Source organism: Lytechinus variegatus, chromosome 16 (genome assembly GCF_018143015.1).
Source record: "Lytechinus variegatus isolate NC3 chromosome 16, Lvar_3.0, whole genome shotgun sequence".
In the NCBI taxonomy this organism is placed as follows: domain Eukaryota; kingdom Metazoa; phylum Echinodermata; class Echinoidea; order Temnopleuroida; family Toxopneustidae; genus Lytechinus; species Lytechinus variegatus.
Genome location: NC_054755.1, coordinates 237,297 through 381,475, shown reverse-complemented (window position 1 = coordinate 381,475; position 144,179 = coordinate 237,297). Strand labels below are relative to the sequence as shown.

The following is a 144,179-nucleotide window of genomic DNA, read 5'->3' as shown; positions in this document are numbered from 1 at the left end:
TAAACGACAAAATCAGTGTATATAGTATAAAAACTTTGCCCTAGAAATGAAACATTTGATCAGATTATCTTTGAATGCACGTCAACAGGCTTCAGGTGCGATGATATCATATTCAAATCTCTTCCAATTTCCGATCATTTGGCCCCTGTATGAAAACACATAAAATCACCATTGCTCCCATTCAGCGTTTCAGGTCTATTCATGGTTTATGAGTTTTAATTCTAAAGGAGTCTCAACAAGTCTATTCTGCCAAACGACTATCAATTTTGATTAATGCCTCGATACATGAGTCAGTCCGTCTAGTCTATCATATCGAAATCATTAACAGTTCATTGCCATGGGCGCCATGCCAAAGAAAATATACAAAAGATTGCATGGTCTAATAGAAGCAAATATATCTTTCCTTCCATTATAAGTATTTCATACATTGCAAAAAAAAACCAAAGCAAAATGTAAAAGTACTCAGAGATACCCATATGAAAGGAATATCTTTAATAGTTTAGAATTTAGAAAAGCAGACACATATAAAACAGGAGACAAATTCATTATTCACTCTTCTGACTACTCCCTCATCCCCCCACCTTACACAAATAGGTTTCACAAAAATCTAAACACAGTTCTCCGCACAGGAAGACATTCTTTTCCCCACAAACATGAAATTTTACTCATTTTGGTAGGTTTTCACTTGTGAGCCATTTTTGTTGTGATTTTTGTTGAGTTCACAGGTGTTACTCTCTTATTGGCAAGGTTAGAAAATTCAAATATGAAGAAACTATTTTTTTTTACAGCTGAAAACACTGATTTTAAATTATCCCTCCACATCATATGTAAACTGGCTTTAGTACAAGAAGGGCATTAATCAAAGAAAACAGCTTGAACTAAAAAAAGACTTTCTGGAACCAAGGAGGTGGGGGCTTAGCATCAAATCCAGAAGGTATTAAAAAGGGATTATAAATGGATAAAGAAAACTAGATCATTTATGTCATTTCAACCAAATGACAATCTCACAGGAATACAAAATAGAATTAAATTACTTTTTTGAGGTATTTAGTCTTTACTATTCAGACTCTAATATATGCCATGGATTGTCAGACCTTCATAAGTATGGAACTCACAGATATGATGAAATTTTGGTTCACAGCCCCCACCCCTAGTACAATGTTAAGAAATGCATTGAAAGGATTGTACTTAAATTAAATGGCATTCCTCTTTTTATTAACAATATAATAATCATAATTTTCATTTTAAAAGAAAAGCAATAATTCAAAGTCTCTTTTCACTAAGTCTACCTGTGCGAATTTATCCATTGAATATTGGGAGATTTGAAAGAGCGCTCTCATAGAAAGGGATTACAGGCTTAATACAACAGGATTAAGCCTGCTCAAAAGGGCTTCTTCAGAGGAGCACAGACCAGGCAATGGAAAAAGCCCCTCAGGGTATGAAGTAGAGAGATCTGGATCTATTCATCCTTAATTCACGGAGCAGAACATTAATAGAGTAATGGCAAGGATTTAGATGCAATATTCTTTGATGCAGCTTTAGATGGGGCTGAAGGTCGGTTGTCTTGAATACCATGTCACGATACCCCAGCCTTTGCTGTTTCACCCATGCTTGTTCCACCCATTCTTTTCTTCCAAGGGTTTTTTTTTATGGGTGGGGGCTGAGCAAACACCGCCTGACAGCCCATATAATCAAATCTTAAGCACCGTGGAATATGCTTTATCGATTGATATTTCAATCATTCTTTTTCTTCTGACTACCGTTAAGCTGTGACATGACGAACAGGTGACTGGTTCCATGGTTATCTTAGAGCTTAGCTTTTATTTTCCCACAGTATTAAACCATCCTCTTTAACATAAATCCATTCATTCTTTTAAACTTCTTCTTTATTGCATTTTTAACTGCCTACCAGAATATATAATTCCTAAGGACACATGCATGCAGTTTCATGATTAAAATTCTACCATTTTTGTTTCTCTCTTTTAGAGAGAGGGGGGGGGGGCATCTGGTAGTATCTTAAAACGATGAAATTAATGAAGAAAAAGTAAAATTACATGTAGTACTCCAACTAGGAAAGATTGCAAGGATTCCATAACTTCATTCATATTTTAATATATATACATCATAGAAAGCCACCCAAAAATTGATTTAAAAAAAAATATTTTGGGGGGCTACTTCTCACAACTTGCTGCCTAAATCTGCACCATTGGATAAGCTTTGATATTGCAATGAATGGGAATTTTCCAGGGCTCTTTTGAGCATTTAAGGGGGGGGGGGGGCAAATCACCCTCAGCCCCCATGCAATTTTTTTTTACCTGTAGAGGGCATTAAATTACAGAAGTCTTTATTTGAGATTTCTAGAACAGTGAGTGATAACAAATGATTCTTTATCAAGAGATGCTTTGTTTTTAATGACCTCATTATTAATGGACTCCTTGTCTTCTAAATATTTATGTAATTCTCTTATTCAATCTACCCCTAATCTGTATTTTTTTTAAAAATGTGTTCAAATATAAAGAGGTAGGATAGATCAATTCATAACATATACATGTTGTACATGTAAGGTTACTTAAATACAGGATAGCCTATCAGATACAACATCACAGAATGATACTCGATATTTGCAAGACAAAAATATGCATCAACATGGATTAGATATTTGATGAAGAGATAAATGAAGAAATAACAGGGGTAAAAGTGAACTAGGACAAAATGTTTTAAAAATTCACAAAGTTACTTCAACATTACGAGATACAATACTTGTTCGCCACTAGGAGGGGAGTGTGAAAATCAACTCAGTCCCGTTGGAAACGGTCTCACACTTTGCTAATTGTCTTCTATTTATATTACTCATTGTAACTTTGGAAATAGACAAAAATTCAAAGAGAATATTATGTAATCAAATGAAAAAGTGGTGTGAAAAAAATAAAAACAATGAAGAATAGTGGTTAATTGCCAAAATGCATCGCAATTAAGAATCCTAAAGGCACGTATTGTCGAGTCCCTTGATACTCTCTGTACAGAGTTACATGTATTCCTTTTTTTTACAGCTGAAAAAAATATAACTGGCATGCAAGATGCTAAGTTATCGTAATAATAGAATCTATCTTTTTTGCGAAGGTTAGTGGTTAGAATACTACCACAGCATTCAATGTGAGTATGAACAGCAGAAATCCTCTATCAAGAAACATAAAATACTAATAAAAATAGGGAAGGAGATTTTCCGTATTCAAAATTTAAGAGATCCCATATGGAATAAAATTACAGAGAAGACCTAGTTTGTCTATTATCCATGTATGATTTATACATAAAATGCATGCAGAAATGTAGATGCAGTAATAATTTTCTTGGATTGCATGCAAATGAAGGTGATAATGAATGCACATGCAAAAAACTGAATTGTTTGGGGTACATGTAGCTCCCTGGTTGGTACATGTTTTATATATACAAAGGTTTAGATTGCTTTTACCCAGTTATCTCTCAAAACAAAGATAAGAAAATTGAACGCAAGGAGTAATTGATAAATAAACATTAAAGTTCAACGGGAGAGCACTTCAAAATCCTCTCTTTTCTGAGACGTTTCTCAAGTAAAGCTCTTTTTATTTCTAATTAGTTATTTTGAACCCCCACCCCCTTCGTGTACAGAGCCTTGAAGATTGGGATGGACATGCATTTATGTCTCTTTACTAGTAATCAATGTCTGCTGGCAATAGATCTATGTCACTTAAACATTTTTTTTTCATCTTCTGTGCTAAACTTGGTATACGGCAAGAACAAGAGAAAAATATGTATTCAAAAGTAACCATTTTGACAATGGTATGGATAAAGGGGGGGGGGTGTTAGGTGCATGCCACTCTGTGGGTAGGGGTGGTTGAAGGGTGAGAGTGGGAGACCAACGTGCAGGAATCCTCAGGCAAACAGGCACAACCTGTAGGGATGAAGGATCGGGAGGAGAGGGGGAAACTTACGTGTGTGGTCGCTGCTTTCTGACGATAAGGCGTATAAATGTCATTGCTTAAAAAGCCCTTTCTCCCCCGAAGCAGATAGAGAAATGATTTGAATGAATAAAGAAAGCATTTGTAGATAAACAAGGTAAAATTCAACTTGAGAAAATTAGATATGATGAACGCAGATAATACATCGAGATATTGTTAGAAAAGAGTCAATCTTCTAAAGAAATACATATGTAAATTGAATGTAAATCATTGTTAGATAGACATCAAAAGAGAGCAATGAAGAATTTACAAAGAAGTATCTCATTTCTATGATGGAATATAATTCTACAGGCTAATCGATAGAAGAGAGGAAAATTAATTTTAAAAGAGAGGAAAAGAATAAATGATTGCCTTTTTTTGCAACATATCAATGAAAGAAAAAGTAAATCAAATTTGTGAATAATTATTGTTATACATCTGATGAAATTAATACACTGACACTCCCATATATTTTTTCCTTAATCATTCCTGCAAAAAAAATGAAATTATTAACTTGACATGTAAATAATTTTGTCCCTTTCTTTCACTTTTTCCACAGCAATGAGAAGAAACAATCACACCCACAAAAATAGAAAGGAAAAAAAAGAGAAAAAAAGAAGAAAATAAGGAAGAAACTAAGAAAGAAAAGGAGACATGAAAGAAGAATGAGAGAAAGAAAGGAACGAACAATGAAGGACGCCAAGTACAAAGGGATGGAAAGAAATACGGGAAGAAAAGTAGACAGGAATCAGAAAATAGAGAGAATTAAAGATAAAGAGGGAAAGCAAGAAAGAAAGATAGACAGAATAACATGAATGGAGAAAGAAATAAATAAAACACAAAGTGAAAAGATAATACTGTCTCATGAATAACTGAATGGGGAAAGGTCAAAGGTCAACTTACATAGCTTGTAGCCTCTCCTTCCTCCTGTCCACTCTCTGATGAACAGACCGTCGCTTCCCAATGAATAGTGAACCGATCTATGGTCAGCTCAAAACCTTTGGGTTTCTGCCATGTCAGGCGAACCTTCAGAGTGCCATTGTCCCAGTACGGGGAGTTGTGGGTGAGGTCTCCAGGAGGGCCGGGCATCTTACCAGAGGGCGCCGTTACCTTCGGATGCACGTAGGTCTGTGTTAGCTTTCCTCCAGTGCCGTCTGAAATATAAGAAAAATGAATGAATTCAGTGTCAAAGAGCTTGAGGAGCATCATGTATGACAGATCACCTGAGGGGCGTTTCATGAAAGGACTTGTCGGACGTTTTATCCGACAAGTACTGTTTTATCTGACAGTTACTATGGTAACAGTGACTCTCATCCAATCATTATCAAGGAAAGTTGTCAGATCTGACAACTTGTCGGACAAAAATGTTGATGAAACGCTCCCCAGGTTTGAGAAAGCACACGTGAGTGGATGTAAGGTTGCCATAAATACTGTTGGTAGAAGTTTAATAATAAAGTATTTATGATGCACTAATTTATCCAGTTTCCTATTTAATGGTGCACTATATATTACCCCAGCTGTGTCACAGTGGAATTGAAATTGCATTTACTTGCGTGTATCTTAAGATGATACAGATTAAGAGTGTGATTTTTGTGCCATTGGTGGTGAAAGAGATGAATGTGGTGAAGGAGGTGAATGAGATGAATGAGGTGAGTTGAGATTAGTGAGGTTTACTTTTCAAATGTGAAAGGGTCTTGTGTATAGTGTACCCAATGCCAGAGGTCAGTGAAGTTCATATGATTGTTTGTTTGTTTTTTTTGAGAAAGAGTTTATTTTTCCAGTATAAAAAGGTCTTGTCTATAGAGTCTTTACAGATAGTTGAAATGCCTCATATTATTGAGCCCAGGATAGGCTTTTGTGTTTGGAATTTTCCAGGTGTTTGTAAATACTAATTAATTTTTAACCATGCTTCTTCCAGTTAACATGTAGTGATGTAAGCCTTTACTTGGGGCAGACACACCCAGCCATTTGTTGGAGAAGGACATGCCGGAGGCATGGATTATTCTCAAGAAATTCAGATTTATATCTAGTTATACAAGTCAGTATATATCATCAAAGTTCTCATGTTTGAGACTAGGAGAGCCTGTCAATGACAGACCATTCCATCTTGTTGTAAGAAGCATTATTTTGAGCACCACCGGTGAGTTAAATTTTGATCTTTTGAAGGTTTTTAAAGTTAAAGATAGAAATCTTATGTAGAAGAATGCAACCATAATTTATGACACATGTAATGAATAATTTTAGTACAAAATGAATCTTTATGAACAAATGATATATTTGGTCAAACCATTATTGTCGTTTGAACTTTTGGTGAAAACTTGCTAGTAGTTTGTAGTAACACTTTTCAAGAGACTTGATATCCAAAGAGTATTATTGCACTGTATATGAAAATAATATAGCATATAGATTCTGAAGCATTTGTGTAATTAGTTGTTTTATATATGGGTAATTATTCATGGAACCATATAGTAGAGAATGTTTCTCTGGATGTTATTTAATTAAAGATGGCACACGTAGTCTGGGGCAGGATGCTCCCCCACCCCATAATCTCAAGGTAGAAGCCTGAGTGATATTCATGGACATCAACAACGAGGATTGTTCGTCAACCTAGGCTATAGATTTCATCGAAGTATGAACTTTGAAATGACAGAGCATCAATTCGTGATGTATAGAAGTTTAGAACTGGATCCACTGAACAATTGTATGAGAGTTGACTTTAAACAAGGATAGAGGGAGTGCCTCCTTTGGTTCATGAACAGCAGGGAGTACATGTAGTTTGTAGTAGAGGGATTGACATTGAAATCTTAATGATTAAGTTGTTGAGTTTATACCTGATTAAGAGATGTAGAGATTTCACACACAGATCAATACAGGATTTGTTGTGATTGTTTTTGGTATAGTCTGAGTGATATTGCGAAGCAGGAATAAGAATTTTGGAAGAATAATATGTAACTTGGAGATCAACGGAGCGTTGTGTTATTCAATTAAAGAAGTTGATTAGAGATCTTATGACATGGCTGATGTGAATATTTTTTTATTTAGATGTTCCCATGTGACAAGCTGTAGCTTCAGCTGCTAAAGGCGCTTGGTACTTTCAAGGAATTAATCCTACCCGGTACCCATTCACCTCACCTGGGTTGAGTGCAGCACAATGGGGATAAATTTCTTGATGAAGGAAAACATGCTGTGGCTGAGATTCAAACCCACCTCCCTCTCATTGAAAGCCGAGATTTGTAACCATTATACCACAGCATTTAAACATTTAATTTGATCACCCGCAACGGATGAAAATTTTCTGTATCAAATGAATCAACAGTTTAATATAATACAAGAATTAAGAAATGTAGAATCTTTGCATAGTGATGCAAACTTACTGGATATTGCTGACTGTTTCATGAGGCTGTTTCTAACTTATGCAATACTTCATGAATGACTGAATGCAGCATAAACAAATGTAAGCCCAAAGTTTCTACAGACAGTTTTAAAAGCATCATTGTATTTCTGACCATTTCTTCAAAATATTGGTCATAGGACAAGAAATGCATTTGAGAAATGACCGAAGAAAATTGAAAAGTTTTTTTAATATATAAAAAATCTACTACTTTTCAAAACATTTTTTTAATTCTATTATTCTGACTTTAGATTATGCACGTTTGGCTACAGGTACCTAAATTTTCATTTTTTTGAGAGCATTTTGTATTTCTAAACTTAGATTTGAAATGATCTATAACTTTAAAATCTAGTACAGAAGAGCAATAGGGAGAGTTTCAACCTACCATTTAAATTCGTCAAAATTCATGCTTTTCTCTTTCTTCTCTCTTTTTTTTCTTTCACATGGTCTAAACACAGCTACCTACATCAAATTTTGCAGAGGGAATTTTCTACCAGGAGAACTCTACAGTAAATCCCTCAATTCAAAATTGGAAGTATGAAAAAAGCTTAAACTTTTTTTTTGAAAATTTATCAGTGACTCAAAATATGTGACATTTGCACATTCAAAGCTTGTCTAAACTATTGCCTGAGAATGGATGTATCACAACTATTGCAAGAAAGCTGAAGTCCCCATACTAACTCCCCAATTCAAAACCTCCTCTTGATGACTATAATCAATAAATAAGCTAAAACCACAACAGGCCAAACGTTATCACCAGTGCAGAGAGGAATGGGCTCTGAAGCAGCACTACAAACAAACAACAAATCTTTGCAAATTTATTTTTTCAAGATGGCAGCTATGAAACAAATAGAAAAACAAACTGTAATGGTAGCCATGTCCCATCAATAATAGGGACAAGACATAAATATAAAAGACAGACTATACTTTCACCAAGTTCTGCAAAGCAACTTCAAACAGGATGAAATCGACCTACCTCTACAACATTGCCTCCAGTAGAAAGTACAGAAGTGACAAACTGAACGGAGTTGCAAAATATGTTAAAGAAGGGAGGGTCAAATCTGGTATTTTAAACATTATTTTAGAAATGGTATATTATCAAAGACACAGCCCTTTAATGTTGTTGTTGTTGTTTATGCCTTCAAAATTTATGCTTCATCATCAGGCCCAAAAATTTGTAATACTACAAGATTTGGCATCAAAGAGACTGCGTCACAAATTAAGAAATCTATAGCTGCCTGGTAAATATTAAAGGAAGGGTACTTTAAGAGGTTTCCAAGGTTAAGCTTTGATCTACTTAGACATGACAATCATGGGCGATATCCAATCCTGATAAGTATATAATGAAATAAATAGCAAATAATTTTGCTCAGAGCCAATCCGATGCAAGGATTTTGGTAGCTTATAATAATTTATCCACTGCAGGTTTGTGAGAACTTACCATTGGATGCAGGAGTGGGCGTATAGATGTAGGTGGACTCTCTATCGCTGCTGAGACGATTGTCGCGATATCTAGCGATTGCTTTGACCTGGACAAAGTACTTCATACCGGGGAGAAGATCGGGCAAGATACAGGTGGTTTCACTCTACACAGGAAAAGAATATGTGGGACAAATTAAAATAGAATAGCGAGAGGCATTCATACAGAGCGGTCAATCTGGTAATAAAGCCGGGGTAATAATATCCAAGTCCTTTGGATCACATAGAGACATAATACGCACTTCACAAGAACTGGTTATTATCCACATTAATTTATCTTTTCAGGTGCATACTTATAATCATTACCACAACTTTAGCTAAAAATCCAGAACTTGCATCATAGGGTAGCCACTTCAGTTCCCAGCATGTCCTGCTATTATTATTACCCGGCTTTAGCTTGGCTACCTAGGCACTCAAGCGTTCATGTGTTTTTTTCCCCTACTGGATACTCATTCACCTCACCCGGGTTGAGTGCAGCAAAATGTGGATCAATTTCTTGCTAAAAAAAATGACATGGCTAGGAATCGAACCCACGTCAAGATTAAAAGACTAGAGTTATAACCACGAGACCAAGATGTCCCCATGATAATAACTTTCATACAACATCACCCTCAATGTTCAAAGACTCACCCCAGATACGTCTAGACGGTGCTCCTTGACTGCTATTATGGACGGTGTGACGGCTCTCCTTTCACTATAGAATACCCTATACCTTGAGATAGGTAGGTCACTGTATCTAGGTGGGCTCCAGTACAACGTCATGTGGATCTTCTCATTGATGATCTGAACCGGACCGGTCACAATAGAGAAGGGCGGACTTGGTCTCTCAGGCTCTGTAAAAACAAACAGATACAATCTTCACTCACTAGGAAGTATTCCGGAACAAGAAGTCACTCAAATTGCTAAGCCAATGATATTGACATATGCAGCAATGTTTCATAGTCTCGAAGGAATTTCGAATTTTGAAACAAGAAGTTAAGATAATGCTACAGTAATTTGTGAATTCTCCTTTAAGTGAGAGTGGTCCTCATATCACCAAGACCAGTTTCAAAACTTTTTTATGACCTCTAATCTAGCCAAAACATAACTGATATCCTTTCTGGATGAACTTCAAGAGGCACCTACAATCTCACACATCTTTGAGTACCTCTTCCAAAATTTATCTGCATCTAGATCATCAGCAAGAGTCAAACTAACAGATAGCGATCATAGGCAGAGTCAAACTAACAGATAGCAATCATTAGCAAGAGTCAAACTAACAGATAGCGATCATTAGCAAGAGTCAAACTTACAGATAGCGATCATTAGCAAGAGTCAAACTAACAGATAGCGATCATTAGCAAGAGTCAAACTAACGGATAGCGATATTAGCAAGAGTCAAACTAACAGATAGCAATCATTAGCAAGAGTCAAACTAACAGATAGCGATCATTAGCAAGAGTCAAACTAACAGATAGCGATCATTAGCAAGAGTCAAACTAACAGATAGCGATCATTAGCAAGAGTCAAACTAACAGATAGCGATCATTAGCAAGAGTCAAACTAACAGATAGCGATCATTAGCAAGAGTCAAACTAACAGATAGCCATCATTAGCAAGAGTCAAACTAACAGCGATAGATTGGAACATATATTTCATTGCTCCCCTTGTTTAAATCAGTATGGAGACTCAAATTTTTTAACTGTGATCATGAAGATCAAATCATCAAGTCGAATGGAAATCTTACCCTTTGACAAGCAGAACTCTACGGTTGGTCTGAAGTAACCCAAAGTCCCATTCTCGTTGACACTTGCAATTCTAAATTGGTAGTCACGGCCGACCTGAAGAGGTACTCGGATGTCCGTCTCTTCCGTCTGTAAGATAAGATATTGAATATATTTTTTAAGTTCTTCCACTCTGGGATTTATCATTGTCCCTTTAATCACCATCATTCATTCATCATCATCATCATCATCGACCACCACCACCAACATTGTCATTAGAACATGAAAAATTTAAATATAGAGATTAATATAAATCATCTTGTGTAATGGATGTCATTAAAAATACTTCAAATCAATTTAGTATACAAATTTCAGTTTTCTATGTCATTATTTGTACTACAAATCATAATACAGCAAAAAGAAAATTAAACGATCCATGGAACAATCTTCAAAAGTTCTCTTAACAAAGACCCTTCTTAATATTACAAGAGTAAATTCAATCTTATCCTTTTGTGTTGCATGTGTTGATAATGATTGAGAATTCCAAACAAATTATACTTTCCATGGAATATTACAATTTTTCCCTGTGGTCAGGAACAATAATTATTGCTTCTACACTCACCACTCCAACGTCATACCACGAGACCTGACTTCTCGTTTGCGATAGGTTTTTCGCTTGAATGGCGTAGAGCACGATCCCACTGTCTGTAAGGTTGGGCACCGGTCTCCACCTGACCGTCGCCGAGTCACCTTCCTCGTTCTCTGTTATGGTAGCCCATCTTCTTTCCACCCGTGCAGGATAATCTATAAAGAAAAACAAAGATTAAGGCATTCAATTTATCAAAAGAGAAGGTGGAATGCGATTTAAAAAGGAGAAAAGCAAAAATCAAATGTATTGTTATATTCTCTATTAAAGCAAATTGGCCAGTTAATACATTAAAAACGTGATGTGCCATGACAGCCTATCTCATATTCTCCTTTTCATCATGAAGACAATTCCTTTCCACAAATACATGTACATGAGCCACACCAATATCGAAAGAACCTATGAGATTTGTTCTAATCACCCAATCCTTTCAGGACCTCGTTACATGCAGCTTCAGAATTGAGCGTAGGGATGATCTTTGCGATCGATTTTACGATTGATCATACACAATTATCAATGCAATCAACAGCAGAACTCAGCCCTACATTGTATAATCAATTGCTATGGTGTAACTTCTGAAGGTTTCCATGGCAAAGAAGAATAGTGTAGTAGGTTTCACGGTACACCATGTATCTTTCTTGGGCAAGTGTTGGTCGTGAAAAGGACCACCCAATCTCGACGTTTCGACAGTGCGTTCTTGTCGTCTTCAGGAGAACGATTGCTAGGGTTTATATTATGGAGCCTTGGGCCCCATCTTACACAGTTTTATGTTTGATTCGATCAACTACAACTACAGAAAGCCAGCAACATCATCACCTAAACTGTATGTTTGTTCAAAATATTTTCTAGACATGATGGATATTCATAGCCATACTTCCATCGTTTTCTTCAGTGTGCTCCACTTTAAAGGATATTGAGCAAATTTCCCATAGAAAAAATTATGACAATGATGATTTCCATACTGCCGAGGTTGATCAGGTTAATCGAAACTCTTTGTAAGATGGAACTTTGGTCTTACCCTTCCTCCTGATGTTTGGAACTTGGCAAGTACGTCCACAGCCGTTGTTACAGCACTTCTTCTCCCCTTTGCAGCCCTGATCATCATCGCACTCGTTAACGCAGGCTTCAGCGAAACCACCAAATGTTGACGGGCATGCACCAATTTTTGCATTCTTTATATACTTTATAAAATTACATGATGAAATACATATATCAGGAGCTGATACAGCTTCCGCTTGGGTCTATGGTGGAAATAAAGAGAGAAAAAAAGAAATGTAAAAATAGTCAAATCAATAAATAGATTCACTTAAGTGTTAGACAAGCTACCAATCAATCACTCTATCAGTATTTTTTGTTTTTTCAGTTTTGCATCAGTTGATGGCAGAGAATGTCAAATGCAAAGCTCTCAGATTTCATCACATTCAAAGTTCTTTTAGTTAAATTTGTAAGTGTCAGTAAACATGTGGCTATCATAATGATATAAACATGAATCTTGTCAAATCAAAATGGCTTCTAGAACAGTCTGAGTCCTAATTCAAAGCATATCTTAAGTTTTGGCAAATCCTGTAAGTGCTTGTCACTATTCTGATTCATTACTATTATTTGTAAGGTAGGTGCTCAGCAGGCTACTTTAAAATGAAAATAAAAACATTATCGAGAGTGGGTGCTTAATGTGAAACAATGCCAAATTTGAATTTGAAGAAATTTTTAACCACTGAAAAAGTTTCAATGGCCATCACACTTTTGTAGATTGGAGCGTGAGACAATCCTCAGGTAAAATTCAATTCAGATAATTGAACCTTTCACAAAGATTTAGACAGGCTTTAATCCTAATAATCTACACTTTGCTTATCTTGTCATAACATATCACAAACTTTGTCAAATGTCAAAACAAAACTTTGAAAAAATTTGTCATCTAAACAGGATAATTGATTCTGAGGAAATTGGGGGTAATTTAAAGGGGAAAGAAGAGGAAAGATAGAAATCATGAGCAATAAAAGAAAGTGTGAGTCAACTTTCAGAAGGAAAGGAATGACGGAAAGAGGAGTCTGGCTAAGTGCCTGTATAACTAAGCTGTTACGCACACTCTCAGATAAGATTTTTCTTTTTAATCAGAATAATATTACAATTAATCTCAAGTTCTTAGAATGATACATTAGAATTTCTACAAAAAATACTCTCAGTATTTCACATACACACTGAAAACATGTTTTAAAAAATACATGAAATGTTGATATATTATATAAATATCAGTTTGACTTTCATTTATAAGTATTTTTTTCTGTATTTAAAACGATCAGACCACATGATCAAATATGCACTGACCATGACAGAAAGTAATGTATAATGTGTAGCAAGTCGGTAATTCGTAGAACCAATTGATTCGTTTATAGGTCATGGGAGCATGTGAGGAAAGATAAAACATAATTTCTTCATTGACCATAAGAGAGAAAGATACTGGTTGGAATGTCAAGGAAAGGGGGGGGGGGGTCAATAAACAGATGCAGGAAGGATGATAAAGGTAATAGACTTTCCTAGAAGTTAGACAATGATTTATTTTAATTTGAATTAATGAAATAATCATGTCTCCTGATACGTGGGCGTTATTGAATTAGTGTTACATAAACAAATTATGTTCAGATGTCCCTATGCAATCGAAAGGATTTAGGAAGGTGTACATCTAGTAGAGAGTGAAGAGTTGACTACAGGCCTACATCAAATCAAATATATGGGCCTTAGTATTCATTCTACAATTGCTGGTACAGATGATAAAAAATAAAATGATTTCAGAAAGAAATTAAATGCACTCACCTGGCACTTTGCTTTGCACGTATCCAACGATTTATGATATTTTTTGCAAGGATATATACACTGCAAAGGAAAAAAAAGGGGGGAAAATGTACAAGTATAAATAATTGCTTCATTTATAGTCTCAGACAAACAGAAACAGAGACAGACAAATAGATACACAATGAAAGAGGAAAAGACCTATAAATAAACAGCTGGAAAGACAACCAGACATACAAACAGACAGACAGGTCAGACTTGGATACAAATGTATCACATTGATTGGAAGCCACGCTGACCTAGAAACTCATCTTCCACAAAAATTTTGGGCTTGGGGAATATCTGCCTGTGCGGTAGCCTTAAAGAAAAAAGAAGAAAAGAAAAGAACAAAAAGGTTCCCTTGTCATTGATGAATGGGTAGCGTGACAAGAGTGAATACCTTTCGTAGATACATAATCCATTCGGACAATTCCTATCCTAAACAGGTGCATAGAATCCGTTCTATATCTATCCAAATAATAAAAAGGGGTGAATAAGAATAAAAGGGGAAATAATTCACAGTCTCCATGAAAGAAAGTCATTGCTGCCTTCAAACAATACATACAAAGGCTTACGGCTTTCTACTAGCCAGTCTATGACTACGATTTTAGTGCAGGAAGGGTGCAGGAAGAGTTTCCCTCATCTCGTAGAGTAATTGGTGGATTTTCATATTTGGTTCATTCAGCTCCTCTGTAAAACCATGGAAAGCATCCAGATAAATTTTACTACTATATTAAGTTGAACACAACTTCTGACAGTTTCTGAATTCTGAAATAGCATTTATTACTTGCAATCTCTAAAAAGGGAGAGAAAAGAAACTGAAAATGTGAAAAGTAACTTAAAAAAACCTTGCATGTAAAAGCTCATTGTCATTTTAATTGTGTTCCAAAGTTTTGATTGACAAGTGCAGTGTCAAGGTTATGTCTATCAGGTCTGCACTTGTTATTTCATCTCGGTATAATCCTATCCTGGACTTCAATCAGATGTGTGATGTCATCAATTACATCACCGGAAAACATCCATTTAAATCTTGGACCACAGAGAGATATTAGGTAAAGCAATGTTAGGATACAGTAGATAATTAAGATCAAGTAAGCCTTACATGTTTACCCGATTTATGACAAGGTTTTGATGATTCTTATGATTTTACATGTAATTCATATTTTTATAAAGATTTACAACTGTAGGCCTGATATTTTGTTTATGGTACACAAGCCTAAAAGCAGACAGTAACTGTACTATTTCTACAATTCAATACTGATTCAATTTTTTTTTTTGGAAGGGAGGGGTCCTCTTTATATGGGTTTGAAAAATTTACTCAATGTTAGTTCAAATCTATTGAGGCAATAGTTTTCTCTTAAAGACTCAATCCAGAAGGATCAGACTTATCTTACTTTTTCAGAGGCAGCTACTAGTACTCCTGATGTACTGTACCTTGCACTCTCCAATAAAGCATCTTGAAAGTCAAATCAATTATCTTTGATTTATTCCATCTGCCAGTGTTCTAAGCCATTATATCAGACCATGATCAGACCTACTCTATCTTCTATTATTTACACATTGTACTTTAAAGCACCTCTGTGTAGTTCAAACCATTACTTTGCTTTGATCAAGGAGATTCTTTGATAAGCCTATATGTTGTATTCCCACCGAGGAGGCTACTTTCCTCAAAAAGGGTTGAAATCCTAGGCATTGGCAAGTGACTTTTGAAAAAAAATCTGAGCTGTATGGTCCCAATTCATCCTTTTTTACAAGAATTCTGTCCAATATATTTTGAAAACGATCAGCAATGAACCCCAATATCTCTAGGGTCCCTCTGCATGTAATTCCACCAGGAGTTCAGAAGATCTCTATCTGATCAAATTGATGCTTGATAAGGACTGCTGAGATCCACTAAGGTTATTTTAGCTCCAATATGAACTGGACTCCAAATGTGCATTCAAACCTGCGCTATTAGGAATAATACACACATTTATTCGTCAATCCAGCTAAACTGCAAACAGGATTAAATTTAAAAAAGTATTAAAAAAGCTTGGTGATAATGATACATTTGACATTAGGAAGATTGAAAATAATCATTTCTGATATATACATTTTCATGTACGCAGGATACTGGTAACATCTGCTCTGCAGAAGAAAATAGGAGTGAAAACTGTTTTTGAAATCAGGAAACTCATGAAGAAATTTCACCAAGACTCAGCCCTAATCAAGATGGTTGAGATGTATTCTTTAGCATGATAGCAAACTAATCAATATGAACATTTGGGGTCGAGCTTAAGAGAATGCACATCCTTTATTTAATGAATGTAAACTTCTTGTTGCAGGCTCATATTTTGGCAGAAAGATGTGAACTCAATTAATAATCAGCAGGTATTTTGAGGCCTTCAGGGCAATCAACATTAAAAAAAAATTCTAACAAGTTGTCAGATTCGACAACTTTCCTTGACTTTGACAGACTGAGAGGCATGTGTAGCTGTCTGACTTTTACTATGGTACAGTACATTTAACTGTCATAATTATAACAAACTTTTTGGATAAAACATCCCTAAGTCCTATCACCCAACACTCCCAGAAACAAGCTCTTGTATAAATTCATAAGTATTTTCAATCCAGGGTCGGTGTGAATAACCCACGATTCCCTGAAATCTCATCTCTGATGATGTTTGATTTATCTCCATCTGCCCCCCATCTTCACCTTGCTGGCAGGAGCCCATCATTGCGTGAGCTTTAGGTTCATCAACACTGCCGGAAAACATCAGCAGAAACATCGCCTATTCTGAACATTTTACTGATACATGTAGATCACCAATTACTTGTACACTTTCTGTGGCACTGGTTGCCCATTTTTCAAAAATTGAAATTACATTGTTATGCATTTATTAAAAACATCATTTTTTTTCTTCTAAATAATTTGAAGATGAAATATTGAAAAGAAAAAACCCAATATGTTACTGGAGTAAATATGAGCGGTAAACCTATTGTTCAGGAAGGGGGATGATCTATTGTTTTATCCCCCCCTTGAATAGTAAAGATGTCACAGATTTACACCAATCTAATATGTAGGCCTACATATTTCGTTTGTTTTCTAAAATATTGCATTAAAATGTTTTGGGGATGTAGCCCTGTTCCCACTGCCAAGGAAGCAGTCAAAGTAGTTTACATATTACAATAGGATGTAAACGTTCTTTTATGAGGCTACACACTTCATCATTTACGTATTTTGTGCACAAGGAAAGACCACCTATGGGAATGATGCTATCACAATTAGCTTTATCATCTCTCCCCCATCTTTCTATCTCTTATCAAATACTTCTTTGGAGCTGCTGCAGTACTGCGGAAGAATTTAATCTTTACCCATTAGGAAACTGGGCAGAGGGCTAGGCCTCCGCTATCTCAGTTGCCAGATACAATCATTATCATCACCCCGATGGCACCAGCAGCCAGGCCAGGGTGAAGACTCTGGGAGGCTGTCTGCACCATCCCGAGTTTTCAAATTAGCGCGCTATTTCTGATCCGGCAAATTATCCCGATCTGAAAAATCTCGAGATTGTTTGTAATGCAGACGCAATTATCGCGCTAGTTCGTAGGATTAATCTCGAGATTGCAATCCCAAGTCAACTTGGGTTTATTTGCAAAATAGCGCGCTATTTACGAATTATCGCGCTAATTCGTAGGTGCAGACGCACTCGGGTTTGGACTCGGGTTAATTTATTCATGACCTTCAGTCCATAATGCAATTCGCGTTCCATTTCCGCCTTGGTAAAAACATAAACAGCGATTATACCGAACGCATATGCGAAAGTCAACTTTATCATAGCGTTCATCAATTCCCCAATCAGCAACGATGGTGTCAAGCCCCCCGTGAATGAATTTTGGGAGAGACCAGACCGATGGGGGAGGCGCTCATTATCGACGATGGTCATAGTCAATAACAGACAGCATTGTCGTCTTATTCCTTCGCAAAATGTGAGCAAATAGCATTTCTTTCCTCCCCTCTCTCTCTCTCCCCCTCTGTCGTTGCCTCGGAGTCCGCCATCATATTAAACGAAGAATACTTCACTCGCTTATAATTATAGCGCGGCTGAGCTGAGAGGATTGTTGCATAACAACGGTCGAATTCGGCGAAAGAGTACATGGACTTGATTGCATATATCGCGGGAAGTTATTCAAAAGCGCGGGCCGTTGAAACTCCAAGATCGAAAGTGCGCATGCTCGGAATATCGGGCTTGTTGCCTCGCTCGAGCAAGAATCGCTCTTCGTGCGATGGTGGAGACGGGGTTTCTTGAATCTCGAGATTAATCGCGAAGAGGGCTGATCGGGCTAAAATCTCGAGATTGAGCAAACTCGGGATGGTGCAGCACCGCCTTGGGAGGCTACCCAAATAAATGCGCCTGTCATTCCTGGGTGATACCCTTTTGCCAAAAGAGACATCTGTGATCTGTTTAGGTTTTATCGTCTTCTCCTGGAGGTGCTGCTGGCCTGGGAAAGTCGCTATGTCGCGACAAGACAACATGAGACCTGGGGATTTACCAGAGGAACCTTTGGTTGAGCAAGGAGGTCGGCAAGGGTAAGCAAGCTAATTAGAAAGGAGGGACTTCATGATCACACATGTGGCTCAGTCAATGAGTGGAGTGCTATGAGAGCATGCTGATCATCATGAAGTCAGCTGATTGGCTGAAGTGTCAGGCAAGGCTACAGAATATTGAAGTCTAATGTATGTACAAACATACTTTCAGTATAAATTTGCAGTATTGCTACATAAGTGAATAGACCCATGCAAGATGGTTTTGCGAATATTAAATAGGGGAAAATGGCAAAAAACAACAACAAAAGAACAAAATAAAGGATGAGACAAAGAGAGAGACAGAAAGTAAGAGAGATGGAGAGAGAGAAAGACAAGACATAGAAAGATACAAAGAGACACAGTTGGAGAGAGAAAAGAGAGAAGGGAGGTAGTATCAGGGGTCATCTCCATCATCTCATGAGCAGTGTCCTGAGTGAGGACATGACAAGGGGTCAAGAGGTCAACTAGTCTGTACTTTCCTCACAGCAGGTGGTATATCCTTCCCCTTCAAGCACTTTCCATTCCTAAGGAAATGAGCGCCCCTTACAAAGCGCTGCATTCAACCAAGGAATTACCCCTGATTCAACCTAGATCATTTTCAATCTAGAATACAATTTTCAAAGGCATTTGTAATTACTGTTTGCAATTTGTGTTTTCATTTTATATTTGGGATACAGACGACAGGAATCACAGTTGATATACATGTAGGCCTACATGCTATATCAAATAAATCTCTGTATGTTTGGGATACAAGTTTACAGGTGAAAAAATAAAAATTGTATGAACACACCCTATAAAATCAACTGAATCGACTTTGAATCTACATGTAGGACCCTACTACATGTACAAAGGTGGTATTGTCTCCAATTTCAAATTCTAGGTGGAGAAAGTACTGCCATTTACCTGTTTTCAATCTTTTTATGCATTTCAAAGTCAAACATTACAGCTAAAGTAACTTTCTAAAATATAGGCCTACATGTACAAGTACGACCTTGTATTTACATGTATGGTACACTCAGGTTTTCACTAATCAATATATCAAGATAATATTTACATGACTGTGTAGGCCCTGCTGTAATTTAAGATGGTAGATGGTAGTGACTTTTTACCTGCAGGGGATAATTTTGCTTTACAAATTTGAATAGCATTTTTGGTCATAAGAGAAAAGCTATAAACTATAGTAATGTACAGTCTTATGTAATAATATGCTGTACAAAAGACTTTTTATATAGCAGTCTTTGACAAATGTGGAGCAAATTGTGATGCAATACCAGGAAAATTATTCCCTGACCCTATTGCTAAGAAAGCACGAATGCTTGTATAAAAGCAACCAGAGGACCAACGTCTTATGGTCCTCTCAAAGGGCACTAGTGCACCAAGTGGGAATCGAACCAGGATCATCGGAATCCGAAACCCCCGCTCTACCGATTGAGCTATCGCACCTCCCAGAATACAACGTAGTCAAAATGTGTAACCCAACATCGCCATACATGTACAAAATGATAGGCCTAAATTCTATTAAACATGCGGAATACAAAAACAAGAAATCCTTTAAAATGAACCAGACAGGACCGAGAACTACAAGAACTTTTGAGATAAACATCTTCCAAATTTCATTCATGATCTTGACAGTCAACATGAGACCCCCAAATTAGTTTTCAACAAAGCCATCGACTCTGCTTACTTGTAATGAATGTATTCAAACTATGCACACATAATGAACAGGCAATTGGGCATGAATGAAAATCACTGCTAAAATTCATTTATGCAACACCATACATGACCTCATATTGACATGCATTGGCATAGTTGTGGTTGACATTCCCTTCTTCTTCAAACGTTTCCAACCAAACGGCATATATCCCCTGCTGCGAGTCTGCTTCTTTATGCCTGAAAACTATCCCATTTTTTTCTCTCTCAAAACTTCTGAGTATGAGCCCATTTACCTTCCAGTAAAAGGTATCACCAACAGGGAGCTAAAAGCACTTAAAAAGCCAGGAGTACAAACGACAACGGCATAAAAAAGCAAAATCAGTTTACTCCTACCATCCATCTTATCTTGAAAATCAATTTCATGGTGAGCTAGATTTGGAATGAAAACATTCCATTACAGAACTGGGGTCAATTTCAGGGACAATGTAGGGGAAAGAGAGAGAGAGAGAGAAGCAATAAATTGTGTTGGAGCTGGTGGTTTTAATGGGGGAGGTGTATATGGCTGGGGTTGTACAGATAATGTATGTATTGTGTAGTCAGCAGAGGTAGAGAAAGGCACTGTACACGTAGACAAAAGGGCATGCAAACTTTGGTATAAATGAAGAATGAGGTGGGTATGGGGGGTGAGGTGAGTATTGGGGGGGGGGGGGGGGTGAGGTGGGTATTGGGTATTGGGAGGGTGGGGTGGGTATTGGGGGGGTGAGGTGGGTATTGGGAGGGGGTGGGGTGGGTATTGGGGTGAGGTGGGTATTGGGTGGGGGTGGGGTGGGTATTGGGGGTGAGGTGGGTATTGGGTGGGGTGGGGTAAGTACGGGTATTGGGGGAGGTGGGTATTGGGTGGGGCTGGAGTGCATAGTGATATTCTAGTGTGGGCCTACCTGATGATACATGCATGTGCACACTAATTATGCATCATATACTATATCATGTAAAGGTACATATACCTTCCATAATCTGGCTAGCTCAAATGGAATCCTGACAAATTAATTTCTTGGTGCGACTATAGCATTGGGTAAATTACCAACATGTACACCAACAATGAAATTTCTAGTTTTAATTTTTTACATAAAATACCGAAAATATTAGCTATTGGCCCAGGACTAGTCATTATTTGTGAATTTCCATTCAAACACAAGTAGTCTAACATAGAAATGACTGAAATTAGGTAGGCCTATAAAACATAAAAGAAAGTGGACGAATGGGAAAGACTAAAAAAAAAGCTCATTTGGCCCTTCGGGCCGGATGAGCTACAAATATGCACCAATATAATGTAGGCTACATGAACATGTAAATTTCCAAAACAGTGCCGACACTGATTCCTAAACTTTAATATAAAAAACTTCTCTAGTAGACCTTTCACTTGACATAAAGGCAATTCTATGATCCTAATAGTGATCTAATGTATAGGCCTACACAAAGGCCCTACCATTTTAATCTATCTTTACCAATTTTAACAACATACATGCACAGCAAAAACTGTGGTGTTAACCGGTGTACGTAGAGGACCACACCAGTTATTTTACACCGGTGTTAAATTGGTGGTGTCAGTTTTACACCTGTAGGTGTTATTACAACACCTTTGGTTGTTACATTTACACTCTTTGGTGTTATGTTTAATCTTTAGGGTGTTATTTTAACACCCTAACACCTCAGGGTGTGGTCCTCTATTAACACCAATAGGTGTCAGTTTTAACATCAGTTTTTACAGTGTGAAGGCTTCTTGTCTAGAAGACGAGAACACCCTGATCTAGGCTGATATGTCCTTTCATCACACATAGATTGTACATGTATTTGGTCTATTCAAATCAAACACTAAACTTTGCTTGATGATGAGACAAACAACCACTAACTGCTAAAATTCTATCAATTACGAATCCCATCCCTTTAAATAATTTCACCAATCCTGTAACAGTCCACAGACAAACTTGTTCAAAACATCACACAATCATTACCCCAAAATAACTCAAACATGTCTTTCAACGTAGACTAATTTAGTCTACATTCACTGGAATAGTAAAGTGATTTCTAGCAGTGCTTTAACCATCAATAGAACACAAAAAATGCCTTCTTCTTCAGCCAAAAGAAAGGCAGAGAATACAGCAAAAGGCTTCAGAATAGCTCTACTGACCCAATGCATGTAGCCTATTTGACTTTGCATTTTTTTGGGGAAAGGCGGCATTCATGGGACCCAGTCGGGCAGAAACGCATCGATAGAGTTTTGGAAATTGAAACTAGGTGGAAAGAATGAGGAGTAAAAGAGGGAATCTTTGCAGGGCTGACTGATAATTGCTAGGTATTTATGATGGGTAGTCATTAGACAAAATGTGGGGAATTATGTTCCTTTGTTAGAATAAAAACAAACCGTGAATTGCGTGCCCTCTATTTCGAACTCCTGGTGAAGCGAGATAACACCTACACAAATGCAAAATTTCTAGTGAAATTGTAACAAATACATATAAGGACAACACAGAGGGTTAGTGATCACTTCAAGTTGTAACATGTGGGAAATCTTTGCATCTATTTCCATACAAAAAAGGAATATAAATGTATGATAATGGTTGAGAAATAGAAATCTGTTTATAATGTAGATGTCAATAACAAAATAATTTAATACACGTAAAAGCAACAATGATGCCAAACCTAATTTTCATAGATTTGTTTCTATTTACTATAAAGAACCAATACTTTGATGTTGGAAAGTAAAAATGTAATGTTTGGCTCTATTTTGTTTATAATTGCTCCAACATTGTTTGCACTCTTCCCAGCATTCCTACACCATTTCATTTTTATATCTATACATGCAGCAATACAATTCATTTTTTTATTCACTGCAATTACAGGTAACTCAAAGTTAAATCAAGCACCAAAGATTTTTCTTCTTAGAACTTTTTCTTTTGATGAGGTAATTCAAATATGCTTATTTTATTAACAAGAATACCTTTAAGATTTTGCATGTAAAAAAATCCAGTTGGCAGATTATCATATGAAAAAACCCAAACACAATGATCACAAATAAAAATAATCAGAATTCCCCCCCCCTTCTTATCCAGGGGCATGGAAATATTAATGAGATGTATACTTACTGATGAACAATTAATATTATGTGTACATTCTTCTAATAAACTATTCGTATGTAGCGCCGATGATGTGACCTGCAAGATAAAACAGAGAAAATGAGGGGAAAGAGATTTAGAGATGATGACTTCAAAAACACACAGTCACAATTATTATCAATCCTTCTTCTCTTTTAAGGAAAAATGATAGATTCATAATCATAATTTACTAATCACTGTAATGCTAAAATAATGATTTCACATGCGTTTGTACTGGTGTCCAGTATGGAAAAAATATTCTTGTTTCTTGTCCTCCAATTTATAATTATTCATTCAATATAATAATTCTTTTATATCTTTTTATACAATTCTTGATAACATTCTTTTGATTTTCCATATCATCATCATCATGATCATAACCATCATCACCATCACCATTGTCATCATCATCATCATCATCATCACCATTATCATCATCATCACCATCATCATCACCCTCATCATCACCAATGCCATCATCAACATCATCATCTACACCATCATCATCATTTGTCATCGTCATTGTCATCAATGTCATCATCATCACCATCATCATCTTCACCATCAACATTATCATCATCATCAACAGTGATGATGATCATTAACATCTTCAGCAGCAGCAGGTTGTGACAGTCATATATGTGAGCCACAAAGTGGCCATTATCATCATTACAGAAACATGTTTGGTTTGTTTTTTTACAGTAAAAAAAAGAAAAGAAACTCTCAAAAAGGTGTTGGCAAGTAACAGAAAGGAGATATCGATTATTGACCCCTCAAACTAATCAAGGAAGTTTGTTTTAAGTTCTGTTAATCCCTTCTTAAGAAAGCACTGAATAGTAGAACAATAAGAACTTTACTCTTACACTTCCTCTGATACAACACAATGGACACAATCAATTTCAACTCTCAATAGTCCAGGACTGTTCAAGCTAAACATGGTTATCAAAAGTACACATAGTACTTTCAACACTGTTTGTATTTTGTATAGGCCGGCATGTGTATTGAGATATTAAGAAAGACCATCATACATGAAATAAAAACAAATAGTGTGATGAAATGAAATTCATTTAAATATAAAAATTGTGACATCCCATGGGAGGATCTCACAATATTATCATGTCAATATTAAGAAAATCATAAATTAATAAAGTGTCATTTTCAAATATAGTTCATGATTTATTATAGTTTTTCACAATTTTTATTCACAAAAGCATCCATGAATCATGATGGGACTGATAATATTTACATGTAGAATGCACAGGAAAATCAGCTTCAATTCTCTCAAGAAAATGTAACTTATCTGTACACTAGGTCTTTGATGAATCTTCTTGCATGTGATTGATGCCACATCACAAATTAAAGCTTTCAAGAATTATACACAAAAATATACATTTACCGACGTCATCGTTTGACAAAAATTTCCGCAAATTTTTATTGAAAAGGTTTCTCTGAATTTTCTTTTATAAAAATCCTACTTGACTATTAAAGGGGAAGTTCACCCTGACAAAAAGTTTATTGTAAAAATAGCAGAAAAAATAATAAAAAATATTGCCGAAGGTTTGAGAAAAATTCATCAAATAATTAAAAAGTTATTAGAATTTCAATTATTTGATTTGTGACGTCATATGCGAGCAGCATTTCTACATAGCGAATGGTAAAAAATCAATGAAATTTCATTTTCTCAGAAAATTGAAAATGGTTTTCACTGTACCTTTTGTATATCAATAGACAAATCATTTTACACCAGATCGTAAATAGAAAACAAAATCAAGTCATCAGGAACCATACAAAATTTGACATTCATGCATTTTGTATTACATAACACATGGGACAGCTGCTCGTTTATGACGTCACATATCCAAAACTTTGAACTCTAATAACTTTCTTACTCTTTAATGGATTTTCCTCAAACCTTCACCAATATTTTTTACTATTTTTTCTACTATTTTTACAACAAAGTTTTCTTCAGGGTGAACTTCCCCTTTAAGTTTGGTTTTTCTTTCATTCCCTTGGCTATACCAGTATGGTGTACTACTATACAGTGTACATGGTTGAGGACAGATACAATAGGTGGTTTCAAACCGCCTCGATCATAAGAATCCCCATTAAATTATGAGAACTTTTTTAGGCTAAAAAATATTCCTGCATTCACACACCACCCCGAAACATATCCTTTGGTCAGTTCGGGAGAAGTTCCTGAAGTTACGAGCATGCGCAGTATGGTCTGATAAGCAGGCAAGGCGCGAGATTCAAAATCACTAGCCCAGCAGCCACCCACGGCGCCGCACCTACGACACGCTGGGCTAAAAGTTCCCGTATATTGCTTTCACATTGCCAAAATACCTGCGACCTTGGAAAATTCCCTGCAAAAGTTCTCGTAATTTTGCCCAGTACCTACTATTTAGCAGGTATTTTCTTTCGGGGAAATTACGCGTAGTTTGCTTTCACATTACCAAACTACCTGGTACTTTCTGATCGGGGTAAATTTCCCGATCAGAAAATACCTGGAACTGACAAACTTGGAATGTACTTCTTAAGGAAAGCTCTAGTTGGCCCAAGTCTGCTTTCTAGAGTGAGCCAAAAGTAGGGGCCCTAAAGATCGGACATCAGAAACTGACCAAGGTATAGGGGGGGGGGGGGGCAAGCGATGCCAAGTAACAAATCATCTTCCCCTCCAGCTCTTTCAAAAGGGAAAAATCGAAGCAAAAAAAGGAGAAAAGTATTTAAAAAAAGAAAGAAGAATGAGAAGCAAAGATACAGTTGACAGTTTCAGTGGTGAGATAGCTTACTGAATTACTGGACTATTCCTTGGTAATCTACTTAGTGCATCCTTCAAGTCTTTAAGCTGTCATGTGACCACTAATCGACCAATGGGATCGCCCCTTGCTCACGTAACCCCCAAAGCCTCTTTGCCACTCTGTCACATTGTTGAGAGATAAGGGTTAAGTATTGTCCATGGCTACTTGTCCTCCATGGATATTCCATATCTTGCTAAGACCTGGTCCAAAGCTCTTTTCAATTTTTGTCCCCTTGGAAGCCCAAATCTAAAGCTTCTTTTCTCTATCCCTCTCCAAGAGACTCTACCTCACCGTGTAATCCCTCCATATTTCCTCAAATTTCTCCCTCCGAAACCCTGGCACCTTGTAGCGATGGTCATCTTTGGGTACATGGAAAGATGTAATTGGTATGCAAACTCATGACACATGAAGTGCCATATTGAATACATACAGAGAAAGAGAAGAAAACTTTTTATAAGGAGTTTATTCTGAAAGAGCAAAATGGACAAACAAGAAAATCTTTGCATTTTAAAAGTATAAAATGCATTTGATATGTATAAAGACTTTTTTCCTACAGACATTGCAAAGAACTCCCTCCCTCAAAATAATAAGGACTTGCAAATGTGCAATTGATGTTGAATTAATGTACGTATGCAGTTAACTTCAAACAATATGGGAATAATTTTTGCTTTATTTACCAAATTTGATCTTTTGGTCATACACTGCTAGAGAAAAGCAAACCTATAACAAACATGTAGGCCTATAGCATAGCAGGCAGCCTTTACAAAATGTGGCACAGATTGTGATGCTTTCCAGGAAAATTATTTCCTGTATTTAACACACAGGGAGAAATAAATGCAAGGTACAGGTACATAGGAATATTGATCAGTTAATAGTGAATTAAAGTTTTACTGCAAGCAATTCGTCCCTTGTCTTACAAACTTGCAGTAAAGTGAAAAATCAATTAATATTCAAAATTGAATTTTCATGAACAGAGCACTTTTCAATTGAGAATAGTTTAATTGAAATAATCACAAAATTCAAAGTCTATATCATATCTAATTTATCCTAAAAAATCTACATTGTATGACATCCAGAGATGTAAAGGTATTTATAAGAATTTGATATATACTGGTGGATGTTCAAAACTCTATGTAGAATATCAAAATTGCTTCCAATATTCTTTTTTATATTTGGTGTTAACATGTGTAGGTCTATACTAAGAGACATACACGTGGCAAGTGAATACGAAGAGCACACAAATCATGCTTTATCATTATAAATTCCTCCACAGAGAAGAAAAAAACTGGGGAAATGCTACAATTTTTGTAAAGCAGCAAGCAATCTTGAGGACCTTTCAAACTTCACAAAGCAAAGAAACTTTTCTTTCAATCTCTGCCTTGCCCATTTACGTTCCTTTAGAAGGATGATTGCTTAACATTGAAACACACACACATACAGAGTGAAGTTTGGCTCTCTCAATTGAATATGATCAGTAAAAAGGGGTTGGTCCACAGGAGGTGGTTTCAGACCGCCTCGAAGTTCGCCAGTTCCAGGTATTCTCTGATCGGGAAATTTACCCCGATCAGAAAATACCAGGTATTTTGGTAATGTGAAAGCAAACTACGCGTAATCTCCCCGAAAGAAAATACCCGCTAAATAGTAGGTACTTGGCGAAATTACGAGAACTTTCGTGGGGATTTTTCCAAGGTCGCAGGTATTTTGGCGATGTGAAAGCAAATTACGGGAACTTTTATCCCAGCGTGTCGTTGGGCGCGGCGGCGTGGGTGGCTGCTGGGCTAGTGATTTTGAATCTCCCGCCTTGCCTGCTTATCAGACCACACTGCGCATGCTCGTAACTTCGGGAACTTATCCCGAAGGATGTGTTTCGGGGCGGTGTGAATGCAGGAATAATTAACGGGTATTTTTTAGCCTTAAAAAGTTCTCGTAATTTAACGGGGATTCTTGTGATCGAGGCGGTTTGAAACCGCCTAATGAAAGAGTCGTGAATATATACTTTTCACTTTTGTAATCTGGTTTGAATTCTATGCCCTATTCACAAGCCTTTTCTTCTTTTCTCTCTTTTTTTTCAATTCAGAAGATTTCAGGGGGATTAGAGTTTGCCAAAATCAAAATCCCTCATCTAATTTTATTCTATCTCTACCCCCCTCCCTCTTATAATCTCTTTCTTTTCAATTCTCTCTCTAATATCTATTCTTTGGCTTTCTTTAACATTCTCTCTCTCTCTTTCATTCTCCTCATACCTATAAACTGTGAACTTCATACTTGCCAAACTTTCGTCAATTGTACGAATTATTGAGGGAGTAAATAAACCAAAGAGCTTGATATACAGTTGCCTTTTCAATAAAGACTGAGGAGACATTTTTTTTCTTCTCTCTCTCTCTCTCTACCCCCTCTTTTTCATTTCTGTCTTTTTTTCTAAACTGCAATTTAAATAGATGTTTCTGCCTCTTCTTATTAAAAGCAACAATGGCTATTCACGGCCTTTGCTTTGTCATTCATCACGAAGCTTGCCAGTTTGAATCAGCGCATTTCTCCCGACATCTATCAAACTGCAGCGGGGAGAATAGCGACACATTGTTGTGGTTCTCTCACCCCTAGGGTTTTCCTCGGTGTAGTTTTCCTCCTCCGATCGATCGGGGTCTAAACACGCAATCCCGACCGACCAGCGCGGAAGACCCCCAGGCTCCATTCTTGACTCTTTCCACATTTTAGTCCCTTTTTAACCCTCCATTATATTTCCCAACAAAAGTTTAGGGCTCCCAACAGAGTGCAAACTTGACCCCCCCCTACCATCACCAGCAATTCTTCTAAAAGCCGATAACCAAAAGCCAAACTATGACTAATAATATCTGTATTCCTGCAACCCTTGATTATTATATTGAAAATAATACATCAATGGCTTTCCATTGCTCGAAGCGTGATCGAATCGATACTGTGTGCTATTAAAGCATCCTATTGAAATGGGTACATTTTGAGGTTGCATGCATCGCAAAACTTCTTTATCATGGAAGTTGCATAGGCCAAGCCATGATACAGCAACAGGATGTTGGAAAGGTACAGGCAATCGTCACTAAATATGGCAGAGATCAAATAAAAGCAGATCCACAATCTGATCAGAAAAGTGGTAATGGTCGGACGCCTGTGCTAGGCAGCTCCCAATTGGCAACCATGCTCGAATGAAAACGCACAATGGCCGGGGTGAGAAATCTAAATAAATTATCTTTACTGCTCTAAGGGACAGATAGAGTAAGAAGTAACAAAAGGAATCTCTGGAATTGATTTTTAGCCAAGAATTCTCTCCCAGCAAAGCTATAATAAATCACGGATTTGTGGTTCAAGGACTAGCCGAATTTCTCTCTTATTGGCCATGTAATTCTTCATCTTTTTCAAGAATTTTAATCCTGATTTATTTCAATTTCTTGACACCTGAAAAATTGAGGATTTCAGGTTTTGTCAAGAGCAGACAATCGCATTAAAAGTTTGTGATTATTGTATAAAGTACATTATGACTGACTTTACACAGGTCAGTATTTGAAATTGTACCACGTAAATCCATCACAACCTAAGATACTCTACATGTATGTATGGGAATATGAGCACCACCACACAACACATACTGTGGGACTACAGAAAGGGAAATCATAAAATGATACAATCTCTGAAAAAATGCATGTACATGTAATGGAGAAATGTGATCTAAATCACAAATAGAGGTACACGTACATGTGCTATACCTAGACTTAAATTGTTAGTCACACCTTTGAATCCTACTCTAAAGATTCCATACCAATCATTCAAAATAACATAAGCCTATTTGCATGAAGACTTTTGATCATAACATTAATAATTATTATATAAATAATATATGCAACATTTATAAAGCGCTGCATCCCTTCACCTTGGCTTTAGTACAGCTATCATCATCAGATGCTTGAGCATTTATCATGGAATTCCTACATGTACCCGGTACCCGTCTACCCCAAATCTCGGTAGAGAGTGGCAAATGTAGACAAATGCCTTGCCAAAGGACGCCAGTGCCGCGGAGGGATTTGAACCCTAGACTTCGTGGTTCAATGCAAAGTCCAGAGACTTATCAATTGACAGAGCTGCCAACCTAAACAAGAACATTTCAGTATTTTGAAAAGCTGAAAATCAGTATTTTGGCGAGGAAATCAGTTTTTCCAAAGAAATACCATAGGACAACACATAAAACTGAAACTTGAAAAATCAGTATTTTGCATGAAACCAGTATTCTTCTCATTTTTCAGTACTAAATACGGAAAATCTGCACTACTTGGCAGCTCTGCATTGAGCCGCAACACCTCTACTACATATTGATTGGTCTGGGGCCTGCAGTACAAAGCTATGCAATTATTAGGGGGTCTGGGGCCTGTTGCAGAAAGAATTGCGATTAAACGCAACTCAAAAAATCTTGCGCAACTTGATTTTCAGGAAATAAAGCACCCATATTCGGGACTGGCGCTTGTTACAGCCAAACAATCAATGACTAAGCTTTATGTAAAAGGGGTGCTAGTATCGATTTCAGTGGTGTGGCTGCAATGTATAAAAAAAAAAACGGGGAGTGTTTAATAAAGCTGTTCGTAAATTATTAAAGAGCAACTTTAAGAATGAATGGTGATCATTTCTTGTGCGCTAATAATCATCAATGCAGAGCTACCAAGTCTCACGCATTATGCGTGAGACTCAAGCATTTTGGACTCTTGTTCATCCCCTCAAAATCTCTGTCTCACGCAACTATCACAGCCTATCCCCATATACATTGTACACAATAGGCGGTTTCAAACCGCCTCGATCACAATAATCCCCGTTAAATTACGAGAACTTTTGAAGGCTAAAAAATACCCGTTAATTATTCCTGCATTCACACCGCCCCAAAACACATCCTTCGGGATAAGTTCCCGAAGTTACGAGCATGCGCAGTGTGGTCTGATAAGCAGGCAAGGCGGGAGATTCAAAATCTCTAGCCCAGCAGCCACCCACGCCGCCGCGCCCAACGACACGCTGGGATAAAAGTTCCCGTAATTTGCTTTCACATCGCCAAAATACCTGCGACCTTGGAAAAATCCCCACGAAAGTTCTCGTAATTTCGCCAAGTACCTACTACTTAGCGGGTATTTTCTTTCGGGGAGATTACGCGTAGTTTGCTTTCACATTACCAAAATACCTGGTATTTTCTGATCGGGGTAAATTTCCCGATCAGAGAATACCTGGAACTGGCGAACTTCGAGGCGGTCTGAAACCACCTAATGTCTGTGATCTCACTCAGATTCACAGAAAATCTCACACATAGCTGGTCTTTGAACTTGGCATCTCTGTCAATGAACATTTAATGGTGAATATCATCATTAAAGGATCACCAGTCGTTCTTAAACTTAAAGTCAGTTTTAACTTAAAAAGAGCTCCATGAAACCTCCCCCTGTAGTAGGGGAGGACATTGGTATTGTGATTATCTATTACATACAAATGTTGTTTGTTTTCGTACACACATAAGTAGAATACCAAGCATAGTTTATGTGATATCCCTTCACATCTGAACAGTCCCCTACGTATATCATTCGCCACTAGACCTAGTAGGGGAGACCGGGGTTAGTTAGAACATGGGGTAAGTTGAAACATTGTAATTTTCTTTAAAGCCAGTAAAATAAATTTATGCACTACTGCCCTCAATTTATTGCCATTAATATTACAACAGTGTTGAATTATTATTGCAATAAATTGAGGGCAGTATTGCATAAATTTATTTTACAGGCGTTAAAGAAACTTACAATGTTTCAACTTACCCCATGTTCCAACTAACCCAGGTCTCCCCTACGATTGGAGGTATTTATCATGGACCTAAGAAGGTTCGTGGAAATATCAAATGAATATGCAAATCTGCCCTGAAAAGTTCCTTTTTAATACCTGTAGCTGATAACTTTTTATTATGCAGGTAAGCCTACACAATTGAGAACTACATGTACATGTATATTTTCTAAATTTTAAAAAGAAGTATGATATTGAAAAAAAAATGTGAGGAAGATACAAATTATCTTCCTTTTAACTCATGTTGGTAATTTTATAGCTAAGGTGGGAGATATTAATTTGGCATTCCATAAATTTCATAGTTTTAATTCATCCTTTACCAGGATTAAAAATCACATATAATCACATACCAATACACTGATGGTAACTTCAATTGAACAAAAATAAATTGAAAAAAAAATATCATCCTGACTGTTGAGCTTTATACAGTGATCTCTGGCAAAGAAACAGTCATTTGAAGCATTTTACCCCAGAGTAAACTTCCTTAAAATCCACTCTAATTCAAAATAGTCAATACTGCTGAGTGATTTATTAAATAGGATGTGAAGAGGGTATAGGCCTATGGGTTTATTAGAGTGGACTAATGGAGAAGATTGATGTAGGCGATGTTGTTTCAGCCGAGTGTGTTGACAGACTCTGGGTAATGGGACGATCTTCTGTCTCCTTTAACAAAATCTATCCAGATTCTAAAAGGTTTGGTTTGGGCAGCAGTCCCCCCCCCCTCCTTCTTAAAGTGCTGTTTAAGTGATGATACACTGAATACGAAACACTGTTAATAATGGGAATTTATTTGATAGAAATACAGGGGGACTGTAGTTACGGACTAACTACATTCTGGATTTAGTTTGTATCAGTTTTTTTAATCTCTAGGGATTTGAATTTTAATCTTTCAAGATTTAAAACAAATTCAGAGTGATAGGCAGCCACAGATCAAATAAGTAGCCCAAAAAATTTGGAAGACAAACTGAACCCCCCCCCCCTCTTGGTAAATTCTGGACCTGCAATTGGGTTCAGGTCAAGGTTTAATAGGGTTTGAGATAAGAGTTGGGTCAGAGTGAGCGTAAGATTTATAATTTTAATGCAAGAGGGTAATCAGGATGTTTGATTCAGCTTTACTTTTTAAAGGTTGGAGTTTAGAGTCAGGAGTAGGATTGTTATGAAATTTTATGTCCGTTTTCCAAGACCAGAGTGTTTCTTTAACTCACGTCTTTCGCCCAGTCTTCTACAGTGCCTCTTGAAAGCCAATGTCAAATACCTTGGGTCAGGCCCTCTGGAAGGTATTTACTTTGTCCAAATACTCTAAATTCATGCAAGCTTTGTAGAATAAATAACAAAATTTGCACTTTATGCATTTTGAAAACTAGCCATAAAGGTTGTCCTGCCCAAAACCTTTATCAAGAGCAAGAGGAAAAACTAGATGGTAGGCCCTACATGTATAATACTTGAAAGTGGAATAAAGATCAACTTACAATGTATTTTGAATAAAAAATATTTTAAAATCAATTGCAGTATTGGAAATGGACAAATATGTTTGCCGAGCCATCTCTGGTGAATGAATCAGAAGTTTAATAGCATAAATTACAATGATTTTTAGAAAACAGGAGCTCTGTACGAGCTGTCCTAAAACTAAGAAAGAGTCGCAATACACAGGTCCATGATGACCATTCTGAGTCTCATAGAAAAATATCGACCCCCCATCATTTTCAACATCCGAACTATCCTAAAAATATTGAGCTCAATCCAAAATATGCAAGAGACTACATGTATATATTCAACAATGAATCACCATCAGTCACTCAGTCTGCCAGCCCGCTTGCAACCACAAGTTTTTTTTACCCCAAAATGATTTTAACTTTTCCGCAAGACTGCCCATTGCTTATTCATGCCTCAAATGCTGTGATCCATAATGCCTGTACCGAGTATGTAGTATTTCTAAAAAGCTGGTATATCTATGGTATTTCAATTGTTTAGGAAAGGAATACCAGTCCAGTAGCACCATTCAATGAGATGAATGAATTAGCAAATTTGAGAAGAAAAACAACACAACCAAACTGCGCTCTTAATGTCAAGGATTTAAAATATATCCAGATCAGACTTATTTTTAATCTTGAGGACTAACTAACTGTTACATCTCAATTTCTACATCTCTATCTAATATTTGGCTGGTCACTATTCATAGTAGATCTGTATTTAAAGCCTAACAGAGTGCACTCTATAGCCTAGGTCTAGGAGCTTACACGGTCTGTCACTGTGATCTATATATAACAGTAAATAGAGAATACTTATGTGGGCCTAGGTCCTACACAAGTAGGTTTGTATTCATATCAGTTATAAAACAATTTAAAAAACAAGCAAACAAACACAGATTTACTATAAATCTAGATTGCCAAGACCTATAAAGCCAAAATAAGAAGGCCTAGTAAATTTATTTTTGTTTGGGGCAAGTCAAGATGAGCATGAAAATGTTCGAGGCCCCACAACTTTTCACTAAAATATCTTGTATACATACAGTCAGGAAAAGGGGCATACATGTAGGCCTATAAATTTGAAAGTGCAAGAGGACAACTATCTGAAAAGTCTGGACAAAAGGCTAGGCTTTTATACATGTATTGTAGGCCCTACAGATACACTGTGGATGTGAAGAAGACAACCACTAAAACTTTCTATCCCACGAAAAGTGTGACATTTACAGTTCATCCAGGTAGGGCCCTATTCCATTTGTACACACTGAAAAAGAAATATTTGGAACATTGTTGGGAGGGTCTTGACACAAGGCTAGATCCCATTCAGCCATTCTTATGTGAGAGCAAAAGGAGCTCTCCAATGTATAGAGTCCCAAGAACAGCGCTATTCATTAGCATTGCCTCAAGCATGACATAGGAACAAAAGCCTCCCCACCTGGGTCACAAGTTCTATAGAAACCAGGTATTACAGCCAAACCTGGTAGAAAGAGAGGGGAAAAAAACTGGTAAAAGCCTACTTCACCATATTCCCATCAGGTTTGGTTTCTTGACTCAGTGGGTCAAGTCAGTATAAAACCGGTACGTTTGTTAATTATTACTGATAAAACTCACATTTTTCATAAAATATATGGTTATTAGTGGAGGAAAATTTCACAGAAGTTGACAATACTTTGTGTGAGGAATACATGTAGGCCTGCATGTAAACCGACATATTTTGGCATGACATGTTGGGGGCTCTTTCTCAACACCGACAGCTCTCAAAAATAATCCAACCAAACAAATTACATGTACATTTATAAAAAGGCATGTTAAAATTCACTCCTCCAAGATTTAATCCATGTATGGCATATACTCCAGTGAATATGTTTATTACACATTCAGTGACATAAAATTGATCAGTAAACCTGTGACAGGAAACAAAAACCTCAAGTTGCATGGCCCATCAACTATGCATAAAGGACCTTTTTGGTTTGAATGCTTTCTCCTCAAACGTTGGGATACAAAGTGAAGGTCAAATGGTGTATAGGCTTTTCTCAACTCATTTCCATACCCCAAGGTCCACACGGTCATGAAAATCATCAGGAATATGAAATAAAAAATTTGAATAAGTTTCCAGAAATGATACATCACTGATAAAATTTAAGATCGTTCAGTTTAATACAGGTATACATTTACTCTGATATTAAAGCGAGAATCAAATAGTGCAACTTTACGTTGTACACAGCATTTTTATTATTTCATCCCCCCTCTTTCGGGGGGGGGGGGGGGGCAATCAAAGTACAGAGTGTATTTTACCCTATCAATTTCTTTCCAAAATATTACACTGATCTGTAATGTTCAGGAATCATCATACACGAACATCGAACATCGAAGTACGTAAATACACTTATTTTCAATACTGTCAACTTTAACTTACACTACAATAAATTTTATGTTGATAATTTTTTGATATGCACAAAAATATGCATGGCCTGGCACAAAGATAGGCCTACACCCCTCCCTCCCCCTTACATACAGTACTTGCAGTGTAGCAATCCTAAAGAAACACCAACATAATTTTTTGTAAAAAAAAAACCTGATAAGCAAACAGCAAGGAAGCATTGAGCACTTTGCTTTTATCCCCGTTCAATCGATCAATCGTTGATAGAAAGAGAGCATGATGCAATGTACACACACACTTCCATTTATCTAAACATGAACCAAAACTTCAGCAGGAATTGAGAGTTTACAAACCTTCTTTTATTCTGGGACTACACAAAGATCTGTATTTAAAGCGAATTGACACTTGAATTATCAAAGGTGGCTGGGTTTCTCTTCATTAAAGCTTAAAGGAGAATGGTGCAGTTCAGACTTTCAGAAAACACTTTAATTTGAAGAGATACATTTTGGTAACTTTCATAGTACCTGTACATGTAAACCTATATGTAGCTTTGATTTTTTGATGCACCCCCCCCCCCTTATCCCAACATACCCCCATCAACCCCACAAATAGGCCTATTTTGAAAAAAAGGACTATCAATTATTCTTTTACATATCATGTAGTCTGGAGAAATGGTTCTAGTATTTGATATTGAACAGCATTTCTAAAACACCACAACATTATTTCATGGGATTACACAAATTAAGTACAGTAAAAGATTAAAATAACAGTTATATGATCCATGTACAATTGAGACAGTTAGGGACAGGGGATTAAGCTCTATTCTATTCAAAACACTGTCTAATGAGGTATCAAGCTAAGTTGACAAAAGATGGATTAAAATCTCCCAGATATTTCAAAAAAGGGATTATCTGATTGTCCTCCATCTTGAACACTAATTAATCTCCTTCAATATAATAGAGCTTTCAATTCATGGACCTGAATGAATGGGGATTTCAATTAAATCTAAAAAAGGGCAACTGAATTGATACAACATTATGGACAAAACTAAGACCACCAAAAGCTGTAAAGCTGCCTGTTTACAAACACATACAGGCCCACACTATTTTAAGAATTCTAAATGTACAACAAATTTACAAACAAAATTATGATCTTTCTGAAAATAACTAAAAATTAAATTCATGTTACATGTACTGCCAACTACATTGATGATATGTTGAGGCTTGAACTGTATTATATTGAATACAATGTACATGTAGATAGTGCAACATGAATGCCTTGTTGGCTTTCTTGAAAAATCAGTTCCATTCCCAAGCACTATTCTTGAGATTAACGTGACCCTGTCCCATTAAATAAAAATCATCACCAGTATCTTTACAGGTATTAACATTTCCAATTTTTCACAACAAAGATCTTCATCCAGATGGCATACCCTATAAACTAAAGAACAGATTTTTTCTTAATTTTTTTGAAATATGTATTCTGTATATTTGTATATCGTGAGATCACATGCTTTTCATATCGAAGTGTACAAGACACTGTAGACTCCATCAAACGAGTAAAAAAAAAAATTCACAAGATTTATGTGAATGGGAAAGAGGATTGGGGTCACATGACCTACGGAAGAGCAGAGTGCAAGTTTAATCAAAGTCTTGTTCAAATAACCAAAAGGGTCAAAGTATAGAAATGGAGAGATATGGCAAGTTCTCACTTGGCCTTGTGTGCTTTTGAAGGAAATGGCAATGGCATGAAAAGGGGGACTTTTTTTATGAAATCATGATCAAAAAGAAAGGAAGAAACTGGAAGTGAAATATGAACATGATGGTAGTCCTATAATTGTTCATTCTGATAAAATTATGTCAGCCCATCACCAGGATTATTATTGAAAAACTCTTTTTAAAAAGGGCAAAATTTCAATTATACATGTATTTACTATATATGAATATGATGCAATAAATATTCACACATTGCAGCTTACATGTACATGTGCAATTTAGACTTGAGATAACCGGGGCCCATGTAACACAATAACAATGGTTAGCGATTAATCGTTAATTGAGACAGCAATTCCGATTGGTTCCTATAGGTAGCTAATCAGTTTACTGAGCAGAATACATGTGCAAAGATGATTCATTTCATTTAACGATATACATGTATGTGTTACAGGACCCAGGGGTCTGTTCATACATTGTAGAAAAAATTGGAATTGAATCTAAAGCAAAGTATGATATAAAAAGAGATAAAACTGAATACTGAAAAGCAAGCTTCTGATTGGAGATTGAAGTCCCTTTTTAAAGATTTTTGTTTGTTTGTGGGGGTGGGCAGCCGGAGCTGATTCATTACACTCAAAAAATCAGATCAACATTAATAAACACAGGCATATAAAATGGAAGTCTAAGCAAACCATGAAAACACAAAATTACAATAAATTGTTAACATTTTTCAGGGCTTGTATGGCCGATTCGTAAAGTTCTTGTGAAGATTCAACATCTACATGTACATGTAGGCAGCATCACAGACATCTGACTACAACAATGTACGGTTTGGAAAGAGATAAACCTACCCTCACCGAGACATTCACCGAATGCAACCAAAACATACAATGTTTCTACTGGAGCGGAATAAAGGACCAAAGCTGAGAGCTCATTAACTTTATTTTCTTCTTCCTAAATTTAGATCAGACGGAAGGTTCGGAGGGGGTGGGGATCAGAAAAGAATTTGATTTATATGAACCTCCTCTTTTGCTGTTGTTGCATAATTCAACATTCTTATTTCTTATTTCTTTGTTCAGTGTTCATTTGATTGAAAAGATGATATATGGACTAGAGCCTCTTTAATTGTTTTGGTATAAAATTCTGTAAGTATACCCTTAATGATGTAGGCATACATTATGCTGAAAACAGTAATGATGCGGAGCAAGTAAAAATGAGATTAATTTGATACATTGTGTGATTTTAATGAACAATTCTTTTGCTGCCTACTGTACATGTATGCCAAGAACGCATACATGTAGGCCTAAAGATGTAACTCTACTTTCTTCATGCACATTGTACAAACGATTGTACTTCTATCACAAAAAGAAGACTTTTCGGACCGAATGCATTGCGATCGCCTTCAGGCAAGCTTCTTCATGCGTAATAACAACAACAGTCCCAAAGAGTTTCCTATGTGATTTAAATCAATGTTAGAGGGTCCGATGAACGAACACAGTGGTCATTTTCCCTTCTTTTTCTTTTTTTTTCCTTTTTTATTCAATATGGCCTTGGGAAGCTCTAGAAATACAAGTAAGATAGGCAGCTGTAGTATGGAAAATCAACGAAAAGTCACATCAAACTAACTGTGTGCATTATCACAGAGGATGTCCAATTGAGAAACTAACTTTTCAAAAAAGTTAAAACAAATAATTCCTCTAATGGTCTATTACAAACAGCAGTTGCATGAAAGAAATGTGATGCAACATTGCAAATACATGTACATACATGTAATCAATTTCTACATAATATACAACAGAAAAAAAACTTGAATAAAGACATACATGTACACTGTACAGTGCACTTCTGTGCAATGAAATTCCATTTTGCAAACATCACATGTATTGTGGTTGTGACCCATGTGCATTAAGCCTTTATTCCCCCATCACTTTCTAATTTTTGAATATGCCATCTAAATCAACTGTAAAATCGGGGTACTATTAGGCTTACTGTTCAATAGTGAATAGCCAACAGTCCAACCCAAATCTAAGAAAATTCTCATGGCCTCAGTACATGTGCACTGTACCTCCAATTCTTTACCTACATGGACATGTACATAAAAATGAAACACCAAAAATATTACAAATTGAACCCTAAATTTCCCTATAGTTGACTATTTCCTCAGGTATCAGAAACCATGCACCACTTGAGAAAATAATACCAAGATATATACAAGCACATTGCTGAATATTCTTGTTTTACTGCATAGTATGATTAGCAGAGAAGTTCAAGTACAGTACAAAACTGTTTACATTACATTGCGCAATCCTATACATCAGGTTCATTCATGTACATGTATATTGACACAGTTACAAAAGGCCCATGTATTCCTATCCAATGTGTGTACTTGTTTGAGAGTGATCAAATAACTTTCTTTATGGACCCAAATAATCAAGGTAAAATAAATTGTTTATTAATACACACCATGGTTACAATGTAGTGTGAATACATAAATGATGAGTTTGAAAGAATGTTTAGGACAAGATTTCCTTTCTAATACACATAATTTGTTCTTATTTTAATGGAAATTAAGATAGATTTTGAAATTTCTTAAATCAATTGATAAACCATAAAACTGCATCCCCTCCGAATTTTAGTTCCCTCAGAATATGCTCAACTTTAAGTCTAATTATCATCTTCAAATCAAATATATGTATGCACATATTACATGGACGTACGAGGGAAAAGGGACAGCGGGGGTTTTATTCAGAGCACCTTGGATATTATGCCAGAGTCAAACAATGCTTAATGAATCTAACTGACAGTAATACCTTCTACCAATTGACATTTCTTCTCTCAGGTATTTCAACCCCTTCTTTTCAAAACCCGATTCTCAAACATTGTTGGGCTGACAAGTAGAATCAATAATGGCTGAATGGGACCGCACTACCTCTTCATCAATTCTGATGAGGGGGGTAGGATAAATGAATATTTAACGGGCCAGATCACCAATCAAATGGAAAAGGTGTTCTCTGAATAACTGCCCATCTAAAACTGAATGCTCAAGTAGACACTACCAGTATTAATTCACGATTTGAATTTTCAGTATACATGTACATGTAGGCCTAACTCTGCAGACTGTAACAAAGATGATTGGAATTAATTGAAATTATGGACAAAATAAATCAATTATATCCACACTGCATGGAATGTACTTGCATCTTTGTACAGGCTGGGCACTACCCTTAGCAGAATTGAATGTGAGATTGGGGCAATTTTGCTCTTGAAAATGCTAAAAAAAAAAAAACACGTGGAAAAAAGAGCCCAGGAAAATTCCCATTCATTGAAATTCTAAAACTATCCAATGTTGCAGATCTATAGTGTGTGAAAAGTAACCCTCAAAATGATTATTTAAAAATTAATTTGCTTGGATCCCACATACATGTATTCCATGATATCATTTTTTGAATTAGGCACAAGTCAGTCCAATACAAATGGGCATGCAAGTCATAAGCTACACATCCATCTTTCCCGCGTACTAAATAATAGGGATAACTAATTATGAAGTCACAAACTTGCATATCTGGATAAAACTTCTTCATACATGTATTTCAATATTTATTCAATTAAGGGTGATTTCCACGGTTACGGAGTGACATTCAGAAACATGTTTTTAGCATTCAAACAAAGATATCACAAATATTTAAATAATTACTTACAAAGAAATAGTTCCTGACAGTAGTTCATGTAGCTGAAACCCTCTTTTCAAAATAATATTTCTTATTTTGATCCATTGAATTAATGAGATATGAATATTCATATTCATGGTTCTTAAGTGACATAAAATGGACATGCATATTTGAGGAGAAAACATATTACTCAAACTCTGTAAACTTTAAATGGCTATCAAATTCCATATGAGTTTTGATAGAAAAATTTGATCCAGATTTGAAATAGAGCCAATATAAATGTTTGGAAAATGTCCACTTTTGCTTATAATTGCCCTTAACTGAAATAGTATGAAGGTTCGACTCCCCAATTGGGAGATGATCCTAGTCCCCCAGGGATCATTATCAATGCAAACTTCATCAATACAAATGCAGGGTGCTACATTACTTTTTAAAAGCACTTGCCTGGTCGGGCAAGTAAATTTTTAATGAATTGAAATTATACACTTGCCCAAAAATCTATTTCACTTGCCCGAAAAATCCTTGAAAAAATAGTTATACCTCTTCAAGAGAAAGTTTTGCGGTTTATAAACCATTGATCTTTTCTCTTTTGACATGAACTGATCTACTTTGTTATTGCATTTCTTTTTCCAAAGTGATTTTATTTTGCCTGCCACGATCAAAATTAGGGTCAATATCATAAAATCGACCCTAATTTTGGTAATTCTACTGTGAGAAATTCACTTGCCCAATTTGGGCAAGTATTTTTTATCTTTACTTCAAAACACTTGCCCAACTCTAACTTTTACTTGCTCGGGCAATCGGGCAAGTGCTTATGTAGCACCCTGCAAATGGAGCTTCTCTAACAAGCTGCTATTGGAATCTATCTTCGATGTCTATAAAATCTCTCTATGTCGATCCAACTCCCAAGTACGCCCTGTCTATTTATCACAAAAAACAATAATTGTTACAATCAACTACATGTATCTCAGTTTTCTACTGTTTTGCTAGACTTCAACATTCCTAATATGAGATGTGTCTACACAGCACAACAGCGGACTCCATAAATCTCTATAGAGGATCAGCTATATTGGCATCAATAATTTCGTAACTTGAACTGGGATATCGGGATCTTTGAAATCGATAGGAAAAGGCGTCATGTTATATAGGAAATATATATAACATCTTTTTTTTAGACAGAACATTAGGCAGTATGATTGAGACTACAATCCCCTAAACAAATCAGATTTATGAGACACAAAATGTTATAATGACCCAGCTTATATTAACCTGTGCTAAAAAGAGCCCCGAGATCAGATATAAAACAATCATACAGATCTAACGATCAATGTTTGTTCAATGTGTTTTTATTAAATTCTAATTATCTGTAATTGTATATACCGGATTGTGAAATAATTAAATGTTTCTGCCTGGGCAATACAAATAGTACTGAATTTTACATTACAGCATGTTTCACTTATAATAGTAATTACATTGGACTTCAATTACAATATTAACAGAACATACTAAGGTCGCTTCATTATAGGTCGATACATGTATTTAGACCATTTACTATGTATGCACATACGCTGTCACTTGGCGTCTGGTCTGGCTAGTTTAATTACTTGCCCGATGAGAATGATACCCTTCTCATAAACCTATCCTCCAATTAGCCGCCTAAGAGTAATGCGGATAATTCAATAAAAATTGCGTTCATAAACTCCGAAAAATAAGCCGCATTATTTTTACGAGCGCCCGTCCTGAAAAAGGCGGATAATCGCCATGACAACTGGACACGCCCCCTCCGATGCGGTTGTGTTGGAAAAGGGTGACCTTGTGACCGCACCATGGCAATTATCCGCATTATTTGGAAATGCGTTCATAAACTCAAAATCTTGTCCCGATGCTGCTATTATGCGGATAATAGCAGCATCAGAGTAATGCAGATAACTCTTGTCCTCCTCCAATACCGTACAAAGTGACAGCATTCGACTCGTGATTGGCAAGGTTGATAAATCATAGCAATATATGTACATGTATACATTCAGTTGGTAAGTTTATAGAGTCTACATATTAGGTTGAACTTTAATAGTTTAGAGACAAGAGGCTAGCTCCCACAAAATATTAATGAATTGAGATGAGATAAATAAAATGAGAACGAGATTGAAATTGAAATTTAAGATTATTATTACCGGTACATCTTTTATGACATGTTATCAATATTTTGACAAATTGTTGATCGAATCTGCTAACATCCACAGATTTTAGGGTATTCCGATTTTAGACAAGGAATAAGGAATATGAAGTAAATATTTTGATGTCTTGACACTTCTTTCATACATTTCATGAAAGTCATGAAAATTTGACACTACACACATGACACACAAACACACACACAAACACACTGACGAGAGCAGATCCAAACGGCTTGTGACACAAGTTTGGACTACAGCGGCGGGTGAACTCGGGGGCATACTCACATGTGCACTAAGGCACGTCGAATGGCATCGCGCAGAAATCGTATTTCCATCGACCAAAATTGGCATCAAGAATGTCATTGTCCATAATGAAAATATTTGTAAAGAAGTTCTGTGTCGCATATTTTCTTGAATTCCTGTTCGTCAAATTGGCCAATCTGGCCTAAAATTCCAGGGATAAATATTCCATTCCAAGTCGATCACAAGCACTAGCAACACATCTCCAGATAGGTCTTCACAGGGTAAGCGCAGCATATAAATCGTGTACAGCGAATTTCACATGCACACATCACACAGTTACGGAATAGCCATTGCAGCTAGCTCTAATTGAATTGAAACGCCGATACGCTGTCTTCATTCAGCAGGCTTTCTTGCATCTAGCGGGTTACCTCTGGTTTGGATGACTCCATTATAAAATAGGGTCCTTGGTATAGTGTAAATTTTCACTTTTTCTATTTTACCAATAATTTAATGTATATTAGACAAAAAATAGATATGTCATTATACAATATGATAAATAAAGTTATTCATTGGATAAATTTGACAATTCATTTTATTTTTTACTCATACGTCTGAAGTATATGCTTATGATTCTCCCCTTAAAATGAATCGACTCGTCAAAATAATCGGATTGCGTTTTACGTCCCCACCGAAAAGGTGGAATCCATCGTACGAAGACAGGTGAATAGAACTATCTTTAATCCTCTTTTCTTTTCTAACCACAGAAACTTCTTTCATCGCCGCAGTCCGAAGCACATCCTTTCATATGTTAACCAGAGAATAAACTGGAAATCCACAAAGAATTCCATCGAGCTTTTGTGTTCATTTCATTTCGCAATGCAAAGCCAAAGCTCCTTGCATAGATCCTTAAATAATAATGAGTGGAAAAGATGGAATACCGATATGTTTCTAAAAAGGATTAGGGTCGAGGAATATACGCTTTTTTATTTGATACAAGAGATATAACATCGAAGTAAAGTAAAATACTTGGAGATCCAGAGTAAAGGGATAGATCAGGGAAGCAGATATATTTTACAATAATTCGGCAACCTCATAGGTCCTTTGGGACCTTCCGCCTTTTTACCTGTTTTTTTTTAAATCAATATTAATGAAGGAAGTTCAGTTAATTACCGAGAAGCCTATACATCTCAAAGTATAACTGAAATCGAATGACATCTTTCAAATAGAAGAGATTATAGGGTCCTTTTGTGAAGACCGGACAAAATCTTTAATCCGATAAGCAAATACAACACTATTGCACCCTCCCTCCGGATAAAATTATTCCAACCTATATAGCAGAAAAGGCGTGCAAGATATACACTGGGGAAGGGGGGGGGGTGTCCTATGTTGCCCGGGGCTCGATATTCTCGATCTGAAATATTCATATTTAGATTTTACTCTTTGGTCTCTGCTGAGAGAAAATATATATTGACTGCCGTAAAAAAAAGGGGGGGGGGGAATGTAACACAAACGGTGAAACCGAAGGGTAAATGGCTTTGGACATGAATATAAAAAAGAATAGAATAGAATACATAACAAGAAAAGAAGGGGAGTCAGAATAAAGATGGGGTCGGATGGGGGGAGAGGGTAAAGTATCATACTTTCAAAGATGTATGCCCGACCCCATCACTACTGATATGCCTTTACAAGTTTTATGATAATGCCAGGTAAAATTCATTTTATAGAACAGAGTATAAAACAAACTACCGAGAAACGCCCCTCCCCTCGAGCATTGCTTTATAATTATATAGGTCTATACCCTAACAAAATACCAAATAATTCCAAATTATTTATAATTGTCAAGAACGAGTTGATTCTTAAAAAACTTAAAGGGGATTATATTCATATGACATTGTCACCGGCAAATATTTTGATTCTTGATATTGTACAAATTATCTTTGAGAAATCAAATTCTTAGCAAGACTAGCGAGATAGGAACACAGAAACAGCAGCGATGGTACAGGGAGTGTGTTTCATCGTCCGAATGGCTTTAAAATCTTGTAAATTTTACAATAGCAAATCCCGCTCATATTATTGCATAAAGCTTAGGCCTCCCGTGGTTATGGTTCGGAAAATTGTACAAAACCTGGAAGTTCGAGAATATGAATAAATATGAACGTGAATTTTGATACGTTAATCTGCATATTCAAAGGTGGATCTACGGGGCCGGGGGAGTAAGTGGTTACCCCCCCCCCCCACTGGGCTGCCAAGTAATAAAAAGCAATAACCTACATTTTGGAGCCAACTTCCCTTTTATGCTTATCAAATTTCTCAGTACCAAAATTACCTTCATTTTGTTGTAAAGCCCTTTTTTGCTTTTCAAATATTTAAGACCCCCCCCCTTGGAAAAAAAAGCTAGATGAAATAAAATTTTAAAATAGAAAAATTCCTAGCTTATTTATTTTTCTTATTCCCTGTTACGTTTTAGAAGATGAAATTTAGGCATGTTTCCGCGAGGGGATGGGAAAATGTACTCATCACATCATAAGCCATGTACTCCTCCCCGTATGTCTGCACTGTCAGGAGTAGACTGTCACCCCATCAAATATGGTATGGGGTTCAGTCCTATACCAATGAGGGAAGGGGACGACTAAAAAAAGAAATTGTATTAATTGAAATGAGATCAAGGCTGAAGTTCAAATTCAAGTTTAATCTATAAAATAAAACAGACGTATGCGAACAAACGAAGATCAGTGAGATGAAAAAATAGAATACATAACACATTAAGGGGTTGTTGGGACCCATTAGAAGTAGGGTGTACGGAAGGAAAACTAAGGATGAGGTTAGAGATGACAGTTGTGTATACGCTGCACCCAACCCAGGTGAAGTATATAGGTGGATGGGGAGATAGCCTGAACACAACAAGGTAAAATGTTAATGAGCCTCGGAATAGATAAAAATGGTGCTATACATATCAGTATTCATGTAGCATAAATTAAAAGGGCAATATTGAATGCTCATTCATAATTTGATGACATATATAGGAGCAGGATCAATACCTATACTGTTTCCTACACCATGTAAAAAAATGTCAACTACCCTACCCCCTTACACACACACACACACACACACACACACTCACATATATTATTTGGCTTTAATGATGTAGTAATTTCTCCTCATTTTATATGAATTTTGTGAGGTGTTTCTGTGAAGTATATGGTTCACCCCTGTAGAGGAACTCGTCAAGGTTTCCCGCCGCATCAACGCTAAAATGGCTTAACCTTGTATTTAATTTAAATTACTTTATCTGAATATTGGCGGCGCTGTTTATAATAAGGAAATCAAATAAATAAAGACTGATTGATAATACGTTGTCGTCTATTGAATTCATCAAAATTGTGATTGGCAGGATATCAAATCCTAAAGAATGACGCAAATCCTTAGATGATATGCATCAAATCTATCCTGGATAAATTTCCCTTTGGTTCAAATGATGAGCCATTTATGAGCTCATATGCATGACTGGCAGAACTGATTAGAGCAACAGTTAAAAGTCTTTTATGAGGCCAGTCTTTCTGACGTGTAAACGTCTATACATAACATAATTATGTGAGTTGGAATCACCAGAAATTACTACCAAATCTATAATTGAAATCTTTTTGCAGTACAATGCGAGTATTAAAGTATAATAAGAAATATTGCACCCGATGAATGATTACCAGTCTATTTCATGGATAGTAATTATGTTATCAATGTAATATGCTAAAACTGAATTTCTTGTTTGAAGCTTGGAATTTATTTCTTTTTTGAAAAAAGGTGTGAAATTCAATTATCTCATCAAGAACGTTTCACCTTCCCAATCCATGTTTGTATCAGTAGCTTTTCTAACAATTCTTTCTCATTAAACAGCAATTTGTTGAGATTTGAAATGTGTAAAAATTAGGTCAAATTTAAAGCAACATTTACCTAAAGAATAGCGAATAGCCATATCGTAAAAATAGTATATATAAAAATATTATTGTAATCATTTAATGAACTCTGAGAATGAATCGGTAACATATAACAAGTCGTAGTTAGGGAGCAATGGCATAGAGGGGAGGGGGCACAGTCCGACTCCCCCTTTTGGTTTTCAGGTAGTGAAAAAAAGGCCGGGGAGACGAAAATGAAAGAAAAAAGAAGGAAGAATAGTTTAATAGGTTAAAATCATAAGCATTTCCCCTTCCTTCCCATATGGACAGCGCCTGATAAATGCCTAATTTGTTACCTATCTTTTCTATACGGACAAACAAACCAGTCATATCCATCCCCTTAATAGATTTAGTTTTATTCGTATAAAAAGGTCAATTATACAAGACGTGAACGCAGTCTATCAACACCGAATTCAATTTTCATTAAAAAGGCAAAAGGCAAAACAAAACTTGAAACATCAATTGCAGGATAGTGGGTGAGTTTCATTAAGTATCTTGTAATTGACAATTTGCTATTGGCCAATCAAATATCAGGATATCGATTAGGCCCTATATACTTGAATAACAGTTTATCACTGATAACAATTAGCAGCTTCATCTGATGCTCATGATAGTCAACAGCTAGTCATAAAAAGGTTAGGGTTAGGATTGTGGATCAGGAAATAAAGTGGTCATTAATGATTCGAAAGAAACAGATTAAGATTTTAAAAATCTTAAAGAACAAAACTGATTCGAAAGAAACAATCCCTGGCGTCTGTATATATGTCTATGTATGTAGACCCGACCTGTTGACGGTTCTAGACCCATACCGCCCCTAATTTTTTTTCTTTAATTTTCTTTTTGCTTGTCAAAAGGGTCAAATAAATAGAAACATTCTTATGTACCCTCAACCATTTATTAAATACCGGATCCCTCCTCTTCTTCAACGTATCCACGATCTCTTCATATTACATAATTTGTACAATGATTAATATTTTCACTTTATACACAAAACGCTGTTTATTTCTTTTTCATGCAACGCTGTTTACTAAAGAACTTTGCAGTAATTATCTAAAGTTTTTAAAATCTTAAACAGCAAAATATTTTTTTAAATATTTAATTCTTAATAAGATTAAGCATTGTTGTTTGACTGTTAAAACTGCTGTAAAGTTCAGAGTACTACTGCGTTGCATATAATGTCAAACATCAATTTTACCGTGTTTGAAACTAGTTGAATTACTTATAAGAAATGTTCTATCCATTCCATGATTGAGAGGGGTTTTATAACAAAAAGAAAACAAAAATAATACACATTCTTCGCGTTTTGCCGGGGTCCGACTTTTGAAAAAAAAAATCATGCCAGTTCAAAAAAAAAATTAATTGCAAAGTTTTATCAATAAATATCACATTCTCAACAAAAGTACATTGTTTGACTTTTTTCGACCATGTTAAAGTGTGGTTTACTTCCATGGCGTGCACACTTGCACGCTGTTTATCGGATAATGTACATACACTTGCACGCTGCACTTCACCAGTACGACAATACACCAGACGGTGGACTGTATGTTTCCAGAAGAAGAAGAAGAAGAAGACAAGAGCAGTCTTATTGGATTCTTGTTTTTTCAGACCTTTCATTAGTAGGCCCTATATGTCTTCCTGACTTCCAGATATGTTACATACATTTATAACTGGTTGCCATTGTTTCACTCGATTTTCCATGCCATTATTATTTCATTATTCAGTGCTCTTATCAGCGAATGAATTATATAATTAGTAGATCTAAAATTAGTAACTGTTCCCTTTTAGTTTGATTCATATTATCAACTTTAGTAACAATATTTGTTTATTTATGTTACTAACAATTGTTATCCATGACCTAGATTTTGACTTTATAGTTTCATGTATGATATGATGATTTACGTTGTTCTTTTTGTTTTCATCAGGTCATTGATGAAAAACAGTTTATGCTGATCGTTTGTACCTGATTAAATATGTTCTAATAAATAAATAAATAAATAAATGAATGAATAAATAAATGGAATTATTGTCATGATGGTGCTGCATCAGTAGGTCTCATGCACAATCAGTAAAGAATTTTAGCAATCATTTCGCAGACTCTTTCTATTCTACAACACTGAGAATCTTGTTTCAAAAGCAGTCTTTGTCGAAATCTGTGAATCAAAATCCTGGACTGGATAAACGACATATTTGCAATTTTTTTTCGATTTTAATCTCAATACGATGTGCTGTTCAGATCCACCAATTTTCGATAATGGCCTCTAATTTGTCCATAATGATTTGACGGGCATTTTCAAAAGATTTTGAACTTTGCAGAAAGCGTACTCTGCGAAGTGATTTCTTGGCACTTGTTGTTGTTGAATATGATGGCGCTCTTCAATCTCTCCAGATTATACGCGCCAGTCGCTCTCGTATAAGTAGGACGTCGTCGGAAAACGATCCATACGACTTCAAACCATTGGTGAAGATTATGTGACATTAATATAGATTAGTCACCCATCAACCTATTATATTAGTAGGTCCTACAAAATTAAATATCTACGTTGAATAACACTTTAATACAAATAGTGAAAATTTAATATCGCGCGTGCTAAATGATTGTTCGTGGAAAAGGGCACAGCACCAGCAAACCAATCGGCTACATGCAGTAGCCGATTGGTTATCTGGTGCTATTTTATGCAATAACTAGTAACTAGTTATTGCATAATTTATATGTAGAATTTCCTCAAATCTTCGTTAAAGGACAAGTCCACCTCAACAAAAGTTGATTTGAATAAAAAGAGAAAAGTCCAACAAACAAAACTTTGAAAATTTCATCAAACTCGGATGTAAAATAAGAAAGTTATGACATTTTAAAGTTTCGCTTATTTTCACAAAACAGTTATCTGCACATCCAGGCTGGTATGCATATGAGGGAACTGATGACATCATCCACTCACTATTTCTTTTGTACTTATTATATGAAATATGAATTATTCTAATTTTCTCCTCATTGTCAAGTGATACAACGATTAAGTCCTCCCTGAACATGTGAAATTAACATTGTTTGATACTATCCAAACAATGAAAAACAAAAGAAATAGTAAGTGATGGACATCACCGACTGACTCACCTATAGTTGTGCATTTCACTGTTTTTTTTGAAAAACAAGCGAAATTTTAAAATGTCACTAACTAATACGATTTTGATGAAATTTGCAGCACTATGCTAGTTTGATTTTTTTCTCTATTTTATTCAAATCAGCATTTTTCTGGGTTGGACTTGACCTTTAAATAACGATTCAAATGTGGAATCACATACATATTTCTCGTCCTTCTTATTCTTTTGTTTTGTCTTGTCTTAGTATCTTATTAACAAGAATTATATACCCTTCTTTCATGTCCTGTGTTTGGAAAAACCCCAAATACCTTAAATGTCAAAACGGTTAGTGGCATATATAAAACATAGCAGTTCCTGTGTATAGTCGGGATTATTTATTAACAATTTATTGTTTAGGATTCGGGTCATTCATCTTAAGTTTATTAATCATAATGCGTCTCTCCTTTACATATTTTGAAGAAAAAAAATAAACATAATGTTCAGTAGTCTCAAATACTTTGCACACCTCACAGATGCCTGAAGAGTGCTAATTTCAAAAATATAATTTCGGCACTCACCCGAAATGAAGACGCATTTGAAGAGGGCGCTATCCAATATTCAGAACAAATCAAGAGAGTGTTCAAGTTGTTAATTTTTCAATTCACAAAACAAATTAGAAATTAAAATGTAACAAAATAATGATGTGCAATTTACAGAAACAGGTTGGCAATACCTCACTGATATAAATATGAGAAAAGTAATTAAAAAGATATAGCAGATAAATTGTAAAGAGGGTTAAGTACAGTCAAAGAAGCTTGTATCACATTGCATAAAATGTCATGCAGATCAGTGAACGTAACTAATCTGTATACAGATCAGCGAAGACCACTAATCTATTTACAGATCAGCGAACAGAATTAATTTGTGTACAGATCACCAAAGAGCACTGGTCTGTATACAGATCGATGGTGAAGAGGGGGGGGGGGGGGGGGGGTGAAACTAGTGCAAAATTGCCCTGACCCTTACAGCCCCTGTTGATATATTTTCACAGGTAGTAGCAATCCTATACAATGAGTCTGTACTATCCCCCCATCTCACATCCTCTATCTGTCCATCTTGTGTAAAAAAAATCCTATTTTGCGAGGGAAAATGTAAAAAGGTAAAAACAAAGGTAAAATTTCGTTTAATTAATTATATTTGATTTATTAAATGTTGAGCCATTTCAACGTGTTCAAATTTCTGGCAACTTTAGCAATGTAAAGTCAGTGGAGGGAACGTCACTAGACTTATAACTTAAAATTGGACTGAATTGAGATGCATTTAACTAAGGGATGAGTGGGGATGGGGGGAGGAGGTGGTCGTTCTCAAAATGCTAGTGGCTCATATTGCACGGTTTCACGACCCATATAATTTTTTAATACCCCTTTCTTCTCCCTTCTTCTTTACATTTTTTTCTCACTAATTTAAAAAATCATAAAGGCGGTCGCTCCCATGTTCTTACTAGTGTTCCTGGATTAAACACTAGTTCTTACCTATATAGCATCCCCCTCTTTAGATATGACTTCTCTAACCTAGAGTAAACAAGCGAGAAAATAATAAAACATTATTATGTCGTCATAATTTGGGATTGCCCGGAGATTTTCCCCAGGCATTTATGTGCTATCAATAGCATTATAGATACTATATAAAGCAGGTTGCAGGTAGGTCCAAGGACGACCCCCCTAAATATGTAGAATTTGAAGGGGGGGACAGATTGAGATATTTTTTTCCAAACACAATTTAACTTCATAAAAACCGCCGCATTCTTCTCAATTCTAGATTAAAGGGATGGTCCGGGCTGAAAATATTTATATCTGAATAAATAGAGTAAAATACAAAAAGCAAAGCGCTGAAAATTTCATCAAAATCGGATAACAAATAACGTAGCTATTGAATTTAAAAGTTTATCAATATTTTGTTAAAATAGTTATATGCACATTATCATGAATATTCATCAGGTGGGCTGATGATGACACATCCCCACTTTCCTTTTTCTTATGTTATTACATGAAATCATAATTGTTTCATTTTTTTATACATGTGTGAACGATATATCTCTCTTACTAATGAAATAAGTTGCAGCAATAAATAACTAATGCACTTAATCAGTTGTCAATTTAATTGTTTTAGTTCTTTGTAGAACATTTTTGAATGAACCTAATTTCATATAATAAAATACAAAAGAACAAGTGGGGATATGACATCATCAGTCCCTGGCGTAACTACGGGGGGGCATGGGGGGGGGGCACGTGCCCCCCCCCCAAAAAAAAAAAACGGGGAAAAGGAGAAAAAGAGGGAAAAAGGAAGAGAAACGTAGTGGGGAAAAGAAGAAATTGTTGTTTATTATAGTGTTATATTATATTATGTTATGTAACATAAGAATCATTTTTTTCACAACTTCATGAAACATTATTTGCTTAATTGTGTATTCATTGTTCCCGGTGCTCGCATAGACTGTTTAACGAGATATATAAACCTGCTGTTTTCAAATCAATATACAACAAAATAATATATTTCCTGGCAATTAGAGTTATTATTGTTTTAAGTAGTGATATATTCTTCTTTTTCATGACTACTGAAAGTTATTGCCCTATTTTAAAGTCTTAATATAAAACATTTCCTGTCCGTGCTAACGTTCGCATTAGTGGATTGGTGAGATTTCTGCTCTTCATGAACTCCTAAATTCAGTCCGTAAAATGTCAATTTTTCTGATTTGAATATCAAAAAATTTTAGCTCGCGCTTCGCGCTCGCATCATTTGGTTAGTGAAATACGTGGGGTCTTAGTGAATTCCTACAAACAAGCCTTACAATGCCCCTCTTCATGTCTGAATTTCCTAGATTTTCAGCTCGCGCTTCGCGCTCGCAGTATTACATTAGTGAGATGCGTATGATAATCATGATTACAATGACTTTAAAAAGTGCTCCATGTGTTTAGATGTAATTCTAACAAAATCAGCAAGCGCTTGGCACTCGCATTAGATGACTATGGTGAGATATGTATACTCTGACTTAATGGATTCCTAACCATAGTCCTTAAAATATCCATGTTTGGGGTCAATATATACAAAAATTTCAGCTCGCGCTTCGCTCTCGCATCATTGTTAGTCAAATACGTAGGGTCTTAGAGAATTCCTACAAACAACCCTTAGAATGCCCCTCTTCAGGTCTATATTTCCTAAATTTTCAGCTCGCGCTTTTGCGCTTGCAGTATTTGATTAGTAAGATGCGTATGATAATCATGATTACATGACTACAAAAGGTGCTTCATGACTGTGTTTAGATGTAATTCTAACAAAATCAGCAAAGGATGGCACTAGCATTGACTTTGACTATGGTGAGATATTTATACTCTTAATGGATTCTAAAATATAATCCTTAAAATTTCCTTGTTTAGGGTCAGTATAAACAAAAATTTTAGCTCGCGCTTCGCGCTCGCAATGTTTGTTTAGCGAGACAGTTAAGTATCATGATTACAAAACAATTTGCTTATAATGTCAATTTTTAGCCCCCAATATCAAAAATTTTCAGCTCGCGCTTCGCGCTCGCATTTTTAATCAGTGAGATACATATCAATTCAATGGCACTGCATGTCCTTAAAATATCTCTATTAGGTCAGAATACCTGACAACTGAGCGCGCTTCGCGCGCTCCCTAAGTGACCCGAAATTTTTGCTGGTGCCCCCCCAATGCCGTGACCCACGGTACGCCACTGTCATCAGTCCATCTAATAATGAATATTCATAAAGACATGCCTAGAAATGTTTCACTGCCTTTATGCAAATCTTTAAAATTTAATAACTTTATTTGTTATCCGATTTTGATTAATTTTTCAACATTTTACTTCGTAAATTTTACTCTATTTATTGAAATATAAATATCTCCAGCCTGGACAATCCCTGAAAAAGAAACAAATAACAATATCATAAAATATCATCAAAATTCGGAACGGCAGAAAATAAAGTCGATATTGAGATAAGAAAATTGGACGGGAAAGCGCCGTCAGTCCCAGCTTATCTCCCTTCCCAGCCCCTTGCCAATTATGACGAACCTTTCTTCTTCTTTTAGCTTGTTTCCATTTCCATAATGGTCTATTTTTATACTTTTTTAAACTCCGTCGTGCAATCTTCGATAATAAACATGGTATCTCTCCGGCAAAATAGATATTGCCAGCGCAAAGTGCGAGCTAAAAATGTTAATGTTCAGACCTGAAAACTGAAGATAGCTAGTTACTTGAAAAAGAAAGAAATCACGAGCAATATCCTTATATAATGCGAGCAAGGAGCTGAAATGTTATACAGGCCTACACCAGCCTGGAAATTAAGCATTGTTTTGACACAGATGCGAGTTTAAATTTCATATTAACCTTAAGAACTGGACATTTTACACTCTTTTTATAATCATAAATAGCAGGCTTATCTTACTAAACAATAAATTAAAGCAATCGCGTTCACGACCTGAAATTGAAATGTTTGGTATATTGGCGTGTAAAAGGAAAATTTCAAGGAATGTTTGTAGGAATTAATCGACTCGAGACCGTGATAGGGGGGGGGGGGGTGATAGGCCTATCAAATGCGTGCGTAAAAGTTAAGCATGCACGAGCTGATTTTTTTTAGCAAACAGATCTGAAACGGATCTGTCCCCTCCATTAAATAAGTTGGGGGACTTGTCTCTCTACCCCTGTCCACAAGCCTTAGCATGTCGCATTGTAAGAATTTCATTCACCTTTTTGAACTGACAAGGTGGATTTGAATGTCTTAAAAAAACAGTTATAAACTGACAGATTAAAAACGATAATACATAAAGCAACGAAAACACTTGATTATGACAATTGACCACCCAGGCTGACCACACTCCCGCCACACCCCTCATTCTAGGCCCTTATAGCTCCTTACCCCCAGTCCCCACCTTGTCAACCCCTCCCAAATCTCAGCAATCTGATTTGGAATCTTTCGCAAAGTGACTCCACCCAAATTGTATACATATTGCCAATTTGTTCTTAAATACTTGTTATTTACATCGTCATTTCTTTAAAAAAATTGCAAAATTTATCTTAAAAATAATTCATTCGCTAATTATTTTTTTACAGAATAAAAAAATCACACAAAAACTAAGAATATTTTTATATCACAAAATAAAGCCTTTCAAAATTTCTTCTTTTGAGGAACAGAAAAAGCTGAAGAATACACAAATATCAATACGTGGGACTTGAGAAAAGATATTTTGCACGGAACCATAGAGTTAAATACGTACCGCACACTACCTGTTACGTTTGATTGAACTATTTGAAGGATTTCGAATGACGTAGAGGTAATTTTAATGATTATGTCGTAATAGGATAATGATTAGTTAATGTAGATTAGGAACAAGTTACGAAGGGTGCAATATTTAGCTTCTAAATATAAATTTTACGTCTCCTAATTTAACCCGTCATGCCCGTTTGTTGACGTTTGTCAGTTTGTCGTGTTCGTTGATCAATGAGTTTGACTTTGTTTGGGTTTGTTGAATTTTTTTTCCGTTTGTTGATCCCGTTTTTCTTGAATTATTATAGTGAGATCGAGTTTGGACTCACCGGTTATCAGGCTACATCGAAAATGTGAAATTGTATCGACAATGTAATCCAGATTATCATCAATCTTCATGATTATCATGACAACCCTAAAAATTAAGTACCGTATCGCATTTGCCATGCCATGTTTGCCAGTGAGAGTGTCACCGATCACCTTCGCCTTCGGAAAATCGGTGCTTTCTTCTCCTTCTTCTCTTTGACTTTGTGTGTGCCCTAGTCTTAGCCTGCTGAGGCCTGACTGAGCTGTCTGTGTCACTGTTAGACCAAGGCAATAGCTTCAGTCTCCGTTATATTATTGGTTATTCCGCTGTAATCTGTTCGCTTAACTCACCAATTACAGAGACCGAAGACGAAGTTCTAACTTGATCTGTATGACGGGGTGTCCAAACTTCACGCACTTTTCAAAAATATTCATCAGGCCTAATTTTATTCACAAAATATTCATAATTTATACAAAACCAATTCAAGAAATAGTTACCACATTGACGGCAAGATCGTAAACTATAATAATAAAATCATGGACGAAAATGTAAAGTAAACGTTCAGAAAGAGTGTGACCTAGTAACTTCGCGCACCAAAGCTTTTGTGGAGATTTAAACAAAAACTCAAGCTTAAAAAGTGAAATATTTATTTGATGGCAAAATGCTATAGAATCGGTTAGTACCACATTTAACTCACATTTTTGATGATTTCTGCTTGCAAAATGGTGATATCGTGATGCTTGTTGATTTCTTCAAAACGAGCGCTAGCGGTGACAAATTTGCCGATCTTTTGCCAATATTTTCATGAATATTGAACTCATCCTAAAGAAACTTTCACCAAAGGGTAATTTTAGGTTGCTTTTCATGTTGATAATGTCAAATTTTAAGGATATTGGCTAGTTTTTTAGATAATGACCGTCCGCGAAGTATGGACACGCGCGAAGTTTCGACTCACTGCCATACAGGGACTCAATGACAATGGCAATACAGCCGGCAGCCATCTGTTTCAAGGAGTTTTTAATTTTTTAAAAAAATTTCTCCTTATACACAGTCAGCTTGCTATCATGCAGCCACCATTAGGGGACTTACAATGCAAAATCCCCCCGTTTGGGCTCTTCAATTTTTTTCTTTAATGAATCAAACTTGCAAATTAATGCGACCGAAATACAAATTAATAATTCCTCTTGGCATTAATTGCCAAAAACCGGGGAAAAAAAATCAAGTTTAAAGGAACAAAAACAGTGACTTACCTCGGCGTCGCGCAACTTATCTTCCCTGTTTTATCTGAACTTAGAACATGATATCTGTCTCTTCAAGGGTTTTATCTCTTCTTTGTATTTGTTACTTTTGCTTTTCAGGATAATGTTTCAAATTTTGTTGTATCTTAATGTAAGAACTCTTTGTTAACTATTTTGCTCTATCTATGATCTTGTGGAGTGTTGTGGCCCAGTGGATTAGTCTTCTTACTTTGAAACAGAGGGTCGTGGGTTTGAATCCCAGCCATGGCGTAATTTCCTTCAGCAAGATATTTATCCACATTGTGCTGCACACAACCCAGGTGAGGTGAATGGGTACCCGGCAGGATAAATTCCTTGAATGCATGAGCGCTGTAAGGCAGCTCAAGGTAAAGCCAGGGTGATAATAATGATAACAATGCGCCTCAGAATAAATATTTCTAGATAGATGCTGCTATACAAATGTCTATTATTATTATTATCTACAGGTAAAATGATGGTTTAACTGCAGAGGGATTAATGGTTTAGAATAACTTAAAGTTGATATCCACACCATTCTTCTGGTTGAAGTAGTAGACTGGAAGAACGGCACCAAGATATTCTTTTGGTGAAGTCCCTGGATTCAAGAAAGGAACGTTGAGCTTTGTCAAAGCTTGTGCCACTTGAAAAGGTAAGCATCCTGAACTTTACAGTATTTTATAATTTCTATTTTGTTGTATCAAGTATGGGATTTCTCATCTTTAATGTGTAAAATAGTTTTGTCAAGTTAAACATTGTTTTCAAATGGAGAGTTTAGTTGTGTGATAGGTTCTTGTGTTTTTTTTTTGTCAGCTGGAATGAATGTGACCATATATTACTGTTGAATTCGGAAATTCTATAATTCATAAACAGATGGCTTTTGTGTGAGCAACGTTGACTGAGGAAAGGTAACCATCATAAACATTGATAAATCTGTATGTATAATAATTTTCTATTGTCTTCATACTGTAGATTTCAATCGCTAGACAGGCAGGAATTTCTGGAGTATTAAAATTGTGCAATTTGGTGCCTAGCTATGCAGGGGTAATCCTGTAGAACTTTGTTTTGTGAATAGGAATGCTATATAAACACAGGTATAAAGTTCTCATTTTTACTTCATTTACTCTTAAATAACTTACTCTTAAATGATTCATTATTCTTGCAGTGGGTAAAGGAAGTGATTGTTGTTTGTCCACATAGCCTGGTGCCACACTAAACCATCACCATTGCGACTGCAAACGGGTCAGCCCGGTCAACAAACAGAATGACCATGGAAGATGAACATGATACATCCACTGTTGAATCTTTCCCTCTTCATATCCTCCTATATCCCATCCTTGATGAGGTAGGTTTACTTTCCATTGTCTCTCAGTGTAGTTTAACCTCACTTCCAGCATAAAATCAATCTATTTATAGCCCTTACTTTTTGGTAAATGAAAGTATACATTTTTATGCCCCCGCAGACGAGGTCCGGAGGGGGCATTAAGTGTTGCCTGTCCGTTTGTCCCCCACTTGGTATCTGCGCAATAACTAAAAAAATATATAATGGATTAAAAAAATTTTGGTGTGTAGGTAGATGACACCAAAATACGGGCTAAGTTCGAATTCGGAGTCGCAGGTCAAAGGTCACAGCTCATATATGCGAGTTGGTTCAAAGGTCTAAATTTGTTCATTTTATATATATGCATATTGGTTTCTGCACGATATTAAGTTCAGTCATATTGAACGAATTTCAGATTGTATTAAGCTGGGGCATCTGTGTCCTTTGGACAAGTCAAATTTCTAGTTTAAAGAATGCAAGGTGAATCCATCCACCTAATTTGCAGAACTGAAGTGGCTTCCCTGGGTAAATATACCTAAATTATTATTATCTTCAGCACTTACAACGTTTCTGTCCGGTCAGTACAGATTATTAGAAGCACATATGTTGGACTTGTGCTTTCTGCAAAAGTGCCCCCACCAGACATATTTAAGCTGTATATCATTATAACTCAGGAATATCATTTTGTTCCATTGCAGATGCAGCAGACGGATGTGGCAGCTTCACAGACCTTGAGGGCAGCATTTAACAAGATGGAGAAGAAGAAACCAGGTTTCACAAAGCAACTCATCCACGGTATCTTAGAAGCCAAGTCCAAGAATGTGAACCTGACAGAAAGTCTTCTCAAGTTAGCAGCATTAGACAGTGAAGGTGAGACTTTGCCTGTGATCCGTAACAATAAGAAATAAATCTTATGATCAAAGCTTTAGATGATGTGCTATATAAATTTGCAGATCTGTGCATCTTGTGCACAACTCCTAAAATGAAGATTAATCATTTCAATATGGTGTTTGACAATTATTTTTTCTTCGAACAAATGGTGAATTTCAGTTTTCTGAAGTTCCTGAAGAAACAAAAAACCTCGGATTAGGCAGGATTCATTCCGATAATGCAAATTTACAAATAACATTCAGTGTAGTCTACTAGTTGACTTTGCTGCATTTGGTTATAATCTTTATAATTTAATAACAAATAACCTTAGACTAACAAAACTTACCTATGTCACAAGTCAGTTAGATTAGAGATCTTTGAGATTCCTAGCTTTTTTTTTACAAAACAGAATTCAGTTGTCAACAGTCATGTAAAATTACGACTATTTCTGACTTTGCTAATTTGGTTGTTTGGAGCCCCTCAGAAGACCAGCCATTTTGACTGGAAAGGGTTTATCCAGCTCATATTTGGAGATCTGATAAATAAAATATAAATTAAAAAATACTCTACTTACAACTCTCCAAAGACTGCAGTGCATTAGAGTACAATATATACAGTTCAACTATCATAGGACTGGCATACGCCAACTTGGGAGTCATGAATGACATGTCTCTCTCCTATCTAGCGTTGTGCTTTTGACCTCAGATGAATTGCAGGAAAAAATTACATGGGGGCTTGGGGTGATATCGCCCCCAAAATGCTCAAAAGAGCAATAAAAAAAATCTCCATTCACTGCAATGGTAAGGCTTATCAAATGTAGTAGATTTAGGCAGTATCTGTAAAAAGTATTCCCCCACCCCCCCCAAAAAAAAATGCCTGATGACTCGTCAGAATGAATTCTATTCATGTATGTCACTGAGTGTACATGTTAATCAAAGCTAATCTATGTCTACAATAATCTTGATTTAAAGATCTAAACCTTTAATTTTGCTCGTCAGAATACACATTAACAAGAAGAGAAGATAAATTCATAAGGATGAACCAGCAAGCTAGGTCATTGAAGGCTATCCTTGCGAGGTTACCAGATCAGTACGCCAACAGACCTGTCTTTCTACAAACAATTAAGTAAGTATGCTATTTGTAAGACAGTATTTTGTATTTGTCACTTGCTAGGTACCCAGGTGCAATATGATGATGCAAATATTACATGAAAGCAAAGAATTTTCTCTTCAAATTAGCAAAAAATAATTTTCTTAATAGTGACCAGTAAAATGAATAAATTCAATATTAACACGCTGAGTAGTTTGATTTTATCGGCAACATTCCACCTAAAAAAAAACAAACAAAAACAAGGAAGAATTAAAGCAACATTTCTGTAGTCATTTCAAAGGGACACTTTCCCCACTATCTTTTTTTTTCTAAAACAAAAGTTTTTTTGTTTAAACTATCCCCACTGGTATTTAGAAATCAGCATCTGTTTTTGTCTACATAGAACCCCCTTGTGAAAAATAGTAATGCCAGCCCAACCTCGGATGAATAATTCCTGCTATACTTATCTCAAAGCATGGTATATTTGTATATTATCACTTTTTACAGATTAGTCATTTTGGGATGTAGTAGCTTTTATAATTATCATAATTGGTTTCACACTTGCTTTGAACTTAGGTGTGTTTGGTTTTGATTTTAGTTTCAGTTGACTTCATAAACTCTATCAAGTGGATTTATTCCCCCCCATATGACAATCACTCTTGTTCTAGCAACCACAATTTATGTGTTAATGGGTAGTTGTGCTTTCATATTGCTATGTATGGGCTATGTAATGTAATGGTTGATATGTTCATCCTTAAAGGACAAGTCCACCCCAAGAAAAAGCTGATTTGAATAAAAAGAGGAAAATATAACAAGCATAACACTGAAGATTTCATGAAAATTGGATGTAAAATAAGAAAGTTATGACGTTTTAAAGTTTCGCTTCATTTGACAAAATAGTTATATTGCACATCCCGGACGGTATGCGTATGCGTTTGTGGAGCATTGTGGCCCAGTGGATTAGTCTCCAGACTTTGAAACAGGGGGTTGTGGGTTCAAATCCCAGCCATGGCGTAATTTCCTTCAGCAAGAAATTTATCCACATTGTGCAGCATTCAACCCAGGTGAGGTGAATGGGTACCTGGCAGGAATTTATTCCTTGAAATGCGTGTGCGCTGTAATCATAGTAATTACGGCAGCCAAGCTACAGCTGGGGTAATAATATCCAAGTCCTTTGGAAGCGCATAGAGACATTCATAATTGTGATATGCGCTATACAAGAACTGTTTATTATTTTTATTGTTATGCAAATGAGGGAACTGATGACATCACTCACTATTTCTTTGTATTTTATTTTTTGAAATAATCCTGTTTTCTCCTCATTATCCTGTGAAACAAAGTTTTATTTCTCCCTGCACATGTGGAATTACCATTGTTTAACATTTTATTGTTCAGTCAAGTTGGCCCTTACTGTCAAATCTCTAAAAATTGACATATTGTATGATTTAAATAATAAAAAAACCCCCAAAAATACCCCTGTAGTGAGGGACATCATAGATTCTCTCATTTGCATGTGACTAATTAGTGCATACATGTATGTGTATAAATATTTGGAGAAAAGAAGCAAAACTTTAAAATGTCATAACTTTCATACTGTATTTTACATCCGATTTTGATGAAATTTTCAGCATTATGCCTGTCTGATTTTTCTCTATTGATTTAAATCAACAATTTTCTGAGGTGTACTTGACCTTCAACAAGTTTTTCTCTTGTCTGCTTTTCATGGATGAAATCGTATGTAAGGAAATTTATAGTACACTAATGAATTTACAGAAGTGATGAAAATCAAGAGTAAATGAACAAGCTTGAACAACTGATTCACAATAATGGGATGGGGATAGTAATCATTTCTAGTGATATTGCATTTTTATTCAACTATTACCTTACTTATATGACAAAGTAGATAATTTACACGTTTAGTTGATATTTTATTTTACTCAAGAGTATATCCGGGTCTTCAGATTTGATTATACAGGTGGATTGAGTTAAAGGAAAATAAAACCCTTGAAACAAGATTGCTTGTGCAAAACAGAAAAATCAAAGAAAGATATACAAAAGTTTTAGAAAAATTGAATAAATAATAAAAAAAAGTTATGAGCATTTGAAGTTCAGATCATTACTGTAATGTAGATCCTCCCATTGGCAATGGGACAAAGATGTGTGATGTCACATGTGAACAACTTGTCCATTATTTTTAATATATTTCACTTAAACTGCCTCTTTTCTTGCATCTATAGATCATGTATTCTTTCTATAGGAGGGCATGTATGTAATACAGATTTCCAAAGAATAAATTATTGATAAAGAGTTTGTATCACTTGAAGAAAGAGCAAAAATAGACATTTTGAGGGTATTTCACAGTCCATCAAAGGGAAAGTTGTTCACATGTGACATCACACATCCTTGTTGCATTGCCAATGGGAGGATCTCCATAGCATTAGTGATCGCAATATTCTAATGCTCATAACTTTCTCATTATTTGTCATATTTTTCTCAAACTTTCTTTGATCTAATTTTTTTTCTGTTTCCACAAAAGCCAACTCGTTCCAAAGGTTTCATTCCCCTTCAATGATTTTTTCAAAATGGCAACACATGGTTATGATGGCCAATCATTAAGTATTATGATTATAATACAAATTATACTCGTCAACAAGGCATTTGTAATAATTACATAAACAATGTACATTTTCAACACTTCTTATATAGCTGAGGACATTTGGATTATTTTATAGGTATAGTGTGGATATTTATATTAATGCCCATGCAAAATGATGTGTATTATGTTTTGTAAGAGAATGATGTTAATCCTTGGTATTTGATTAACTATCCTCATCTCAAAACCATGACTGCTCAATGGAAGTAGTCATTAATAATAATACTAATCCGCTTTCATGTCTCGCTTAATGCATCTCTAAGCGCTTTACAGATATATTATTACCCCATCATCGGATTCTGTCATGCCACCATATGATATATGCCTTTCTCCACTCCCTGGGGAGCATTCCAACAAGAGTTCCAAGACTTAACTGCTAGGCATACTACATAAGTATTAGTCATCAGCAAATTTTTCTTTGTAGCTAAAATAAATGACTGGTCATGTGATACATTTCTGCCAATCATTTGATTAGGATCCATATCACCAGTTTATAATTATTAATATCGACTGTTTTGCAGGGATATAGCATGCGGTATCAAGGATCTATTAGGAGCACTCAACACAATCTTCAAAGATGAATCATTGTTTAGAGATCATGAGCAAAGAAAGGTGAGATTTAAGTATTACCTAGAAGGGGGGGGGGGCACTGTCCTTTACAAGTTGGACACCATGCTTCTGTATGCTTCTACAAAAACATTTAAAAAAAGTTGTTTTTTCACAGCTGGGTGATGTCATAATGAAATACTGATAGTATCTGTACAAAAACATGTAAAAAGAGTTGTTTTTCACAGCTGCTTGATGTAATAATAATACCGGTAGTAGCTGGATTTATAAATCATTTTTTGCCTGAGGATACAAAGCGCTGCTATCATTACCCCGGCTTTAGCTGTGCTGCCATATAGGCGATGAAGCATTCGAGGAAATTCTTCCTTCTGGGTACCCATTACTGGTACCTCACCTGGGTTGAGTGCAGCATAATGTTGGAAAATTTCTTGTTGAAGGAAAACATAACCACTACATGAAGATCATAACGCACCAACATGTACATGCTTGCAACAAGTTTTGGTCTGCCCCCTCCTACCAGAGTCATGCACTGACACAGATCTGGATTCTTTGAACACCAAAAGCCATATCTTGTGCTCTTTACTGGACAGGACTTGTACATGTATAGAGACCCGAGAAGAAGTACAGTGAATAGAGTATCAAAATTTGCTAAATAGGCCTATATTCTACATTGAAATTTGCTTAAAGGCCTTCATTTAATAGGCCTTCATTCATCTGCATGGATAAGGGTTAATTGTAAAGCGTATATGTATTTCCACAAATCATGAAAATTAAATGTTTGAGGCTTTTTTTTAGCATCAATAAAACAATAAGATAATTGTTTTTTTGTATTCTGAGATATAAGGATGATAAAATATTTGTTAAGGGTCTTCTGTGAAAGTCCATGTATGAACATGGTGTTTAACATGGTGTAATCTCGGTGCCCTCTCCCCTTTCCGATGCCATCTTTTCTACATGTGTAGTGCCTTTTAATTTATTCCAAACTAACACTTTTGTCAGCCTTGGAAAAACCCATTATGTTAACAAAACTGAAAAAATCTAACTGATTTTCTTCCTTTTTGAAATAAATTCAAGAGACATTCCTGTCAAAAACTTTTATTATCTTCTCATTTTCCCCACTGTTTCGTCTTCAGACGATCGAGACGTACCGAAAGGAATTCATCCATTCTTCCAAAGACTTCAGTTTGAACCTCAAGAACTACTTCAGGGTCGGTAATATTACCGAGGTCTACGAGAGCGCCACGCACCTGATCCACCACATCAACCTCATCCTTAAACTCCTCAAGACCATATGAATGCTATCATCCCCTTTCACATCTCTATACTTCCTTTTAATAGGCCCTTTCACATATGGAGTACAAGAGCAGCGTGAAGACGGTGGATGGATTTGGGAATTCAAAGGTTGGGACACTCTACTAGGGCGTTTGCAAAAAAAATTGATTGCAAATCTATTTGCGGTCCCCAAATTAATCATATGTGTTGTAATTAATTGTAAATTTACAATTGATTGTGAATCTGCTTCTTGCAACAAGGGCCCGTATTCTGAAGTCAGGTTTAACGTAGACCATGGTAGGTCCTAAAATTATGGAAAGCTAAAAGTGTCAAAATTTTCTTTACATTGTATATTTCTTATGATTACTGTGCTCTGTCCTAACTCATGAATGGTGAAGAAAGCTATCTTATTTATCCTGTGAAACAGTTAAGAATGATTTGAGAGAGAAATGAGCTGAATTATACTGTTAGAGATCTATGCCTCTATTGGCTATCTATACTTAAACCACAACTTTAAACCAGAGTTTAGATTAAACCCGACTTCAGAATACGGGCCAGGAGTTGCTACAGTTAAAATGGATCAATCAGTCGTAAATGTGCATCAGAAATTTTGGGATTGATTGCATATATTATCATGCGATGACTCTGATGGCACGGTGAAGTTTTTTGCTATTTCGCAAGTAATTATCAACTGGAACTAGTATACCAGTGTTATACAAGTACAATACACTTTACTAAGCTAGATCTACCTGTTGAATGTTAATGAATGAATTAATATTTCATCGTTGAATATACTATAAAGTATAATGGTTTACTTTGGTAGTTCAGATATCAGTATTCAATACCTGTAATTTGGTTTCTCAAAATTAAACATTTATTTTAGAGAATTTTTAAATTTTAGGACAGAGTCACATCATACATAGGGTTAAAGTTGGAATGTGGGATGAAATTACAGGATGTCTTGAGGGTGTTTCATTAACATTTTCATCTGACAAATTTCTGTTATTTTGATCTACTGAGAAGAACAGTTTCTATGATAACTGTCAGATAAATCGTGATTTATGGGATAAAATGTGTGACAAGTCCTTTCCCCACAGACATCCCTGGTCACCCTGCTTATTCATACATATGCATAGATTTGAGAAAGAAAAGTAGAGCGGTTGTCTTCTAAAATATTCAGAAATACCTTTCAAATTCATTTGTCTAAATAAGAACCTAAAAAGCATCTTACTTCATCTGCTGAAAATATTTTACTGTGATATACAGAATGAAGTTAGATGTGATAACTCCACTAAACAGCCTTTGTGATGTTAAGTATGATGAGAGGACGAATTGACTATCATCCTCTTGATACAGGAGGCAACGGAAGACCACAATGCACAGATTTCTAAAACCGTTTATGAAACAGATTTCTGTATTGTGTGTCTCATATCAAAGAGCCCCTTTTTAAAACACAATATATCTGACGTACTGTCAGTATTGATCCCAAGTTATTGTATGATTTTACAGTAGTGATGAAATAAGCAATGTGCCTTTGATATCATGTACAGTAGCAGCTCTACTTATCTTAATTCAAGTTATTGTCGATTGCTCGCAATGTCCGACATTTTTGTCATAGCTCCACACTTCAGTATGTGGTCGATACACTGTCAGGATTATTCCCACTGGAGAAAAGTAGACTCCTCTAAAGAATGACTAATGAAACTTCTAATTGCAAAGTGCAGCAGAATTTAAGTGATAATTGTATGATATTGAAATTGAAATGAAATGTTTGTGTATATTTTGATATGAAGCTAATCGGATGGGATGATGGCTAGAAAAACATACAGCGTATCCATGTCATGTCAGCGGATAGTTACGAATTCATGATTAGTCATGGCACAAATGATGAATGCTAAATGTTCACATGATCCTAGTTTATATCTTCGTGTGCTTTTTATGATATCACACTTGATGGGATTTTGATTGTCAGATAATATTTTTGCATGACCATTATGCTTCTTATCACAAATATTATCATGAATGTCATAAATATCTCTGTCATCATGAATGTCATCTCTAATGAAATCATGCATGTCATTACAAATGTCATCACAAATGTCATCATAAATGCCCTCTTGTCCTCAAGTGCAGACCACATGGATAAACTGTATGTTTCTCTCCTTTTAAGGTAGTATATCATAATGAATCCTGCAAAAAAGACCACGGGGGAAGGGTTGCTTCACAAAGATTTAAGTATGACTATAAATGTCTAGTTGCATGCGTTATAAAAGGCATGACAGCATTGGTCAGATCATGTCAGGAGGACGCATGCTACAGTATATTTATCAATAAGATTGCGTGTTGCATATCTTGTACACGTCTGCATTTTCAGTCTTACTTTAACTTTGTGTAACACCCCCCCCCCCCGATGTATGGCCCCTTCTGGCACTTAAATGACTACAAGTACCTTGGTGTTACAGCATGTATGTTTCCGGGGAGGGGGGGGGCAGTCAAATATATTTCTGTACACATGTATTACAAAAAAAACATGTTTAAAGGGGTGTTTTTTCAGTTTTGGACGTGGTCTGCGTGTGGACTCGTTAAGGGTATCAAAAACACTGATTTTCCAGAAAATGGGTGGTTTTGAAAGACTGGTCAATGGTCAATCACGGGGTCAAACGTATTTAGGGTATTTTTTTGAAAGACTAGCCAAACGTGTTAAGGGTATGTTTTTTTCCCCAAGCTTTTTCCCCAAGGTCATATTTTGGCGACAACTTGTTTAGGGGCCAAAATGTGTAAATAAAGCCTGCGAAAATCTTGTATAGGGGGGTACTTTTGCACATGGAGAAAAACTTGATTAGGGGGTGTTTGGAAATTACTTGGTCACGCGTGTGTACAGCAATATATATGACTCCCCCCCACCCCCCGGGGTATGTTTGTGCTATATAGGAGTTACTTCTACAGGTTTCATAATGACACACACCTTTTAACCATCCAACATGTTTGTTTTTCTTATTTATATCTGTATACTGTTCATGTACATAGTATGATTCAAGTCAGAATCGTTAATTTTGTGTAAAAAAAAAAAATAAGTTTGTGATGTACCTCAATCTTTATTTAGGTAATTTTGTGAATATTCTCACTGACGATCAGAGTGAAATCATACATGATAACATGTAATATGCCTTGGTTGTATTATATTCATCCATTTATAATGCTTAGGTTATGGTGTGAAGATATAATATTTATATATTAGTAAGATAGAATACAGATGGCATGTATAAAATACCCCCTAATTTTTTTTTGATCCCCGTTTGCTTTCATTAAAGGGAGATATGAATTCATTTTAAGTGAGAATTGATAGGTGTTTGGTGCTAGATTTTTTTTTTTCATATTCATATCATACTGTAGTATTTGTATCACATTTTGCTTCTTTCCTTTTTAGGGGGTTATATTGGAACTGGATTCCAGCCCTGTGCCCCTTTTTTTTAGGGGGGGGGGTAGTCTTGATGTAAACCATTTCTTAAATCAATTTAGAAATGTATTTTCAATTTTGTTTGAAAAGTAAAAGCCATACAGTCTTATTAATAAAAAAAGAATGCTTCGGAGCATACTGTAAATATTTTGTTTCTTGACAAATTTTGTGGCATGAAAGAAATGATAAATAATCCATCATTTTATTGGGCAGATATTTTCAGACTTGAATAAAATGGTGCATCATGGATAAGAATCCAGGAACTTTGTGAGTAGCTTAGGTCTCCAGGGGTCCGTTGCAGAAAGAGTTGCGTTTAAACGCAAGTCAAAAAATCAGTTGCAAGTCCCAAATGCGCGCCGTTGATTGGTTGAAAATCAAGTTGCGCTTGATTTTTAGAGTTGCGATTGATTGCAACTCTTTCTGTAACGGGCCCCAGTTGGTGCTGTCCAATTGGCTATCGTATATTGACTTTAAGTCAGTGATAGCTTTAGTAGCTCCATGGTGATAGTTTGTTGGTTTACAATATTTGGATGTGACAGAAGTGTTCTGTTACTTGGCATTATACGGGAAGTAACCTGCTTAAAATTTCATTGTCAAGTTGAATGAAAAAAAAAGAAGAAATGGGCCATCTTTTTAAGGAAAAAAAGAAGACCTTATCACCAAATGTAATTCTGAGGTTTTGAACTGCAAGCAGAAGTTTGTGAACATTGTGTGAAAGTGTTTGGTTTTAGGGTATGTGAAAAATGTCCAAGAACGGAGGGTATTGATGGTGTGAAATATTGCAATGCCATTTAACTTTTGGAAGCATTTTGGGGATGGAAAACAGTATTTGTTTGCCAAATAGAGTACTTTAGTAAATATAGCCCTTTTTCATTTTTAAAAATCATCTATCATCTATAAGTTAGCAATTCAGAAGAGCAATGGTATAAGGAGATAAGGAAGAAATTTATTTTGATAAATTCATGTACTATTTAATCTTCAATGGAGTAAAAACATACCTAGTGTATATATATTGTATAAATATAAACACATTATTTTGTACAATTCTTTAGGATAGACAGTAGCTACATATGCTTGCTTATCATAATGGGACAGTTTAATATCCCATTTCTAATCATCTTTTCTCCCTAATTTGCTAAATTTGAACTGATTTATACCTGAAATTTTTGTAATTGAAGTGACATTGTCTGTACCGTTAAGTGTGTTTACTTGTTACAGTAATGCCCTAAAAGCAGCTGTTTGGAAGGTATACTGGGAAATCAGAAGGGTCTGTGTGTGAATGCCCTTTTTGCTCTCAAGATCAATATTCACCTGTTTGCATGCTTGCTTGCTATTGAAAATACAAGAATACACTTCACTCTTGACGTATGGATGGGGAAGATATTTAGCAAATTTTAATCTTGCACAGAACGTAACATGATGTTTATGTTTGTACTTTTATCGGTTGATTTCATTTGTAAATATACGAGTTGGTTGTTGATAATCATTGGAAAAATATTAACGGTGTGAAAGGGAAAAGCAGTGGCGTCATTACAATGTAATGCTATCATGCTGTGGTCCGTTCACACCTGGCAAACCTTGGATTGAATATATAACTATATTTGCAGAATTATTTTTGTATACGTGTTTGAACATCTTGATCATTTGACTAAGTAGTATTTATTGCAATCTTCTTGTGTTCAGACAAGTCAACTGTGTGTTCCTTTGTTCATTCTTCTGATTCTAAACCAACAAGTGAAATAGAGTCCTGTACCATGCCAGCAACAGTCTGAACCCACCCTAGCAATTGCTTGGTGTAATAACGTGTGTGGTGGTAAGCAAAATGCATTCATTGAAATCGCTTTGATTACAAGAGATATACCCAGACAAAAATTCATATTTTATTTTATTTCTATTATTTATTTATTTTTTTTGGGGGGGTTGCTTTTCACAGCTTATAGCCTAAATCTGCAGTTTCCAGGGCTCTTTTTTGAGCATTTTGGGGCCAAAATTGCCCGAGCCCCTGTGTATTCTTTTCCCTGGATATGTGGTTTCACAAGAAGGGCAGCCTCAGATTCTGAGACCATGTGTACTCTCTTTGGTTACTTTTCTTAGATCTTGAGATGGCTTTATATTGGATGGTGACAGAAACAAGATTACAGTTTCATAGGCTCTTCTACAGAATTTGAAAATTGAGGGGGCATGCAAAAATCTGATTGCCTGGATCATCACCAACGATTATTAGATTAACTAGGGTTTTATGTATATGGGTCCTAGCTATTTGTCAATACATGCCTTCATCTGCTAAACAAAGTGATTATGCACCGTGTTGTATCATATTATTTTTCCTCAGTTTTAGGTGTGTTATATTGATTTCTATAATAGCAATCTGTGGATAGTGGTCCTTTGAATACCCACCCACTCAAATTTTAATAATCAGTACAACCCATTTTCTCTCTCTCTTCACTTAAGTCTGTTTTTTGCCCCATTTTGTTTTTACCAAGAAGATGGATCCATCATTCTGTCTATTGTCACCCCTCATCTCTCTCTTTCTCACACGCTTTACCTTTGATCTATTTTCACTTTAATAATATGTTGGTGAAAAATACAAACATATGTAGCGCAAAGGAACTTTGTGTTTGATTATTTCTACAAGAATGAATTATTGGCAATAAATGACTATCTTCAAACATACACAGAGTGCATGTATGAAATGATTTGTGGATGTTATGCAGTTTTTTTTTGTTTTAAAATATGAGGGAAGGAGAGAGAGGGGAGGGTGGGGGGGGGGACAGAAAGAGAGGGAAAGAAAGACACAGAAAGACAGATGGAAGAGGGAAGGAAACAGGAGTTGTAAAAGAAATGCAAAAAGGTGAAGTGGGAGTGGGGTAAAGAAGAAAAAAAATTGGGTTAGACAAAGGAAAGAAGACAAGGGATCTTATTACACCTACATGTATGACTCTTTCAGACCTGTTTTTGACAAATTTAATTTCTACGGGCTTGATCGGCTAGTGTGTAAACTGAACTGTACAAAGTGGTGGATGTTTTTTTTTCCTCCATGGAACCTAGTAAACAAGATATTACAATTATCAATGTTAATGTTATGTTTGTATTTTTGTTGTTGGGCCTCCAAGGAAAACAGTATACTAATTAATGTCGGAGCCACCCTACTCAGAAAAGACTTATAAATAAAAAATAAACTTTCACACACATACAATGCATATTGCATCATGGTTATACTTTTATTTCAGAACCCCAAGTATATTCAATAACACAAGTATTCAAAATAAGAAATATTTTACTAAACAATGGACCCAATTCATAAAGAACTACAATGACAGTAACTTTGGTATTTAATACCATGGTAACAGGGCTCTGCAGTCAATCAAAATAGAGGTTTCCATGGCATTTACCACAATGACAACATTATCATGATTGTACGTCTTCATGAAACAAGAGGTGTCACATCAATTTCCAAACTGAGTAATCATTTACAAGTTCTGAGCTTTTCTGCTACTTTACTTCAATACTAGTAATATGATACAAATCAAATGATTATCTTCAAATTTCATTGGTTGTGGATTTTTTTTTTCATTTGAAATTCCAAATTTGGAGTGTATGGTTTTCAAGACATCAGCCTCCCAATAAAGTTCATAATTAATTTTTAAAAAATATCAGCTAATAATATGATGATGCTCCATTCCCAGCTAAAATCTTTTTACCTTAGCCACAACTTAGAAGGCACAAACAACCCATGATTTACATGGGTAAATAGCCAAATCATCTACTTCCAACTCGTCTACTCACCACATGGTCTATCTTCATTTAGTCTAATGCCATTACTTCCCTCCATTAACATTTTGTCTAACAACCATTTGGTCCAATCATCACCTCGTCTCATCACCAGTCTGCAGCTTAGGCAGCTTAATTGCAGTCGAAGATCTGGTTTCCCATGCACTGCACTGACTTTCCATGACAATAAGCCATACTTTCTCGTCACTGCACTCCTAAAAATAATAATACAGACTATTTCTATACTTTCTGAAGTTTTATTGTCGAGCTGCATTATTCTGTCATGACCATTTGAGGGTGAATTCATAAAAGGCGTATTGATGATCGTAAACTCGCACAATTCACTCAAATAGAAACAATTCATTACCACTTCTACACTAAATCACTAATTAATATGTTATATAATCAGCCTTTCAAATGTAATACCATTACTACACCATTACTAATACAATATCTACTCCATGATACCTGTAACGCAGAAATAACCAGGCATTACAATCATAGAATTCAGATTTATCTAAGTGATTATTTGATATCATTGAATGAGATAATCTAAAAAGAGCACTCTGATGATAGAAGCATCAATGCTATGTAGAAGCAAAGGCAGGTTCAGGGATTACACAAAAGATGAAGCATAGAAAATACTAAAATTCTTTAGGTATTACCAAAAAGTTTGCTGAGATTATGAAGAAATCGAATCTGAAATATACAATTACACGGGGGGTTGGGCACTTTGTAAAATGTTGGCCTATAGATATCTCAACTCAAGGAAGTATGTCACATATTTATGATTAAAGATTGAGATTATGGAACTCTTAAAGGAAAATGAAACCTTTGGAATAAGGTAGCTTGTGCAAAAACAGACAAATTAAAGAAACAAACAAATCAACAAAAGTTTGAGTAATATTGAATAACTGCTAAGAAAGTTATGAGCATTTGAAGTTCAGATCATTATGATGTAGATCCATCCATTGGCAATGTGACAAAGATGTGTGATGTCACATGTGAACAACTTTGCCATTACTTTTATATACATTTTACTTAAACTGCCTCTCCTATCACATCTATTAGTAGATCATGTATTCTTTCTATAGAAGAGCGTATAATACAGATTTTCAATGAATACATTAGGGATAAATAGTTTGTATCACCATAAGAAAGAGCCAAAAAGTTGTTCACATGTGACATCACACATCTTTATCGCATTGACAATGGGAGGATCTCCATAGCATTAGTGATCGCAATATTCAAATGCTGATAACTTTCTCTTTATTTGTCCGACTTTCTCAAAATATCTATGATCTTATTCTTTGATTTTTCTGTTTTCACACAAGCCCACATGTTCCAAAGTTTGTATTGCCCTTTAAACATTTTTTATTAAAATTTACAAATACTTTTCAACATAAAATTGATTACAGATATCTCATGGAGATTTTTTGAAGTATACCCCATATCCAGAAAAGTATTAAGAATTTATTTCATGGAACTCTTATTAAACATTTATTTTTATTTCAAATTTTCAACATACTTTCACCATAAAATTTATATGAAAATAAGTCCATTACTGTATCCAGGTGGGTGTTTAATAAACCTTTCATAAGTTAAGAGCGACTTTAAAAATGACTGGTGAACCTTGCTAAAAACCTTTCTAAATAATCAACAATGAACATATAATGGTGAATATCATTTACCACAATAAATGATCACCAGTCATTCTTAAAGTCACTCTTAACTTATGAACAGCTTTATGAAACGGCCCTAATTTTTATGCTTGATAAAGATGAGAGACCAAACATACAAATCAATGACTACAATCCAACATGAAGCTGTGTACTCAAGCTCCTGATACAGTACATACGCCAGCGGTGGTCTGTAATATACATGCATATTTAAAAAATAGATTGGACTGGGTTATGTTGCAGATATAGTTGCGTTTAAGTGCGAGTCAAGAAAATCAAGCGCAAGTCCAAAATGCATGCTTTTGATTGGTTAAATATCAAGTAGAGCATGAATTTTTAGAGTTGTGTTTGATTGCAACTGTTTCTGTAATGAGTCCCTGGTCTGGCATGAAAATGTTTTAACATTTTGTTCCCAAGACATCTAATCACTTCATGAAAGCCCATTTGATGTTCTCCTTTGATTTGAAACTTAGTTTCTTCACAACTCCTCATGAGGAACCCTTGTTTCATGAGGAGGGTCAACCAGTCGTCCCATGAACAGGACGGCCTTGGTCCTACGATCTCTGATCAGGAACAGGAATGGATGATCAAACCTCAGCCTGTATCGCTTTCCCAACGACCTTTTCATCATGGTGACTCCAGTAGCAGCCGCTGCTTCCGTGCCTTCTTCGTTCACCTCCACAAAAGCTTTGTGGATTACTTCAGAGATATGGAGAGACTGGTCCCCTGTGATGCCAGAGAAATCGGCTTTGCCACTTTCAAAAGGATCAGTCATGCCCATCGATTGAAGAATGGAAGAGAGACTGAAGGTGTCCTCTAGCTTAAATCTTGGAAACCAGTACATTGCTTGCTCTGGCTCAAGGTCACTGTCCCAGAAGTCTAAAGCCTCCATGGTCATTTGTTCCTCCACTTGTTCTAAGCCATCATCATCCCAAGGTAGGACGGCCAACATACTTAGGTCATTGCCATCATAGGGCATCTCCAAGACAAAACATTTCCTAGTCTTGTCATCTGTCATCATGGGCTCTCCTTCTTTGTGCATCATTCGAAGATGTGCAGTTTCTTGGTCCATCTTGAAAACTCCTGACTTGGTGCTTTCATTGTCAAAGGCCTGATCCCAGGTGCTCTTGAAATAAATGGCATTTACCAGGACTAGCTTGGTGAGAGAGTTTAAAATCCCATCTGGTATGAGATTCTGGATCTTATTCTCTGTCTCCTTAGCCACCCAATCATTAATTCCTTTCCTTGCCTCTGGGGCTGCAAAATCTTTCACTGCTTCAAATGCAGAGTTGTAGAAATTGCCAGTATTGTCCAGGAACTCTTGAAGGAATTCAGCGCCAGCTTTTCCAAAGAGCTTGTTGGCAGATTTCAGTGTGTACTTGCTTGAAGATTCATAAAAAAGAGCATTGAGTTGCTTAAAAGAGGCATGGAGATGCTCTTCTTCTAGGAGATCAAAGCGGAGCACCTCCCTCATCTGCTTTGAGGATGTTCCTCTGGCTCCTAGATGGGTCATTCCCAGAGCGGTAGAGACACTAAGCGGAGAGAAGAAGAGATTTTGGTCTGGATGGGTTTCACTGAGAGCTTTGTATAGATTGACGGCAAATTCATTATTGGCCCTGGCAAGTTTCATGGTGTGTTCGCTCACTTCTGTTGAGTTAACCCGAGACCCCATCATCACAAGGCTAAGAAGCATGGCTGCGGCGATATGAAAGTACTGGTTGCCCATACCTGAAAAGAAAGACAAATAAATGAAAGGGTGTTTAAACCCACAGTTATCACTATTGCTTTGAACTGTTAAAAAAGGTAAAGTAAGATGAAAATTTGTTCATGATCCAAGAAATATATTACAGTTAAATGAAAATTTATAATGAAAAAAAAAACACTTGTGACACTCTGGACATCAAATTTGTAACAATTTGAAATACTGAAGTAAATTTGAAGTATTTAGTGGATACGGAGGAAAAAAAGCATCATGATACCTTCTTCACCTCTCGTAAACAGACAGATAGAAATAAGCATGTTCTACAAGCACTAACAAAGCACAAAATGAAGTCTGCAACACTAAGTTATCTGAGGGGTAGGGAAGAGGAAAGCAGAGTGCCCCGAATAACAGAATTTTAGTGTGTTATTATTATTATTTTTTTGGGGGGGACAGAAAAGATTTAACAGTCCTGTTCTTCTGTAAGTGGTGGAGACCTTTGACCTCTTTATTATTATTATTTTTTTTTTTTGGGGGGGTCAGGAAATTTGAGTCCCCCCTACCTCCTGATAATGTTTGCCAAGTTCACCACTGCTCTGCAATCAGCATATATGCAGATGTATAACATACAAAGGCTAATGACCAGCTGTCATGTTCTCATTGATTAGTTGGATAATGAATGAGATAAAGATATGAGAACAATTTGAATAAAAAATAATGCTCTGAACAATAAATTTCACACATTCCGATATAAACTTCTCAGTACAAAAAGCAGACAGAAATTATAACAACTGAGGAGTGTTCTAAATAAAAAAACAATGTTCACCATAACATGTTCATGCACTTTTCTCTGTGAAAAATTATCTTTACTTATTTATAACCCAAACTAAGAGAAACCCATCTCTATTTTTTGGTTGTTTCGTTTTGTTGCTGACTGCGAGACTTCAGACATGCAAAGCCAGTTCTCATGCACCTCCACATCCCCAATACCAGATACAGGGGCAAGACTCCTGCCTTTGGGACTCTTGCTCATCCCCCTTCCCCCAAGATCTTTCTCATGCCTGTATCACAGCCAATATGTGATTTCATGCCCAATCACAGAAAATCTCATGCATAACAGGGCCCTGTCTTACAAAGAGTTATGATTGATCCAATCAATCATAACTCTATGAAATCCATCAGAATCATAATTTTTATCTACAGGAAATGTGCAAAATGTCCTTTGTAAACGAAGGCGAACACACCAAACTGTCAAGAAATCAATGATCTTATGGATATACATTCATATCTAGAAAAATTTGAGCAACATGCATTGTATGTGTTGACTTTGCTGGCTTTCCATAATTGTGATTGAACGGATCAATCGCAACTCATTGTAAGATAGGGCCCTGGTTTTTTAACTTGGCATCTCTGGATTGACATCCAATACACACCCAATCTTAATTCTGTTCAATTAAAGAAATCATATTACCTTTGATAATACAAGCCGATACTGGCTGCATCTTCGGAAAAATTGAGTAGCAGTACTTAGCAGACACAAAACAATCAATGATGTAGGTAAATTAACTACTAAACACGAATCATTTCACATCAATGTTCAAGGATAAAATAGAAGGCAAGCTCGAAGGACTGGACTGGATCTTTATATCAATACAACACACTGCAATGCCTCCCCATACAAACACGACCCAGCCCACCTAACTGCTCTATTATATTCATATTTCAGTCTCATTTGTACACGTGTAGCACCCTCATATGAAGGCTGGTCCAACCCATTTCATTCTGTGCACAGTACAGTCAAAGGTTGGGCCGTGTATTGTTCATGATTAGTCTACTGTGTCTGTGTGTCATTCTATGCTACGTGTTCACTGCCACGCTGTTCAGGAAGAAACAAGGATCGGAGGAGAATAACAAATCAAATACCAATACGGCACACCTTCCATTCATGATTCAGTCGGGGATCAACGTACATGCAACACCAGTGACAATGTCGTTTCATTTCCTTCCTCAAATCCTTACTTTCTCGACCCAGGTCCGCTTTTTGCCTAATTATCAACATCTGCGTTGTCAATCTCACGACCATTTAGGAACGAGTCCAGCGCCCATTTGTTCTTTATTTCATGTTTGGTTATGACAGTTTGTGGGTAAAGACTCACCTTTTAATTCAAACGAATCACCTGTCTACGAAACAACCATCTATTCATCTTTTGAACAGCTAAACAGTCACACAAGTCTATGCGATGCAAAACAGGCTCAGCTCAGATCCGGATCTGTCGATCGAGGGTATGGTTTGCTGCCGCGAGGGGCTGCAACAAGGGAAAGTCCCTTCCGATGTAATAACTTTCATCACGAGCCAATCAGCGATCAGTATTCCTCCCCACCCACTTTGATCGGGGTTTTTCTCGGGATCTCTCGTCAAGAGCATCATTTCCGAGCAAGAATATCATGACGAGAATAGAAAAAATAAATAATGGAAAGGAAGGAAAAGAGAAGACTTAGAAAATCAGAAAGAAGACATGATTATTAGCAACCTGTAATAGATCTTTGTTTCAACATTTATTTTTAAACAGAGTTTCTTGAAACATTTCATAATACTGCATGTTAACGCAAGTCGGTCTGTAATAATTCAGATCAACCGGGTTCTTGACTTTTGGAATAGGAACTATGGATGATGTTTTCCAAAGTTCCGAAATAACTCCACAATTGCCGGTGAGATTTTAAATAGTTGTCTGAACATACAAGCCGGCTAATCATTTTGACTTTATTCGAGATGGACCGGAACAGTTTTTACTTGACCTAACAATTGAACATTCTTACGTCATGTTTCGCCAAAGCAATCTTATTGCTATCGTATTCTTCCATCTTTCCTTTTGATTTTCTAGCTATTTCATTGTTCTCACACGAAACATTTTCCCTATCGAATCAACAAAATTCATTTAGATTATAGGCGAATCCTTGAAACTTTCCTCGATCTTTCATACGGCTTCGCACGACCATTTCTTTGATTAGTTTTTGGATATTCTTCGATCCGATTACCGGAGCCTAGTGCATCATTCTTAAAGTTCATATAATATAGTCTCTCGGTTCTTTTGATACCCAGGGTTTAATTGTATTATATTTTCGCTGACTTGCAGGGAACATTCGTACCAACATTGAAGTGTATATAATCAGTGACGACATGTATGCTTCATTAAGCGTATCCGATGCAATCCAGTAAGGCATTCCAATTCGTGCTGCAGTCAAGACAAGCTTGGAGTTTCTCCATCTCGTGATCAGAGCAGACATAGCGTTTCCAAACTGTGGCAACTGACGCAAGTTTTTTTTTTCAATTTCTGCTTGTATACTGATATGAGTTGAGTTGCAAAGCAGTCTGCTGTATTACAGGGGATAATTGACTTTGCTTTACTCGTATTTTGAGAGCGTGTTAATGTATTCTGCAATGTTAGACCACATAGCGACATGAATGGAATACTGCAATGTCATGTAGGGCCTTCATACTTTTTTTTGGTCTAGTATAAAAAAAAAATATTTGTATATTTCTCATATATTATTAGTATTTTTTTTAATACATTTTTTTTTTGGGGGGGGGAGAAGCACCAAAGCCCCCCATCTGCACGCCACTGGCTTGTTTCCCCATTATTACCTCGAGCAATATTAGACTATTTCCCATTCCAAAATTTCTTACAAGCCACCCTCCCCTCAAAACGATGATGATGAACTTAATACAAAAATAAGAGAGAGAGAGAGAGAGAAAAAAAAGATATCACCATCACTGTAAGCAGATAAAGTATTATATGGCTATTTTGAGTGTTGCCCCAAAAATAGGCCTAAAAAATGTCAGATTCGGACTTTTTTTCTCCCCCCCGTATATTCTCGTAGAGGCAATGTGGGTCCATTTAAAGTTGCAGTGGTCAGCCGCATTTCATAATCATTTTATTATAACATGACAGAATAAACTCCCTCCAAACTTTTTCGGTTCACCGAAATTCAAGTCCTTTTTAGTCAGGCAAAAGTCGTCAGGCAGCCTCTGAAAGAGAGAGATAGAGAGAGGGAGAGAGAGAGAGGAAGAGAGAGAGGGAAGGGGGGGAGGGGGAGAGGGAGAGAGGGAGAGAGGGGGAGTATAACTTCTCACAATATCTCACGCCTAAAAGATAGAGCGCCGAAGTGATGGCGTCACAAAAAAAACTTTTTCAGCGTTTCTGATAAATTTGGTAGAGCATGATGAAAAACCCCCACAATCCAAGTTTGGTGGGAATCGGTCCATGGAGTCCCAATATATGACGTCATGAATACATTATTATTGGCCTGGTTATAAAATGTTAGGAACCAGGGCAATAATACATAAACTTCAATGGGGGCTAATTATTTATTCATGAGGTCATATCTTGGGGCCCCATTTACCGATTCCCATACACATTTTGGTTGTGTTTTTTTTTTATCATGCTCTACCAAAATATGGTATCAAAAAACGCTAGGTGCAAAAATGGAATATTGATGACGTCACATTTCGGTACTCTATAGGCAGTACTGCTGTGGATTGCTCGTTGGGTATATAATTCCTCATTAGAAATTGCATAATATTAACAGATTTGCATGCCATTTTTATGCATCATCATTACTCCCACTTTCAATTTTATCATTTTATCAAATATTTACGCAACGGAGCCGCATGAGGGTGGAATATCATAAAAAATATATACCCTAATTGTTAGAGTGGATTACCATTTCCTTTTTTGTGTAAAGGACTCTAAGAATAGTTGCAAGAATTAGTTACTCATTAGAATCATTAAAATGTAAACCGCTTTCAACTATCAATTGATAAGTCTCTACGATTAGGGACAGGAACGGCGATATTTTGTTTATAGCGGGAATGGGGGGGGGGGGGGTTCATTCTGATATAGGATTAATAATATTATTATCAATTTCATTATCAAGCTTAATTATTTTCCCTTATCGTTATGGACTTTCGAATTTGTATTCTTGGAGGTAGATCTGTATAGAATTCTGCATACACGCAGGTATAGGGCATACATAATTTTTTTTTCTAGAAATCTGTCAAAATTACTAATATGATTTCGATTGTTTATGGGATCATTCTGTGAAAACCAATTTAAATCCTTTTCAGAGTAAATCATTAGCATTCAAATAAGATATATCGATTAACTGGTTACTTTTCACAAGCGATCTAAAATATTTTAGATTCATTAATATGGCTAGCGAAGTGAGCAAAAGCTTGTCGGATAAATATTTAAAAGACCACGGAAAGGTCAAAGATAAAAACGTCATCCACTTTCTAAACTAGTGATATCGAAAGCATAGAAGAACAATCAATAGAAAAAATGTGTTAATGATGATGACGATGATTGTATTAATTTCATCACAAATCATAATAAAAATATACATGTTAGAATTCAAATCAATTAAAAATAACTAATTGCCTATGTTATTTGCAACCATATTTTTTGTCATTGTCTGTCATCCATAAATTTCCTTCTTCCATTTTCCCCTTTTTCTTCATCGTCTTCTTCTCTCATTCATACTTTCTTATTTTACTGTTGGGCTCGAATTATCTTTTTGATTGTATCATGACAGGATTTGAAGAGCGGCATCAACGGTGATTCTTCCCATTTGAGAGGTAAAACCATAGATATATATACTTAATAACGTATACATCTCTATGGGTAAAACCGAGTGCATCACACCTTAGCTTTGCAGACGATCTTCGTAGGATTAACTCCTTTTTTGATATCAAGAACTGCCTTAATTCAATCAGTGATGATGACTCATTACATAGAATGTGAATTATTGATATTTTGTGTTGTTAGCAAAATGCAGTTCTTGACATCAATATAATGTTTGATAAGAAAAGGGATTATTAAAGCAGAAAACGGCTGGTTATACGTCGCGATAATGTTACTGGTAGTTAGCGCATGCGCCGACGCGTCGGTCATGTCGGTGTACGCCAAATGCTGGTAACATTTCCAGCATGTCCAGGGTTCCGTTTTATAAATACCTCTTATTATTCCAAATGCACAACTTTCTATATTAAGTTTATTATCAGCAAATCAGATTGAAGGATTTCAGTAGCTTATAACTGCTATTGCAAATTTTAATAGTGACAAGTTTAATGTAACCGGGGCCCACAGATGCGACACCCCCTTCGATCGTTCCATAAACAGGTGAATTTTGTATAATTATATAGGTAGAAATTAAACTTTCTTGTAAAAGTGGACTTAATCTTGAATTGCTATTGGCATTTAAAGCCTATTGAGCAAAATTCAGGGGTAAGGAAATATGATGTTAACAAGATTATGGTAATTTTGCGATTGAAAACATATAAAATAATACTCTCGATGAATTATTCATACGTTTCGGCAATATTGATAGCCGTCGGCAACAATTAATTGGCACGAGCCTTCACCCATCACAAGATGGCATAGACTTGGTAAAGTGACATACATGAGTGTAGTGGGTAAAGGGTTAATGCATGTAATATAATTTGAGACTGTAACATAACAAAGGAGTAGAAAAGTTTCCAGAAGGGGGCATAATTACTTTGATTAGAAATCTTTAAAACGTTTTATCTCAATTTGAGTTGATTTCAAAATGAATGCGATTTTGTTCATTCGCTTAGATTTTTGATTAATTGCATTTTATTTCTTCATCTTTACCGCTTATGACAATCTACTTTATTTGACTGAAAGAAAAGCAAACCTTTGTAAATTAAACTTCTTATTAGGGTAACAGTAAACATCCCTCTTTCGATTGCTCTCCACTCCCCATATCTCTCTGTCCATCTCCTCTGTCTATTTCTCCGTCTCTCCACCTCTCTCCTTCCCCTCTGTCCTTCATTTCTTTCCCCGCCTCCCTCCTCTCTCCCCTCCAATGGTGCCTTTGCTGTTTGCATGCTTCCTGATCGTTTTTTTTATTTGTCTATACCCACCCTCTCTGTCTCTGTCTGTCTTTCTCCGTCTCCCCCTCCCCTCCCTCCTCTCTCTAATGGTGCCTTTGATGTTTGCATGCTTTCTGATAAATAATGTTTAACTTGTCTGTCCATTCACAAACTATCCATCTTTGCAACTTGACCCCTTCGTGTAAACACGCGCATCTTTAAGAGCAATCATGCAACCTTAATGAACTGTAAATCCGTTTTTGTATCTTACGTACATGGGAGCTCAGGTGAACCGGGGGGGGGGGGGGTGAGATCGTACTGTATCCCATTTTTATGCCAGAAGAAATAATATTTCAAAATGCAAGCTCTTAATTTGAAATAAGTAAGGGGTGGGCTCCCGGGTGGGGTTTCGCGATTTTTTCCGACCCGCCGCGATTGTAAAGCGATGGTTTCAGTTTGGATTAAGGCAGTTTATTACTGAACAAAGTATTCTTCAAATCAAAATCATTTAGTGTCAGATCAATGCTCTCTCGTTAGTGTAATCGTGTTTATTATATTGTAAAATGACGTCATATTATGAAATGACGTCATATGTCTACTGTTTCAAAAGGAATGCTTGTTAGGACCTACCCCAAATTGTGAACTGAAATAATCGGATTTTGTTGAGTGAAAACGCCATGACGAGAACGAAAAATTCCAAAGCCTTTTCACAATAACCTCCACGATCAGATATTGTGAAAAGTCACTTACTGTGGAAACATGCTTTGTTTAGATGCAACCTCTCTCCCTACTTCTTGATGCAACCAACTCTGTGAGGTATTCAACTAGAAAACGGACAAAACACTGATAGCATATATACGGATCATTTTCAGTGTATATAAGTTAGCTTTTAAACATTGTTTAAAGGGGGCATTTTAAAAACATTATTGCAGGTTCGGAAAAAACAACAACACCAACAAACCACTCACATTTTCCTATTCTATCCATATTATATTGCGGTTGTGTTTGTGTATGTTAATTTCATATTACGTGTTATTCAATCGAAATTTTTCATTTTGTCATTGTGAAAGAAATGAAACCAACTTACAATCCAATCCAATTTGCAATTTGAGTTTGCTATTGAAATATTTGGCCCTTGATCTGGTGGATTGCAATTTCTTATTATCATAAAAAAATTCCATGCATCGCATGAGGCACAGATCACATAGCTGCATATTGATCATGTTTTTAGAATCTACATGACAATGTTGAGAAGGAAAGGGAAGGCGGATGACTGAATGAGGGGGGGGGGGGGGTAGTGAACAGGTGGAATTCATCTCGTAGAACGCCCTCTCTTGATTGAATTCGACTGTCCTCTGCTCTTTCAGTATTTTCTGCCCTACCGAGTTTCTTTCAAGCACCAGCAGTTTTCCAAGCAGTTTTATAGAGTGAAATCAACTAGGATAATTCCTCGCAGCTGATTCCTCGCTGGTCCGCTGTGTTGGTAAACTGTGTTTTCAGTTTTTGGAGTCAGTGATTTGGGATTTTGCCAAAAGTACGAGTTTTACTGTTGGAATCATGCCTGACTTCGTTCGATTCGTATTTATTGACATTTTTCTTGTTGTCCTGCTGTTTGGAGTCAGGATACATGGGCAAATGAATGTTTCCGTAACAAGTAAGTTTTAAGCCAGTGTTCTGGAAGTCAGGTTTAACTTTAACTCTGTGCCAAAATATGGGAAGCCAAAAGTGTCAATTTTTTTATCAAGTTGTCCTACTTCATCGATGGTGAAGACAATCATCTATTTATACTTCCTAGACAATTGTGAATGATTTGAGAGCCAAATGAGCTGATATATGATATCTCTACTGTTAGTGATTTATTTAACAATTGGCTATCCATACTTAAACCACAACTTTAAACCCGACTTCAGAATATGGACCTTGAAGTATATTTCTTGATCATTATACCTGATGATCGTATAATTACCATGTACTAAACGGTCTTACCGGACCAGTCCAACATACTATTCAATCATGTAATCAGTATACATAGGCCTATTGAAGTTATTTCACTCAATATATTTTGGGTAAAGACATAATATGTATTTCAATAATTAACTCCGTCATTAATGAGTGACTCTTTTATCACAATGCAGTTGGAAATATGATGTGAATTGGATGTTTTCTGTTTGTTTAATGCGTAAAATATAAAAGTATTAATCATCTTTATTATTTCTTTATTGATGGTAAACCATTTTACAAACATAGAGCACCTGATAATGATGTTCTTCCTTCATTCAATCATTTGATCATCACATGCAAATTATTGGACGAGAAAAGAAAGATGTTTATCTTATGGGTGATTTTAATATAAATTTGATAAATTTTGATTCAGATAGTATAAAGTGAAAGGCTTTGTTGATTTTTTAACATCATTTTGGATTATTTGCTTTGATAACGAAACCAACTCGCATTACTTCTTCAACTTCAACATTAATAGATAATATTTTCACATATTGTATTCAAGATAATTTTGATTGTGGAATATTCTGCTCAGACTTTTCTGACCATATGCCAATTTTTAGCATAAATAAAGGCAAGTCTCTTATACAAAGGAAAAAGTGAACGATGAAATAGATCGACGTGTGATTACAAATGGAAGAGTTGAAAATTTTAAACAAGAAATTCTGGTCACTGATTGGTCCTTACTTTATAATCTTGATAATGCGGATGAAAGTTACAATCAATTCTTAAGCATATTTAGTAAATTGTATGAATCTCATTTTCCTCTTGTTCGGTTGAGTAGAAAAAAGAAATGCAAGAAACCTTGGATCACTCAAGGATTCCTAAAATCTATTAATCACAAAAACAAGCTCTACTGCACATATATTAGACATAAAAATGAGGTCAATAAAAGGAAATATGTAGACTATAAAAACAGATTGACGAATTTAGTTCGTAAAAAAAGTTATTATGATGATGTCTTTAGAAATACACAGAGGGACATTCGGAAGACCTGGTATCATATTAACAGTTTACTTGGGAGGGGGAAACGTGATCCCATACCAGATGAAATGTACCATGGGGAACAACACCTAAAATCAAACTTGGACAAAGCAGAATATTTCAATAAGTATTTTATTAATTTGCCTAGAAACATAAGCAAAGAAATTCCACCTGTCCAGACATCATTTGAAAATCATTTGTCACCACAGGACAATCCATCCTCCTTATTTTTTAGACCAACATCTGCACATGAAATTGTTAACATAGTCTCAGCTTTCAAACCATCTAAGTCCTCAGGCTCAGATGATATTTCTCCTAGAATTATAAAAGATTGTATTCATGTTATTGCAGATCCACTTTGTGACATATTTAATAAATCAATGTTTCAAGGGGTGGTTCCTAACAAGTTAAAAATAGAAAAGTGGTCCAAATTTTAAAAAGAAAAATCGCAAATGCATTGAGAATTATAGGCCAATTGCATTGTTGCCAATATCCTCAAAGATTCTAGAAAAAATAGTTTACAAAAGGTTGAATGAATTTTTGCTTATTAATAAAACTATTATCCCTCAGCAATTTGGATTCCGTAAAAATTGCTCCACCAGTATGGGTGTTTTAAATTTAATCAATACAATAGTCAGTGCAATTGATGGTGGGAAGTATTGCCTTGGTATATTTTTAGACTTGTCAAAAGCTTTTGACACAATTGACCACAAAATTCTCTTGAATAAAATTGTACATTATGGCGTGCGAGGTACAGCCTTAAATTGGTTTAAAAGTTACCTGGAAAATAGATTACAATTTGTTACTGTTAATGGTACTAAGTCACAATCAGGTAATGTAAAATATGGTGTACCACAGGGATCTGTTCTTGGCCCATTGTTATTTTTGATCTACATTAGTGACATCATAAATTCGTCTCAAATATTTACATATTCTCTTTTTGCTGACGATACTTGTTTATTATATTCTCATAAGAATATTCACACTCTAATGCAAACAGTTAATACTGAAATAAGTAAACTTTTTGCATGGTTTTGCTGTAACAAATTGTCATTAAATACTGGTAAAACACAATATGTATTATTCAGGGCTAGAGGAAAGGTGTTAATCATTTAGTTGTTGGTGGTCAACAGATAAGCTGCAGTCAACATGTGCAGTTCCTCGGTGTTACGGTTGATGAATTTTTATCATGGAAAAATCACCTTGATAATGTATGTACTAAAGTGTCTCGGAGTGTTGGAGTAATATCCAAACTTCGGTTTTTCCTCCCCCAGCAGACCCTAGTTACTCTATACAATGCTATTGTCATCCCTCATCTGATGTACTGCAATATTGCTTGGGGGCACACTTTTAGGACCCATATACATAAACTGCAAGTTCTTCAAAAAAAAGTTGTTAGATATATAACATACTCAGATTACAGGTCACCAAGTACTCCTTTATTTTTGCAACTGCAAATTTTGCCTTTCAATGAGATGGTTTCTCTTAGTTGTGTAATATTCATGTTAAAATGTCGATCATGCCAGTATACATTTTTGTCTGATGTGTTTGTGGAAAATTCTTCAATCCATCATTATCATACTCGTCAAAGAAACCTTATCCATCAGCCATATGCTCGAACCCAAACTGCTTTGAAATCATTTAAAATAGTCTGTGTTAAAGAATGGAATAGTTTACCCAATGATATTATTAAAAGCTCGACTCTATCTCGATTTAAAATGTTATGTAAAAAACGCCTTTTTGACAGATTGCAATCAGGTACTACATGTACATGTGTCAAGAGGAGTTAGCCATGAATGATATGTCCATGCGAGCGTGTGAGTGTGTGTGTGTGTGTGGGGGGGGGGGTGTGATGTGTGTGTGTGCGTGCGTGTATGTGTATATAGCTGAAGGGGGGGGGTTGTTTGTAGTTAGTTATAAGTTATAACATTGTTCATCATTGTACGTTAGTTATACTTATTGTAGATATGTTATTCATCGCTACAGGGGCCCTGTTAACAAGCTGTGCTTCACTGGGATCCCAAACCTAATCAAATATTTGATGTCTTGCTTTATACCATTACTATGAATGTGTTTGATTTTGGTTTGAATAAACTATACTATACTATACTATAAATATTATTAGCTTTCTGCCACGTTCAAAATCTATTTAAAATGCCCGTCAAATCATACTGGACAGAGTAGAGGTCATGGTCGAAAGCTGGTGGACCAGGTGGGACCGGACAAAATATTGAAATATGTCGTTGAGTCCAGGGCGACACTGCTGTTTTGATTCACCGATTTTCGACAAAGGCTGCTTTGTTATGAAGGGACTTTGACAATATATTATCTGTGTTATGAAAAACGTCTGCGGAGTGATGCACTAACTAATGCCCTAATGATTGCATGATAGTAAGAACACATAACACTGTGAATTTAACTTGCCAGTATCACCTCTGATGGAGTGTTTACTCTATTAGCATGTGGGTAGTAATAAACGGGTTAATAGGTGTACTATACATTATAAAGGCTATGAAAATGTCTAAATCCCCATGTTAAAGGAGACTCAAGGATGGAGTCCTTAGAGCGTGACAAAAAGGAGAAAGGTTGAGATTGAATACCTTTTCAACAGTTTTCATATACAAAATGGAGATTTAATGAAGATGAAATGGATCCAGAGAAATTTGAAAAGCCCCCCAAAAGAGGTTGTTCCCTACAAAATGAAGATTTAATGGATCCAGAGAAATTTGAGAGCAAACGAAAAAAAGGGGGGGGGGGGGGTTCACTACCGAGATTAAGGTCATTTTTACACATCTTCTCGAATACCAGGGGGTGCTGCCTATGAAGAATAATACATGCAGCACCCTCACTATTTTTTTTTGAGGGATGCTTCAGCATCCCATCAGCGCCCCGCTTTCCAGGGCCATGATAAGTGCACTCAATTAAACATTTGTTTTGTTCAATTCAGCATGTTGAAATTAAGCACTGACGAGTGTGGGTGTGTGTGTGAGACAGAGGGTGAGATAGAAAAAGTGGAGAGAGGGCGAGAGAGAGAGAGATGGAAGGGGGTGTTAAAGGGATACTGTATACAAGCTGACAATTTAATTTAGATACATAGAATGAAATCAGGAAAAATGATGAAGCACTTAGAATTTCATCAAAATTGAATGGGGAATAGCAAAGTTACGATACTTGAAAGGTTTGCCTTGTTTTGGTGAACCGTATGCGATTAACGCACTGAAAGTGTCATATACCCACTTGCATTATACACACCAATTTTTATCACGTGTTTCATGAATTTCACTCATTTTCATCTAAGAATGCAAGAACATGTCTGACTACTGATTTAAGATCTCATTTCGTTCCAAAGGAGACAAGTCAATATAAAAAAAATAAGTATGACTTCATTAGCTCACCTGTTACAGTCATGTTCATGACGGCAGCGGGCATATATAACTGCATGCTTTCATAAAATATTGTTAAACTTCAAAAGAAACAACTTCGGTATTTTATACCTTCTAATGATTTTTTTCAGCGTTTTACATTTTTTTAAACATGTATATTCATTTATATATTATCATTTTCAGGCTGAAGTACCCCTTTAAGGAGTACGTTTTCATCACAGCCGCTGACTGACCGTAAAGAAAAGCAAGACATTACAAGCTTTTACTTCAATGGGCTTCAATGGTCAGAGGCCATTTTAAGTGACAGTTTAACATTTCAAGATCTTAGAGTGTAATCATGCTCATTGGGTGAAATGGATAGAACGGATTGACCCGAATCATGCCAATGATAAAGACAAACTCTAGGACCAAGTCTTACAAAGAGTTACGATTGATCCAATCAATCATAACTCTATGGAAATCCATCAGTGTCATTTTCTACAAAAAATTAAAATTTGTACAATGTCCTTCGTAAACAAAAAGAAGCCCAGTGAATTTTCCACAAAACAATTAATCAATGCACATCATCGTTGGAAAATACTTTGAACAAACAATTGTATTTTAGATGTTGACGTTGCTGGCCGTCCATAGTTGTGATTAATTAGATCAATCGTCACTCTTTGTAAGACATCGCCCCGTGGTCTTTCATCGGTCTGCTGCGGCGAAAATTGCTCACACTATCTCTTCTTTCTTCGTCATAGACCTACTTTCTTCTCTGACCTTATATCACAGTCACACCAAAGAAGCCTCAAACAGAATTATCTTATGAGATGAACTGCATGAATCATTGATATAACTGAAGTTTGATTTGGGAAGATTTTGTTTGATTTTTATGTATAGTCACCAAAATCCTCTTTGTATCTGGGTGTGTGAGGGTGTGTGTGTAGGAGGGGGGGGGGGGGGCTTGTACTTTAAGAAGGCACGAATATATGGAACGTGTGCAGGGAGGGCTTAATTAGGCGCGAAGCGCGGCAGCTTTGATTGTTTGTCACCCTCCCCTTTTTTAATCTTGGCGCGCTTGTATTGAGTGGACACATGCAGCCTTCTATTCATATAGTTGATACAGCGGAAGGCCTATATAAGAATGTTTATGGATCAGGCTAGAATTCAAAGATAAATCATTGTTCGCCTTGTACTTGACAGTGCAGACGACCTCTGTAACCCCGTCATCGTTTTACGGTCTGGAATATTATACACATATTATAGGGTCTGTACTCTGCATAGAAACATATGCTATCTGTCTTTGCCTTGAATTTTTACGGACTCTGATCATGAAGGGAAAATATTTCGGATTTCGAATGATGATATACAAGATCGCTCAACTCAGTCCATTGTATAATATCAGTGTTCCCGCCCTACGGAATACAAAGAATGGGGGATCCCCGCCACAATAACAGCTGATAATATTCGTTTGTCTTTTTCTCGAGCATGGAATTGACTGAAAACTGTAGAATATATTTTCTTATATAATATATCTATGTTATGCAATCAGTTAATGATTGTTTTAAACAATTTTATCAAGGAAATGATATACATTCCATTACCAATGGAGGGTGCTGATCGATGTCAAATTTACATTTCCAAAAAGATACAGAATAATGGAGATTTACACTTTTCAAAAATTGTATAATTCAAATCCGTGGACCTATGCCAAAGTTTTTGTCAGAATACCAAACTTAAGGCAGCAATTCTTCACACATTTTGTCCTTTAAAACTTCACATAATAAGATACGGCATACTGATCTACTGTATACGGAGCCTTTAAAGAGCCATCGACTGGACGACTTGGCGAGATACTTTATCTTGCCATTTCGACATAATAACCTTATTATGTCGACTTGGCGAGATACTTTATCTTGCCATTTCGACATAATAACCTTATTATGTCGACGTGGCGAGATACGTTATCTTGCCTAGTCGACTTACAAAAAATTATATGTCGACATGGCGAGATAAAGTATCTCGCCAAGTCGTCAAGTCGATGGCACTTTAAAGGCTCCGTAATTGTCATATAGTCTCGTTAATTTAATTCCTTTTTTTCTTTCTTTCCTTTGTATTCCAGAGAATAAAAAAAACCTTTATTTCATGATATAAACAAAACAATAATGAATCAAATTGTTTTACTTAACTCTTTTACATACAATCATTTACATACATTAACTCTTTTTCCATCTTGTCCTTAATTAACATACACTATTTTATAATTAATTTAATTCCTGGTGCCTTCATGTAAATAGATAGATAAAACGTGACCTGTTTCCTTTGTAATTCTAACCGAGTATAATATACTTTAATGACTGATACCCGCCAAAGAGACACCAATAAATAATTATGGCTGTGACCCCCCTGATAATGATTATCAACGGTATTGTACACACGACTGGAACGTGTTCTTCGGTGCTAAAGTAAACTCAGTGGGCATCTTTTCGTCCAAGAAGGGTTCACCAGTCATGCATGCGTAAAGACATTACGAACAGCTTTATGAAACATTTGGCATCGGTTAGATAGCAAGTAAATGCAAATTAAAGCATAACCGAAGTATTGCGATCAGTTTGAAGTTTTGAAGATGCCGGTTTCATCCTGATTGCAAATGTTCAAATGATTATTAACGAAATGATGGCAACCCCCTTCCCAGAAATATGCATTTTTAATTTTCAACTTGTGTGAGCAGCTCAAATATAATTGCCCATATGGTTATTGATGATTGAATGCATACAGTGGCGAACCGTGGGTCACTGCATGGGGGGGGGGCACCAGCAAAAATTCGAGTCACTTTAATAATAGTGAGCGCACGAAGCGCGCTCAGTTGCTTGTTATACTTACCTAATAAAGACATTTTAAGGACGGTGCCATTAAACGGATATGTATGTTACTGACCAATAATGCGAGCGCGAAGCGCTAGCTGAATTTTTGTATATGTTGACCCCAAACAGGGATATTGTAAGTACTATTTTTCTTTAAGGAATCCATTAAGAGTATTAATATCTCACCATAGTCATCTAGTGCGAGTGCCAAGTGCTTGCTGATTTGTTAGAATTACATCTGAACACATGAAGCACTTTATGTAGTCAAATATTGCGTGCGCGAAGCACAAGCTGAAAAAGTAGGAAATTCAGACCTGAAGAGGGACATTTTAAGGCTTGTTTTAGGAATTAGGGAAGAATATACATATGTCACTAACCAAATGATGCGAGCGCGAAGCGCGAGCTGAAAATCTTTGTATTCAGATCAGAAAAGGGACATTTTAAGGACGAACTTTATGAATTCATGGAGAGCAGACATATCTCACCAATCCACTAATGCGAACGTAAGCATGGACAGGAAATCTTTTATATTAAGACCTAAAAATGGGGCCATCACTTTAAGTAGTCATGAAAAAGAAGCATACTATTGTGCATAAAACAATAATAACTCGAAGTGCGAGGAAATATATTTGGTGTATATTGACTTGAAAACGGGTGGTTTTAGTACAACAGCATTATATATCTCGTTAAAAAGAGAATGCGAGCACCAGGGACAATGAAGACATAGGCCCTGGGCAAATTATGTTTCATAAAATTTTTGAAAGATGTTTCTTATGTAATATAACATAACATAAGTATAATATAATATGATATAACATTGTAATGAACATTAAATTCTTCTTTTCCCAATGCCCCCTGTAGTTACGCCACTGAATGCATGATATAGTTTGATCTGTATAATTATGTTGAATAATGTATTTAATGTTTCACATGCGGTTGCTCGCATGTGACGTCACGAAATGAAAACTTCAATAATTGATAACCATGATCTATACTAATACTTTGATGGATTTTCACCAAACCTTTTGTAAAGGCGAAACTCGCCTTTTTTTTATCTAATTTAACATGACTTTGACCCCCTTTAATTACACAGCTTTGTGCTATTCCATGGAAATATGAAGTACCAGTTGTTTAAATTTTGCAGGTACCAGCATGCCTGAGTCTTTTTAAATTCAAACAACGTGGTAAACGCACTTCTTGCAGATTCGAAGAAGCTATATGCCGCGATATCGCAACTGACGCGTTTTGCCTCAGTTTTGATCAAAAGTGTAACAAAAGGCCCCTTTACATCATTTTAGTCGAAATTAACAGGAATCAGCTGGAATGAAAAAAAAATGGGAAAAATAAGTGGGGGGGGGTCGAATTCACAAATCTAGATTGCAACTACGATAAATTGACAAGTCGACCCATTTATTCATGCTACGGGTAAAATAAGCGCACTTGAGTAAGATTGAAAATTGGTGCTACATTTAAAAATTCTGACAGCATTCTAATGTTCGTGCAACAATACGAATGTTTTGGTCATGTTCGAAATTTCGAGGTGTATTCGAAGGGGAAGGAACTTATTTTGGACGCATTTTGGACTGAGAGCTGAAGGGGGGGGGGGAGGCTTGACAACTTGCTCACCAATTATTCCGACCGATTCTGCTTGATTCCGACCCAGTGCCACATGACCTTTATGAAGATCACTGTCTTGTTCCAAAATGACTGTATAAGCTTGTTCCCCTGCCCTAAGTTAATCAAGACTGCCATTGGTTTTAAATTGGTGTATAATTTGACAAATCATTAAAAACTTTCAAACAGGCAGATATGAAAAGAAATACACAATAATTGGTTTCAGATCGCATAATAGTACGCTGAATTAAATTGTTTTCCAAGAGGAGAAACAACCAAGCATGGAGAATTGTTTTTCAGTGCGAGTAATAGAGAGCGACAAGCGAGTATAATATGGATAGATTTTATTCATATATATACATCATTTTAAACATTACATTATATTCATATTAGTATAATCATTTTATATATATATATATATATATACATGAATGGAGCATCTTAAGCTCTAAGAGCTTGAAAATGATGTTCCATTGAGAAAAAAGAATACAAAGATACATAATTATACATTGGCTAAAATAATATATTCAATGATGCGAACATCAACAAAGAGTAAAAAGAAGAGCAAGAGAGATAGAGTGAGGGGTGAAATATGTATAATAAATCTTTGGAATTATGGTCCGTGACAGACGATGTAGGTATGATAAAACATTGCCCAGATAGGAACAGAATCGGAACCAAAGAACCTTTATTATTATCCTCCTCATGTTTATCACAATCACTATCATCATCATCATCATCATCATCATCATCATCATCATCATCATCATCATCATCACCACCACCACCAACATCATCATCCTCATCATCATCTTCACCATCATCATCATCATGATCATGATCATGATCATCATCATCATGATCATCATCATGATCATCATCATCATCAGTATCATCACCATCATCCTTATCATTATCATCATCATCATCTACATCACCATCATCATCACCATAATCATTTCCGAGTGTCTTCCAAGGATGATATAAACTAGTGGTTAAGCCTTAGGCGGCGTTGTTGATTAAAAGTCATAAAGTCGTGAAATCATAAAAAAAATTGTGCCGTTGAATTTTCTATTACAATGTATACCCTCATTCTTACGTGTCCTCATTCTCTTTTAAAGACTATTAAACTTTTATTTCATTACCCTACCCACGCTGTCACCTCCTTTCATTTATTCATTTATATTTTGTGCATGGTAATGAAGACCTTGATAGATCAATAAATTCCTGGACACTGTTTAACAAATTAAATTTCAAACATTAGTCATATAGATGTGCTTCAATGCTACACAAATTAATTCTAATCTAAGCTCAAACTTTTATAAGAGAGCGAAAAGATTTTTTAAAGAGATTTTAGTCAATATCAATACAATAAGTAAAAGTAGTAACGCACATCAATTTTCAATGAAAACAATCACACATGAGTCTGTCTTTGATAACTTTGTATAATATGCTAAGTAAACATATGATATTAGTAACTTATCAATTGGAATAAATGAAGTACAATTTGGGGCCTGTTCAAAGCCAGGGTTACACCAAAACCGAATACTCCCGAATAAATTCGAACCGATTCTGCCCGAATATGGCCTGATTCGGATGGATTCGGATCCTATTCGGGGAGTTCCCCGAATCAGAGACGAATAGTTTCGGAATAGGTCCCGAATGAAATTTGTCATGTCCATATTAGGGAGTATTTTGGATGGTCTTGGATGGGCTGGTTTTGAACATTTTTAAATCCCTCCACGAATGTTCTGGAATCACTCCCGTATTTTCTTGCATCGTTGGGGAGGGAGAACAGAATATTCCCGAATCCTCCCGAATATACGTGTACTTTGATTCGGGGAGTTCCGCAAATAAGATACAAATAGGTTCTAGAATCCACAGAACCTATCCGAGTCAGGCCATATTCTGGCAGAATCGATCCGAATTTATTCTAGAGAATTCGGTTTTGATGTAACCCTGGCTTGGACTTATGACAGTGTAACTTTGCCATTATTACAATTACCATGGTAACAGGGTTCAGCAGCCAATCAAAAGGTTTTACTAGTTACATTAATGTCAAAGTTCTCATAGATGCGACAAAATGGGGCCCTGGGCGATATTAAAGGAAATTTGAAACATAATTATTTTGATGTAGAAAACCCAACAATACAATATGAGCCAACGATACCTCAACTTTTCGTCACATAAATGTGTTTATGTGTGGGGGTGGTTAACTTTCTTACTTTTCAGAATTCTAATGCCCATGTTTTCTCTGAAAGTTTTCAATGAAACTTGATAAAATTTTCACTTTCATTATTTAAAAAAAAAGTATTGACTGTCGATTTGATATTCCCATGTAAATTAATTGGTTCGTGTTTCCTCTTTCATCACAGCGGAAGAATTCGGCCTGATAACGACGCAGCAACCGGAAGTGGATTTTAAGTGCACCGGAAGTGATATCCACTTCAACATTGAACACCTTTGCGATGGAAGAGCTCACTGTCCCCAAGAAGACGATGAATTTTTATGCGGTAAGATTTTTCTTTATATTGCTTCACAAAAATGTTCATAAATGTTCCAATGTTTTACTTTCAGTATGCACTTAACGAGTCACACAAATGTAATTCTCACAAGTTTGTTATTTTTTTTTTTAAAGTTTTAAATTGAAACTACACCCTGATATATTTCTCTGAGCTTTCTCTTATTCTCTTATGAACTTAAAAGTAGAAGTCAATTTGTGCAGTGTCATGAGAGTTGTGTATGGCTTGATTTTGCCCGACCTTCATATTTTAAAAATCTCTGACAACAGCTTATTGCGACCATTTTCAATACCGTAGCTTTACATTCACTTGACTATTATAATTATTTTCTATATTTTTATTCTCTATTTTTTACAAAATGAAGGAAGTCTGTAATACGAATGAAATGGAGTTAATGTGGCGTAGGAAGACTCTTAATAGAGTAAATAGACACTCATAATCATGATGCTATACCTCTCCCGTGGTAAATAGGTCATTTCAAGGAGTTTAAAAAGCGCATTAAGTTGGTGTTGCATGGCGGAACTATATTGCATTATTCCCCTGAAATCAGGAAGAAAAGGTTTTCGAATCTTTATGCTAAATGTATTTCGTGCCTTCACAAACTAAGAATCAGTATTTCAATTGCGAATGAATATTGATTTAGATTCATAGTCCAATAAATGCATCAATTTCTGAAAAGTTACTTTATGTGTCGATATCCCTTATTTGATATGATTGCCATTGGTATGATTGGAGTTATTATTTGAATGTTCCTCAACTCAACTTGGAATTTGCTTCTACGCACCTATTGAAAGACAGTATGCATTGATATTTCCGAAAATTCGATTATTTTGAAATCTTGGGAAATAGTTACGCGTCCGCAATTTGTTGTCAAAATCGTGTTCAATATTTATTTTCGAAAATACTATATCATATTTTATTTTTTTTATCCTAAAGGTCAAATCATATACCATGTCTACCAGAAATAGCAGTGCGTCATATGTAATTCAATATCAAAATCTTTTATTAATTATTTTTGTTTTCGCACGACACTAACATAATTATCCTACAATATCATCTGAGCACGGCAACCAATGCAGTGAGGATAATCGTGATATTGTAGTTTTCTTTGGAAGGGATAAGAAAGCTGAATAATATGATTCCAATCTTATCCAAAACAAGGCAGTCTTCCTATGAAACCGATCTTTCATAATTAGTTGATATTGCCACCTCACTCTCAGTTCATCGCTTTCCATTTTTCATCAGTTTCCAGGGACTTCATCAATTAAGATTGAACGAGAAGTCCTGTCAGTTTACCCGTAGGGAAAGCTTCTAAAAAAAATTATAAAATGTGTAAATCGTCACAACGTGCGTAAAACAATCGATAATAATGATATAATGAAACGTTCTTGTATAGCGCAAAATACATAAGCAAAGTTGCATGTCTCTAAGCGCTTTTTACAAAAGGAGTGGAGAGGAGGGGAGTGGAGAGCACCGGGTTCTTACATTAATTATTGTTTACAAAATCGATATCTCGGGATGTCCACTAGAAAATCATCATAACGGACATCAATGGAGTAACGGACTCGACAGTTTGGAGAAATGAACTCTTGAATGAACCGAACTCAGAATACGATGAGGATAGGCAGGGGTGGCGGAACGTATTTTCGTGGGGGGGGGGCAAACCCCACAAAACGACTCTTTTATTTCAAACTTGGCATTTTGGTGCAAACGGATATATTCATCATAAGATTATCATCTGCCTGAAGTAGTTGTGGGTTTGTAGTAATTAAGTTAAGCAGAGCCTTTTTGAAGTGATTTCTTATTGATGAGATATATATTTACTTTTTATTTAGGTTTTTTTTTTCTGCGAGCAGCGAGCGTAGCCAGCGAGCGATTTGAAAAACTTGAAAATCTGAAGTTGTGAAACTCGCTTTTGGGTCAATCATGGCGCTAATTACTGTAAAAGGGTATTCTTGTGAGATCGCGAATCGTAAGCTCATTCTTTTTGACATTTCATGCAATAAGACATGAAAATTAAACATTCCGAGCAGTTTTTGTTATAATGTAAGAGATGTATATCTTACTTTAACACGAGCGCGAAGCGCGCCCTGGAAAAAGGGAACCTGTTAAGGAGTGCATTTATGGACTCATAAATAGGATACATTTTGATGACAAGCATTACAAAGAGGGGATTATGGGGGTCGTTGAACAAAACAACACATTAGTTGTCTTTGAAAAAAAAGAAGATTAACATAGCAACAAAATCATTGCAAATATAAAGACAATGTCGTCACTTGCAAATAAATGTACTATGTACAACTTTGTAAGGAAGCTGGCACCTGCCAAAGTACATCTGAATAGCATCACCGTGAAATATAGGTCGGTCTTGTAATAATCATTTCATTGACACGAATGGACCGTGTGTGATATGGCATGTAATATCAAAGTATATTGAATTCATTGTTTCTGAATGACGTCACACTTGGGCCTTAAAACATTCAAATGGGTGAATCTATAGTCAGTACACCAAGACGTGGGGTTGTCGTGGGGGGTTCTATGGCATTTGGTCAGGCGAAATTTGCTTTGATGATAAACCTCGATATTATTCTTGTTTTCATCATTTTCACCGTCATGCTTGTTTGCTCTCTTATCTGTCTGTAGTGACCTTTTGACAAACCTGTTGAGCATGCCGAGCAGTATCGATCCGACACTGGATACTCATTGTTGAAGAAAATCAATCAATCACATAGGAAATTGTTTTAATGGATATGGTGAAAGGAATTATTAATGGCTTTTCAATAAGTTCGTGTTCGTGAGGGAGGGATACATTATATTCGTGCAAATTATGAGAAAAAGTCCATTTTATCTGTCGAATCACAAATGAAAAATATCACAACATCGGTACCGCTTGCACGTTTCTAATTTGCATGTGAGGTTGTCGCTTAATTTAGATTATACAATCTGTTTTAAAACATCAGCGTTTTTAACATAACGCATGTCAGTTTCATTACATTTTCCGGAGAATAAACAGAGATTAATTTAGCTTTCCAAGTAACCAATGACGCAATGAGCCCTAAATTGAGTGGGCAAAACTTGGCGTATGTCGGAAAATTTCTAAAAAGTTGCGAGCGAGGGAACGAAGCGAAAGAGCATTTTATTTTCTTATAACGAAATTTTAATTCTGTGGTAGATTTTGACATGCATGATATTAAAAAATTATATCATAATAATCAATCTCCCCCTATATTCTGTCCTTTTATTTGTTTCCATTTTTTCTTGGCCGTTGAACTTCTGGGGACGATAGGCGTCAACCCCCCTTCATTTGTACGCCAATGCAAACAACCGAGATACAAGAAAGTTAATATTCGAGGATTCGTTGTATTTTCCCTCATTAAGGAACTTAGCAGCTGTTACAATTTTAACAGATTTTATAAGCTTTCGACATACTTTATTTGGGGTTTAATGATGAGTAGGCTTATAGCTTCTTCTTTGTCAAAGTTTTATCATGACTTCAGTTCAACTAAAGCCCCTATAACGTGTTTCAAATTTTTAAACACGACGTCAGAATGATAGAATATGTGTTTATGCAGTTCCTCAAACCAGACAAGAACAGTTTGTCACACGAACTACTTATCTTTTCCTATACACTCTTTAAACCTATATATGAATGAGTTTATAAGGAAAGGCGACCTACACATTGTCAAATATATCTAACCTTGATAATTTCTGACAAGTCGTGTTCGACGAGAACGTGATTTCTGATATATAGAGAATAATATTCTCTTGTGAAAAATATGGATAAAAAAGTCATGACGAATTAGATTTTTTTTCTTCAAATATTCAAAAAGCACCAGCTCCATTAAATGAAATTTAAGCATGCAAACTGTTAAGTAACTGATCGATTCGAAGGAAATTTCTTAAAGTCGGTAATTCTAAGAAAATGTCCTCGTTCTTTCATTATTTCCAGAATTTTGAGTTGAATTCGTGTATTTTTATGAATAAGTTCCAGGGATGGGCATCACTTACTTGGCAGCCGTTCCTCGATTTCTTCCTTATGTTTTTGTTTGTTTTCTGACACTATAGTTATAAAACATTTCAAAATGTGAATGAAGAATTTCCCCATTAGGACACAATAACAATCTAAGTAAATCTTGTATTAAATGCCTAAGCCTTTGACCATGTTGATAATGGAAATTTGGTTAAAATGCATAGAGAACATAAGGAGAGAAATGTCCTTGAACAGCAACGTGTCGTAATAAGACTGCTTTGTGTGCTTGTCAGTTAAATGGAGCCTTTTGTAGGAATAACAATGAAAATAAAAGTGCCATCAATAATACTAGCCTTGTGACATATAGAATGAAAGAGTATACAATAAATTTGCTTATGCGTTGTGGCCCAGTGGATAAGTCTTCTGACTTTGAAACAGAGGGTCGTGGGTTCGAATCCCAGCCATGGCGTAATTTCCTTCAGCAAGAAATTTATCCACATTGTGCTGCACTCGACCCAGGTGAGGTGAATGGGTACCCGGCAGGATTAATTCCTTGAATGCATGAGCGCTGAGAGGCAGCTCGAGCTAAAGCCAGGGTAATAATAATAATAACGCGCCTCGGAATAGTATTTTCTAGATAGATGGCGCTATATAAATGCCTATTATTATTATTATCATTATGAGAACTAACGCACTAATCTGTATCTAAGCGTTAACATAAACTGATTGAATAAAAACACAATCAGTTGAGGAGTCTATTTGAAGAATTCGAGTGTGTGTTATATGTCTGCAAATAATTGCTAAAATTTTGATTATTATTATAGTTATTATTTTCATTATCATAATTATTATCATTATTACTAATGTTATCATTTTTATAATACTAATAATTAATATTATTAATATTGCTGTTATCATTATCATCACTATCGTCGTCATCATCATCATCATCATTATTATCTTTCTTACTATATTTCAGGTGATTTCGACGCCAAAGGATGTAAAACGTCGGAGGAGATGCGCTGCTCCAACACGTCAAGTACGTGCGTTAAGTTTACAGCCGTCTGTGACGGAATCAGAGATTGCGCAGATGGGAGCGACGAAATATATTGTGGTGAGTTGATTGATTGTATCACCACAATCGTGTTGTCGTGTCGGGAAATCGCGCATACATCCGTAATTTGGATATTCCGAAGGTTCGTAAGTCCGAAAACGAAATGAGGTTCGTAATTCCGAAGGTTCGTTAGTCCGAAAACGTTATGATTAACGAACCTTATTTCGTTTTCGGATTATCGAACCTTCGGAATAACGCCACAAATATTCGGATCAACGAACCCTTTTACGTTTTCGGATCAACGAACATCGAGGTATAGGCAATTTGCGTGTTTCGGAATTACGAACCTTCGGAATTACGAAGTGTAACCGGGAAATCGCTTTCATAGGCCTATTAATACCTGACCATTTGGGAAAAGGACCCCTCAAATTCCCGAAAAGTCGAGCTCAGTTTACCCGATCATTCGATAATTTTGCTATAATTTTCCCAAACATCGGGTAAACTGGACCAGACCCTTTTGATAAATGAGGGTGTTCTGTCCTCAAATGGTATAGGGTTTCGCGATAATTAGACCCGACCCGACAGCCCGATGAGATGACACAAGCCGTTGTGATTGAGTTTATTTTACTTTCCTTCGCTGAGCAATAATGAAGATGAATCATGATACATTTAAATGGATGGATAAATCAATCAACAGAGTTAACGAAGTGAATTGAGAATAAATTGAGAAAGTGATTTTTAAGGGATGATGAATGAGGAAGAACGTGATGGGTGGGGAGGAAGAGTCAGTGGAAGATAAGCCAAAATTACGATGAGATTTTTGTTGAATTCTCTTAAACTGATGATGATGCTATCAGCGTTGACTCAAAGTTTGTGATATGTGAATTATAAGGGAAATAAGATAGGAATACACCCAATATCACAGGAAAGAAATAATTCTTTCAATAATTATGGAAGATCATTTTCATACCACATAAATTACATAGACGTAATGGATGTGACCTTCTGGATGGGATGAGATGATTGGTAAATGAATATAGCGATGAATCTAATCAATTACTGGCTTAAATAGCAGGGAAATTAATTTAAAAATCGCTTGAAGCAATCAAGATAATATTCAGATATGAATCAATAAATACTTGATGATTTCCCTCAGTTTTATCTCTCTCTCACTCTCTGTGTTATATGATGCATATGTGATTATTAATGCAGGGGCGGGACCAGTGTATTTTGACTGAGGGGGTAGGGACTTATAAGTGACGTCATTCTTATCTAAAAATTAAATAACAAGGGTAAGAGAGTTAAAAAAGTAAACCAAAATATCTCTTTTTAGTACTTTTCTCTACCTATTCTTCCTTTTCCCTCTTTGCTGTTTTCTACTTGAATAAAAAATTTGCCCCCTGCATTTAGGATGCATTTACATTATCTCCCTCGTTCGGTTTCTTTATTATAGAGACATCAGTTTGTGGGAGTACTTGCTCGTTTTGTTCTAAACTCGGTGCATCATGTGACGTTGGCGGATCAATCAGCAGCTTCGGATCTTTAAAACTCCCTTCTACTATACGATATTTGTAAGATAAGGCTATCATTCACATTTGTTGATATTCATATAATGTATTCTTCTTTTAGGTTATATTAAGGCCTCTCTATTCTTCGTGATTTTATCTTCATAATGATCCATGGTTAGCGCCTTGAATTATTTTCATATAAGAAATAGCGCAGAAAAACCCCAACATGGATATAGCGTGGAGAAGATTTAAGGTTCACCATGTGTAATATGAGGAAGGGAAAGGAAAATACAGGAGGAAAAATTGAAATAGAAAGACGAGAAAGGATGCAAAAGAGGAAATTAGAGGTATTCTTTTCTTGAAAGTGAGTGAAGTCCTGAAAAGGACTGTATGGTTTGAGTATAGGTTGAAGTGAAGAGAGGTTACTCGACGCAGGTTCTTTTGCATTCTTTCTCGTCTTTCCATTTCAATCTTTCTGCCTATATTTCCTTCCCCTTCTTCATATTATTACGCATGGCGAACCGTAAACCATCTCCACATTATGAACTCCACCATGTAATCCTACAAAGATCAACATGAATATAGTTGTCAAAAGAAATAAAAAAATTGTGGGCATCATCATTATTTGATAGTAAATATGGCCAACTGTCTCAGTTTAATTCACTCTTAATCTTTTTTTGTGTGGAGAGGTGGCACATAGAGAACAAAGTGTAATAGCTCATTAGCTCAAGTTAAATCTTAATGTACCCGTAACGCCGTGAGATCAGATAAATTACATTAGCATTTAGTTATTTGGCAAATTTAATACTTTTGCTAACTGACAAGCCAAATAGAGCGAACAAGAATGTGTGGGCTGGCGGGCAATCTAACAAAAAGCACTTTATTTGAGGAACGTGATCCTAATTGCAACGGGCAAAAAGGGCATCAAATTTGGTCAGATGGATAAAATCTGTGAAAGGGGCAAAGTGGTCGGACTTGTTAATGTTCGCTTTAAAAATGTTGAACGTCAATAATATATCTCCGTATTTGGAAATGGATAATCTTTGATCAACACACGATTGCGACATAGAAATTCGAATTTTCGCTCCATTTTCGTGCTGATCTCAAAACGACAGAGAACTAATTTTCTTACAGGTTATTTGTTGTATAATTACTCCCTTTTACGGCAAATAAAAAAAAATCGGTAATTTCGATGAATTGTCTATTTTTTCTAGGGACTTAAAAATATTCTGGCTATTTTTTGTTCTTGTCGTTTTGAAGTTTGCCATGACGAATAACGAACTACTAAGTAGTATTAATATCGTTCTGACATGTATACTCTAACATCTTTAGTTTGGGTGATGTTCTTAATAAAGGGGAATGCCCCCTCCCCCTCTGAAAATTCAAATGTTTTACAGCAACCATTGGGATAATGTCGTCTCATGCCATCATAGGCATGTGACTAAATCTCGAAGTCGCACCGTATCTTGAGCATCAGTACATTTTCATTATTTTAATTTATTTAAACCTCTTCTTACAGGAAACTTACAAATTTCTCTGACTTCCACAACGGTTTACCAATCAACCAAGCAGATTATCCTCTACTAACGACATTGTAAGTATTCAATTAGTTTAAAGTAATTATTGACCATGCCGAGACCTGCGAATTATTTTCTATGAGGGGGTACTGGTGTATGAAATAAATATCAAAAAAAAATGAGAAGCAAAAAAAAAAAAGATGGAAAATAAAAAATAGAAAAAAGGGGGGGGGGTCTTCACTCCCGATTGAAGGCGATTTTAATCAAGAAAATTTGGACGACCACCCCCCTTCCAGATATGATATACGCTCTATCATACATTAAGAATTCCGACTTTGGGTGTTGCAGCACCCCCCCCCCCCGTTTCATAGGGCCATGCGGCTGCTCTAAATTATTGAAGGCACTTTGCTTGATTACTCCGATTATAGTAACTGCCTCTATAAAAAGAAAAGGAAAATCATTAAAACATGGAGTTGCTACCCCAGAGGAACAGGTGATAAAGACATCAGCTTTTTAATTTGTTTACAATGGTTTGAGCAGACAAGGCCATCGAGAAATGGAAAATGGAATTAAGATAATATTTTTAATCTAATGGAGTTCAGAAATCTTTCTATTGAAAATGCAATAATAGCTACTATCCGTACCTGGTCTAATTAAAAAGCTCTAGAAAAATATTTCTTAAAGGAATATAATGGCATACTATTTAATTACTTTCACTAATGCAGCGAAACATTGTGTAGTCTTCTATTGCTTGCTTAAAAAAACGTGATAAAACGAGAGTCATTATTAATCAGTCACCAGTGATGGCGCCGGTTGTGAGGTGAGGGGCAAAAAATGATCCAAGGGTGATTTCGATTATTTAATGAATATTGGTATCGCATAGTTACTCGATCAAGCACTCTTCCATTTACACTTTCTTTTCTTTCTCTTCTGCTCACTCCTCTTTACTTTTTCACTTTTTTCTCCTCTTCTCTTTCTTAAAAAATCTCTTGTAAGATATATAGGGTGACTCTTGTACCTGCATCAATACTCTATATAGCTGTACGTACTGGAGAACAAAGATCGACCTCATTTCATCATCTTTTTGTCAATAAAAAACAATTGATTATGATTCAACATAAAGAACATAAACCATTGTGAAGCACGTTATAAAATAAAGAGAAATTTGTCCATTAAATATTTAAAAAAATGAAACAATTACCAACATAAAACGAGAAGTTTTTATGGTATAGAATGATGTATTCGACTGATAGAAATGTTCTGAATTTTTAGATTAAAGAGTGCATATAAACCTTTTTTTTCAAACAGAATATTGACTATAGTGAAAGTGACCGTCGCCTAATTGATGTTTGAACGATTGATTGCATTTCCCATGCAGTCGTGCGCATTTTACAAAGGGAGGAGAGAGGTGCACGGTGGGGTCGAGTTTCATTAGTATCTTTCGAGATCTTGATGGTTTTTTTTTTATTTTTTTTATTTTTATCTTTTACTTATCTTACCAAAAATGTTTTCCTTTTATTCAGAGGGATTTAGGCAATAGGCTCTCACGGCTTCAGATCACAGTAAAGCCATTGAATTAGCTTCCATAAAATAAAAAATAACGAATTGATTTTCCAAAAAAAGGCAAAACTTATATAATTATATACAGTTCTATAACCGGAATAAAAGCGGAATCGGCTCTGAATCTTAATAGATAATCGCATAACTGGGATTACGACTCTTCAAAGAAAACGCTGACTCCCATGGAATAATCAGATTATATTGGGTAGCATGTGAAAGTGTAATGGTTGTATATAGTCGACTTTCGGGGTTCGAATCCCGCTGTTGCACTTATCTCCTTGAGCATGTTGAGCAAGACATTTGTTCTACAAAGGCCCTAATAATGCTAATATGTCTGTTATTGTATATACATGTCTATTTGATATTATGTGTCCATTTTGTTTTTTAAACATATTTCCAACGATTCCAAAAGGCCGTTTGGTTTCGTACTCTTTGATATGAATTAGCAAAGAATATAGCAAATTCTTCTAACAATATATTATTAGTCAAGATTTATAATGAAAACAGATTGGAAATGAAGGACGCTGCCATGAAACCAGAGCTTGTAGAGTGCAGCCCAAGCCTGGTGCAGCCTCTTAAAAAACACCCTTAAGGAATAGACCTATAGACCCAAAACTCAAGTACAACAAGATGACGGATTTTGCATAAAGCCAGTTAATTTTGTATTTTTTTAAAGATACAAAGATGTTAGTATTTAGGTGCTCTCTGAATCGGTCAGTTACGCTTCGTGGCGATTGGATGACCGACCATGCACCTTGACCATTGTGGTTGCCTGTTTCAGAAATGGTGGCTTTCAAAGATGTTATGTCACACAGTCACACCGAACATAATTGACACTAGATCGATCGAAGCTATTACGTTACTCCCAATGTCATATACTCAATCGGTTTGGAATCAGTTTCATTGGTATATCTGAAGTATGATGCGCATTTCTGATTGGCTGAAAGCTATTTTAGGTTTGAAATTTTGAGTTATGTTTGATTGCATCTCTTCTTGGAACGAACCCCTGGAATTATTTATATACACAGATCAGTTGTTCTTCGGTCGCAAGTCTTTTACGACCGTTTTACGGCAGTGCTGCGGCAGTACTACGGGTCTAGAACGCTCAAGATGATCATAACTGTATGACACTAGTGGGAGAGCATCCTCTTACATTTTCCATCTCATATATTCTTAGATTCATAGGATGGTGGATGTATCGATGATTTATATTGATTTAATATCACTATCTCTCTCCACAGAATCCTATCTGGGAATGGTATCACTCTATCCGCCATTAGACAAAACTTGTTTGAAAACATGACGTCGCTACATACATTGTGAGTATATCTAGACAATATTTATGCTTCAAATAAGTTGCCGGTCTTTTTATTTATATTCCTCAGATTAATTGACTTGATTTACTAATAATAGGCCTAATGATAGACTGTGCCGTGGTGTAGTAGTTTTGACTCTATATTGTAATCTGAGAGTTGTGGGTTCGAATCTGTGGAAGGGTGGGCCCGTCAAAAACACGGAATTGTGTCAAGTAGGCCTAGTTATCGAAATACTACATGATCTAAATCAATTTACTGTGCAACGATTAAATTTCATGACGTTAATTGATTAATTAATTAATTAATGTCGTTACGAACGCCATGCATCAAATCGAGTTGATACATGTCATTGTGTTATTAGTCATGTCGTAGTTTGAATTTCTTCATGTGTCAAATAATTACGGCAGTGGAGTATATTCCGAATTAAAGTCTTTACTCCAAATTGATTAAGGTCGCGACGTTGAATCATCCAATGAGATCGGTCATAACATTGCTCTAATCCCACTCTGACTTATCAACTCCTCTAGCTTTGTGTTTAATTGTTTTGAAAAAAAAACAAAGACCCCCGCCCCACTAGTCTGCAGGCACAGACCCTCATTGGAACTTTGATCAACAAGTGTGCCTCCACGCAAAGACTAGCACATACAAAACTTGCTGTTCAGTACACAAGGCATGAGTAGGCTGCACATTCAGACCCTTATTTCGAGTGAAGGGTTTGCCCAGCAGACTACCGCCCCACCTCCGTTGAATAATTCATTATGAAAATGTTTGCTTATACAGCAAAGTAACAAATGGATTATGATGGTGAATTCCATTCAAGGGTTCCCAATCCACAGCAATAAACAACTACAATAGAATGACGTTACTCCGGTCATCCGAATAGCATTAATTGTTAAAAAACAAAACAATTATAGTTGCATTAACGGCCAAAGTGACAACCAAGTGCCCATAATGGCGCACTTGAATTAATTCAAAGTGACGAAAGCGACGGAATTTCCATTTATCTTAATTAATACTAGTACATAAGCGGAACAAGCGTTGTCCATTTACTCGCTTTGTTCAGTATTTTATATTCTGTGTGACAATGCGATGACCACTAAAGTGCGTTTCTATTCGAAGCCACACCTAGTAAATATTGAATACAAAGTGTCCACGGGGCAAAAGTGCATGCTTTAAGTAATATCTCAATATCGAAATAAGTTATAGGCCTAAAATGGGCTTTAGTCAAGTTATACATATTGACTAGAAATTTAAAAACGGAAGAAATATAAAACAGAGGGCAAGATATATCGCTTATACGTCCTCCGAAAAAGCCATCTATTTAAAAGTGATTTTATGTATGAGTAGATAAGAGGTAAATATATCATATTTACAATCGTAAAGAAAAATTGCGTTAAATACATTGACATAATAAAAATTGATTTAATTGATACTAGTTTGGAACGATTTTGGAATGTTGCAATACTTATTCACTACCAAGAAAGGAATTATTAAAACTAATGTTGGTACTGGACATACGAAACAGTAGTCGATCTTTTTTTTTTATCAACAATGGTTGGGCATAATTCTCTTCGAAATGCAGATAATGCCATGGTGACGCTATACAGAACCAACCCTCCCCCGTTTCAATCTTTTTTAAAAACTTTATAATTGACCAAGATAACTTTAATTTTCCAAAAGTTGAGTGGCCCGCTGTGGCACAAGAAAACTTGCACTGTAAATGTCATCTCTGTCACCTTTCTAATAAATCTTCTAATAAAATACGGATGATTCCACCATTATCTTAGTCTAACACACGATAAAAATCGAATTCAATGTAGTTCGGTTTATTTCTCATAATTGTTCGTTGAAAAACTACATGGGAGTATTTTTTCAAAGAGCCCAACTCATTTAGGTGTGTTAAAAATGATTACCCATCCCCCTTCCAACACACCTCCATCGAAGAAATTCACATCACGTTGGGATCAACCGCTGTTTTATATATATATATATTTATAGACATTACCTCTTTTATATAGGCCTAGTTATTATATAGGCCTAGTTATAACAGGTTACATTGATATTTGGTATCTGATAAGTGTTCTTCCAGCGAGGTTATATTACCACTTCAGACTGATAGCTTACACCGTGTTCGCTACCCTCTAATTTTCGCACCGACTTTTTAAGTAGGTGTTCACCTATAGCTTGCCTTGTAAACCTGACAATAATTTGATCAAAATTTCCGCGATGAAATCTAAGTAGACCCGTAAGTGTATGTTTTTTGTTTTATGGGTAGATGAGGTGTGTGTATGGGGGTATAAACCCAGATAATTTCGACACAATGATATTCCATTCCTTTTTTGTGGTTTCCATAATTTACATTCACGATTTAGGCATGTTCTTCCTATTACAGGACGTGGTCAGAGATGGGCGCAGCTGTAACCAGAAACGTAATTGGTTCTAAAAAAGAACCGCGAACGAGCGAAAAATTTGACCCTTTTAAAATAAATGAATAAAGTTATAAATTTGTGATAGATTTCGACCTAATCTTAACAATTCAGTATAATATTTTCACCTTTCCCTTTCCATTTTGGCTCAAATACTACGCACTCTAAGAGGATTATGTTAGAATAAGCAATATACAGTGCGTCCCAAAAAAAACTATACACTTTTGAAATGGCTGCCAAATAAAAAATGTAGCACTTTGGGGGAAAAGACTTATAGATATGGAAAGCCAATAAAGTCAACTTTTAAATGACACCAAAAAGTTGGAAAATTATTCATGCTTGAGCGAGCACTGCCCACTGAAACAGAGGGTATGCAAATTAGGGTGGGCTGGAATTAGCCTTCCAATTTCTTTCAGATTTTTTGTTTGTTACTTGCAAAGTTGAAGGTTATTTGGTGAATTAAAGATCAGATATGTGATCAGTTTGTTGTTTGTGAAAATTTCATACTTTATTAAATTGAAATTTAATGCATGAGTGATCATGAATTGCAATTTTTAGTGCAGTTTTATCATGTGGATCATGTGGATCTCAACAATGTGTTCATGACAGTCAGGAGAAGAGGGGGTAATATGACTTAGGTAGGTGAAGTAAGTTGATGGGCTAAAGGTCAACAGAACATTTAGCAACCCCTCCCTCCATCTCTACCCCCTCCCCCCACTTCTCTCCTCCTGAAAGACTAAGCTTGGCTAGGCTGGGCAGGAATTAGCCATACAGTTTTTTGAGAGGTTAGTCCTTTGGAACTTACAAAGCTAAGGGTGTTCTGCTATTCATGAGTGAGATAAGTTTTGGTTTTAATAGGCAAATTTCATGAATTACTAAATTGAAATGTACTGCATGAGCGAACAGGAATTGTAATTTTAGTGTAGCATATTCATCTTGTGGACATCAGAAGTGTGTTCATGAGAGTCAGAGTAATGTGATGGTACATGTGTTACAAGCAAGAGGGCGAGGTATGCTAAGACTTGGTTAAAAGGGCATTCCTCTTCTTTTTGTCCTTTTACAAATTAAAAGTCATAGGTACCCTCCCCTCTTCATCTCCATTTTCCAGCCCCCCCCCCTCTCTCTCTCTCTCTCTGTCTCATCTCCTGGATTGTAGCCTTTTCAAAACTTAACTGCCAAGTGACCGGTGGCTGATGGTCAGTTTGAATGATTACCAAAAAAATTTAATGATTATGATGATTAATGAAATAGTTTATTGGAAAAAAATGAATGTTTTATTGATCACATTGCACATTGAATGAGTTGATTTACTGATAAATTGTTGATTGAATGATAGGAAAAAGTTGATGCCCTAATTCAGAATTAATCATTAAACCAACATTCTGCTCTGGACTTCACGCGTACATGAGAATAGCCATCAGTCTCTCAACAAGAGGGGAGGGTGGGAAAGAGGGGGGGGGGGGGGGGGCAGGGGCTGAATATTCTGTTGACCCTTATTTCATCAACCTACTTCTCCCACTTAAGCCCTATCTCACGATTCTCACCCCCTATTCTCCCGACTGGCCGACTCCCATGAACACATTGCTGAGATCCCCATGATAAAGTTGAAATGCTGCCCCAAAAGCGATCCAAATGATAAAGTTGAAATGCTGCTCCAAAAGTTTAATTTGTGTTCACTCATGCATAAAAGTTCAATTTAATGACTTAAAAAATTTGCTTAAGTTATCAAAACTGATCAAGGTTGATCATTAATTTATCACAACGCCCTTAACTTTGCAAGTTCGAAATGATTTGCCTCTCAACAACTGAAATAAATTGGAAGGCTAATTCCAGCCCACCCTAATTTTCATACCCTTTGTTTCAGTGGGCAGTGCTCGCTCAAGCATTAATAGTTTTCCAACTTTTTGGTGTCATTTGAAAGTTGACTTCATTGGCTTTCCATATATGTGAGTCTTTTTCCCCAAAGTGCTAGATTTTTTATTTGGCGGCCATTTCAAAAGTGTATAGTTTTTTTTGGGACGCGCTGTAGAAGTAAATATGCTACATGTTTCAGAGCAAAATAAAAATGCCATCAAGGCTAGTACTGGTTATTCTAGTGGTGATTATTAACATTAAAAAGCCTTCAGTTCTAAACGGATCTTCACGAGTTGAAAAATGTCTGCTTATGCCTTTTTTCAAAGCAGAATATATACAGATCTTGACTAGAAACTTTAAGCATTTAATATTCTTGTTTCTTTTTTTAATAGCTAAACCCGTTCATTTTCTTAGAATAATCTTAAATTCAGTGATGAAGCAAAGGCTTTTTAGAAAATAACCTTTTCCAAAATTAGATTTGCTATCGGCAGAAAAGTTGTTACATGGCATTCGTCATAAAGATTCAGGTTTATGTTGTAATCAATGAAATCTTTATATTATTTTCAAGGAATTAGAATAACTGTTTACTTCGTTTTGATTTCAAGAAGGAATGGAAAATACTGTTTGTTTTTCTTATAGTGCCCTAAGTTGGGATGCTAAATAATCAACTACAATTTTAAAGGATTGGTTAAATATCGGGTTTAGCATCTAGCATTCAGTTTAACCGTTTAGATTTGATAATCTGTCGTTAAATACACGTCTGACAAAAGATTAATAGTTGAAAGTATATCGTTGGTTAGGATCTATTGTGCACTCAAAAAATTTGAAAGGTTGGAGGAGTGACAACCTTTTCCAAATGTTACATCCAACCTTGTATAAAGCTGAATCCAACATTTCAAGTGTTGGGTAGAACCATTTAAAGTGGTTAAATGCAGCATAGAAAATGTTGTCACTCCTCCAACCTTTCAAAATGTTGATTAAACATTCGAATTTTTAGAGTGTGGTTGAGTTTTATCATTAATTTTGGTGGGACATATATTTGCCAGTACGTTGTTGACTAATCCTATAAAGAGCGCATTTCTGAATTCAATAATTTCCACATTTTCACTATATTTTGGCGTGTACGCTGATATAGCTGAATGCCCCCCTTGGATAACGAAAATCAACAAATAAAGCGCAAAATGATACCTATTATAATGTATGCTCTGATTTTGTTTACTGGCCTAATGACTTGTGAAGAGAGAGGGTAGATGAATACCAATTTTCTAAAACACACACACAAACAAAATCTTGTGTAACCTTGGGTGGGTGAAGGATTTTAAAGAAGGGGGGAGGGGGGTTGCAGATATCAAGTATTGAAAAGAATTGTTAACTTAAAACATGATTCCTGTGTTTTATCATTATCTTATCAAGTATGCCTATTTTGTAACGGAGAATAAAAAAACCCCATATTGTCCCCTAACCTGACAAGCAATCTAAAGAAAGATAAAAAAGAGAAAGGGGGTCGGATTATCGATTATGTACGGCACCAATATCTATGTGCAAGAAGTTTAAATTTTGAAATAAATAAATTTAGTTGGCAGGATATTCTTTTCGGGAAGCAGGAGAAAAGTAAAGGTAAATATCAATTAATTAATCATGTCTTGATTTTAGTTAAATATCTTATTTACAAAAACCGAGAATTAAAAAAAAAACCCTTCTTTGATTGAAATAAAAAATAGTATTAGGGGGATCAAAGAGAAGAAAAGAAATTAGCAACAAAGAGGGGGACTCTTACAATCCATTTCTCTAAATGGGAAAACTTAAATATTAGACCATGTATTGGAGCCCAGAGCCAGTTTTCCACCGGATAGGGTATGGGGGTGTTTAAGGGAGGGTCGGGGGGGGGGGGTAAGGACCAGGGCTGAGTTTGTGTTTGAATTTATTTGGGTGAAGAGGCCGAGGTGATGGGTAAAAAAAGATATATGCTGATGGCTTCAATTCGTTTAGGTTTCATTAATGATTTATTTATTTATTTATTTTTGTATTTGGAAATTTCTCATGTTTTTTATTTGACACTGAAAAAAAATCAATATGTTGGAATTTTCTGTAGAAGTTTCTTCTTGATGCATATAATTATCATCAATGTTATTTATAATTATGTATTGGAAGATGTCTGACATTGTGTTTTATTGTAACATTCATGAAAATATTATGTTTCAAAGTTCTATTTGTTATATATATTTTATTTTGTATATGAATTGAACATGTTGAAGTTGTCAATAAAAACTACTCAATAAAAAAAAAACCTGTCATAAGTATAGGGCAAATTTTGTAATTCATTAAATGGAAGGGGCATATCACCCTCCCCCCTCCGATCAGCGCGTTGCGTATAACAGTTTACAGTTTGTCTGTATTCATTGATGGCCTTGAAAATGATGATGATTTGTATTGTATACGATATAGGAATGATTAAAGATAATTGACATGTAGCGAAGAATGCTGATGAATGCAATAATTGCAGTACAAACGAAACGGTCTGGTACATTAATTATTAGCCTTGCTGTTTGTCAATAGCCTTGCGGGTTTTTAATTTCAATACATTGCATATTGAAAACGGGTAGAGACAGTATTTATCATCAGGCTGACAGGCTCTGAATGTTTCTGACGTAGAAAAAAGGTCAAAAAATGGTATGAATGACTTGATTATTTTGTGATAATAGTTTTGTGGTATGGCCATCACCACCCACACCACCCGGATTGCTGTGTTTATTACTTTACATGCCAAGTGACTCAATTATGTGGATTATGATTTGTCCCACAGGTGACCCCCTTTTGAATATGCGAGTCAAATTATGAATCAAGTGAATCAATTTATTTGTCTTTATGGCATTTTTTTTATAAGACACGACCTAAATAGTTTGTGATGCACATAGGTGTGTCATTGTGAAAGTGTGTCATGTCACACATAAGTATGTCAAAGGACACACTTATTGTGTGCCATTTCACTTTATTTACACACTACATGCAAATGAGCTAATCTGGAACCGTTCCTTGAAGAGTTACAACTGTTTTAACTTTGCCATGATGGCAACTACCATGGAAACCTTGATTCTGATTGGCTGCTGAGGCATGTTACCATGGTAGCTGCCATAATGGCAAAGTTACAACAGTTGTAAGTCCTTTGTGAAACGGGCCACATGTCCCTAATCGCACTCCTATCAGAGTGAGACGAGGGATCGCCAGTCATCTTGGAGTGGGAATGACATCGTTTGAGAGTGCATTACAGCTCCTTCTGGCGTGAACAGTGTATATTTTTAGACATTATCGCTCCAGATTGGAGCTATAATGCACTCTTAAAATATGTAAATCGCACTCCAAAAACGACTGGTCCCTCGTCTGAGAGGAATATGATTAGGAAGCAGATTAGATTTTTTGCGTCATTTGAGTCTCACTTGTTTTACAGGGGGAAGAGTTTTATTGCAATCTTCATTTCATTAATGATATTGCAATAATTTATTGCATTATCGTTGCTGTTGCACTGTTAACGAAAATTGGATTGATTAAAACTGCATGTCGTCTTTTTTTCAACCTGTATATTGGTTTGCATTATACAGTATATAAACCTGACTTCCCTTTTCTTCTTCATTTGGACAGGAAATTAACATTAAATCATTCAAACAAGATAAAACATTAATATCTAACTTCTTACGTTAATTGTTTAAAAATCGAACATTGCTCTTTAGAATGTGAAAATACTTGTTCTAAATGTTAAAGAATAGTCACCAGTTCAAAGCAGGCTGTCTAAAATGTGTAAAGCAGGGACGGATCTAGGATTTTTCGAAAGGGGAAGGGCAAATTTTCCCGAGGAAAAATTTGATAAGCAAAAAAAGTCTTCACTTTCATGGGAGGGGGACACACTTCTGTTTTAAGGACATTTTTATATTAAAAATGGATCTGCCAGTGATGTACAGATTGTTTAATTTGTACTGTAAAAAAAGGGCCATCGACATTCTGTCTGGGGGGAGGGGCTCAATATGTCCCTACCTCTGCACAATCCTGTGCTAGTAGTTTTAAAGTTCAGATAACAATGTTCAATATATAGTGTTTTTAGTTTGAAAAAAATCAAACATTTCATGTCTTTCTTTCTTCCTTTCAGGGATCTGTCCGAGAACAACATTACCACTTTGGAAAGGGGAACGTTTGACCAAGGATTGCATAGACTTCAGTACTTGTGAGTGAGAACACTATGGCCTATAAATCTCCTAAAAATCAGCAGTGTTATACATTGCCCCTCCTAATTGAATCACCACCTAAAATATTATGGTACAATTAACCGAGAGTGACACCACTGGCACGTGTCATGACATCAACTCCTTGCTCTTTGCTGCATAATATATTGATAATAGTTCATGTTTATAGTATTATATTCATTTATACATTAATTAGAATGTGCACCTTTTTTACCCGGACACTTACAAGTCATGTTCATGCGGTAAAGGAATACTAGTATAAAAATGTAGAAGTAATAGTTAGAAATGATTACAGACGCAAGGATTTCCATTAGCATTGATTTCGAATGTTTTAGAAAATAGGACCTGATTCCATGTGAAATAACATCTCTATTATGAATCACCAACGTGAGAAAAAGTTTTTGTTTTTAGTACTGGTCCCAGAATCTACACTTCCTTGTGAGTATTTGATGGAAAATACAGTTTCAACCTTTGATAATATTCAACGGTTTCAACCTACAAAGTTCTCAATAGTTATTACATACCCGAGCACAAACTCGGATCCATATAATAACACATACAGGAACAAACTGAAATCAAAATTTCAGTTTACTGCAGATGTGTAATTATATACACAGATTGTTACCATTCAAAAAAGTTTGTATGGCAACAATATGTTTATATGATAAATAAAATAAAATCACTAAAAACAACTACATTTGATGTAGTTCTCTCGAGTGATTTTATTTCATTTTATTTATGTCCCCCTAAAATTTCAGATATCTGAGGAGAAATGACATGAGATATATTGAAGATGGATCTTTCATTGGTCTACCGAAGTTACAACGATTGTGAGTTGGTTTAACCTGAATGGATTATATTTATTTACATTTGAATATTGATTTTACAAATTAATTCAGTACGGTTAGAATCAAAGTCACTTTTATTAAAAGCATACGACGATTGTGAGTTGGAAATTCAGTTACCATGATTTCTTTTGATATATTTTCTAGAATATTGATTTTACAATCGCCTTTATTGGTTGGTGATTTTTCTCTCAATATATTTTCGATTTAATTTAGCATGATTTCTGTAAAAAATCTATCTTTATTTTGAATATCTGTGCAGACAGATCAGTTGGTGCAATAGTCGGTAGAATACATTGCTATGTAGATTTTAATGATTTCACTTTCTTTTGAAGTTCATACCATTTCTTCTTTAATTCTTGCGATCTTTTTCGTTTACAGTTGTTTAGATTACAGTTTCAAATTCACAGTTAAATCAATATTGCATGAAAAGTCTTCGATATTTTCCTTTTTTAGATTTTATTACAGTGATTTCATTGCTTTATGCGGGCTCAGAATAGTTTACCTCTTTTACCAGCAAGTTCAACACAGTATATATATATATATATACTTATATATAAATATGTATATATATATATATATATATATATATATATATATATATATATGATACAAATTTTAGCATTTGTATAAGCCCGTCACTCTAACAAATATTCTGAAAATTTTAAAGAAATTATTTAAAGTTTCAAACAAGTTTAAACGTTTAAAAGATATGTCAAACAACTCAAAACAACGTCCCTGTAAAAATTAACAGCGTTCTAACGGCGCACGACATCAACTTTTTTTTCTGGAATTTCACTTGTATTATTGAATACAGATATCTAGACAGAAATGAGATCACTGTGGTTCACAGAAATTATTTTAGCAACTTGAAAAATCTTGTTTGGTTGTAAGTATTCTGTGTATTCATTCATTCATTTAAAAAAAATTATTCTTTGTTTATTCATATAGTTTTTTATTTATTCATACATTCTTGATTTATTTATTCTCTGTTTATTTATGTAATGACATATTCTTACTCTATTCATCTATTCTTAATTTACTCATGTATTCTTAATTTTTATTCATTACATTTATATTATATTTTTAATCTATTAATTTATTTTTACTCTGTTCACGTATTTTTCATTCATTCATTCATTCGATTATTTATTAATTTTCTTTTTCATATTTTATATTTTTTCTTTTGGTTTGTTTGGTATACTCCTTTCGTTATTACATATTCTTAGGAAATTATATGACAATTATGCTGCATATACTGCAGAGCGCTTAGAGACTTCTGACAAAGTAAGTATTAAGCGCTATATAAGCAAGTATAATTATTAATCCTGGACGGTGCCAAAATGAACATCTTCTGCAATATTTGTATTCATATTATTGATCCGATATAGCTCATTAAAATAACCAAAGCCATGACATCATGACCATATCGAATGCAAAGTATAACTATACACTGTACAAAATGTGGTGTTAATAGAGGATCACATCTTGAGGTATAAAAATTACACCCTCGATATTGAACATAACACTAAAGAGTGAAAATATAACAACCAAAGGTGTTGTAATAACGCATTTAGGTGTTAAACTAACACTGTCAATTTAACACCAGTGTAAAATAACTGGTGTTTAACACCACAGTTTTAGCTGTGCACCAGTCCTTGAAATCGTGATCACCGATTTTTCATTTCATGACTGTCAATTTCATGCAGAGAAACATTTCTTTTGATTTGCTGATAAGTACAATAACCTTCTTGAAACAGTGGTGACTTAGATTGCTTTGAAATGCATTCGTATTCATTCTTTTCACTATACTTTCTTAAGCAAGTCTCTTATTTTATGTAAATACATGTAGCATGTTTTGCCTCTTTATTTTTTGTTTCAATTTTTATCAATTAATTAATCTCTGCATGGATGTTTTCATTTTTGTTTCATAGTTTTATGTCACATTATACATGTTACATTGATGTACTTTCTGTATGCACTACATCATCCTTAGTTTGAAGAACAATAATATTAAAGATGGAGCTCCATTTAACAGGACATATTCGTTTACCCTACAGGGGATTTATTTAAGAAGTTGTTCCATCCAAATGTGTTTTCATGAAATCAATAGGCCTATAAAAATGTTATTTGAAAATATTTCACGAACTTAAATCAAACAAATGTTCATATTTTCTAGACCTTTCGTCCGAAGAAAAAAAGGAGAGAAATGAGACCGCATAGGCTGAGATCCATGATTTTCCTAAGGGGGGAGGGCAGATTTTCCCCGAGGAAAAATTTGACAAGCAAAAAAGAAAAAGAAGTTTTCAATAAAAAATAAAGGACATTTCATCCACGAAAAAAAATTGACAACCCCCCCCAAAACCACAAAAAAAGGTTCTTCGCTTTCAAGGTGAGGGGGGAGGGGGGCGGGCACACTTGGATTTTTGCATTACAAATTTTAATTGTGCCTCTCAAAGGGGGGGGGGGGGGGTTCGGGCAGGCTGTGTCCCCCTGGATCTGCCAGTGGGTCCACAACATCCTTAAAATCTAGTTGTTCCATCCAAATGTGGACACTAATCCTCAAGAGTTAGCATTTGTGTCGATTCTGGGCGACGAGCAATCTTGTCATCAAAATACTCGATCGTAATTTCACTTTGCACGTGAAGGTAGTTTGTAATTATGATTAATATTTTACCTTTAATGCTTTTTATTTTTCGTTCAGTAATAGATAAGAACATAATTCGATTGAGTTGAAATACGATTTATATTAGATAACAAATTGTTTTTGTTTGACAGAGATCTTGGTCACAATGATATAGAATGGATTGAATCGGGAACATTTCAAGATCTTGGAAACATCACAGACCTGTGAGTATAATCCCATTTGATTGGATTATTAATCAAAATGAATCATTATACATGTTCCATGTAAGTCTGTTTTCAATGACCTTTCAAGATCCTCTGAAACGTCAACAGATCCGAATTGAAAACAAACTCTTGATACAATTTATGGCTTCCACCCAGTTATTAATGTTGTATTCTAGTTTTGAAAATAAGTCATTAAAAACTGGAAACAAACTTGCTTGGCCATTCTATTTCATATACTTGTACAAAAATAATGAAGATTTCTTTTTGCCTGTAGTGTGAAGTGTCTGATCTCACCTATCCCGTTTCCACCCTCTTCTCTCTCTCTCTCTCTCTCCTCCCTCCCATGTCCACAAAATTTCTCTCAGGTCACAATTTCATTAGCTCCTTCCTCTTTTTTTTAAATTGCTATAAATATTTTTAATCAATTGACATTTATCGATTTTCTGTCACACAATCCACAAAAGGTTACTTCGGAATAACTGCATAAGCATGATTGAGGCAGGAGCTTTTAGAGGTCTCGACAAGATCACCGGAATGTAAGTCTTTTGAACCCTCGTGTAATTTAAGATATCCCCAATCATCGACCGTTAGACAATGGAAGAGTGCCATGCCCTTAATTACTTACATAAAACTCGTTTCATATTATGTAACTTTTTTTCTTTACAACTCTAATTAAATATCCCATGGAACTCCACAGAGCTGAGAGTGTCAGTTGTAACACATCGATCTTGAATGAACGTCTGAATTAGAAGATAAAAGAGGCAAAATCATCTTTAACCCTTTGTGCGCTGATGTTGCAGTGTTGCACATTCGTACTATTAAATTCAACAATCGTAATTATTAGTTTTTTGCCCCTACCATCAAATAAGATAAGCTAATCATCATGGCCGTTCTCAGACTTTTATTTGCGGGGGGGGGGGGTTCAGCAGCACACGTATACTTTTTCGAAAAAACTAAAAAATGAGGGGGCGAAGCGACATCACTGAGCTTGTCATTGGGGCGGTTTTGCCCTTTTTTAAAGTGAAATTGATGGATTTCTTGCATACTTTTGTAGATTCTTGAGAAAATTTTCATTAAAAAAATGTAAGTTGTGCAAAGAGTTAAAAAAATATTGTTTAAGTATGTGTATAATACGCCTAATTCTGAGAATAAAAGAGTTATTTTTGAATAGCAGATATTAAACCGCGATCGTGGTGGTATCTTGATAAATTATACACAGTGTGAATATAAGGGTGTTAAAACAGATACCAGCTGATATTCCATTGGGGATCACAGGTGTGAATGTAGCCGGATTAGACACTCTAAAACCATAGAAATCATGGCAAAGAGTGTAAAAGTAACAGCAAAAGATCCTCTTGGTGTCATTACAACACCTTTAAGGTGTTGTAATGACACCAAGAGGATCATATCCTGAGGTGTTAACATTACACCGTAGAAATCATGCCAAAGAGTGTAAGATTAACAAAAGGTGTTGTAATGACACTTATAGGTGTTGAAATAACACCGAAGTTTATAATCTTTAAAATGAATAGTGTGGTCTTTTATACCATTCAACACCAAAAATTTGCTGTGTCTTGCAAGCCAAAGCCTCAAACGTAAAGAAACGTTTTATCTATCTCATTCAATTTTAGTACTTGAAAATACTCTTAAATCTATCAGGATATCATCAGATGGGATAATTGCCTAAGAAACAGAGCACGAAAGAAATTTACATTTAGTTTTAGAATATTCTCACCAAATTTGGAACTAACAACATTATAATAATTATTTTTACCCTTTTTGCATCGCCTGAATAAAGTTCGACAGATTAAATCATTAATCAATTAGTTATTATATGATATAAGACTGGAATAATGTTCCCGTTCACTTCATTTTTAAAACACTTTTTTAAAGCTTTTGAAAATATTTTTAATGCAATTTTCCAGGGTTTTATTTTAACAGGAGATGTAGCTTACATTCCTGAAAATCAAATCAATGTCTACAAATTATTCATTTAATGTGAAAAGAATTCTTTTTAATTTTGCAGATCTTTTACAGATAACAAGATCAAAGAACTCCATAAAGGAATGCTTGATGGACTATCAAGTGTGGAATGGATGTAAGCTCATGTTTTAATATCCCACTCCCTTCACTGTTCTGGCTTGGTTATGTTCCATTGCACAATCAATATTTAAAGGAAAAAGATAATCAGAATTGTGCTTTACTCGACCCAGAATAACCCTATAGTAGCCTCAGTTAAAGCAGGGGGTATATGATATAATAATATGCTTATGGGCTTTATTAATATGTTGATCTAAATGTGACGCGCAATGTTTTAATTTTCTTCCAATCAATTTGATGACCATCGTGTCTTGTTTATAATTTAGGTTTATGATTTCTGACGAGCAATCATCATGCCTCACTAAAACCATAGAGCTCTCTGTAATAGCTCCATGCTCAAACCTCATGCATGTTGCCCTTCAAGGCAGTGCCATTATAGTCATTATCATTACTTTGTTTGTATTTTTTTTCCAGATCATTTAGACGTAATCCGCTATCGTACATAAAGCCTGGCACATTTGACAACACGACACAAATCAAATACCTGTAAGTAAAGATAATAATGCTTAATACAGAAGTAAGTTTGGTAAATGATTTTAAGCATCTTATTAAAGCAAGATTGATGTTAATCTCATATAACGAATATAGAGAGAAAGTAGGGAAAAAGCTAAATTGGCTTATTCGGCATTTAGCGTCTGCCTGTCGAACCAAATATCGTAATGGGTTCGAGTCCACCCCGGGCGGATGACTATTTAAAGCCAGTGCGTTGTGTGTAAACGACTCTCCCCTGTTCCATAGATGCAGGCTATGATACATGAAAAAAACTCTCTGTCCCTGGGATAGGACGTTAAATGGAGGCTCCATGTAGAGGAGAGTCACTACATCTGCACGTTAAGAACCCACTGCACTATTCGTATAAGAGTAGGGGGAAACCCTGGTGTAGTGGTCCACCTGCACTCCCCCATCAGTTATATCGGGAGGAGAGACCTGCGGGTCACAATGATTTAGTTCGCTTTTCGCCTCTCAGGCACAGGTGACGCCAAACAACATTATCTCAGAGTTATATTTCTTGTTATACTGGAAGTAATGATTGACGAATGTTTGAAGGAAACGTACCCAAATTGCTGATGAAATCTGTGCGGAGCTTATACAGTGTGTTGTTTGCTCATAATTTCATGTTGTATTAGGCATAAACGGTAGCACACCGCCGCCACCGAAAGGGTAGTTTTCCAAGGATAAGTGAATCAGAAGATGTGTTTTTCGTTCACAAAATAATATCTTGCAATATTCATTTTGAATTGTTTATCTTGTTTTATTTTCAAGACTACTGGTGGAAGTTCAACTAAACTACTTGGATCCTGACATGTTCAGAGGGATCGAGAATCTCCAGTATCTGTAAGTTATGACTTCACGTTCGTTTCAATTATTGATCGCAACACTCGTTAACTAATGCAGCGTCCAATGATTAATAAGTACAATTCTTAAAACCATCAATCTATCCATAACACATTTATGCATGTGTAACAAGACTTCATAATGTTATGAATGATTAACCTTTACTTATGCTGCAGTCACATTTTCCCTGCGGCGGTCGTACGCCGAGTCGAAGACAACCGTTTATTACTTTTTTACCTATTTTTTTGTTTTAACCTATTTAAAACGGCTGTTTTGGACTCGCCGTACGGGAAATGTGACTGCGTTGTAACTAAGATACGGCGGAAGGTTCAGGTAAAGAATTGATCTGTGCATGCAGATTAGGTTGGACCATGCGTAAATCGAGTTTTATTTGAATCTTCTGTCCGCTTTGCCATCCGTACTGATTTCGATAGCGCCACTTTGTCTTCATATGCAGTCTTTGCTAAAAAAAAAGAAGATTGAGGAACATTGATCAGAAGTGACCTCACAAACACTTAGATCCTTAAACTCTGCCAAAACGTGAACTGAGAGGTGTTTCATAAAGCTGTTCGTATAGTTACGCACAACTTTACGCACGATTGGACATGAACTTAGGTGCTAAGTGAGCTACATAGGGATAGTTTGACACATGAAAAGTCACCAGTCGTGCGTGGTCTTGCGTAATTTTACGAACAGCTTTATGAAACACCCACCCGTTTTAGTAAAGAAAAGAAATGAACATCTGATTTTCTAGATTTAGAATTGAAAGAACATAGGTAACAAGTGTCATTTCTTATCAATTCTTAGATCCACTGATGACTATCGTCTGTGCTGCCTCTTTGATAATAGTGATGTCTGCTCTGTAGCACAGATGTCCTCTCTAGATTCCTGCACCAGACTCATGCCTAATACTGTCCTTCGAGTCGCCATGTGGGTCCTAGGATTAGGCGCCCTATTCGGCAACACCATGGTAATCATCTTGCGATGTCGTAATAAGCGAGCAACGAACACGAGAAACCGCGAACAGGTATTCTTCATTTCGAATCTAGCCATCGCTGATTGGATCATGGGTATCTTCATGATCATCATCGCATCAGCTGATCTCTACTACGGAGAGTATTACTTCCTTGACGCGCCACACTGGAGAAGCTCCGGACTCTGTAGATTTGCAGGTGTTATTGCAATCTTATCAAGTGAAAGTTCTGTGTTCTTCCTGACCATCATCACCGTTGATCGTTTCCTGAGTGTGGTGTTCCCGTTCAGCAAATTTAAACTCCAAAGCCAATCAGCGCGCGTTTGTGTCGTCATCACGTGGGTTATTACAACCATCCTGAGTCTTGGGCCCGTCGTCATCGGCTCTTTCGTGCCGGGGTTCTACGGACTCTCTGACGTTTGCATCGGTCTGCCCCTGAGTGTGGATTCAACAGGAACCGGAATTCTCGTCTACGATTACACCCTTGCTATCCCAGTCTTTACGCCCAACAATGATGGGAGCCTTCAGCCATCTTGGATTTATTCTATCGTACTCTTCTTAGGAATCAACCTCGCCTGTTTTTTGTTCATCCTCGTCTGTTACATCATAATCTTCATCCAGGTGAAGCGGTCCGCAAGCAGTATCGGCAAGGAGCGAAGCACGGGATCTCCCCAGGAGGTGAGGATCGCCATTAAGATGGCTGTCATCGTCGGCACTGATTTCTTGTGTTGGATGCCAGTCATCATCATGGGTATCCTCTCCCAGGCTAGACTGGTGGAGCTTCCAGTCTCCCTCTACGCATGGTCGGCAGTTTTCATCTTACCCATCAACGCCACCCTCAACCCCTATCTCTACACTTTTACAGAGTTCATTGGCCAGAAGCGGAGGAGAGCTAACGTGAGTCAGAAATCAATGATGACAAGTAGCACAATGGCTTCGAGTAGGAAAAGCGAATACGAATCAAGAATGTAAAGTTGTAAAATCATCGTCTCTGAAGCAAAATTAAGAGAGAAGTCGTAAATTCTTAATATTTTCTGATATGAAATAAGACAGTGTTCGCTCAATGATTTCGTTTGTTGCATGTTTTCTTATCTTTCTGTGGTTGTGCAAAATTATCTCAAATTGATAAAGACAAACTTTGGCCTACTCCTTGTCGCCTGTTTTTAAGTGACAAATTTTTAGTTTGTGTAAATCCGGGGTGTAAATACGTTAATACTTTGGTTTGTTATGAAGATTAATATTTGTGATCTTACTAAGACAAAACTGCATAGAAACGACGGCATACCTTCGCTACATATTGGATGTCTTGTGTGAGACGAAGACTGGAAGTCATTATGAATGTGATCGGAATAATTATGATGAATGAATAAGTGTTTGGTTCTGCAAGATTGGAAAACGGCTTTAAAACGGACACATTGAAACGTTTTGCCTGCACTCAAATTCGTTTGCGAAAAGCTTTAATATGTCCAATCTTAGTGCTATTTTCCGATAACCTTGTGAGCGTGATATGTCAAAACCCTGTTCAAAGGGTGATGTGATGATGATGTATTTTGTAAGTATGCTTTAATACAAAAAATGCGTTTGACATTCCGGCTGACATCAATGCAATATTACCATTGTGACCTGTATTATAGAAGTATCTTTGTTTCATTGGTTAGATAGTGATATTCTTGAATAACACCTAAACTAAGAAGAATATTTGTGTGCTTCTATGTCCACCATTTTCCTTTAGCACTTTTGTTGTAAATTTTGGGTCATAATTTGTTAGGTTTTCTATTGGGCCTGAGTGCAAAAGAGCATAAGCACAGTAAGATATTGTTCACATAGATTACTCGATATCATATATAGATATCCTTTCAGTGATCACCATTATTACAGTTACTACTCCAATCCACCAATTGGCTATATAAGCAAGATCTTGATTGAAGCAAGCCAGACTTAAATGCTCCTAATGGAATGAGGGTCAGGAGAAGAAGAAGAGAGAGACTTAAGGTGGCAGCGGTGGGAAGCAAAACCCGTTCTAGAATGACCGGGTAAGCTAATGGAAAAATAAACAGCTTCAACTAGTCGCGTCTCGCTCTAATAATTTCTGAATATACGTTTCAAGTAATGTAATGTAGATTTTCCAATGCTTCCCAACTGTTCTTTTACCCCATTCCAGAACTGAACTTTATCTTTCCTTTTGTGATAGGTCCATGGTCATGTTAGCAATCAAACACCCCATTCCCCTATTTCCAATTTTATCCCTAGTTTCAATTTTATCCCTAGTTTCAAGCAAGCTCACCTTTCCGGCTAGTTCATCGAAGGTTCATATTAATGAGTTTCAATAGACGTCATCTGTTGACGTACTGAGCCGATTAATTTTACTTCCTGCAGATAAGGATTGTTTGGAACTGGCATTTCCCTCATCACTGAAATCTTTAAAACAACAATAAAGTTAGCCTAGACCTTGGATAAACTCGCATTCATGGACGACTTGTTTCAATTCGGATGAGTACATAGATACAGCCTGACAGGGACAACCATTAATGATAGAGGTAATCTTGGAAAACCCATAAAGGCAGGAGACCATTGATCAATGGCTGTAGATCGATGTTTGCCACACCCCACAGAAACCTATTAAACTTGCAATTTGTAATGGCAACCCGAATCATGTTTATAGAGCTGTAGAGATTAAAGATGATCATTCTGCAGGTGACCGTCCTTAATTGTTCGTGTTTCGGAAAGAGATGCTCAGTCTAAATTTTTTTTTTACAGAGGTTGCTGGTGTAATTTTTAAGTGTAAAGCAAGCAAAAAAAAAGGGATTCACTACAAAATGTAGGCCATTTTGGTTACATTTCTTCATTTTGCCATATCTACCAGAATTCCAGGGGGTGCTGCCTATTTAAAATAATACACGCAACACCCCCGCTCCCCAGCCACATGATGTTCCCTTTTCTTGCACCCCCTCCCCCCATTAGCGTGCCACGGATGCAGGTACATCCATTAGAACTGGGCGTTGTGGCGTGCGCCTGTAATCCAAGCTATGGGGAAGTTACAAATTGATGCAGAGGTTCGAGCCATGGTCACGTCTTTCGGATGGTGACGTGAAAGGTCGGTCCCAGACGTAAATAATCATATCTGATGGATACACGTCTGACAAAAACTCAAATGCACACAGAGAATCTACCTCGGTAATCATTGTAACCGCATCAAATGGTAGCAATTGGGTCTAGGAGTTATACTGTGCTCGGCAAGTCATAGAATCTGATGTTTGTATACTAGTTAATACATTTTCAGGGATTCTAATGATGACAGTATGTCATTTCTCGCCTTTCTTTTACAGTTAATTAGAAATCATGTACATATTTCAACGATATTTCATATCACAGTTTCTTTAAGTTATGAAATGTATGTTATGTAAAATAGGAAAGAAAATGAAGAAATTTTTATCTAAAAAGTGATTTTAAAATTCTTGCTGCGTATCAGAAGTGTCCAGCTGTAGATCTAAAATTATTTATTCTTGAAGTATGAAATCAGTGTAATTTATGAGTGAAATATATATTATTGTCATTTTGTGTGAACAGTGAATTCAAATATTAATAAAAAGCAAAATAATGAAAATCAAATATGTTTATTGAATTGAATGCTGATTTTTTTTTCGTAAACTTTAATAGGGCAATTCGTCCGAGCAGGTTTCCTTTGCCCATGCCAACAGACATTCTGGGAAAGAATGACCGTCGTTAATTCGAAAGAGTTTTGACTTGGGTTTGACAACAGTAAATTTTTTGAAATGGGAAAAGTAAAACGAGTCTTTCAGTGATTGTCTTGCCTTTACGAAGTTCGGCAGAGACCTAGTAATCACTTTTCCCCTTGGTCTGTTAGTTTGTTACAAAAATGTTAGTTTTTGTTAGTCAATTATGTCCATACATATGGTACATAATTCATGATCCTTGTCTAATACACATTTGCGTTGTCTTCATTCCCTTATTTGTATATAAATTTAAATCATCATAAGGCATTGTTACATATACCTACAAAACTTACACCAAAGGACATATTGGCATTGAAAGGTAATTTTGCACGTTTTATTGATCGCGAGACAGGTGAGACTCGTTGTTCGTGAACCACATAAACAATTGAATTCGGACAAAATTTTTTTTGTGTATAATTATACATTTAAGCCTGGAAGGGAATTCCGTGTCTGTAAACCAATAGTCTGTAACGCCTAATAGAGATCGAGGCTGGAATTTTATAGATGAAGTAGAAAACGAGAATGAAAATAAAGAGCGTTTTAAAGAAAAATGAGAGGGGGGAGGGTGAGAGAAAAGGAAGATGAATAAAGAGGGTGAGAGATGTTTGGGGGAGAGTGAAAGAAACAAAAAGAGAGAACAAATTTGGAGAGGGATATGGAATCATTTCCCCTCTACACTCCCCACACACCCATTATTCTGCTCCAGGGCCCCGTCCTATACGAAGAGTTACGATCAGATCAACCTCTAATGTATGGATATCCATCAGTGTCATACTTTTTTTTCTACAGGAAATTTATCCAATGCCTTTTGCAAACAAAGAGAAGCACCCTAACTTTTCAAGAAAGCAGTGAATGTATGAATAAACAGCATAAACATTTATCTTCAGTTCTTCTTAATTTCTTTTATAATTTCCTAAAAAGCGCCTTGAGCACTCTAATTTGGCGCGATATAAGTCAAACTATTAATATTCAGATTTTTTTTGAACAAACATTTTAGATGTTGACGTTGCTTGATTTTCATAGTAGTGGTTGATTGGATCAATCGCAACTCTTTGTAAGACGGGGCCCAGGTTTCACTGACACTCGGATCTCCTTTACCATGTTTACACCACCTCTTCCTTCCATTTACACAATTTAATTTTGTTCCCTCTTGCATGTTTCTCTGATACTGGACTTTTAAAAGCTTTGATTTATCCACACAAACTTCTCTTCTTTCAAAATATAGATTCCTCCCAAACCTCTTCTACTCTAAAGTTTAGCCCTCCTTAAATGACCCACCTGTCTCCACAAACATCTCGAGTCTTTCAGCTTTATCGTCTTACACAATGGATGATATTGATTTCAAGTACGGTTTAAGCCGTGTTGTGAAAACACCAACCACAGCACCATATTTAAAATTACCCAATCTCGCTCTTCCACAAAAGTTTCTGTTCTAGATACCCACTAAGCCATCTCTCACTCCACCCCCAATTTTCACTCGTCTTCGGTTCTTAACATGATCTCTCTTTCTACTCCACTCTTGAAGAATTATTGTCGATACCGCCTCCAAACCACTTTTTATCACTACTTTTTTTCACCATCCCCTCGCTCTCTATCCCATTTTCTCTACAACTTCTACACACCTTCAACATAATTAATATTCAGATTTTTTTCTTCAATTTTCGTTATCTTTTATTTGGTTGTTTCATTTCTATACAATCCAATTAAATGTAAATGTAGGCAAGAACTTTAGTAAGTAGTACACAATAAAAACGATATAACAAACTGTCGAAAATGATTACGATGATAATGAACATAATGAGCAGATTTCTTCATTAATAGATCTACAAGGCTTTGTTATTTACAAGGTTATTTACATATTTCATTAATGGAGAGTCTAATAGACATGCCATTGTTTTATGATAGATTAATTTCAAATAGCTAAACGTACACTGACCAAACCTCTGAAGGTACACGTATTACACAAAGCCACAATCTGCAGGAATATATGTACATTTACAGCAAAATATCCCTTTTCATATTCTCAAGGTTAGCACATCAATATTGAGTTTCACTTTTTATTAAAAAAAATATGTCAATGTTGGTTCCTATCTGGGATAAAAACAATTTCTAACAAAATGATTAAACAAAACAATCTCGTCCATACGTGATTCCTAAAACCAGGGATGGATTAAGGATTTTCCAAAGGAGGGGGGGGGGGCAAATTTTGAGGAGAAAGTTTTTTGAAAGCCAAATAAAAGAAAAATTTTCACCCACATATTTAGGATATTTCGTACAAAATTTGAAAAGCAAAAAATTAAAAATAAAAAAGGCCTTCAATTTCAAACGAGGGGGCTCATCTCGGTTTTAAGGACAATTTCACACAACTTTTCATTTTTCTTCTCGAGGGGGGGGGGGGGGGGGCACGTGTCCCCTGTGCTCCCTCTGGTTTCGCGCCTGCTAAAACGTTGGCATACTTTCCATCCGACGAGAAGAGTGGAAACTTTTAAAACATGAACATGTTTAATACTAGCAGTCATGTTATATATTACATGAATTCATAAATGTTTACCTCGGTATATTCTTTATGGTCAGGTTTTGCGTCTTATCATGGGGCGGATCAAGGATTTCTTAAAAAAAAAACGGTAAAAAATGGGTTTTCCCTCGAAAACAAATAACCAAATTGCCTTCAAACATTAAAAAGTAAAAAACGATTAAGTCCCCCTCCCCAAATTTGACATCAAATGGAAAGAAAAGAGGCACATCCCATAAAAGGGAGGTGCATAATTATAATGCACTGACTTTGGTTAAGAGAAGGAAGAATTGATGTTCCCTCAAGCCCCCTGTATCTGCGCCGTGTCAGACATACTTTGAGGTACGTCGACTGAAATTGACCGATTTAGCCTATCCAAAGAAAATACAACCTGGAGAAAAAATGTTCTGTATACCTAGATTTAGTTCAACAAAAAAGAAAGACAACCCAATTGTCTTGATTTCTATCATGTTCATAATTAAAGCAAAATGCAACTTCTTCAAATAATAATAATTCCCAATGTTTGTTATTATGATAACAGGGATCTTTCTTGTAGCACATTCCTATCGCATTCTTTCAATCCACATTACATTAGATTTATAATGTAGTAGCTCGCCTGAGTAGCAATTGTGCTCTGTGTTTTTCTTTGCGAACCTCATTCATGAACGTTTGAAGTTTTCCTCGAATTCTCTCTCTCATTGACTGAGGATATGAATCAAGTGATTCCTGTAGGCCATCAAAAGACCATTCCTCAATAAGATCCTGTAAAACTTCGTTCAGACTCGTATTATCTTCACTGGGAGAAGAATCTCGCGTTGACACAAGTTTGGGGAAGGAGTCATCAATGAAGAAATCTCCTTCAAGGTCAGCAAGCATCTCATCAAAGGCTGTAACGCTTCCTTTCTTTGGCTTCGTACTCTTGGGGGTACTTGAAGACAATCCTTTGGGTTTCTTCTTTCTTCTCTTCAAGCTCAAGTTACGCAAGACACTACTGAGAAGAGACGCGGACGAGTTGGATCTAGAGGCGTGAGAAGAGTCTGAACTGCACTCAGGAGATTCACCGTCACTTTCTGTAAACGATGAGTCGGATATTACACGAGGGCTATTTTGTCCAGGTGTTGTGCTCCCTTTCCTTCTCTTGTTCTTCTTTGAAGCAAATAATTTTCTAAAGCTACCCATCCTTTCTATTGTTTTGGATCTCTCTATGCTTTCCATCGTTCCGGTATCGTCATGTTCCGAGGTGTCTAGAGAAAGGTTTTCTGCAACATCATCCAACATGCTCAGAACAGCCCTCGTTCTTTCTGATCTGGAAATGACAGGAGCAGCAAGCAAGTCGCCTAGGTGCCTCGACTTTTCTGCACACGAAGGACAAGGAGAATCTGAGGGTTTTGTTTCTCTGGATTTCTTTTTCAGCGACGATTCTCTTCTGCTAAAAATCTGGTGGTGTTTGGTGACTGCCCCATCAGATAAACACTCACGCATTATTTGTTTTGAGTCACTTGTACAATAGCCATCTGTTTTTCTGCTCTTTTCCAAACCACGAGACTCGGAACTACGCTCTTTCTTTGGTGTAAGTCTTTTCACCAAATGCTCTGCCTGATACTTGTTTCCATCATTCTGTTCATAAGGAAGAGCCTGTGACTGACATTCTCTTCCTTCCACTATTACATTGGATAATTGTCTGTCTACTATGCGAGAATCTGTTGTTTCTGATTTCAAAGATTTGGTTTCAGACATAACATTAACCTCTTCATAAACTTGCTTAGACTCTTGGGTTATCATATCTCCGTGTTTCTGCGTCAAAACTTCGTTGTCGGGAATAGCCAGTGGACTCTGCTTATCCTCCGGTGCTAATAGCATTCGAGTATCTCTCACTCTGGAGCGCACTCGATGTGAATGATGTTTCTTCCTACTGCTCGGAGACATCTTGACGTTAATCATTATCTTGTTTTTCACTATATTGTCGCGTGTGCTTTCATGATCATCACCTCCTGTCGAAGCCCCAATATTATCCCCATCAATTGCATTGACAAAAGCCGTGTTCACCCAGATACCACGATCTGAAATTCGACAAGATACGTCCGTCCTTCCTTTACCTTGGCTCTCTGATTCAACAGTTACTTTCCTGCTTTTTGATGACACGCTTCCATCTGAAAACGAGGAGCTTGGTCGGGACATCACTGATGAACTATAATCGGTACTACATGAAGATTCTCCAGAATACATACCATGAGGATGGCTTGCACTTTTCTTTCTTGGTATCACGTTCAGCCTGCCTGGAGAGTTTCGAGAAAATGTTGCAATCTCCTTGGTTCGATGTTCCTCCTTCATTTGGATGCATCTGTTTCTATCTGCTCTTCTCACCTTTATCGAATGCTCAATGAAAGGTTTTTCCAGACTTTCTTGCTTTTCTGACTCTTCTGTAGGGTTCTTCTTTTCGTGTTTGGATTCATTTATGTTCTCAGTACCACCATTGTCTCTGTGTGTCTTGGCATTTCCGTTTTCGTTCGGTCGTTCTAACGCTCCGCTAGCTCGGGAAAACCCCTCTATACTGTTTTCCAATATATCATCCTTTTCGCCGTCTTTCTTCTGATCACTGAGATTAATTCCATTTTCCTGATCAGAATGGGAATTCTTGTTTTCATTCAGCTTTAACTGTCCATGCACATTGAAGCTACTTGAACTTACTGACAAACCATTTTTAATAGTACAAGAAGTGTCACAGGAGCTCTGACTTCTGGCAGTCAACTGACTGCTCCTTTTGCTGACCAGTGACCTCTCCTCTGCATAGGAATTGAAATCATCCATTATGGAGTTGGCAAGAGTTTTGACATTCGCTAGCTGTTCGCGGATATAGGATATACCCGAAAAGGGAACGTCTGAGAGACTCAGCGCCGATGAGCTGGTGGAACTGGAATCACCTTGCAGATCGCTGGCATTCACGTTTTCTGCAAATTGTTCTTCAGATTTAGACGTATTTGACAGTAATGCCCCACTTTCATTTTGGGTTTCCATCGTTTCTTCATCACGGTCTTGTTCGTTGATCTCATCTTTTTCAGCATCAGGTGAGGATTCAATCTTCCGAAGTTCTGGTTCATTCTTCTCCTGCACAAACTTCTCTCCTTCTGACGGAATCGACTCCAACCCTCTGGTAGCGTCTTCGACAACATTCTCATTATCATCATGATCATCTGTCTCTATGTGTGTAGACGAATCTTCTCCTTCAGAGGATTGCTTGCGAAGGATCTTTTCACCTACACCATTGATGCCAATAATGCCATTCATTATTTCACTTCCTTCAGTTACCCTATTCTCCTCTTTTCCTTCGTCTGGAAAACTCTCAAAGTCGGAAACTGGTGTGGTTTCTTTTTGACTTTTGAAAGGATTAGCACTTGATGTTTGAGGTATACTTGAACTTCTTAAAGGGTTCACATCGCCTTGTGACACGGCCGCTATGGAAGTTGGAGAGTTCACTTCTGATTTAATCCCAGGAATAGCAGACTGAAAGATCTCTCTCATATCTGCAAGCTGTTGTCGCATAAAGGTAATGCTGGATAGAGGAATGTCACTCAGACTGCACGCAGAAACAGAATCCTCGTCATTCTGACTATCCCTTCCAGACGACAAGGACTGAGAGGAAACTTCATGTGACGTTGCAGGATAATCATCGATACATGTAGAATCATATATCATTACTGCGTTTGCAACTACTTGTTCTACAACACTTGATGCAGAGAGTTGAAGTTGGTAATCTTCCTTTGACTTTTGTCTAGATAGGAATATGTCCTGCGTAGGGGTCGGAATGGAAGTGTCGGATCTTGAATCTGATTTTATAGTGGTTTCCAAGGAAGCACTTGCAGGCAACACGGCATACTGCTTACCCCAAACTGCATTCGTTACCGCGGAAGCTACTACTTTTGAAGCAAGGACGTGTAACTTCACTTCATCTCTTTTTATCCATTCAGTCATATCATCACCATGAGACGTATCATTGTCACTTCCGCCATCGCACTGTGTACTTTCATCTTTTCTTTTCACCTTTTTTACATCAAGGTTTTCACGTAGGAAACTCCAAACCGTCCAAGACACACTGGTCATAATGCTCCACATTTGACTTATCGTTTCTGCTGCAAATATTGATACACGTGATGCGGCTGTAATCAATCCAGTCAACTTGCATGCTTTGGGGTTTTTGACCATTTTATTTCTATCCGTTTTCATGCTAGCCTCGGGTAAGAGATGGCGTGGTTCCTCCGGAGGAACTGGTTGTCTTCTCGTATGAATGTTGTCATCATCTGGAGTGTTATCAACTCCTGCAAGGCATGGAAAGAAAGCTCGTTCAAGACAAATCATCAATGCCTCTTCCCCTTCATCTCTAATTTTACTTTGGCTTTGCTCTTGTAATTCAGGGTCACTCAATCCTGTATTGTCCTTAGCTAATGGGCGGTCATACCTTGCGAGACAATAGCGCGGTGGAGATATCCAATGCATAGGTACGGGTTTTTCTCTTCTTTCCTCTTGAATTCCAGGGAAAAGGGCTAACTCCATCTGCAATGAAAAATCTTGCTCATCTGTCAATCTCCTGATTGCAACATTAACCAAAATATCGGCAAAAACTCTGGCGACTGCATTCAACATGACGAACTGCGTTATGTCATTTGCGAAAACAACTAAATCGAACTCATCCTTAGCCCGTAGAGGTTCAATTTGAATTTCCGGGCTTGTTTCTGAAGATGAAAGCTCTGGCTCATACATTGGGAGACGTTCAGATTCTACTGAAGATACTGAAGTGTCATTAGTGATCAGAGTATCTTCAAATACCATTCCATTTTTGTCCAAGTCGATCATAAACAACCGTTCATCTGAGGATGGTATGTCGCCATATAAAGTTGAAGATTCGTTACCCGTTGTCAAAGAACTTGTCTCTTGCATAGTTTCCTCTCTTGATTGAACATCAGATATAGAATCACTATCCTCGTCTTCTGCTTCCTTTGAAATATCCTCACTTGATTTTTCATCTTCCAATAGGACTGGTAAAACATCAATTTTCATATAATCTCTCACTGGCTCTTCAAGCACCTCAATTTTGTCTATATCACTATCTAATGTGTCTTCTACATGTTCTTCGAGACCATCTGTCATGTTTTCACCAGATGTGAAGTCTCTGTCCTCACCCACATCTGACCTGAACGTGGTTTTTGTAAAAGATTCATGAAGTATTGTAGGAGTATCCCGCGCCAGTCTATCGATAATATATTCATCCGATGATGTTGTCACACTGTCACTATCTTCATAATCAGTCGGTGACGGGTCACTCCTAAGCAAGGCCTCCGTGAGATTGATATTACTTAGGAGTTTGGAGGATTTATCGGAAGAGTCTGTTGTGAATATTTCTTCACCAGTTCGCGAATGAATAGCTTTAGTGATGCTCTTATTAGAAGATGACGTGTGGGTATACTCTCCAGTAGTATAATCTGAATGAGACTCCGATTCGGTTTTATCCGATTGGTATGATCCATACCATCCATGTTCGTCGGCGGAACCAGTCGGTGTGAAGGTGACTCCTGAAGTAGCAGCTGTCTTAGATTCCGCAGAAGAAGCGATGCTAGTGCTATACACATCGGATGATGGAACAAAACTATTTTGAGACCTTGAAGTTCCTTCACTCTTCCCGCTTTGATTAAAATGAGTAGAAGCATTAGACGAAGCATTTCCATCTGAAGAAACCAGAGACGAATAGAAGTCAACTAGAGGATTGATGATAGGTTGACTTGATCCTGTTCTGAGCACGGCAGGGAGATCTCGAGGATCTATACCTGACCTCTTCGAAGATGACATTCCACTTTCCAATGTACTTGAACTGGAAGAAGGCATATCTAAACCGAGAGTCAATTCCTCACTTTCACTGGAAGTGGTGAACTCACCTGTGGAGCCAATACTCGTTAGCGTAGATTTCAAATCTTCTTCGTTTGTTTCTGATGCCATCTTTGAGCCCATATTGGTGTCTTGTAACTCAAACTTAATCTCGTCGGATAGGGCAGTTTCAACACCAAACTCCTCTTCCGATGAAGAAATACTTTCAAAATCTTGTTCCGTTGTTCTTGATGTCATTGTAGAACTGACGGCACTGCCCTGTAATTCTCTTCTTCGATCACTAGAGTGGGCAGTGTCATAACCCAATTTTTGTGATGTTGGAAAACTTTCGAGATTAGAAGACGTCGTACTTATTGACTCAGAGATGGTTTCCTCCAGTAACTCACTTCCTATCTCACTTGATTGACCAGTTGGAGATACCTCACTTGATTGGCCAGTATGAGATATAGTTCCAAGATTAGATGATGCATTACTCACTGACCGAGAACTAGATTTCATTTGTGAATCCATCCTTGGCTCACTTGATCGTTCGGTGTTGGCCCCCGATTTCTCTGATGATGTTTGCAATTTTACAAAATCGGAAGACATCTTACTTTCTGTCTCAGAGATGGTTTCCTCCTGTAACTCACTTCCTATCTCAAATGATTGGCCAGTTAGAGATACCTCACTTGAATGGCCAGTAGGAGATAAAGTTCCGAGATTAGATGATGCATTACTCACTGACCGAGAGCTAGATTTCATTTGTGAATCCATCCTTGGCTCACTTGATCGTTCGGTGTTGGCCCCCGATTTCTCTGATGATGTTTGCAATTTTACAAAATCGGAAGACATCTTACTTTCTGACTCAGAGATGGTTTCTTCCTGTAACTCACTTCCTATCTCAAATGATTGGCCAGTTGGAGATACCTCACTTGATTGGCCAGTAGGAGTTATCGATTTCGTTGTTCCGGGATGAGATGATATATTACTCTCTGACCGAGAGCTAGATTCTATTTGTAAGTCCATCCTTGGCTCACTTGATCCTCCGGTGTTGGCTCCCAATTTCTCTGATGGTGTTTGAATTTTTCCATAATGAGAAGACATCATACTCGCTGTCTGAGAGATGTATTCCTGCTCTAGCTCATTCTCTAGCTGACTGGTCTGACTGACGTTGACACTTGATTTCCTTGACGATGTTTCAATCGTTCCTAGATCAGAAGGCATCGTAGACCCTGACTGAGCGCTAGGCTCAACATGGCCAAATTCTTCAACGGTACTTTGTGTTCTGTCGCTTTCACTAACCTTCCGGCTTTCACTCACAACACGAACTGAACCACTGTAAGCTGTATCAGTCTTTCCCAGAGCATCAGATTGACCAGTTGAGGATTGCAAATCAGGTGATAACATATCACTGAATTCGTCAAGCGAAATGGACACGGCTTTCTGCAACATGTTCTTTACGTCATTCCTAGTGCCCAGATTCCATCCATATCCTCCAAGACCCACCTTAGCGCCTGGTATCTTACCCATCATGCTTGGCCTAAGAGTTCCCATTTGGCCATCAGAGGAAACGTCCGACATGCCATCAGACGGCGTGTCAATTCTTAGCGATCTTAATGATCTTTTTATTTTCTTCTTGTGCTTTCCAGTTGTATCCAGCCGCCTTTCATCGTAGAATGAACTGGCAGCAGATTCTTCCACGGTATCATCCGACAGAGTATCTGAAGTCTCTTCTGATGATAATTCACTCTCCTCTGATGTTTTAAGACGCTTTCGCTGACTTGGACTATCCACATCCGACCTACCTATAAATGAAGCCGTTTCTGATGACTCATAGCTAAGATCACCTGAAACTTTCCCTAACGTTTCGCGATCCGAGCCAATCGCTTGTTGCCCACTTGCTCCCCTTGTGTCTATAGATGACTCTTCGATGCTCTGCGTGAATTCTTCTATTGCATCACCCAATAATGATTCGAGTTTTCTTTTGGCAATTTGTGGCGGGGTTTTCAAAGGTTTGATTTCTGCTTTCTGCTTCTTGATTTGTGCTCTTTCTAGATTTTCATCAGAGCCACGTTTTAGAGGAGACCTTTCACCTGTCTTCGTGTATGATAAGACTTCTCCTAAAGAATGAAGGGAAGAACAAAGATAAAATGGTCTAAGTTGTTGGATACAGGATATGTTTGGATTTGCATTTGCCTTTTGTACACTGAAGCTGGTAGCGTGGTGGATCGTCAAGGTCTCAAAGCAAAAATAATGTTATTATTCACTCATTTTCATTTCAATTCTACAATTACTTATTCATTTATTAGTTTGGTTATGAATCTATTCATCTTTTATCTATATCATTATTTTATTTATAACAACTATTACATTTTGAAGTGAGTGCGTGGGATGATTGAAACTTAAAACTCGACAGTGTTCCCTGGAGCTGGAGATAACTGAAATTCATGGAACACGTTGACATCTTCCTTAGATCGTTGCATTTAAACTGTACATTACTTGTTTGATACAGGTATCTTGAGGTGAAAATGGTGAAATCGCAATGACGAAGCCATTTATAGCAAATTACAATAATTGGCTGCACTTTTTAATACCATAAAGGGCTTATTCAAAATGATTGATGATTCGCGGTTGGGTTCATTGATGTGTCTTCCCATTTTTTTATTCATCTTTAACCATAAAAAGACATTTTTCGCGATAAATCCTCCGCGCAAATTTTTTTGACCGCGTCGCTCGCTGACTTTTTACTTTCAAGTCTCGCGCAACTTTTGAGACCAAAATTGTGACCCCCGGGTACGCGGTTCCGATATTACGCAACATTTCGTAAGTGCATGCAGACCAAAAATTACTCAAAAACGTGAATTTGTCTACAAATCCAATGCAAATAGTGTTTTTATCCAAAATTCATAAATGTATCATTATTTTTCCTTTTACTGCTTAAAATCAATTAAATTTATCTTTTTTATGGTCAAAATAAATTCCCCGACAATTTCCATTGAAAAAACAATAAAAACAAAAAGTCGAAAAACAAAGAAATACATGAGAAATTTAGAAAACAATAGAATATATAAGAAAATAAATGTGATGTTGAATTTTTTTAAAAATAAAGTTGATCAGATGCCTATCTAGAGTATGTGAAACAAAAATTAGCATTTCAGGGGCATTATTTTATTAATTAGAGCAAACCTATGATTTTACGCATAAATTAGCACAATTAATGAGACATGAGATTTTTTTTTATGTTATAGTTTTGTAGATAATGCCATGGGTAATGCGTGTGCCAATTTTCGTCGCGATCGCGCGATCGACGGCCGAGATCATAAGGGGGGGGGGGGGCTGAATCAGCCCCCCCAGTCTTCTTAGGCTTCGAAATAGCCCAGTCTTTTTAGGGTTAAATACGACGATATGTATCATTTAACGCGACTTAGACTTTGAAAAATATGATGAGTTGAAAAGCAATTGCATTGTTTCTTTATGACCTGCTATAATATTTAAAGGTAAATGCTAGTTTTGGTAACGACATCAAAATGAGTTCGTACAAAATCCAATGAAATGACCACCAAAGTGTCTGTTTGTATAAATAAAACGCATGTGCCTAAGGATTCTGGAAGAAATTGTGTAATTGCTGAGAAATCAGCAAATAAGCACTGGATTCGGGTAGAGCGTAGGGCCCAACGCTCTAAGCAATAATTATACATTGTCCCACGTGCGCTTATCTGTGTTGAGGATCTTCGGTGTGAACATTTTTCAGCGTAGATTTCAAGATTTCACAAAGTTCAGATAATGTAACTGTACCAGATCTAGATCCTCGATGATATACTGACAATTAAGCCTTGTTTTACAGACTTTCTCATGAAATTAGTGTTTACTGCAACTACTGGAATTTCTCTTTAATGTGACGGCGCGCCGCCGCGGCGGTCCTCCAATGAAATCTATTTATAAGGTCAAGCAAGAAAACTCATGGGAAGGAGAAGGATCAACGGTTCACAATTACAGGCATTTCTGTAACAAGATAATAAAACATTACCGGTATTCAGATAAAGCTTTACCCCAAATTTTACTTGGGATTACTTACCATGATCTTGAACAAATCGAGAAGGAATAAGTATCTTGTTGTTGCTCTCCGGTCCAAACAATGTCGCATATTCGTGCTGATGTACAGTTTTAAAAATAAAGGGGTTAGCGAAAAAGGTGAGGTGTGAATATCTCAAAATAAACCATGGTACTTAGAACGATCAATCCTCTATCAAAGTGGCTACAATGTTATGCATTTACTTTATATGTATACGGTATGACAGCTTGTTACCGTATCACCATCATTGAAATGGTCTGTTTAAAGTTGCCACAAAACACAAGAGGCTTAAATAATTTTGTGTATGATTATGAACAACTGTATATCAATAAATCATATTCTACCTTTATTTTAAACAAATTATGTATTACTGACCCCTAAAAGTTCCATGGCCAAGAGAGAGAGAGAGAAAGAAGGTGAAAAGAAAAGATCAAAGTGTTACAATGTGATATAATTTCCTGACTATTATGTCAAAACCTATCGCATAATTAAATTTCTTATTAAGGGTGAACGTTTTGCTCGCTAACAACTTTTTATTTTTTTCCATTCGGCATATTGTAACTCAAAAGTTCAACCTCATTACATCACCGGTGAAGATCTTAGGAGCGTTTTATGCCCGGTTTTATGAAAGATTCGTCGGACGTTTGTTACGATCTTATAAGCGAATCGTGCTTATAGTGTAACTCGCCGGGTAAAAGTGTTATATTGCAAATATCTGGTGAGCGTTTCATGAAAGGACGTGTCGGATGTTTTACTCGACAAGTCTTGTTTAATTCGACAGTTACTATAGGAACAGTGCTTCTCAGCCAATCAACATCAAGGAAAGTTGTCAGATCTGACAATGACCTGTCGGATGACAAAATATGTTGTAAAACGCTCTCCAGACAGTTACCATTGTAAAAGTGCTTGTCAATCTATATCCAGACGAGTTTTCAGATCTGACAACTTGTGGGACAGAAATGTTGATGAAATTACGCTGGTCCGACTTACCTTGGATAGAAAGGCTGCAACATCACTATCATCACTAGTCACAAGAGGGCTACTTGTTGAAGAGCATGGTTTGATCTCTTTCTGAAGTTGTTGTACCGAATCATTTTCTCGGTGCTGATCCATTTTCTCTTCCTGTCCATTTTTCTCCACGATCAAACTTCCATCTTGCTCCTCTTCAATCTCTTCACATTCTTCTTCTGTTTCTAAAATAGTGTGTAGATTCGGAGATCCGGGAGGGGTACGAATGAAGTCGGGAATCGGATAGTCTTGCTTCGGGGACAATAGTTCCTCATCGGATGGGAGTACGTGTTCTTCTGCTGGTTTTGCCTGTTTGTGTAAAAAAACCCCGAAGAATACATGTAGATTCGGTACACGGGGAAAAAAACCATAAATATGATTAAAGTACCAAAGATCATCAACATGCATGTTTTATGATGAACTTATCTTTCACTTTCAATCATTTTCTTTTCAGATTATAGAAAAGTAGGTGATATTTAAACTAATTACAGGTGCGTGCCTCTCATACAAGGATTTTTTTTTTGTGTTTTAATAGTTTTTTTTATAACTTTTTTTATGGTGGCCCCTCCATTCAACGTCATGTTTGCCAAAATACTCTATCTTTTACCTCTATGAATAGTTCTGATTGTCCTTGAACATTGTGATACTTTGACAGTGAACGGATTTTTTTGGAACGGATAATGAATTGATCTCCAATCTCGGCTGCCTGGTTAATATCTTCCCCAATGAGATCTTTGTCTCCTTTACACTTTGTGATACTTTCTTTATGTTCTTCCTGTAAACTCACATTCTATTTTAACTCCTCATAACTCTTTTTAATATTACCAATTTTCATGCACCCCTGCTTATTCCGGGGGGGGGGGGAATTCTCTCGAAACTTTAAAAAAAATGATACGCCAAATGCTTGCAATTTGTTTTAAGCCACTAGATTATTTTCATATTCCATGTTTCATCTTTAGAATTACCACAAACTCACAATCGATTTTCGGGCGGCCACTCGGGGTAGGGTGGGGGGGGGGGGTGGTTGGGGTCGAACGTGTCGCCCCTCTTATTCCACTTTTTTTCTACCGCAGCCTCAGATAGGAGTAGCTATAGGTCATCTGAAGGGCCTAGTCTCACAGAATCGTCGCTCATCATCATAATGATTGGATTGCATTTTTATTTTGTCTATTTTGTCTTTCCCTTCATTCACTGTTGTTCCAAGATATGCGATTTGTACACCTTACACATTACACCCTGTGTAATCATACCTCGGCCTTGGATGACTTTTCATGCAGACGCCTTCGGCATGGGGGTTCTCGCCTGTCATGGAGTCCGCAGATCACGTGATCGTCGGACGACGAGGATGACGATGATTTTCCCGTCGAATCTTCATCCAGAGCTCGAAGAATACCCATGAGCACGGAGGCAAGGACAGGGTGCTTCGGATCGCTTCCTTGACGCTGGGCAACATCCATGATAGAGCACTGTCAATCAAACAATTACATTTTTACTATGTTTGTGTATACCTAAAGCTATATGTCCGGACAGAACATACAGATTCAATAGCAGATACTAAACAAAACATTACAAAACTTCTTAGCAGTATTTTACAAATCGCTTGAAAAATTATTTTGACCATCTTTACAACATATATGATCGTGATATTATTACATTCCAGGGGGCGGCGCCTAAAGGCCACCGCACACCTTACGACTGTTCGCGATCGAATTTTGGAACAAATCGCACTTTGCTAATTTCCTGAAAATGTGAAAGGAACATATCATTCTACTTGAGGTTTGAATTAATTGGCAGAATACAATATAACCATTTTGAAAGATTGCAAGCCTTTATTTCGAAATAAAGGCCAAATTATATTCAAATCGTAGCCAATCGTACGACTGCTATGTCATTACGACTCATCATATTCGCTTTTATTCTAAGAAGGATGATAGTATATTCACAGATTTCAACATAGGTATTCGTACGATGATTTATAACATTACGCAGTAAGATATTCCAAGTCTCAATATTAGCATCAAATTCTACTACATGTTATTCTGAAATCGGGTCGCAGACCAATCGTAAGGTGTGTGGTCGCCATGGGGGGAGGGGGGCTGGCTGCAGCTGGCTCGATCCTCAAATGATTTGTTAAAAGGAAAAAGAGTAGTATAAAATGGGAGAGATCTGGGTTTTTAAACCCTATAATTCACCTGACAAATATATGACGTTAATACCTTTGTGTTGTCTTCTTTAAATTACATTCTTTCCTTTTTTATGCGCGGGCAGGGGGTACGGTACGGATAAAGAGCTTTATTCTATCCGTCCGAATTTTCTCCCCCTCTTCCATTCCCCTTCCCTCTTTCTATTCAAACCGTTCTTTCTCTTCCCTTTCTTTTATTTGGCATCGAGGGGAAGGGTCTTTTTGTCTGAATATTCACAACTTTTCAGGGAAAACCTAAATGATAATTCTTCCCTCTTTTGTTATTCGGTACAGTTCGTGTCTTCTTTCTTTTCTCTTTGTTTTCATGTCAATTATTCTTTGTCGTCTTATTCTTTGCTAAGACAGAAGTAAAAGCCTCGGACTCGTATTCTGACATGTCTGAAGTCGGGTTTAACTTAAACTCAGGTTTAAAGTTGTGGTGTAAGTATGGTCAGCCAATTGTTACATAATCACTAACAGTAGAGATATCATACTTCAGCTCATTTGGCTCTCAAATCATTCATAAATGTCTAGGAAGTATAAATAGATGATGGTCTTCACCATCAATAAATAAGGAAAGAGCACAGTTAACTTAAGAAACATACAAATTAATAAAAATTTTGATACTTTTGGCTTCCCATACTTAAACCACAACTTTAAACCTGAGTTTAACTTTGTTAAACCATACTTTAGAATACCGGCCTTGGAGTGAGGCAACAACCAACGTCAATTGATCGGGAATCAATTTTTGACCCCTTCCCCATTTTGGACGCTTTTTGTCTCTTTCATCTCCTTTTTTATTCACTCTAGACCTTATCCTCTTAAGACTCTGTTCTTTTCAATTACTCCCCTGACCCCCCCCCCCCGATTAGCGCCTTGTCTAAAACAGCTAGGCCTAGATCTATGCCTGGACGTAGATCTAGACTTAATTTCGACTTGACAGTTCTAACATATTTAGATCTATGCTAGATCTAAAGTTACCTCTGCTCAGATCTGGTCATTTTTAGATTAATAGGGTACGGTCATATAAATAAGCCCTGCCACCTTTTTCTTCTGCACTAGTACTGCAGCTTCTTACCTCTGCCATTTTTTTTAAACAGGAATAATCGTCGTTTCTGGGGATTTATTCAACAATTTCTGACATT

General features: G+C 36.4%; 4 protein-coding genes across 9 annotated transcripts in view; 2 read left to right on the top strand and 2 right to left on the bottom strand.

Moving 5' to 3' along the window:
• Positions 1-44,046, bottom strand: part of LOC121430120 (anosmin-1-like) — a 56,862-nt gene extending 12,816 nt beyond the window's left edge. The window contains exons 1-11 of one of the 3 annotated variants that reach the window (XM_041627397.1): positions 43,695-44,046; positions 23,380-23,448; positions 14,005-14,064; positions 12,212-12,434; positions 11,170-11,351; positions 10,571-10,697; positions 9,475-9,677; positions 8,807-8,951; positions 8,342-8,383; positions 4,878-5,128; positions 3,969-4,025 (exon numbers count right to left, since the gene is read on the bottom strand). In XM_041627397.1, coding sequence (XP_041483331.1) covers positions 3,969-4,025; positions 4,878-5,128; positions 8,342-8,383; positions 8,807-8,951; positions 9,475-9,677; positions 10,571-10,697; positions 11,170-11,351; positions 12,212-12,434; positions 14,005-14,064; positions 23,380-23,448; positions 43,695-43,814 — 1,479 coding nt within the window. In that variant the 5' untranslated portion in view covers positions 43,815-44,046. The remainder of the gene's footprint in view (positions 1-3,968; positions 4,026-4,877; positions 5,129-8,341; positions 8,384-8,806; positions 8,952-9,474; positions 9,678-10,570; positions 10,698-11,169; positions 11,352-12,211; positions 12,435-14,004; positions 14,065-23,379; positions 23,449-43,694) is intronic. The other 2 variants (XM_041627399.1, XM_041627398.1) reach the window with 2 other exon arrangements.
• An 11,887-nt stretch (positions 44,047-55,933) lies between these two features.
• On the top strand, positions 55,934-65,581 carry LOC121429722 (programmed cell death protein 10-like). 2 transcript variants are annotated; one of them, XM_041626915.1, is made up of 7 exons: positions 55,934-56,023; positions 57,987-58,168; positions 58,717-58,861; positions 59,536-59,707; positions 60,706-60,832; positions 63,971-64,061; positions 65,150-65,581. In XM_041626915.1, exons 3-7 carry the CDS (start codon positions 58,781-58,783, stop codon positions 65,309-65,311), a joined length of 633 nt encoding a protein of 210 aa, XP_041482849.1. In that variant the 5' UTR covers positions 55,934-56,023; positions 57,987-58,168; positions 58,717-58,780; the 3' UTR covers positions 65,312-65,581. The 2 variants fall into 2 exon arrangements, with proteins under 2 accessions (XP_041482849.1, XP_041482848.1); XM_041626914.1 differs by having other exon boundaries at positions 58,682-58,861.
• Positions 65,582-73,481: 7,900 nt separating this feature from the next.
• LOC121429615 (leukocyte elastase inhibitor-like) lies at positions 73,482-78,188 on the bottom strand. Of its 2 annotated transcripts, none has more exons than XM_041626736.1 (2): positions 78,051-78,188; positions 73,482-75,923 (listed from the first exon to the last, which is right to left on the bottom strand). In XM_041626736.1, the coding sequence occupies exon 2, from the start codon at positions 75,919-75,921 to the stop codon at positions 74,674-74,676; it is 1,248 nt and encodes a 415-aa protein (XP_041482670.1). In that variant the 5' UTR covers positions 75,922-75,923; positions 78,051-78,188; the 3' UTR covers positions 73,482-74,673. The 2 variants fall into 2 exon arrangements, with proteins under 2 accessions (XP_041482670.1, XP_041482669.1); XM_041626735.1 differs by lacking the exon at positions 78,051-78,188 and adding an exon at positions 77,366-77,959.
• A 5,986-nt stretch (positions 78,189-84,174) lies between these two features.
• Positions 84,175-127,101, top strand: LOC121429598 (G-protein coupled receptor GRL101-like). Of its 2 annotated transcripts, XM_041626707.1 has the most exons (15): positions 84,175-84,440; positions 95,987-96,124; positions 101,083-101,217; positions 102,611-102,728; positions 104,185-104,259; positions 106,984-107,061; positions 115,477-115,551; positions 116,329-116,400; positions 117,233-117,304; positions 119,194-119,265; positions 119,730-119,801; positions 121,292-121,363; positions 121,780-121,851; positions 122,629-122,700; positions 123,508-127,101. In XM_041626707.1, exons 1-15 carry the CDS (start codon positions 84,344-84,346, stop codon positions 124,643-124,645), a joined length of 2,358 nt encoding a protein of 785 aa, XP_041482641.1. In that variant the 5' UTR covers positions 84,175-84,343; the 3' UTR covers positions 124,646-127,101. The 2 variants fall into 2 exon arrangements, with proteins under 2 accessions (XP_041482641.1, XP_041482642.1); XM_041626708.1 differs by lacking the exon at positions 117,233-117,304.
• The last annotated feature ends 17,078 nt before the right edge of the window (positions 127,102-144,179 follow it).

Bases quoted from the DNA above. Each gene is read 5' to 3' on its own strand.
- LOC121429722 (XM_041626915.1), top strand. From the start codon at position 58,781: ATGACCATGGAAGATGAACATGATACATCCACTGTTGAATCTTTCCCT. The intron at 58,862-59,535 runs GTAGGTTTACTT...GTTCCATTGCAG, and splicing joins TATATCCCATCCTTGATGAG to ATGCAGCAGACGGATGTGGC. The intron at 60,833-63,970 runs GTAAGTATGCTA...ACTGTTTTGCAG, and splicing joins GTCTTTCTACAAACAATTAA to GGATATAGCATGCGGTATCA.
- LOC121429598 (XM_041626707.1), top strand. From the start codon at position 84,344: ATGCCTGACTTCGTTCGATTCGTATTTATTGACATTTTTCTTGTTGTC. The intron at 101,218-102,610 runs GTGAGTTGATTG...TCTTTATTATAG, and splicing joins GAGCGACGAAATATATTGTG to AGACATCAGTTTGTGGGAGT. The intron at 117,305-119,193 runs GTAAGTATTCTG...TTTGTTTGACAG, and splicing joins TTGAAAAATCTTGTTTGGTT to AGATCTTGGTCACAATGATA.
- LOC121429615 (XM_041626735.1), bottom strand. From the start codon at position 77,396: ATGCAGCCAGTATCGGCTTGTATTATCAAAG. The intron at 75,924-77,365 runs GTAATATGATTT...CTTTCTTTTCAG, and splicing joins ATCGGCTTGTATTATCAAAG to GTATGGGCAACCAGTACTTT.